This window comes from Hippopotamus amphibius, chromosome 10 (assembly GCF_030028045.1).
Source record: "Hippopotamus amphibius kiboko isolate mHipAmp2 chromosome 10, mHipAmp2.hap2, whole genome shotgun sequence".
NCBI lineage: Eukaryota > Metazoa > Chordata > Mammalia > Artiodactyla > Hippopotamidae > Hippopotamus > Hippopotamus amphibius.
In genome coordinates, this window is record NC_080195.1 from 12,426,994 (window position 1) to 12,537,111 (window position 110,118).

The 110,118-nt window shown below is 45.4% G+C and overlaps 1 protein-coding gene across 1 annotated transcript; it reads right to left on the reverse strand.

The window, feature by feature from the left end:
• Nucleotides 1–6,010: 6,010 nt before the first annotated feature.
• ENPP6 (ectonucleotide pyrophosphatase/phosphodiesterase 6) lies at nucleotides 6,011–108,800 on the reverse strand. Its single transcript, XM_057697417.1, has 8 exons — nucleotides 108,465–108,800; nucleotides 54,088–54,267; nucleotides 34,466–34,577; nucleotides 30,060–30,201; nucleotides 28,743–28,922; nucleotides 26,051–26,188; nucleotides 11,319–11,442; nucleotides 6,011–6,353 (listed from the first exon to the last, which is right to left on the reverse strand). The coding sequence occupies exons 1-8, from the start codon at nucleotides 108,703–108,705 to the stop codon at nucleotides 6,148–6,150; spliced, it is 1,323 nt and encodes a 440-aa protein (XP_057553400.1). The 5' UTR covers nucleotides 108,706–108,800; the 3' UTR covers nucleotides 6,011–6,147.
• Nucleotides 108,801–110,118: the final 1,318 nt, after the last annotated feature.

Genomic DNA, 110,118 nt, shown 5'->3' on the forward strand with positions numbered 1-110,118 from the left:
CCCCAGTTTGGGGCCTTGTCCCAGAGTTGAGCCCCGGCTGGTCAGTTTCAAGGGCTCCTGGTGGATAGACTGCCCCATCCCCTCCAGACGTCACTGGAGGGAGTGCAGGGGTCCTTCTGAGCACCACTTGGTTCTGGGACTTTCCTAAGCGGAAGGTCAGGGCTGTAAACATGGCTATTCCAGGAAAGGGATTTTGTAAACACCTGTTTTCTCCCTCTGAAGGCACTTCTCCACCTCCTCCCCTCCCATGCACTCCCCACTTCTCAGTAGCAAAGGCAGATCAGACTCAAAAGGCATGGGAGGGAGGGAGCCGGTGATTGGGACTCTTTCTCCTCCTCCACAGGCTACATCTTGAGCATCCAAGGCTCTGAACACCCTTCCGCTGTCTCTTCCAAGCCATAGGCAAATGACAATAGAGGGTTGTGTTAGCATCTTGTTGAAAAGTCGAATTAAGCATGGTGAAGACAGGGCTCATTTATCTTTTCTTCCTTTCTTCCCATCTGTTACACTTCCTCGTGTTCATGGCTAAAGAGGGGGCTTGCTGAAATGTTGAAAGAGAAACCCCTGCCCCCTGGATTCTGTGTCACACATTAGTCATTTGTCAAATTCTGCTACTTTCTACAAAATGTTTCCTGCCTCTGGCTTTTCCAACCCATCACTACTGTGAGAAGCTCTGTCCAAATTTAGGTGATCTGACCAGAGTGTCCTAACCTTTTCCCTCCCTCCTGCTCTCCCTCCCTTCAATAATTCATTCATTTCATCAGCAAATTATCAACTATTTTGTGGCCGACTTTGTTGGTGCTGCAGATGTGGTTTGGAGGCTCCAAAAATGAGAAGATTCATTCCTGGCATTCTGCTTAGCCTCCAGCCTAGTTGGAGAGTCCTTGACAACAAATTATTACAAGGCAATGTGATTTGCTTTGCAATAAACGAAACAAGAATGTGAAAGCACAGAAGCCTTACAGAGAGTCTAGGCTCTGAGGGATAAATGAAAGTTTGCCAGACAGAGAGTGAGATGGGGCATCCCAGACATGGGGCCAACGTAAGAGAGTTGACAGTGGCACGTGTGGGGGCCCAGCTGAGAAACTTGAGCTGAAGCATCGAGATGTAGGGGGACGTCAAACCGTAGACAGGGATGGGAGGCAGAATTCGGAATTTAATTCCATAGGAAGGAGACACAAGGGTGGTTTTTTAACCAGGTGAGTCATGTGATCAAGCTTGCTTCTGCTGCCAGGTAATCCCGCAGGCAAGGCAAAGAGCAGACGGGCGTGGGGACATCAAATGGCCAAGAGCGAGATCCCAAGGGCGGCTAGGGATGAGCTTCCTGCCTGCAGCTCCTCTGCTGCAGAGCTGACGCCTTCTTTCATCACGGTACTCCTGTTTCCTCTGAACTTCCCTCCCTGCATCGCCCGTAGCAACCAGTAACATTCTGTTCTACAGAAATGAGAATTCAACTGTGTTCACAAATGGAAGGAATGGCATAGGGAACTATATTCAATATCTTACAATAAACCATAATGGAAAAGAATATGAAGAGGAACATATATGAATGTGAATCAGTTTGCTGTACATCAGAAACTAACGCAACATTGTGAATCAACTATACTTCAATCAAAGATAAATTTAAAAAAAAAATGGAAGAAACAAAATGACTACATTGTAAGTTCTGTAAGGACAGTAACCTGGTGTGAAGGAGGAGCCCAAGAAAACTTTGATGCGCTAGATTGACTCCGAAAGCGAAAGCAACTTGAAGGGTGTATGAGTTGCTGTAACAAATTACCAGAAACTGCGTGGCTTAAAACAACAGAAATGTATTCTCTCACGGTTCTGTAAGTGAGAAGTCTGGAATCACGGTGTCAGCAGTGCCGTGCTCCCGCTCAAGGTTCTATGAGAGGATCCTTGCCTCTTCCAGATACTGGTATTGTGACAGACGCGGCTGCATGTGGCCAGGGGCCCTGACCTGGTCAAGAGGCGTGTAAGGCGACATTTAGCTGAGTTCTAAGGGAAGGGGACACTAGCTAGATGAAGATGGGGTACGAATGAAGGAGGAGAAGGTGGCGTGAGGGAAGTGCCCTAAGGCAAGAAGAGCTTACAGAGTGAAAGGGAGAGTGACAGGAGGTCGGGTAGAGAAAAGGGCGGACGTCATGCCAGCCCCGATGAAGCTACAGGGGTGAGATTAAGACCAGGGCTAGGAGTCACTGACGAGTTGGGGCACAGGAGTGGCCTGCTCTGACTTGCATTTGAGAAAGTCCCTCAAGTGGAAGGGAGAAGGAGCCGGTGCCAGCCTCAGGCATCTCAAGGAAACCTGTCGGGAAGCGGGCACACAATGACACGTGGAGCTTCCGGCTGGGATGCCGCCGAGGAGGGGCGTGTGGGCTGTTCCTGGTCTCTGGGGCGAAGCCATAAGGAGGCTCTGCGAGAGACTGAGTAGCTTTGAGTGGTACTGTTGGCTAGAGACTGGACTCGGGGCTCCACAGGGATCATGGTTATTGCATTTTCATGAAATATCCCAAATAGGCAAACCTGTGGAGACAGAGTATAGTTCAGAGGTTGCCTGGGGGCGGGGTGAGGGGAGAGGGGGAGCGCTTACATGCTCATGGATGTGGAGTTTGTTTTGGGGGTGATGAAAATGTTCTCAAGTTGATTGTGGTGATGGTTGCACAGCTCTGTGACCATACAAATGCCATTAAATTGATTCTCTAAAGGGAAGGATTGTAAGGCATGTGAATTGAATCTCGATACAACTTATATTTTTAGAAAGTAAATATGCTTAGTATATTTAAAATCTAATCTCCTTCCTCCCTTCCTTTCATCCATCTGTCAAGTTTATAAGCTTGAGATGGAATGTGCTTAGTCCATGAAATGAAGTATAATTATATTGTCAGTTGGGTGATAAGAAAAGATAACAGCCCAAAAAGGAAAGGTTTGTTTAATTTGAGGAACTACAAAGAGAGAGAATATCTGCTGTGTAAGCAAGTCTCCTCAATGATATTTATTCTTTTTCTCGTTCAACACATATTTACGGGACATTTACGAAACATCTGAGGCACTGTACTAGGTGCTATTTTATGATTTCAAAGCAACACATAAGTATATCTTCCATAGCACAGACCTGAGACCAAGTTTCCTGTGTTTTATAACCAGGCTGTCAAGGCTACCATCTCTCTTCCTACTAGAAGGTAGTTTATGAGAGCTGACTTTGGTCTATTACAAATTGCTTACAAAGACTAAACACACTATCACATTTGGAAATCTCTTGATATTTACAGAAATGTAACACACTTTCATAGAAAATTCATAAAAGAGCTGTGTGTCTTGAACAATGAGTTTGTCTGATAGCACCATTGGAGATCTTAGACTGACAGGGACTTGGGTGTGGAGAAGCCTCTCCCTCACTGGGGATTACAGATCCACTTTGGTTTCAGAAGGGCAGGAGGCTGACCCAGCTGCGATCCGTAGCTGATGCCAGCCTGATGGCCCTTGAAGAAACTGGCAGACTCTGAAACTGCTGTCAGGAGACTCAGGTCTACCAAGGTCAAGTCAGAACCCACCTCTCCTTAGAGCAAACCCAGACCTTACAGCCATGTGACTGAAGAGTGTTGTCCGAGACCCCGACCCGCCCCCCGCCAGATTCTCTGAACCTACATCTCTGGAAGAGGCCCAGATGATGTTCGCCATCCCAGAGAGTTTGCAGACTGCTCTCTCTGGCTGAACTCAGATCTGCTGTGGACTTCCAGAGTTGGGACTTTATGAGTCAGGGCTCTTGGAGGCTGGAAAGAATTCCCTGGGCCTGCTCTAATTTATGCTAAAGTCTTCAGAACTTAATTGAATTGGGTACTGGCAATTAGGCATACAGGCAGAGAAAGTAGCCATTCATCTTATCTTTAAAGATCGTTCCTTTCATCTATCTTTGGTATCTGCAGGTCAATCCAATTACCTTCCTCCTGGAATTGGCGATGAAGTAGTAAAATAATCCAGGAGGAAAGGTATGTGTATAGTCCTAGCAGATATTACTCCAATGGAACAAAACGTGTTTAGAGAAAGCAGAATTTTCCTTGGGATAATAAAATAACTTTAAAACAAAAATCAAAAGAAAAAAATTCTAGCCAAACAATTAAGCCACTAAAATATATATATTCCTTTAGGCAAAAAGTTTTTTTTTCTCCGTTGTGTCTGAATTTTCTTTATTACTTACCAATATTCATGATTCCAAAAGTATCTTATTCTCATTTATCTATTCAAAACTACTTATTGAGTAACTACACTTTGTCAGACAAATTTTATTATGTAACTTGAAGATTTTTAAGGATGAGAGAGGGAAAAAATTGGTAGAACAGAGCAGGAAGGACAAATCCATATTGTGTGTCTGTTCGTACCCCTCTGGACTTGGATGATCCGCTTTTAATTGAATCACTGGGTTTATTTTAGGTCCCCTGCCTTCACAAGGGGGCACAATGGGCTCCACTGCATTAATTAGAACACAGTCCTTTAAGGAGAAAGAAAACTTTGAACAATAGATGCCTATTTCAACAACCACCGCCAATGTTCCAAAAGCACTAATTGGCTTTCAGCCAGGTAACAAAGGTTGATTTGCTTTTCCAATTGATTCGATGGTTTGCTGGCACTTTAAGAACACATTACATAAATCCTTGGGAATCTTTTGTGAAGATAAATTTGATATTTGTAAGCAGTGATCCTTTGCCCTCATGATTCAAGGCCCAGAGATCGCTCCCAGCCTTCTTGAATCAGGGTGCGTGTAGATTTTTATTTTTCAAGGTAAACAACACATAAGGGCTTTATCGTCCTGACAAGACCCGATCTGTTGTCTTTTCCCGACAAAAAGCCTCATTTGCAGATGTGCCTCATTTAGAGCAAACTCGTTTTTAATGCAGTGATATGTGTATATGACTCCGATCATATAGAAATGCTGTTATCCCTTGTTTTGCAACAAAATCTCCTACAGCAAACTTAGAAGACTAAACTGAAAACATTTCAATTCAGGCTCAGTGCCTCTTCTTCAGGGTTTTTTAAGAAGAGAGACCATAGGGTCTCTGAGGTGGCACTTTGACCAAACTGTTTCCTAACCAGATGACTCAGCGGTTAGAGACTGGGTTTCGACTCCATCAGGCGGCCTCCATTCCCTGCCCCCCACCCCGGCCATTTCCCTTGGGATCCTGGGTCACGCGAGGGTCCACTTTGCTGTGGTTGTGAATAAGCACGGCTCCAGGACACTGTGCCTCAAGCTTACGCTTAATCCGTCGCCATTTCAAGCAAGAAAGTGAGATTTCTCAAGTACGTCCGCACTGTTATCAGCCAGACGTCCCCTTCCCGGCCTGTGATATGTCAGGTGGTGCTAGAGCCCACACTCTGCATGGGGTCCAGAGAGGGGCGGCCCCTGAGGGAGCCTTTCTGCAGGCAGGCGGGCAGCAGGCAAGCCCACGCCTGCCGTGTGCGTGTTCACGCCACGATGCGCTAAGAGAAGGCTCACGGAAGCCCGTAGCTACTGTAAACGTCTCTACTCCTCAAGGCAGAGAGCAACTTTTGTTTCTCAGACTTCAGGAAGGAACCCCTATCTTTCACTTTGTTCTATGAATTCTGCAGTTCTCAGGAATTTTGATTGCTGGGTGAGCCAAGCTAAGATGTGCCCTTTCTGGGACGTGGTAGAAGGGGAAGAAACCCCGCGAGCTGAGTTAGAAATAGACAGCAGCTCTGCTTCACCTGGGCCTCCTTTTTCCCAGATGGAAGGAGCAGCTCAGGTCGGTGGCCATAGACCCCGAGGGTCGCTTTTGTGCAAAGCAGGTCAGAGAGGGGCCAGGACTCCATGGAATACCCGCCCAAGGTCTGGTCGCTACAGGGGTAGGCCCTGCTCAGACAGTTCATCTGTGCACATGAAAAAAAAAGGAGAAAATAACCTATAGTTGAACAAATGAAAAGCTTGGATTTTCCTTACCTCCAGAAAAAACAAGAGTTTTTTGTTTTTGTTTTTTTAAGAAATAGGGACTTTTATGTATAGAATCATCCAAGAATAATATATTTACAGTTGTATGGCTTTGATTGAATGAATGAAGCTATTACTACAATAGAAAAGGGCAACCCTCTCCCCCCTGGGGCACATGCGCTGGGCGTCTGGGACAACGGCGCCAGCTGCTAGGCCAGCAGTGCCAGTAGGACCGAGGCCAGTGCCCAGGCGCTCGGCAGCGTGGCCGGGGCTGAGCTGGCCGGGTCCTTCAGCATGCAGGCCACCCGGGACCAGGACCCATTGTTGGGCAGGGGGGCGATATCTGCCACGTTGCACATGACGTTGTAGACATCCACGGATCTGATGGGAGCGGCTCTGAAGTTGGATTTGAAATCTGAAAAGCAAAGGGGAGCAAACAAGCTGTCACGGTCCCTCCAGGGCAGGGCAGAGAGAGGGACAGGCTCACAAGGCGGGGGAATTACACTCAGCATCCAGGCAGCCTCGGGACTGGAAAATCCGCCTCGTCCATGGGGCCTGGCCAAGGGATTGTGAACCTGGAAGGAGATCTGGAAGGTTCTAGACTGTGATAGGAAGTCGCTTTCTATGGCTCACAGAGATGTTTCTTTGAAAGACAGATCAGACAACAAACTATCTCTGTGCGTAACTGTGCTCCCCTTGTGACAACAGAGCTTTCCCTGGGGACCCAAGGGCCGTCTGAAGCTGCTCATTTCCACCAGCACGGGGGAGCTGCTGTGGTCACAGAAGGCTGCCTGTCCTGTGGGGTGGGGTCCCCAAACCCAATCCAGTTGCACACTCCTCTTCTAGGCCACCGATGTTGCAGGGACTGGTGAGCCCAAGGGCCCCCCAACTCAAGAACGTTTCCCAGTTTCCTGCCACATGGAGGTGCCAGGACTGGATGGAACCTGAAATTGTATAGTTTCCTCAGTGTGGCTAATTCACTAGCAACAGCAGCAGTCTCCTAAATATGTTTGGAAGATCAGCTGAACATTCCTTGCGAGCCTTTCACTGGCTGTGGGGAAGATAAAGAAACTGGTGTGGGAGTTAGAGACCCACGTGAAGGCTCGGAGGAGCTCATGAAGGAGAGTGCTGGCCTCTTCCCAGAGGCTGTGCCAGACTCCACGCGGACACAGGCCACCAAGGGCAGGGCTGCCTGCTCACAGCATAGCAAGTAAGGGTGCTGAAGGAGGGGTTTCAGTCCAAAGTGGACCTTCTCTTTCTCCACACGAGGCAGAAAAGATGCTGAATGAAAAGTGTTTATCTGTTTAAAGAGTGAATATGAGACTTTAGTAATATTCACAAGCAGCTTCACTTTTAGGTTCCAAACCAGAGCTTCCAACAAAATGTCCAAAACTACTGAAGCTGAATTCAGGAAGGAGTTTTAGCCATCAATAAAGGCCCATGCATGTGCTTTTAGTCCCTCTAATTTTTTTCTTAAAAGGTAGTTTGGGGGCTGTAAGGTCAAGTTTTCTATCTTAGAAAATAATCTTTATAATTGCTTTGCTAAAATGATCACATATACTTGATTTAAAAAGCAAACCAACAGTGACATAGCCCAGAAGTGTCCATGCCAAATTCTACTTTTATATTAACCCTGAAATTATAAATACAGAAGGAAGCTACACACAGAAAACTCTGCCACAGAGTATGTTAGATCCAGGGCAACTTCCCAAGTGATGGGTTTTGCTTATTTTGAAGAATTAAAGTTGAATTCGGTATAAAGAGGTTCGTGGGCTCTACAGCCAGGCTGCAGCCACTTACTAGCTGGGTAACCTCAGGGGATGGGCATGGAGATGGCACCTAAACCCTAGTTCCAGCCCCATCATAAGTGCTCAATAAATGAGAGCTGTTATTGGTAATAGAATAAATGTCCAGCAAGGGAAAGTATGGCTTGAAAATGTTTATCCTATAGATTATTTGAAGGGTTCCGCTTTACTTTTAGGGCAGGGAGGGTACGAGTCGGCATCACCTCAGCATAGACAGTCATTTAAAATAATCCAGAACTCCCTGGAAAGGAGAATATAAAGGCTGCCCTGGAAGGCCAACCCTTCCAATATCAAGGAAAATGTTACAATTAGATGAGGGTGGTGGTTACACTTCCCCAGAGGAGAATCAGCTGCAGCTGAGAAATCAGTGGCAAGGTTGTCCCAGTGACACAGAAGCGACTCCTCTCCCTCTGACTTGCCGTGCGTGGACCTAGATGTGAGGTCACCCGGTGGCCATGTCATGTCACATGGGAGGGTGGCAGACAATAGGAAATCCAAGCCACTTGTCCCCAGCCTTTCAAACGTCTCCTTCTTTAACATTTGGCAAGAAAAATTGAGATCAAGCTCTACTGACAAAAAAATGTTAGAAAAGATCATCTTTTTATGCTGAAAGTACAAAATCAAATCCCATCCATGGAAGCAGGAGGGAGAATTGGGATTTCTTTCCCACTCCATCTGGTCCATGGCTTCCTGGTCTGCAGGGCTGGGACTCTGGGCCCAATGCAGAGATGATCCAGGCTGGAATGAGAGCTTCTAGAAAATCCCTGACGAGCACAGCAATACCCGGTCCAATGGCGAGGGGCCAGCCAAGCTCTGCCAGCTCAAGATGGCGTCTGAACCTGGAATGGGAATCCAAGTTATTCCCATGGGTGTACATTTTTTTGGACATTTAAACTGTTTCTCCTAAAGAGAGAAGGTTCTGGAGGCTCCTGCTGCGCCTGACCACGTTGGGCTGCTTTCCAAGTGAGGCTTGCTAGCTCCCAGGCAGCTCACTGAATCATACTCCTGCTGTCTTATCTCGAAGGCGGAGTTCTCCAGGCCAAGATTAGGTGGTTCAAATTAGAAACTGGGATTAACCAGAGAGAGGCTCTCTTCCAGAATTATTTCCCTTTCTCTTAGCTGGACCAGACTTCCTGACTTCTAAAGCTGTATCTGGGCAGCCGCAGCGATGCTCAGCATCCTCCGTGAGGAGAAGCACCTACAATTAATCAGGAGGGCTGTACCTTTATCTCAAAGTGCAGCTAGATAGCTATTAAAGGCTTCGCTCTTAAATTTTCTTCTGAGTAAACAGTCAGTGTGTAAAGCTGTTCAATCTTTTATGAGAATTGGAGCCAGAAACGTGATGGTTTGCGGGAGGCTCTCAAGGTTGTATCTGCCTGGAAACATTTTTGCAATTAGCCTAGTCCATTTTCATCAGGGGTCGTCTTTCTGTCTATAAAAGACTTAGGCTTTTAGTTTGAAAGGAGCGTATGATTGGAGGCCTTTGTTAATGGACAACATCTCCCCACTGAATTCAAGCTATTGCAGCTTTGGGTACTTTGTTTAAAATTTTTGGTTTGAGGCTAGATGTGCTTCTGCTTTAAAATCTGCCCGAGACTCTTACTCATAAACACTCCAACTGACCACTGTTTTGTATTCATGATCTGATTCCTCTCTTCTCAGGAAGGAGGAGGCGATGCCTTTGAATGAAAGCCCTGCTGTCGAATGTTCCCCCATATAAAGGCCATGGCCCTGGTTCGTTTGAAGGGACGTGGATGGACCTAGAGACTGTCATACAGAGTGTAGTAAGTCAGAAAGAGAAAAACAAATATTGTATATCAATGCATATATGTGGAATCTGAAAAAAAATGGTCTAGACGCTCTTGTTTATAAAGCAGAAATAGAGACACAGACATAGAGAACAAATATATGGACACCAAGGGGGAAGAGGGAGGGTGGGATGAATTGGGAGATTGGGATTGCCATAGATACACTATTGATACTATGTATAAAATAGATAACTAATGAGAACCTACTGTATAGCACAGGGAGCTCTATTCAGTGCTCTGTGGTGACCTAAATGAGAAGGAAATCCAGAAAAGAAGGGATAGATGTATTTGTATGGCTGATTCACTTTGCTCTGTAGTATCAACTGACACAACATTGTAGGGCAACTATATTCCAATAAAAATTAAAAAAAAAAAAAAAGCTATGGCCTTGGAATATCTCCAACCTGATCTAGCAGTTGACCTCAGCAACATCCTCAAGGCTCCATCCTGAATTCACTTGGCTTCTGAGCTGCTTAGATCTAACCTGGGGCTTGGCTAGCAGGAAGGGCCGGATAACTGTTATCGGTTGATAGCGTCCTGCTGGGGCACCCTCTGAACTCTCAGGCCAATGTCATGACCCCAGTTGTGCTCTATAAATGTTTGCTGCTACTGGTTCTGATGTTTAGTGAAGGACATGGGCACTTGGATGACACGGGTCCCCTAAGCTCAGGCTCCCAGACGCGCCCGAGGAGGGTGTGGAAGCTGACACCTCTAGTTCTCAGCAGCTATTCTGGGGTAGGTGGAGTGACCCGAGGTGGAGGGAGTGAAGGGGGCTGATGTGTATCTCTGTCCTGTTACATCGAGGAGAAGGTCAGGGCTTCCGGGTGTGATCTTTAACCTATACTTTGAAAGGAAAGCGTGGACTTCCGTGGGTTGAAACATTTTGATCAACATCCAGAAGAAGGAACTTGGACTCTGAGTATGGGGGTAAGCTTCTTGTGGTGTCTCATAAGGAGCCTGGACAGCAGGAAGGAAGAAGAGTAGCTCGAGAGCCAGGCAGCTGATCGTAGGTGGCTGTTTCCTGCTTTTTACTCTGTTTCTTTAAAGGGGGTGTTCAGGTAGTAGTATGATCTTTAGAGCGTTTGATAAACTTTTCCAAAATGTGAATTTACGGTGCTGTGTTAATTAAAGCAAATGACCGAAAAGGCCCTCTCCATCTCCCCTCTCTTTCTGCCCTGGGAATGTAGGGCAAGGAAGGCACGGCCAATTTGCTTTCATGCAAGACATCCTGAGTCATTCTGGCTCCTTCTCAAAGTCAGTCACAAAATCATCCCCTAGCCTGGCCCTGAGCACACTGTAGCTTCTGGTGGGCCCTACACCGAATGACCCTCACAGGGGTGGGTGCTCTAGACAGGGAGGGATTGTGGAAGAGTCAGACCCCCTGAAGCCATCACGTCAACTTCAGGATGCATAGCTGTCAGCAACCTGGTGCCTGAGCAGCTTTCCTGGACATCAGATGGCTGTGAGAGAACATTTTGATGAATTAAGTAAAAAATGAATCATAAACATGTGGAATACATTTTCTCCACTGTGCTCGAGATTTAAAACTTACAAGGAAAAGTATTTGGCCACGTTTGCCAAACCCAAGAAGCATTTGAAAGCCAGCCAGCCCAAGACATTTCATGGAGACCGGCTGGGTTTGCTCAGCTTTGCTCATAAAGAGGGTCCGTAAAGAAATCACTCCAGCTCTACTAGCGCCCTCAGCCCCCGCTGGCTGACGCCTCCTTGGGAAGGGATGACTAAGAGAATTTGGTCATGGCTTCCTACCGGGTCCGAAGGCCAGGAAGATGCCCCTCATGTCCCTGAGCTCGTTGTCGTAGCCGTGCCATCCGCGCTGCCAGCCTTCCCTCTTCCCAGTGCTGTTCATCCAGAACGGAAGCGTCTCTCGATTCTGAAATCAGCAAGGCATTCACATCACCCCGTGCCCAGACATCGGGGTGAGTGAGCATCGGGTCTCAGCTACCACCCCGCATGGGGCTTTCCTGCTCAGCGGTCTCGGCCGGGGTCAGCCAACCTCAGCTGGATCACTTCCTACTCCAGGTAGCTCAGACCCTCGGAGGCAGCCCATTAAATGGCCACAGAGCTCTAGTTCGGAAGGTATCTTCTTACATTGGGCTGAACTGTACCTCGTAACCAGTTTTAGAGCATGTCAGAGACTGAAGGGACTGAAAGTGTACCTGTGGTGTAATAAAAATATACCTGGCCTTTGTCCCGGGTTCCCTGGCCCAGAGCACCTAAACCCTTGGAATTTCCTGAGTGATCGGAGTGTTTTGTTAGGCCTAATGAGCCCCTTGTTCCTGTAAGTGAGTTTATGCTAATGAGATGGCTCGTGGGGGCGGGGGGCTACAGAGCTTCAGGATGGGGGCTGGTCACCAGAGGAACCAACTGCAGGATGACGGGGTTAGAACGTTCAGCCCCATCCTCTGACCGCTAAGACTGAGTTTAGTTGTGTGGCCATCATTTAATTACGCATGCCAACGCTACAAAACCCCATGACACTGCATATAAAACCTCAAAAACAGCGTGGTGCAGGGAGCTTCTGGATTAATGAACACATGTGACGGGAAAGTGATGCACCCAAAGAGAGCCTGGGTTCTCTGTGCCTCTCATCCCCAAGCTTTGCTCTGCGCATCTCTTCCATTGGCCGGTCCCTGAGTAGCATCCTTTGCAGTAAGATTGTAACCATAAGTATAGCACCTTTCTGAGTTCTGTGATTCACGCCAGTGAATTATCGAGCCTGAAGCGGGGTTGTAAGAACTCTCAACTTTGTAGCCAAGTTGGACACAAGAGTGAGCAGCCTGAGGACCCAGGACGTGCAGCCAGCATTCAGATGTGCTGACAGTCTTGTGCGATGAAGCCCTGTAAAGCGTGGGTCTGCTCTGCCTTGGGGTGGTGTCAGAATTGAATTGAATGGTAGGACACCCAATTGCTATGGGAGAATTGTTGCTGGAAAATACAGCGTCTAATCGAATCCCTTCATTTTTCTAGCACAGCCACGGAAGCCCAGAGGGAGCCCACTCACCACCATCCCAGGGCCTCCCACTGTAGGAACCACACGCTCCTTTCTTCCAGCTCCACGCCCGGGGGCAGATCAGAGCACATGGGTCCCCTCCTCTAGTCAACATATGAAGATGGCATCCGTGTTCCTCTTCTCTGGGCCTTGTGTATCTTAGCTTCCTTCAACCATTCTTCACTTGGGATGGCTTCCAGATCTGTCACTGGCCTGTCACCCTTTTTTCCTTCAGAATGAATTTTCTTAGACTGCAGGTGCTTACTTGTGAGACAAAAAGCTTAAAGAAGGTTTTGCAAATCCTAAGGAGGCTGCAGCCAGTTGCACACAACACGAGCCCTTCACAGCACACCAAGCCTTCATCCCTGATATTCCAATCCCCTTCTTGCTCAGCAGTTTTCCAAGTGCAGGAGGTAGAACTGACTGGTCGTGATGAGTGAGTGGAAGCAGGACAGCTCCAGGACCAGAGATTTACGGGTTGGCTCACGAGACTCGTAACAACACGTGTATTTTGTGTGTTGTACGGTTCACCGAGAGCCTCCCCCACATCCACTTAATCATCACCACCTCCCGCTGTGGATGGTATTATTTTTCCCACTTTGGCACAGATAGGTTAAGTGACACTCTTAAAATCACACAGCTGTTCAGAGGCAGGGCTGGGATTGGAACCCAGGTTGACAGGACCCCACAGCCAGAGGTTGTTGCAGGGCTCCGGCCGACACTGGACAGTGGGGTATCCCTGTCCCTTGCCTCTTCACTCACTGAGTGGCGGCCAGTTACAGAACATGGAGATGAGATTTTGGAGTAGGATGTGGGTTATTCCAGGTTGCCACTTTCCAGCCCTGTGATCCCTGGCAAGCTGTGTAACGTCCACAAGCTTCAGTTTCTTTGCTGGATGTGATAATACCTGCCTCTCAGAGAATCTGGAGGATAACCTGAGTGTGTGTTAAGCCTGACACACAGTAGGTGTGGGGATGGTCACCAGATGCCATGGCTGCGGGGCAAGGCGCTCGGGTCCTGTGCAGCAGGGTTGAACCTTCCTTTGCTTATTTAGCTGTCATATCGCATTGCACACTCATCCAGTCTCACCCCATAAATCGCTCCCTGGCAATGACTGCTTTCCAAATCGCACTGTTTCATTGACTCTCTGTTTCCTGAATTTCCATCAACCCCTATCCTGCCTTCTCCAGCTGTAGCTTGTATTTTTCCATGGGAATATTTTTATTAACTTACTGCATTTCTGACGTATACTGCTTTTTGTTCTTTGTCTGTGGTGTTGATCACAGCACATCCCTATTTAGCTTTGTTTGCTAATTTCACAAGCTGCTCCCCCCACCCCCACCCCCACCCCGGTCTGCAAGGCAGTGATTCCTGAAGAACTAGGTGGAACGTGTCACTAGCGATGTCACTCACCATGAACCCCAGGGGACACATGTCCCATGACAAAGGGAAATGAAGACTGATTGTCTGATTTTAAAACTCCAGTGTCAATTCCACCTGCAAACATACAGCAACAGGAAATCCCAGCCCTGAAGGTAACTGGGGGTCTGTCTGATCAGAGGTGAATCCACTAGTTTTTATTAACATGAGAAGTTGCTCCAGTGAAACAACTATTCTTGTTGATTTTAAAAATAATAGTAAACTGGCTGGTTGTGTGAGAAGCTAGGTGACTGAATGGGTCACATGATGTAATCTAATTATGTTATGTAATCAACCTCTCAACAAGGTGCATTGATGATTTTCTTCCTTGTGCTTTCCTGATGGCTTTCATCGCTTCCCTTGGTGCTGTGTCCCCACATCATCATACCAGCGCAGGCCTACACGCCACACACGTGCAACCCTGCTGGTGAAGCGTCCCAGACGCCCCAGCTCCGGAGCAGAGGCCCCAGGCTGGGGGTCCGCAAGCTACTGGTCCTACAAGCTACTCACCCCTCCCGACCCTACCAGGCCCAGGGACTGCCACCCAGCACCCCCTAGTGACATGCTGGGGAGGTGCCTGGCCCCTCCAGGTGAGAGAGGGTAGAGGTGTGTGTGTGTGAGTGTGAGTGTGAGTGTGTGTGTGTGTATGTGAGTGAGGAACCACTATGAGGAGGTCACCAGGAGGCTCTAGCCCAGTGCACAGGCAGCCTGGTGGGTCCCCAGTAACAGGCCCCCCAGAGAGCTCTGAGTTGGGGGGGGGCACTGACACAGAGGACGCCCTGCGAGGCCAGGGGACCTTGTGTAGTGACCGCACATGGGAAGAGCATGAGAAGAAAGCAGCGCGAGGCTGTCAGGAGGAGGGAGGAGTTCTCTACCCAAGGCTGTGCCAGTCAGATGGGGTGACACATGTCCCTGTTTGCCTGGGACTGAGAAGGTGCCATGGATGCAAAACTTTCAGTTTTAAAACCAGGCCAGGCCTAGGCAAACTGGGACAAGTTGATCGTTCTGTAATGAACATGTTCTTGGCAATTCAGATAAAATCCTCACTGAGTGTCATTTGTTCAGCACCTTCCGCTAACTTCCGGGATTCCTCCGCTGTACGTGGGTGGACAGCGGTACCAGGATCCCCCCCCCCCCCACTTCATGAGCCCCTAGGCGAGTTCATCATTTCTAACAGGAAGGACCCAGAAAGAGTCCCACAGGAGGAACACTGTGAGGACTGGTTGTTATTATGTTTATAGACGTGTGTTCTTTTATTTGGTGCCTGTGTCGTATTTTAATGCCTCACTCCACTACCAGCTCACCAGGAAACGCCTACCAGAAGCTTGCTGAACTGGGGAAGCCAGGGGGTTACTTATGAGATAAGAGTTGCAGTTTCTAGACTAGATCTTTGTCTCATTCATCCTTGGCATTAAAAAAAAAAAGAAAGAAAGAAAGTAGCTTTCACTGTTTACCCCCAAGTCAGCAAACTAGTTAATGTAGCTTGTTCAGCACTTGCCTGGACCCATCTCTTTGACTCGCCATTTTTGGATTCCTTTCTGCTGCTGAGCTGAGGTGTCTGGGGAGCACAGTCAGAAATGGGAGTGGCGCTGGGAAGGAGGGTCAGGGTGGAAGAGGGGACGGGAGGCCGGGAAGAAGCGGAGGGCGGCCTGAACAGTCCGTAGTCGCTACTGTCTGCGCGTGGCCGAGGCACTTGCTTTGGTAAACTGTCCGGGCATTTACTGGCTTTGTATTGTTGCATTTGGGGAGTAAATTAGCCCGTATATTTCTCACCGGCTCCTTCTGATTTCCCGTCGGTGTAGATCAGAAAATGGTTGCTAAGCCACAGAGAAAAATACTCCTGAGGAGGCAGGAGGGCCGCCAGCTCCGGGAAAACATCTGGACTCCAGCCCTCGCCTTGCACCCCAAAATGACTTTTCCTGGGGCGGCTGAGGAGGTGGAAATGCATCCTTCGTGAGTTCCCTCCCTGGTCAGAAGCGCTGGCGGGGGCCTTGGCTGGGTCCCCCTGCCCCATCTGGGTGACCTCCTCTCCAGTCTTCCCCCTGGAAACTCACCGTCTACGCTGCTGGATCCCAAGCCTGGCTGTGCACACAGTGTCCTGAGCTTATCCCGGGCCCCACTTTGGGAATTTGGATTCAGCAGGTCGGTTCGGCGGGGACTCTGTCTATTTAATAATGATCCCCCCAGGTGACTGGGACGCACGGTCAGGCCTGAAAACCACTGGGAGTCGTTCACCGGGCGTCTGTCCTGTGCTGTGTTCCGTACCTATCCATCGTTTCCTGAGAGCGCTTCGTGTCATGCTGGGTTGCCATGCTGAGGTCAGAGGCTGTGTCGCAGGCTCCTCCGTGTGGCCCCGCACAGCAGCACAGGGCCCCCAGCACCAGAGAGAGCCCGGGGCCATGGCGGGTGCAGAGCCCAGCACAGAATCGCTCACACAGGCAGCTTTCTGAAGAGGAACCTGGGGGGCCAACCAGCTTCTCCCACCTGGCATCATGGGCCGGCACCAGGTTCGCTGGTGGTTAAACATTCTGACCATTACCAAAACTGTAAACTGTCAACCACGAAAAGTGTAATTCGTGCTGAGGAATGGGGTTGGGGACCCGAGTTTCCCCTCCTCCTCTCGTGATGAGGCCTCTCACCCCATCTCCGTGGCACTGGGGAACAAAGTTGAAATCTGGTCAGATTAAAATCAATAAATAAAATGGGAACACCTGTCTAAGATGTGTAAGGGGCCTAATACAAGTGGAATCTACATTATTCCCCTAGGACAGGGTTATAATAGGAACTTCCTACGCCCTCCACAAGGCAATAGACTCACATCATCTCAGGCTGAAAAAGGCACACAGCAATGTGGTGGCAGTGGCTTCAATTAGAACTCTTGTGGCTGGCTCTGGGGTTTGCTGCTAGGGTTAGGTCGAGCTGGACATCTATTACAAAATGCTGTGTCTCTGGTGGTTTGGTGGCATCACCATTTAAACCCTCCCAAGAGGCTTCCGTGGGGATGACTCCTTGCAGCCCCCTGGGACTGGTGGCCACAGACCTTCAGAGGTGTGTTTGCCACACACCATTGCAAAGACGCGTCCACCCAACAGTTTCTCTTTCTCTGTCTTAGAAGGCTGCCTCTTTTTAGAACAGAATTTAAATGTTCAGGCCTCAGGCCTTCGTCTGACCCTGGCAAGCCTGCTGCCACACGCAGCCTCATCCTGGAAATGGAAAACGCCAGACAGCAAACCCAGCAGGGACCAAAGGCGGCAAAATTCCTCGGCGTGGGGAGAAGTGTTGGAGGAAGGCGCCAGGTGGAGGTGCTTTCTTTTATTCTTTTTATTCCCCCAGAACTGTGTTTAGGGAAGTGTGCCAACGGTGAGGAGGGTGTCCGTGTGCTCTCTGACGGCTCACACCGACCACCCTAGTAACCGCCAGAAAGCAGGCAGCTTCCAGCCCCCGACACCGGCTTCCTGAAGCTCCACTACTCGGGCCTGGACAAAACCCCTCCAGCTGCCCCTAAAACTCAGAAGCCACGTTCTCCAGCTTGTCTTGATTTCCCCGAGTATCTTGGGTCCAGCCCTAACTGCCATTCAACGCCAGGCCTTAGAATTGAGGCTGGCATTTCACATCCTTCGCCAATTTTCAAAATAAGTCTTTCCTCTGGAGACAAATACGGGCCTGCCTTGGAAGCGTGGGCCTGAGTTTGCTGCGCTTCTCTCCACTCAGACGAGCGTCCAGAAGACCAACAGTGGCGTACCACGTCTCACAGTCTTTCACCAGCGTCTGGCCACGTCTGGCCGCCTTTCTGAGCACAGTGGCACGAAGTGGACACTGTCCAGGGGAGGCCGCAGGAATCAGCCCCTGAAGCTGAGTGGGGACTGGGGAGACCTGATGTGTCTGCCCACCCCTGGGCTCCAGCTGTGGGCAGCTGAGCTAGGACAATGGCCCTTAGTGGTTTCAACACCTTTTCTCTGTTGAGATCTCTTTAGGGCTGCTAATAGTTAGCCAAAGTTAAAGCCCTGACTTAGCTTTCCTCTCTGTCTACTTGGTCACTGATTCAACCTACAAAGTAAATGACCTGTCATCAAGTAATTCAGAACCAACTGTCTGGGACTTCCCTGGTGATGGGAAGAAGAATCCGCCTGCCGATGCAGGGGGCACGGGTTTGACCCCTGGGCCAGGAAGATCCCACATGCTGCGGAGCAACTGAGCCCGTGCACCTGGAGCCCGTGCTCCACAACAAGAGAAGCCACCACAACGAGAAGCCCTCCCACTGCCATGAAGAGTAGCCCCCCCTCCAACCACAACTAGAGAAAGCCCATGTGCAGCAACGAAGACCCAATGCAGCCAAAAATAAAAATAAAAAAAAAGAACCAACCGTCCCAACATTTATGAATTCACCCCTTAGTTCCTATTCCACAAACGTGTACTGAGTCTCTGCTGTGTACTAGGCTCCACACAGGAAAGTGAACGTCAAGATGCCACAGACCTGCCCTCAAGGAGCTTCCACCCCAGGAAGGAAGAGTTCAAAAGCAGACAAACAACTACAGCACCTGGGGAGTGATGTGGGGTTTTGTGAGAATCCCAAGATAGAAGAAATTGGGGAAGAGTTGGGTGTTTCGTGGAAGAGATGGTACTTGAGTTGGGCTTGGAGACCAGGCAGGAGTTGGGAAGGAGCGGGCACCCTGGGGATTCTAATGGCTTATTGGGCTATTGACGGTGCCAGCACCCGCTGAGTACAAGTGTGGGGTCAGGAGAGCATGGAGTATGCTGGGACCCAAGCACTTAATACTCGACACTTGAGTCCTGCGTTGGAAAAATCATTTTCACAAATATGAAAATTCTGGTTCAAGTATGTGCAAATCTCCCATGTTGGTGAGGGGAAAGGAGAGGGCTGGTTAGGAAGAGTTTTTTGCATTATGACAAAGGCAAGAAAAAAATGAATGACAACATTAAGACTTTTGTGAAAAAGCTGAGACCATCTCCAGACCCCACTGGGAATCAGAAGGGTGAGTCCATAATTCCAATTCCTGAGATCAGAACTACCTTGAACCTTTTAGTGGAGGATCTGAAGGCTCAGTGGAGAGCAGGATGGACTTTGTGCTTAACGGTTACAACTGGATTGTAATCCTTCGTCCCTCCTAGCTCTGTGACCTTAGTCAAGACATTTAAAACTCTGAGCCTCACTTATCTCAGTAAAATTGGGATAACATCCACGATGCAGAAACAGTAACCAGGAGACACTTAATTCAAGGTAGCTATTATTACTGTTGCTGCTGTTGTTGTTGTCGTTGACCAAAATTTTAAAAAGACAATTTTCTAGATACATTTGTTACCTGAAAAATGTAAAACAGCTTGATGCATGTGTCACTGACATTTTGGGGGGCAGTAGTGTAGAGCTCCTTCTAAAGGTTCCAATGACCCATGGAAAGTGAAGGCGAATCTCATAGTGCCACTGTCACCGAGGGAGGCTGTATAAACAAGCACTGATGGTCTCTGTGTTCAGTGGGCAGACATAAGAAACACAGGAATTCGGGGCAACCACTCACAGCCTCAGTTTCTCAAGTCTGTTTCTCTTATGAGCTGTGAGTTACAGTATCCCGAGGACTATAGAGCACGCTTCCCCCTCATTGAAATTCCCGATGGTTTTCCATGGCACTTAAGGTGGGATCTGAAGTCTTGCCCCTGGCCAGGACTGCTAGGCCCCCGCTGCCCTAGGCAGCCTTGGGCGTGTCGCTGTCCCTCTCCTCACTCCCAACACGTGCCGCCGGGTCCATCCCTTTAGTTCCTCTAATTCTCAGAGCCCTTTCCTGCCTCTGATTCTTCCAGCATCCCACTCCATCGGGCTGGAGAGCAATCCCCTCTCCCTGCCCCATGACGGCCACTCATCCTTCAAGTTCTAGCCTGGAGGTCACTTTCTCAGAGACCTTCTGCTCTTCCTCGGAGTCGGGTTTCCCCTCCTCCCAGACCATCTCTTTCATAACACTCTTTCTCCATTGTAGCACAGTGCACTTGGTAGCCACACGCATATTCCCTCGTATGGCATGCGTGCTTATTTACTATTTGGCTCCTTCCCTGGGCTGTAAGCTGCATGAAGGCAGCTGATCCCAGGGCTCACTATTCTCCACAGATTAGAACTTTAGTAGGTTACATGGAGCGGACACTCAGCAAATGCCTGTTGCATTCAGTAGATGAATGTTTTTTAGGTACGTGGATTTTGCAAGAATGTACTTGAGCTTGACAGAAACTACCCACAGAATTTCTCCACTTTGCATTTTGCTGTGCTGTTCCTATCTCATATGCCAAGGACACTTAGCATTGCACCACCTGCCTCCGGAGGGCCCTTGGACCACCCTAGACATTGTGACGACCTCAGTCTGCCCCATCCCCTTTCCAAGCGCCCCCTGGTGGAAGGATGGGTGCAGAGCACAGGTGAGTGGAAAGGGCTGTGGGAGAACCACATGGGCTAGGAGAGTGGGGCCACCTTGTGCACGGCTCAGACGCTTCAGTGAGGAGCGTGACTCTCCTCCCCTGGCAAGGACAGGCAAAGAGAGGGTTTACAGAGGATGGTGACCAGGTCTCAGGGAGACAGCGGGGTTGGGGCACCATTTAGGAAGCCCTGCTTCCATCCTTGAGGAAAGGAGCTCTTGGCAGGTGTGAGAGGCTGGGGCTAGGCAAGTGGCCTGGTTTTTTGCCTCTTCATGGTTAGTCCTCTGGGAAGATGAACACCTTCAGATTTCTGTCCCTGCAGGAGAGGAGGCCAGAGAAGGGACTGGCAGCAGTTGGAAATCTAGTCTGTATGTTAGGAGCACGGTGAGAAGCAAACCAGGGAGACACTGGGCAGGGAGCTTGCATTTATACGGCCACGTCAGCAGTTACGCGGGATACCTGTGCAATCCCAGGTGACAAAGTCAATCTGTTTCCCTGTCTTTATCTTTTTCAGTGACAGCTCTCCAAGCGACCATTTAAAAAACAAACAAACAAACAAACAAACAGTTGCGATCTTCCTGTTGGAGCAGCTGCCTTAGAGTCTGCAAAACTTAAATTGGTGGCAAAAAGTTGGTGTTTATATGGGAATAGCATTTTGGCCAAGGAAGCCAAATCTTGTATGTTATGGGATAGCGGCAGTAGGGAAAAAGGAAAGGGAGATGGGATTCTATTTTATTGGCCCCCAACCGGCATCAATTTGTCCTGACTCAGTTGTTTTCCTAATCATGTTAAAGCTAGGAAAAAACAAAACAAAACCTCCTCTGCTATCCAAACCTGGACCCAGAGAAGCTGTTTTCCAGGCTGAGAATTTGCCCTGCTGCAGATGCAAACTGCAACCCAGAATGGGACCATCCTTCCCCGTGCTGAGCACTGGTGTGTAGGTTACAGAGCAAACACAACGTTCTCTCACCATGTGGGGAGAGATTCTGCCAGTAAGAATGTGGGAGATTCACAGTCCTGGCACAGAGCAGGAACAGGGAAATAGAAGAGCATTTTCAATTCTCCGCAGTCAAGTAAGTACAATAAACTCCAGACAGATGTAAAAGGAAAAAGTCTAAGACAGCAGGGAAAGAATGGGTGCTCATTTTTAGGATTTTGCAGAAGATAAAGAGATGAAACCCCAATATTAAATCTAAGTAGAATCAGAAATGATAATTTTCATATATGAATCTTAAAAATCCATAAATTCGAAGATAGGAGGAAAATGATTAAGGGATTCAGTCTAGGAAACCAAGGTACAACAAAAGATTGACTAAAAGATACCTAAATTTCAGCACCAGGGACCACCATGATTTTCTAAAGAAACATTTGTGTTTTATGTTACCGACATCATAAATGATGTTAATATGACTGATTGCACTTTCCTCTGAGTTGGCTGCTAGGAAGCTCAGAACCACCTTTGTGTTCCATCTTATGTCATGGTAAGTGATTTTCAGGACTGACAATATCCACAATGCAGGGTCATGGAGAGCAACAGAAACAGTAACTAGGAGATACTTAATCCAAGGTAAGCTATTATTATTGTTTTCATTGTCATTGCCAACCAACATTTCAAGAAGAAATTTTTCTTGATAGATTTATTATGTGCAGAAGGTAAAACAGCTTTATATTCATGTCTTTGAAACTCTGGGGGAGGAGTCATTCTAAAGTACCTAATGCACCAGGCAGGATGAGTGACGATCGGCCTTGGAGGGCCTTTTATAACTAGTTAAAGGTGTGTGAGGCAACACCGACAGTCTCTGTATTTAGGGGTCGACACTAGTCTTTCAGACTAATTTTGTTTTTTCTCATCCTATTATCTTCCTTCTGATTTCTTTCTTTAAAAAATTTCTGCGAGTATTTTAAAATTACCTGAACTCTCCTTTTCGAAATAATTATATACGTATATTTTTTTAATTACATATTTTTAAAAAGTGGTTCAAGTAATTAGCAGTTAGGCATTCTTCCTTTCTGTTCTTATGGCATCTCCCTGCTTCTTAAGCCACAGGATGAAATACCAGGTAGCCCCTCCTAACTGGTTGACTCTTAGTTCTGATTTACACAAACAAACATACAAGTGTGTGTGTGTATTCGTGTGATATATACAAAAATAATATAATGTCATGTCATGTCATGTAATATATGATATGATGATATATGATATGATATATGATATGATATGATATAATATCATATAATATAGTGTGCAATTACCATATGGCTTCACCCTCAGCAGACAGTGGAATATGCCAGTTTCCTGCAGGGGAGCAGGTACGTGGACGTCGGCAGGAGGATGTTGGGAGGCGGGGGAGGTACAAGGGAAGTAGAGCCGGGTCAGGAGGCGGCAGCGTCAGATTGGACACTGGGCTCTCTAACTGGCCACCACCAGTCAGAACATTGGCAGCGGCGCCGTTTGTCCTCGCTCTCCTCTCCCCTCCTCTTCTCTGCTGATCTAAGTTTCAGGCACCTTGTCTGCCTGATTCCCAGCTGCTGTATCACGTTTGTCTTGTGACTGTGGTCCCCTGGCCCACATTGCAGCACAGTACCCAATCTTAGGACCAAAGTGGACTGAAGGCAGGAGTCTTCTAGCCACATTGGTGAGTTGAGTGATGAGACCTAAAGGGATGTTTGCTGCTGGGTTCTGGGCTGAGGCGGATTTACAGTGCAGTTACAGAAGCTTAAGCATCATGGCTTCTCACTTGCAGGGTTTCATCCAAGTGCGTGCATCTAATTTCATATTCATAATTTTTTTCTTAAAGAGATACTTCCTCCCCTCAATTTTATTATAATCATCAGAGTCCCACAAAACCCGTATCTGTCTCTGATTCTGGGATACATATATTTTGCTCCCTAATAAAAAGTATGAGATATACAGGAAGAAGCCACATCCTGCTTTCCTTCTTTGGTATGAGCTGAAGGATGTAATGCCTGGAGATCAGCAGCTATTGCGCCCTGAAGAGAAAGCCAAAAGAATTGCATCAGAACTGACTCAGGGCCTTAATATTGAGTTGCTGGGTGAAATGCCCTGGAACGGCTTACCTCCAGATTTCTAGTTATGTGAGATAATGAATCTTTACTACTTCAGCTATTTATTCAAGTGGTCTATGACCTATAACTAAGAGCATCTTGACGGATACCCCAATGTTCCCCATCACTGTGTTTTAATCACTCATTGAAAAAACGTGCCTCTTCTTTCTAAGTGTGTTACTGCCAAGACTCTGTGTTTACAGTTATGATACTTCCAGACTGAACCTTCTCTGACAGCACTTATGGCTGGAGCAGCTTCCCCAGTGACTGTCCTTCCTGGAGGAATTGAGATGGTTCCTTGTAAGTTGTCCACTGTCTTCTGGCTTGGCCACTCTCCCAATGTAAGCCAGTTTTTCCATAAATTACCCCAAATCACCTCTGCATTCTTATAATCTCCCTCCCTGCCATGGACCAGGCTCTCAGTGTAGTTGATTTCAGATCAACATGAGAAAGTAAACAATAAAGACACATAGTTCCACAGAGAAATGAGTGACGGTTAACTGTGGATTAACCCTCAGCGTGTATTTGCTTTTAAAAACTTAAAACAATTCCACCAGAATGTTCTAAATTGAAAAAGTTGCAAAATGTAAGCCCTTATGTACGGCTCGGAAGGTTGGCTTTATGGAATAAAGTTGAAGAGGCATCCACCCAGGTGGCCCGCTGGTGTGTTCAGTGAAAAGTCCTAAAAAAACACTATAGAGAAAATGCCATGAGCCTAGAATACCCTCACTTCATCCTCAGGGGAACTTCGAGCAGTGTGATAAAGTGACCAGAAGCATTAGAGCACTTAGAGGAGAGAGCGTTAGGGGGCAGAGGGAACTTCTTGGAAACTTCCAAAATCACACGGCATAGGAAGCCAAAGTCTGCTGACCAGAAGGACCCAGCTTGGCCTTGAGATGGTGCAGCTCACATTTCTGACCAGGTCTGCTTTGTTTCCTTGGCGACCAGCTGTTTCTCGGGTCCGAGAGCACACAGGAACGACTCGGTCCTCCTGAACGACTGAAGTTCATGTCGGGGAATCCCCGTTTTCCATGCCTGGGTCCCTAGATGTCCACTCATCTCCCTGATCAATATTTCTGCTGCCTGCCACCTGCCCTCACTCTGGCGGAGTAAATACCAATCTTAGGTCTTATGTACTTGTCCCTCGGTACCCACAGGGGGTTGTTTCCAGGACCCCCTCAGATACCAAAATCCGGGGATGCTCAAGTCTCTTTTTCTTTTTTTAAAAATTTATGTATTTATTTTATTGGCTGTGTTGGTTTTTTGTTTTTTTTTTCTGTGCGTGAGCTTTCTCTAGTTGCGGTGAGTAGGGGCTACTCTTCATTGTGGTGCGCGGGCTCCTCATTGCCGTGGCTTCTCTTGTTGTGGAGCATGGGCTCTAGGCGCATGGGCTTCCACAGTTGCAGCACATGGGCTCAATAGTTGTGGCTCACGGGCTCTAAAGCAGGCTCAATAGTTGTGGCGCACAGGCTTAGTTGCTCTGCGGCATGTGGGATCTTCCTGGAGCAGGGATTGAACCCGTGTCCCCTGCATTGCAGGCAGATTCTTAACCACTGCACCACCTAGGAAGCCCTCAAGTCTCTTATACAAAACAGCATAATATCTACATATATTAGGCACATCCTCCCGTGTACTGAAAGTCATCTCTAGATTACTTATGATACCTAATGCAATGAAATGCTACGTAAATAGCTGTAAGTACAATGAAAATGTGATGTAAATAGTTGCTGACACCCAGCAAATTCGAATTTTGCTTTCTGGAAATTACTGGAATTTTTTTCATGAATATTTCTGATCCGAGGTTGGCCGAATCTACAGATGCACAACCTCGAGTTCGACGGTACTCCATTGGCCTCGACCCATGACTCGCATGTGCCAACATGCGCCGCTCTCTTCTCCCCTGTAATCTGATCACTTTGCAACCCAGCTTCAAACTCACATGGACAGGGCTCCAGGCCCTGTCGGGGAACAGATTCTAAATAGGACGTGACTGTGGACTCCCCTGTTGGGGGGCCTCCCCAGCTGGCCGGGTATCAGAAGGGGATGCAAGAGCCTGGTGAGCCTGGAGTCCAGGCGGGCAGGGAGGGGCTGCTGAAGTCATTCGGACACCAGGCAATTAGGGTTGGGGCCGAAAATACAAGATAAGCTCTGTAAAATCAAGCTGGCAAACTGGAGACCTGGACCTGTGGACTTTTGCTTGCCAATCATTTCTCTTCAAGGTGAAAGCAAAGCGGAGCCTCTCCTGGCTTTTCGCTGCCCTAAAGCAATTGCTTTGGTTCACAGTAATTGTTCCACTTTAAACTGAATAGGTTACATTGTAAGCCTGGGTAATTGAGTTAAGGCCCGTTTGTTAAAATACAGAGAGTCTGGAGCCATGAAGTCTAAACCGTGGCTCTCGGTCGGAGCCTCCAGTTTGCGGCTACAACGTCACCTGACCAAGCGTTTCGATTCTCTAAAGAAGGAAATAATGCAACAGATGAGACTTAAGCAAAAATGAAATTTTTCAAGTGGAAAAGGTGAATAATTACTTACCTTTGGCTGTCTGACAGCATTTGAATAATGAATATCTTGTCATATGTTTTACATTTACCTCCGTTATGAACCATCCTTCATCGGCCACTAAGGTCAAAGGAGAGACAAATCTTCCTTTCTTGTAATAGAACCTGCTCGGGATGGCTTCCTTCTCGTAGACAGTCATGTGCCCCACAGTTCTCAATTTGTTATATATCTGCAAAGATAACCAACGAGGAACAGTTTTGTATTCTCTCTCAAATATATGTGAATATTTATTGGACATGGAGGAGAGGGAGGACTTTATAAAAACTTATGTCAAAAATACTAAGTAAAATAAAAAGGTGAATGAGAAATTGATCTGCCTGGTGTTAAATACCAGCAAGATCAAAGAAGAGCCTTTATTCTTTGGCTAGACCTACAGCATGTCCTACCTACACCTGATTTTAAACGTACTAGTGATTGCCGTTAATTACACTGCTAATTTTCTGATAAAGATGTAAACTCTATACATCTTTCCAATATTTAGCAACAGCTTTAATCGTTATGGCCACAATTAAAGTCAACTGGCTGGGGGCTTCCCTGGTGGTGCAGTGGTTAAGAATCCACCTGCTAATGCAGGGGACACGGGTTCAAGCCCTGGTCCGGGAAGATCCCACATGCCCCGGAGCAACTAAGCCCCTTCACCACAACTACTGAGCCTGCGCTCTAAAGCCCACAAGCCACAACTACTGAGCCCATGCACCACAACTACTGAAGCCCATGCGCAGGGAGCCCGTGCTCCACAACAAGAGGAGGCACCGCAATGAGAAGCCTGCGCACTGCAACAAAGAGTAGCCCCCACTCTCTGCAACTACAGAAAGCCCACGCGCAGCAATGAAGACCCAATGCAGCCAATAAAATTAATTAATTAGTTAATTAACAAAATCAACTGGCTGGTGTTGATTCGTTGGCCCTTAGCCAAAGCAGACATATATTCCTGGGTAGATCTGAATATAAAACTGAGTTATCAATTCAACTCTGGAAAATAACTAGTCTTCAGGCCATTTAGTAGAAAGTTTCTAATGGCCCCAGGAGCTATGACTTCCTACTTAAGAAAATCCATGATTCTTAAGGAACGTAGGATACATTTCCAGAAAGATTTTGGATAAGTGAAAATCGATGGCACGTAACAGGTCTCGCAAACTGTTGTGTCCATCACGTGACAAACTGTCACCCAAACATAGCCCCCATTTCTGCATAATCTACCAACTGCTTTAGGCAGCTTGTGACCGCCTGACGCACACACCACATTGGAAGGAAGAAGCTCTTCCCAGCGGGTGAGCTGCTGGTGCTCTGCGTCCTGAAGTCAGCACGTCCCCAGGTGCCAAACTGGAGATACGGACGGTGTTCCTTGCCAGCAAAACAGAACTTCTTTGCAACGAGCCATGTACTGTGGGACCTGCCAACGTGTAAAATAGTCTTCCCAGTTTCATACTTAAGCAGCTCAGAGGAACGCCGTGCAAGCATATTCAGCACCTCCACTTGCTGAGCACGGAGCCTGAGCAAAGGGGAGCACCCGCGGGTGGGAGGGGACGAGGCTGGGCAGGAGCCGCACTGTGGGCACCGAGTTCCTCAACCCCAGACGGACAGAGCGCAGGCTTACGTGGGAGGGAGCGGGCAAGGCTGGGAAGAGGGTCTCTCTCGGGGCCAAAAAGGAGGACCCCAGCCAGTGCAGCCCAGCCAGTGCTCCGTCACCACTGTGAGGCACCGGGGGAGGCAGCAGGCCCAGCTGAGCCGAGCCCGGTCTCCCTGCGGACGCAGTGGTGTGGGCCCTCCCCGAGGAAGAGAGCAGTTCTCTCCGGGAGTGGGCGGAGGGCCCAGAGCCCGTCCTGGGAGGGGACCAGCCACACGGGGCAAAGCAGGGAGCCAGCGGTGCCACTGGCTCCTTCCCCTTCTCGGCATCGTTCACCTGCCACTCAGACAGAAGCACTGTTTGGAGGAAAGGGTACGTGGAGGCCTCGTCACCCCAGAACGCTGGGCTCCCAGAGGGCAGGGACTGCGGGGAGGGGAGCTCTGTCCTGCGTCACCTGCACGCCGCGGGAACCCAGCCACACCCGCTGGGGAACATCCCCCTCCGACGGGGACGATCGTCGCAGGGGACCTACACCGTCTCTGCCGTGGGCCCAGCATGCCTCTCCAGGAGGCGGCTACGATGCTGTCAGCGCTCGGACCGAGACGCAGCAGCGGGGCCGGTCAGGGAGCGGCTCGGCTGCTGAGGGCCGGGGTCTCACCCAGGCCGCCTGGCTCTGAGGTAAGGAGCAAACCCACGGCACGCGCAGCCTCGGCCCGGGCTCATGCGTCACCTCCGTCCCTCCAGTGCCCTGATGAGGACAGATCAGGCTGGCGCTCTCTTCCAGAGAAGAGCACTCTGTAAGGCTTCTGCTGTGCTCAGCTGTGCCTGAGAGGTGCTGCATTTTGTCCAAGAATAAAACAGCCCTGTTAGGGGTAAGCCCTTAACACGCTGAGCACTGCACATCCTTCGTCTTGTTCCACGTCCACTGACATCCGGTGCCCATTTCAGAGAAGAGAAGACACGGGAGGATGACCCACTGGACAGAGGTCACTCAGTGAGGAAGGGACCTGGGGGTCACCTGCCTCCAGACTCCTGGCTCCTGAGGCTGCTCTGTGTTTCTGCCTTAACGCTACAGACAGAGACTCAGCGCAGTCATGGCCTTTGAGGGTGTGTCCTGCCCCCCGTCCCCTCATCCACCCCTCTCCCCCCATCTTGCCTCAGAATGCTTCCCAGGCGCCGGCCACAGGCTCACGACTGGCCCTCGGTCCTTCACCTGCTGCAGGTCATGGAGGCTGATGTACTTATCCAGCTCGATCACTTTGTCCATCCAGAAAATGTCTGTCATCCCGTGATCTGAGAAGATGATGACGTTGAGATCGTCCTGCAGCTCCCGCTCCTGGGGGGGGTGGGGGGGGACAGAGGCCGTCAGGACGGCACCCAGAGGGGGACAGCCTCTTACCCCGGCTGTCTGGCAAGGAGCTGTTTTCAGCTACTGGCCATAGGAGAAAGGGTTCTTCCAGGTTCTAAATCTAATCGTCTACTGTCTGCCCTGATGAGATACGGTTCAAAATCGCAGCAGAAGCGCCACGGGGAGAGAGCCCAGTCCCCTCCGAGCGGGTGCTGAACAGAACACGTCCGGGGTCCAGCCTTTTAAGGCAGCCTGTTTTCCTCTTCTTTGGGTCTTTCAACAGACTTGTGTGGAAACACGACCACTATCACGCGCCCATTTTACGCATGTGAAAAATTAAGCCCGGGAAAGTTCTAAAAAATAATATTTTAAGTCAGATGAAGACAGATATCATATGATATCACTTACATGTGGAATCTAAAAAAAATGATACAAATGAACTTATTTACAAAACAGAAATAGACTCACAAAAGTAGAAAGCAAACTTATGGTTAGCAAGGGGGAACGTGGAGGGAGAGGGATAAAGTTTGGAATTCACATATACACATTCCTGCACATGAAATAAACTGCACGGACCTGGCATATAGTACAGGGAGCCATATTCAATACCTTGTAATAGCCTATAATGGAAAGGACCGTATATATGTATGTATGTATATATGTATAGAACTGAATCACTTTGCTGTACACCTGAAACTAACACAACATTGTAAATCAACTATACTTCAATCAAAAATAAAATTACAAAAAGTTAAAAAATAATGCTTTGCTTAAAGTCATTCAGTAAGGGTGTGGCAGGATCAGGGAGAGAGCCCCGGCCTGGTTCCCACGTCCACACCAAGCTGGTTACCAGACTGAATGGTTTTGGGGAAAGCATCGGGCCATCTCGCCAGCTGAGCCAAAGCAGATCTGGGTCATTTCAGTGCCCCTGGCCTGGCTGTAAGACAAGGGAGCCCGTGGTCCCCGGGGAGGCGTTGTGTGAAGAAAAGAGACCCCTCAGACCCTTGAGCGAGCCCAGTCAGCCCTCAGAAGTAAGAAGGAACGTGCCGAGGGCTGTGACAGTCAAGGAGACAGAAGGAGAGTGACAGAGGGAAGGTGAGCCTAGCAGTCCTGCTTTTCAGTCACCTGGATCCACTTGGTCATGTACTTCAGGACGGTGTCCACAGCCCTCAGGGCGTCTTTCCTCTGCGGTGACGAGGGCCCGTAGTGATGGCCTTCCACGTCGATGCGCTCGTAGTAGACGGCCGCCAGGTCCGCCTGGCCGCTCCTGGGGGCGGCAGGGAGAGACGTCGCTGAGAGGCCTCACTGGCTTCCTTCCCTCCCGCCTGGCAGTCTGGTGGAGGCCTGGGCGTCCCCCAGCCCCGGCCCTGTGGGCCAGGCACAGCGGATACCTTGAAACGAACAAGAGGGTTCTCCAAGGGAGAGACGGGAATACGGCACCAAGAAGTACCAGTCCCGGGCACCCCGGCGACAAAAGTCAGAGACCGTGGTTAAGGGTCACCTCCCCTCTCAGCTCGCCATGACCCAGGAGTCGGAAGACGTGGCAACAGGCAGGGGACAGTTCTGAGAGCTCCCCTCACCACCGGCTGTCATCAGAAGACCAGAGGAGAGAGAAGCGATCATTCAGATAACAGCCCTTCCGTGATTGCCGGCCTTCGAGGAAGCCTCTAATAAAACACGACACTGTGGGCTTCACTGACCCGCAAGAGTAAGAACAAGCTTTACAGGCAAACTTGCAGGAGGCAGACAGGTTTGCGTTCAGGACCTGATGTCAGCAGACACCCCCAGGACTTTTGTTCTCTGGGGACCCAGGAAGGTTCGGCTCCAATGTGGGCACAGAGTGAATTCTGGCACTGACCACATTTCCTGCGTCCCAGAAAGACCTGGTTCTGGCAGAACGGCCCCTCTTGGCTAGAGCACTGGCGGTAAAAATCCAGCTGTTTAACCCTCCATGCGGGGCTGAGACTGCGTGGGATCTGGTGACATACACTGGAGTGGGGGGCTTACAGAGTCGGGGGGGGAGGAAACACCGTGCGATGCGCCCTCCCTCCTCCACACAGCGCACGGCTTCCCACCGTGACTGCCCTGCCCACACCGCCGCCCCCAAAGCACCTGCACAGAGCAAAGATGGTGATGATGCTGATGGCAGGGATGACGGTGATGCTGAGGGTAGTGGGAACAGCAGCTGACGAAAGAGGAAGCGATGGAGAAGGGATGACGGCACATTCCTCTGCGTGGACCTCGGGGCTAATAGCTAATGCTCTTGGCAGCCTGCCTTATTTCTCTTGAAAAACTCTATGTAAACACACACACACACATGAGGTGGCCTGGTCTCTCGTGGTGTGGGCTCCCTGACACTTGGAATGGGAGGAATGAGAGAACGTGTATCCTCAGCACCTGTGGTGCCTTGGGCCTTGCGATCCACGGAAGAGGGAAAAGAACCTCATGGAAGTTCAAGAGAGTGGTTTGCACAACCAGAGTTAAACACCCCCACCCATCCTTCCGGTCTCAGGGAGATGGTGCCTCTTCCAGGAAGCATCCCTGAGGCCCAGGCTCAGTTGGGTGGCCCTCCTGGGTGCTCCCACGGCCTTCCTGGCTCACCTCTGGGTTACGATTTTTCATGCTGTGCTGTAATTGCCCATTTATGTGTCCTTCCCTCCCCTCTAAATTGCAGGGGTTTTCACCCGGGGGTGCATTCATTCTCCACTGTGTCTCAGCTCAGCCAAGGGTCTGGTATACAGTAGGAGCTCTGTAACTGTCAGTTGAAGGTATAATAAGAGTTAGTGCTCAATAAATGATAGTTATTCTGGGTCAGGCACTCTGTTGAGGGCTTTTCATACATCATCATAATTCATCCTCACAGCAACCCTCTCAGGTAGGAAGACCTGAAACAGAGAGTTCAGTACCGTTCCCCACATCACACGGGCCCTGAGACGTGGAGCCGGCACGGAGACCCAGGTGGGGCTCCAACACCCTGACCCAGATACTCTGAAAGAATTCAACAGCCCACACCAATGGGGAAACATTCTGCTAAACCCAACTGACCATGTGGAAACTGTTCTTACTCTGCTATAAGAATCCCACCAACCCCAAGAAAGCTGGGCATGAGACAAGGCAAAGGCAGCAGTGAGACGGAGTCACTTTCATTTCTTGGCATGAACTCTATGCCTGCAGGCTGGATATCCCTCCAACTTCTGGATCTGTGGCGAAGAGCATCCCTAGAGAAAAGCATTTGCAGATTTCGCAGATGAGGCAACAGGCCAAAAAGGATTCTAGGAGTTATGCAAGGCCTCCAGACTTCCGAGACATAGCTAGGACTACAATTGTGAATCTTCCATGTCCAAGGTCAGAACACTTGACCTCACCAGCCCTGGCTTTTGAATATCCACACCAACTCCATTCACTACACAGGGATCGGTTCCAGAGAGGTTCAGCCTGGCGTCTTCCTTCACCATGGCAACACTTGCCAAGAGGGCACCCCTTTTTTTTATGTTTTATTTATTTATTTATTTATGTTTTTTTTGGGGGGGGTACACCAAGTTCAATCATCTGTTTTTATACACATATCCCCGTATTCCCTCCTTTTAATGATGCCGTGATGGTCGTACTTGCCAAGAGGGCACCCCTTTTAATAATGATGTTGTGATGTTCTCACACCCTGAGGTGTACTTTGTTCATGGTTTGAAGGATATACTGGTTTCTAGTTAAGAGAAATTGCTAGCCAAGTGTTCTTCTCTCTTTTCCAAACAACCACACTGGCCCTTCTCTAACAAATACCATGTCCACCCTCCCCCACAGTGGGGACTGGGGTAAGTTATCATCTATGTTGACAAACAACATTACCGTCATTCATACTCGCTAGTGTGTGAATGACTAATACAAATTCCCGCTGCATCTACAGAGAGCAGAGGGTCACTAAGGGTCCCACGTGTACGTAGGTGGTGCGGAAAAGTTCTTACTTGGGAATGGCATTTTCATACATATCCCTAAACTCTTTTGAGGTCCATGTTCATTACACTGATGGACTGATGGTGTTTCCTCCACCATGTTTGAACTAATGGGACTTACCAAAAAATCATGCCCTCAGATATGCCAGTGCATTTAGCTGCCTATGGACTTGAGCCGTGGCATCCCAGATGCGCTGGTTCACACAGCACATGCTATGTTTAGGTGCGCATGCTTCCGGGGTGGGGCTTGTATGTGGGGAAAATTTCACAAGGTTTACTGGTTGCACTGAAGTTCAATGAAATGCTTTCAGGTCACTACACTTTAGAGCCTTCACCTTAATACAGCAGCCACTGGGCTGGTTTCTTTCGGGTTATTTCATATTCATAAATCTCCGTGTGATCAGAAAGCTAGTAAGTCTCGCAGATTTACCTGATGGCTTTGTGTCAGAAAGCTGTCAACCTCAGATGCCAGGAACACAGGCATTGCGATGCTTGAGATTCGGGGATTTAGACACAAGCCTCTTGTGAAAGACTTCTATGTTGGAGCTCGTTGATTCATGAGGGACCTGAGTCTTCAAGGGCTGAGAGCTCTTGCCTGTTTGGAGTTTAGCTGACAAATTCTTGGTGGCCAGCTGTTTTCCACATGGATCTGGTCTCCATCACAGGTCAGCTCATTTGTAACGGAGCGGTTGGGTGAGGAGCGATGGGTGGAAACGCCTGCAGATCTGTTACTGGCCATTTATAGCTTTCAGCCCAGGAACCATGCCAGAAGGACATGTGGCTATCGGCCCAGTTACCTGAGAGCCGCGAGGGGCCTCCACCCCTGGGGTTTCAGGGACACCCAGATCTCCCACCACCTTAGGATCCTGTCCAGATTTCTTTTCAATGTAAAGAGGTCAGAATGTCACATCCATTTTCCTTACTGAAGTGGGTTGGAAAGAGAGAATTAGGGAGAGAGAAATGGAGGCAGTTTAAAGGAATGGTTGAAGTTGCTGAGTGTTAAAAAACATCTAAACTTAGAAATACGTCAGTTTCTCTGACCCACTCTTGTGTGCTATTCAGGAGAGCTCTACCGATTTCTGCATGTTGCAAACTGGGTGTGATAGTTCCATGTGGAAGAAGGAAAAAAAAGGTTCTATGTTCTAATATGCTAACAGGCTTTGTACGTTTCCAAGACGATGGCAGAGTAGATAATTTTTCCAAACTTATTCCACCACAGATCTTCCTTTTTTTTGCCAAATACTTATTAATATCTTCTGAGAGTCAAGCATTCACTATATCATGATTAGAGAAATGCCAATATTCGCATTACTTCTCTATTGTCTGTCAACATAAAGAAGAAAGTCCCAAATCCCTGGGGACTTTCTTGCTCTCAATTCAACGTTTCCAAAGAGTGCCCCTACCTAAAATTACTCACGCACGATCATTCTCTGCTAGCGGGTAGCAATCACCATGTGAGAGGCTCACTATCTCTCTGAGACATTATTTCACCTCTGTCAAGCCTTCTTAATCCACTTTAGCATTCATTATTGGTCCTGGAAACAAGGAAGAACAATGGCATGGCTAAGAATTTGGGACACTTACTTGAAGAAGTCAAGAGCATCGCTGACTGCATTGGCAAAATTGATATCCGTTGGGACATTTTTATATTCTAGGCAGTAAGTAGGTCTGACACCAAGAATCTCAACCTCACAGCCTAAGAAGGAAAGAGATGGTAAATGGTTACTTTCTTCAGTAATCACGGTAGGGTTATGAGCCTATTTTAGGAACCAAATATCATTAGTCAAAACAAAAATTTTTGTTGCTTTTCATGAAATAAAAGAATTATTGATAGGTGGTGTATTTAACTCTAATTTTATTTAACTGGAGCAGAGGCTCTTAAATGTCATTCCTTTACAGCACTGGTGTCTCATGACAGGGACTGGAAAAAATTGGTTAACGGTTATCTTTCCCAACTTGAAACAACAACAACAATTAAATCGTATACAGACTGTCTCAAAACTTTTTTCTATAGATTTTTTATAACTACTAATTCTTCTAGGGTATCTTTGCCTATTCTAGAATCAAGTATGAGGTAGCATCTGATTAGTCTGGAAATAAGAAAATAAAGACTTCACTGGTCTAACTGGACGCAGAAGTATTGCACGGATGGGCAAGCCTAAAAATCACCAAGTTAAAGCAAGGATTCTGAGCCGTGCCCCTGCCTCCCAAAATGAAGTAAAAGAAGGAAAGGCAGTCGGATGTTAGGAGCTGCTGTGGCCTCAGCTTTTCTGCCCCAGGTCCCTGAACAAGTTGAAATGGTTGCCCCGAGGAAAAGACACCCAACCTTATTATCAGAAAGTGCGGCAAAAGGGGAATAAGCCAGTCTCGGTTTGTTAGTTGGGTATATTTATTGCGTGTCTCTGATGAACTAGTCACTATGTTCAGGCATGGTGCATCCCAGAGTCTAGCCTAGGGGAAGGAGACTTCCGTGCAAACAGTGTAATGGCTGAAGTCTAAAGTGAGGGGTACATTTACTGGGTGGTGAGGGAACTCGGATGAGGCACATTGAATTCAGATATCATTTCCTCCCGGAAGCTTTCCTCGAATGCCCATGTTGGGCTCAGTCTCTCAGACTGTGTCCGGCCCATGTGTTGGGGGTTGGAAGTGGGAAGAAAGGGACGTCCCAAGCAAAGAGCAGTGGAAACAAAAGTTCAAAGTGAGAAACAATAAGGTGTGTGTGTAGAACAGCAAGCATAGTAACGCTTCCCGGCAAGGGGGGTCTGGAGACCAGATGGTGAGCTTTCTCGTAGCCCAGAGAAAATAATTCCCATTTATACTTGGTATAATTCTTATGAGTCCTATAAAATAGCTGATGGTGCCTGTATTTTATACAGGAGGAAATGAGTCAAAAAGGTGAAGAGATTTCCCCATTGCCACAGGGCAAGTGTGAGGAAGAGCTGACATTTGAATCTAGTTTTATCTGACTCCAAAGCTTTAGGTATTCTTTTAAAATAGTATCGGACGAATTCAGACATGCAAGGACAGAAATTATGGACATTAAGGACAGAAATTATGGAAATTAAGGACAGGAATTTTTCCATACTATTAAGATTTACTCAAGCTTATTGAGAAATAAGTCAAAATAAAAGGACCCAAGAATGAATAAGATAGGGTTTTAAAATAAATAGCAGTCAATGATGAAATCACAAAATATAGTTAAGTATTAGTAATAAATATTAATGTAGTTATGTGAAAATATTTTATTGAAAAATAAGGTGCATATTTTTTTAAATGTTTAATGTAAACCTGAGTATCCCAATTATTTCAACAAAAATGAAAGGAAAAGCATTTTCACTGTTGTTGGAGGGAAGGGATGCTCAATACATAGTGTTCATTCTAGACATTGATTTAAAAGTTTGGAATATCCAGAAGAACGTTGTATGCATAACTTCCAAATCACTAAAGGAAAAAAAGAAGCATAAAAAATTAATTAAATATCAAAGTCCACAAAAAGTTAAAAAAAAGGGAATATCAAGGAAGCACTAATACTGAAAGCAAAACAAAAGGTAAAATCAAATATATTCATTTCAAAATAAATGTGAATGGGTTATACTCTATGAGAATGTCAACAGGAAGCAACTGGAAACTATTTTTAAAATTTACAGGTTAAGTAAAATGACACAGAAAGGTTAGATATAAAAGAGTAGACCAAATAAATGCCCACAAAAGTAAACCAAAAATCAGGTCTATCAATAGTATTAAAGTTGATTATGGTCTCAAAAGCCTGAAACAGCTGCAAATCCACATTAATAGTTTAGAATGTGAATGAGTATTTGTATATCATAAATATACACAACACACACACACACACACACACAAGACTTGGAAATACAAAGCGTGAAACTGCAATCTTGGTGGGAGACTTTAATGACAGCTCAAGATACAAAGAATAAAAAATATATGATATATCTGCATAAAGACAGAGCCGTTGAATGTTAGTATCAATAAGTTGTAATTCAATGTCAATAAGACATTGAAAATATTATCTTATTATAGAATGTTACTACAGAATCTTATAATTATAGAATTCTTATAAGAATGGAATTGCTATAAAAACACAACAGTTGGAAAAACTGATCACATTCTCATCCACAAAGAAAATCTCAATAACTTCCCCAAAGTAGAGATTTTATAGCACAATGCATATTATCTGACCACAGGTAATAAAACTAGAAATTAATCATAACAGTTAACTAAAAATAAATTCAACTCCTTATAAATAAAAAAGAAAACCTTTATGCAACTTGATGTAAAGAGGAAATGAAAACTTCACTGACAGGCTAGTTATTAACAACAGTGAAAATTCTACTTTTCAAAACTTCCTGGGACACATTTTCATTTAGGTCAGAAGCGAATCAGGAATGCTGCTTCTTATCAAGGCAATTAACAAGAAATAGAAATTAAAAATGAGTGCCGGAAATCAGGAGGCATGCACGAGTGTTCCTCTGTGGGAACATTTTTAAAAAAACATTTTGTTCCTGTAACCCATGGCAAAATACTCATTTTGCTTCCTGACACAGTACAGAACACACACACTCACAGAGGAAACAGAAGTGTCACCAAACCTTGAGCAATACATGCTAATACTTGCTTGTTCTATTCTATTCTGTTTTATGTGGGTTTTTTAAAACACTAGTTAGCAATCCATACATTGATGTCACTATCCATTAGGAATCAAGACCAGTGTTTGAAAAACACCAATATGAGACACACAACTAGGAGTGGATTTCTGGGTCACTCTCCTCCATAGTGGCAAATGTTAGGCAATATTTATACAATTTTTATTGCATACGTGCTTTGCCTTCAAACAGCTTCAGAGAGCATATTCTAAGAAAATAAAACTGTATATACAGACACCTTTATTACAATATTATTTAGAATATAAAAATAAGAAGCAACTTAAACATTTGGTAATAGAGGTATGGTTAAATTATGTCACATTCAAATAACGAAATACCATGCAGGCATTAAAATTTTTGTCATTTGTGTTTACTGGCATACTACTTTAAGTGAAAAAAAGGCTAGTAAATAATTTGTGAAGGATGATCTCATTTTTGTAAATATTTAAAGCATATTTATGTCTAAGAAAGAGTGGAAGTGAATATAACAAAATATATAAGAAAGGGTAAAATTTGGGTGGCTGATTTGGTAAACATTTTTTTGGCTAAACTGAAGCCATTCTGAACTTCTTTCTCCCTTTCCATCGCTTACTATAGAAAGAGGAAAGCTTTCTCACCTGCTCAGGGTCCCTTGTGACTAGGAATGGTCATGTGACCCACTACTGGCATTGAGATCTACGGAGATGCTTAGAGTGGGAGGCTTTGCTTCCATATGAAAGATAAACATGAGCTGCTAGCACTACCTCTTTTCCTCCCCGTGCACTGCAGCAGCTTCCCACTAGCCATCTATTTTACATTTGGTAGTGTATATCTGTCAGTGCTTCTCCCCCACTTGGTCCCAGCCTCTCCTTCCTCCACCCACGTCCTCAAGTCCATTCTCTATGTCTGCATCTCTATTCAGTTGGCTAGGTTTTCTAAAACATATAGTAGATAGTTCCTAACTGACACAGAAGGATCATAGTTGACTTTTATACTCTTATTATTGCTTATTGAATTGAATTAACTTTCCTAAAAGAAATCTGGGGTTGTTTTTGTAATAAGAAACCAAAAACATATTTTTTAGTGATTATTTCCAACTTCCTTCTAATATACCCATTAGGACACAAAAATTTTATTGTATGAATATCCAGTTTTTAAAAATTATGAATAATGCTGATATGAACATTCTTGTACATGTTCTCTGATGCAACTTAGGTATGCACTTCTGTTGTAATATGCATAGGAGTAGAATTGTTAGATTTGTGGTATGCATATGTTCACCTTTGTTAGATAATATGCCAAAGAGCTTTTCACAGTTGTTATATTGGTTTGCTCCTCCCAGCACTATATGAGACTTTGTTACTCCACCCTGTCAGCACTTGGATGTACAACTATTAATTTCCATTTAAGAATGACTTTACTTGCATCCTACAATCCTACTGCATTATATGTAGTATTTTCACTATCCCTCAGTTCAAGATATTTGCCAAATTTCCATAGTTACTTCCTCTTTGAATCATGAGTTATTTAGAAGTCTCTGGTTATTTTACAAATATATAGGATTTAAAATTTTCTTTCTATTATTGACTATACTTTAATTGCATTGCAGTCAGAGAACACATTTTGTATGATTTTATACAGTTCCAATTTGCTGAGAAATGCTTTACAGCTAACCTATGGTCATTTTTGACAAATGTTGCATGTGTACTTGAGAATAATGTGTATTTAGCAGTAGTTGTGTACAGCGTTCTAGTAATATCAATTAGGTAAATATGTTAATTATGTTGCATAAATTTTTTGTATCCTTCTATCCTTTTTATTTTCTTATCTTTAACAGTTACTGATAAAGATGTCTTAAAACCTACTGTTATTGTGAATTTGCATTTCTCCTTTTAGTTTTATCAATGTTTGCTTTACTTATTTTAAGATTGTATATTTAGGAGCATAAAAATTCAGAATTATTACAACTTCTTGGTAGACTGCACTTTATATCAATGAGAACTGTCCTTCTTTATCTTAAAAATAGTCCAAGCTTAGAGTCTGCACTGACTGATGTTATAGCCACACCAGCCCTCCTTTGGTGAGTGTTTGTATGCTATGTCTTTTAAAAATGCTATTACTTTAAACTTTTCTGCATACTCACATTTAATGTAAGTCTTTTGTAAGCAGCATATATTGGTTTTTGCTTTTATCCAGTCTGATGATAGTTGTTTTTAACGTAACTTTCTATTAAAGCTTAACATAGACACATACAAAGTGAATAAATGGTAAGTGTACTGTTCAACAAATTCCCACAAAATCAGTGCAGCTGTACACCCAGATCAGGAAACACAACATGACCTTCACATACAGGCACCTTTTCATGCCCCCTTTTAGTCACTCTTCTTCCAAGTGTAAACACTATTCTAACACTGCAGATTAGTTTTACCAACTTTTGAACTTCATATAAATAGACTCATTCAGATTAATTGGAGTACTTAATGAAATATTAGTAAAAAAAAAATAAACTTTTACATGTAATGTACTTAAGGAAATTTTTGTGTTTAAATCAGCCACTTAAATACATGTCTTGTATTCATTACACATTTGATAGTTTTTCCCTCCTTTCTTAATTCCTTTTGGAGTATGTATGTATGATTATTATTGTACCTTTTCCTCTCCTCTATTAGCTTGCTTTTGTGTATTTTAATTAATCTCTTTCTGGCATAGTGCCCTAGAGATGATTTTTAAAAACTGAAATATTGGTCAATTGAAATCTAATATAAATTTGCACTCCCACAACTTCTCAGACAATGCAAAGACATTTGAACACTTTTAACTCTAAATTTTACATTTCTCCTACCTTCTGTGCTTCTGTTGTCATGTATTTTAATTCCTTATGGGTTTTCAATCTAAAAATTATTATTACTATTATTATTATTAATTTATTTTTCCTATACTTTACCCTTTCTGTGGCTTTTCATTCCTTCCTCCATCTCTGTGCTTCCATCTGTGACCATTTTCCTTCCACCTAAAGAATTTAGCATTTCCTCAACTCTAAATCTGCTGGCAGTAAATTCTATGTTTTCTGTCTCTAGAAAAAGTCATTATTTTTGCCTTCATTTAAAAAAAATATTTTTTTATTTGGCTGTGCTGGGTCTTAGTTGCAGCATACAGGACCTAGTTCCCTGGCCCGGAATCAAACCCAAGCCCCCTGCATTGGGAACAAGGAGTCTTAATCACTGGACCACCAGGGAAGTCCCTTGCCTTAATTTTTGAGGGATATTTTTACTGGATATAGAATTGATCATTATTTTTCTTTTATCATTTGGGGATATCATTCTATTGTCTTTCTGGACTCCAGTATTTCTGTTGGAAAGTCAGCTGTCAGTCTTATCACTGCTTCTTTGAACAATTTTCTGTTGCTGCGTTTACAATTTTCTCCTTTCTGTGGTATCAGCAGTTCTGAAATTCATGATGTTCTTTCCTGGGTTTCACAGAACTTCTTGAGTCTATGACTTGATATTTCTTGTCTCTTTTGGAAAGTTCTCAAACATCATCTCTCAAATATTACTTGTGTCTCATCCTCTCTCTCTAATCCTTCTTCTGTGGCCTTTTCACTATGTCCCATAATGTCTCGAACATTCTTTTCTGCCTTTTTCATCTTTATGTCTATTTAAGCTGGAGAACTGTCTTCAGTTATAGAATTCACTTTTTAAAGAAAGATTCTAGTTTTACTAGTGCAAGTCTCCATTTTGTCATTTAGTTCTTTTATCGTAGCTCTCTGTAAGTCATGGTCAGTATTTGGAACTGTGGGTTTGAGTCTATTGTCTATTGTTTTTCTCCTGATTTTTCAGTCAAGATTTGTCTGTTTATTTCTCCTGAGTTTCCAGTCAGGACTTGTTTTCCCATATTCTGGTTATTTTTTTTTTTATAACCAAATGCTGCATGTTGTATGTGAAAAATTGTAGATATTATTTGACACTCCACATGTTATCATCTTTTTCTAGAAACCATAGGCTTTGTTTATGAAGGGCACCTAGGCTACAGGCAGATCATCCTAACCCAGAGTAGATTTAGTCAGGGATTAAGATGATTCAGAGCTCAGCTTGGGCTTTATGAAGGCTTCAGTCCTCCAGAGGGTTTCACCCCTCATCTGTTTTCAGCTCATTCTTACTCCAAAGGTGTTGTCCATTACTGTCCCAACAGAAAGTCTAGGATATTTACTAGACTCTCTTCTGCTTGGTGGCCCATGAACTCCAATTTTTGTCATTTCCCCCATCCTGTGATTCTGTCAAAACCTCAGTTCAGTTTCTTAATCTTTCAACTGCTACTTCTGAGATCAGTGTTTAAATGGAGGGGAAACATGGTGCCGATTGCCAGATACACCTTGTTCTCTAGGTCTTGGTCTGTCTCTGATTCACCACACACACACACACACACACACACACAGAGTCCAGCAGTGTTTTCAGTTGTTGCTGGAGAGAAGAGTTATTTCAAAGTAGCTTTGCCTGTCATTGTACCAAGTGGAACCCCAAATTTCAATAAATGATTTTTTAAAATAAAAAGTTACATTTTATTGGAAATATATCTCATAATGAAAGGAATAGGATGCTTTTAAAAGTCAGTTTGTATATTCATGGATGAATATGATTGATCTCTAGAATGAGACAAGTTCAGAATCCATTCTATTCCCATTTGTTACATCTAAGTGCTAAGAAAGTTGTTTACATAAATAAGTAGATGGAAATAGAAGTAGTTTGTCATTTAATTCTTTGAACTGCTTCTTTGAATGCCAACATTCACATACTGATCTATCATCATAAATTTTTAAATAGTGTTTCATCTGACAACTCAATTAAGTTTTTCTTAAATAATTTAAAAGAGAGTGTTGGAAACTACTTGACTTTAAGTTTTGTTATTTTGTCACTAGATGCATTTTTTTCTATACACCTACACCAATATTGTGAACTGTTCCTTTGGCCCTGGAGGCTTTTATGTACTGGGGCGATTCACCTTAGTAAGGTTCTTGATCGCCGAGGGATACTCCTTTCTTACATAAAGTAGGAAAAGGACATGTTTTTAATCAGGACAATTTCTGCAATATATATGAAAGTTGATGATCTTAAAACAAATTCCCTTAAAAATTAATCTTGCTCTTGGAAATCCTCACAGTTTGAAGACCCCTGAACCAGGAAACTAGGCAGTAGTACTGCTACTCTAAGGGAACTTTAAAGTTCAGAAAGCAGCAGGGCATAGAATGGTGTGGGGAATTGGAGGTAAGATATGACCGATAGTTGTCATTTATTCTCAGGGTTGTCCCCCAGCTGAAGCTCTATAAGCTGAGCAGAGAGAGGGAAAACTTCACTGTAGAGCAAATGGAGAATTATCGCTTACTGTCTCTTCAGATAAGCAGAGAGCCAAACGATGGAGTGAGAGGATTGTGTCTCAGCCCAGCAGAGATGCCCTAAATGCAAGTCCTACAGACACAATTTGGATAGAAGCTACATACCTTCATGTGGCCCTGAGAAGGGAGAGACCAGTACCCAAGTGCACAGAAACTGAAGCAAGTGCAATCCTTCTGCGCTCTTTGTCCTGAGTGGTCTCTCCCAGGTGAAATGTCAGAAGGCAAGAACAGTCACCAGACCTCTAATCTTAAAACCCAGAATAAATAAATGACTGGCAAAGGAAACTGCCAAGCGATGACAGCCGCGATGCAACGGAACATGGAATTAGTGAAAGTGGTAGGTTTAGAGAGAGCAAGGCTCATTATTCCTGGAAGAATCAGTGTGGGGGCTTCGTTTTGTTTTCTTTAGCCTTTATCTGATGGAAATCAGCAGACTGGAGGAGCTGTGCTGGGTGGATCCCACAAGCTATTTCTCTAACCAGGAGTCTGTGGGCCCCTTTCCGGATCCACCACGGGCTCAGTCTGTGAGCCCGGGCACACTGCTCAGCTTCCTGGGCTGCTGCCTCCAGGCCGTTTTCGTGGCCTCCCAGGGAGGGTAGATCTGGTCAACTGAGGACCTCCAGGTCAGCCCACCGTGCCTGAAGAAAGCAGGGATTCCTGAATCTCTGCGCAGGGGTCTGTGGGGAAACAAAGACAGTGGCCTGGCTCTTGCAGTTTCAAAGACCAACCAGGAACTTGGCAGTAAGATTTGGGTTCCAGCAACACTTCAAGGGCAGGCTTTGGCTTCACTCCATCTTGTTTCTTCACCGTTCCCAGGAACTCGGAAGGCAGTTGCCCTTAATTAGGTCCTCATCTTATCTCTGTCTAGAGTCTGCCTTCCTGCTGGATAGCCCCACCTCAGCAACCTAATGAATAAATCCTGAGCGAAACACACAGAGTTAGACGGAACTTAAAGGACAACCAAAGAGGACCACCACTAAGCCCGTGCATCTTTGTGCCCCTCAAAAATTTTTTAAGTCATTTCTTCCTTCAAAACACTTAACTTCCATCTACTAGAAAATTATTTTAATATTATCTATTTTGTCCTAGCGATACTTGACTATCATGGGCCACAATATTGTCGAAATAAGTGTGCAAAGCTATGATGACTACAGTGTGAGCCACGCCCCCACGGATGCCGCAACCAGGCACGACGAGCAGCTTTCATGGCCCTTCATGGCACCCTTACATCAACCCTTTTTATTTTGCCGCTGAGAAAACAAAGGCCTCAGCTGGGAGAGGTGACTGTCCCAAGGTCTCCTTGCCACCTAGCAACCAGCCTCCTGGCTCTGGTACTTTTCCACGGCGTTCCTGCATCATCCTTGCTCCTTGGCAACTCGCTCCAAGGACCAGCAAGTTGAGCCCATGAAAATCACATTTCTCCAAACTTCCTGGAGCACAGGTCTCGCTTTCCAAGTGCCACTCTGCTTGCCAACTTTGACACATCTTGTAACAATAACCCTGTGAGCTGCATTTTATGTGATATGAGGCAGGTGTATGACTGTTGAATACATGTCTCAAGAGAGCTTATTAAAACAGCTAAGCCAATTAACTCAGAAACATGTAACCTTTTCCAGGAAGACACATCTGAGGCACAGGAGCTTGTGGGAACAAGTCCTTGGGGAAAGCATGGCCTGTGATCTCAGAGACCCTTTCCCAGGTCAGCCTGGCCCACGGGGCTGGGAGGTCTCCTCTGATCTAGGGAGAGGGGGTGGGCTGGCCTGAGCACAGGATGCCATGCAGATTGGCCTTGTCCACGGGGGCAGATGGATGAGATGAGAAGCACTCATCATTAAAGCGAATTCTGGAAACAACCAAAAATGACTCACGGGGCATACTAGGTGACTGATAGGAACCCAAGGGCAGAGGAGCGTGTGCCTAACCCAGGCTGGGTGTCTGCTTGAGGAAGGCAGTGGTGAAACCTCAGCAAGGTATCATGAAGCCAAAGCTGGGATGCGATCTCTGCCTCTGCGAGTCAGCTTTAGATGGGAAAGTCTCTTTCCCAGGGTCAGGGACACAAGCCTCCTCAGCGGGCCCAGGTGAGGAGTGAGGGACCCCCAGTGCCCCTCATATCAGCCACAAGTGAGCAGCATCTCTGGATCTGAGGCACACACTTCAAGGTCATCTAAATCTTGCAAATGATTGCATGATTACAGTGACGCCATGCTCCCCCAGGGAAGGCATCTGGACTTCCACACACATGGTGCTCCCCACCAGAGCCGCCTCCCAGAGCAGGTGGCTTCCTGGTATTTGGATCTGAGAAGCCTGGGCCTCCTCGGGATGCAGGATGCGGCAAGCCCTTGACCCCAGGCTCAGCCTCACCAGCGGCTTTGCTAGAACTCCAGTGCCCATCCAGGGATTCCTCTTTCCCCCGCCCTCCAATCCGAGCCTGTGATCTCCAGGTCTCACAAACTGCCCTTTTCCTTCCGCTGTATATCTGGGGGAACACTGGTCTCCCCAGCCTCTGAGGGGATTCTGAGCCGTGTCCAAGAATGGCTGGGAGCAGGAGTGAGGGCTGCGTGTGGCCTGGCAAAGTCAATGCTCTGCACTCCTTGGGCAAACAGCTCGGGGACCGCTCCAGTGGCTACACCTCCCAGCGGTCAGCACCACCTCTGCACATGGTCATGTGTGCACAGCTTCTGCCCCCCAGCCCTGAGACATCAAAAAGCCAGATTCTGAGAATGAGAGAAAATACTTGCCAATGAAGCAACTGACAAAGGATTAATCTCCAAAATATACAAGCAGCTCATGCAGCTTAATACCAAAAAAGCAAATATCCCAATCCACAAATGGGCAGAAGACCTAAATAGACACTTCTCCAAAGAAGACATACAGATGGCCAACAAACACATGAAAAGATTCTCAACATCACTCATCATCAGAGAAATGCAAGTCAAAGCCACAATGAGGTATCACCTCACACTAGTCAGAATGGCCATCATCAAAACATCTAGAGACAATAAATGTTGGACAGGGTGTGGAGAAAAGGGAACTCTCCTGCACTGTTGCTGGGAATGTAAGTTGGTACAGCCACTATGGAAAACAGTTTGGAGGTTCCTTAAAAAACTACAAATAGAACTACCATATGATCCAGTAATCCCACTACTGGGCATATACTCAGAGAAAACCATAATTCAGAAAGAAACATGTACCATAATGTTCATTGCTGCACTATTTACCATAGCCAGGACATGGAAGCAACCTAAATGCCCATCAATGGATGAATGGATAAAGAAGATATGGCACACATATACAATGGAATATTACTCAGCAATAAATAGGAATGAAATGGAGCTATATGTAATGAGGTGGATAGACCTAGAGACTGTCATACAGAGCGAAGTAAGCCAGAAAGAGAAAAACAAATACCGTATGCTAACTCATATATATGGAATCTAAAAAAAATGGTACTGATGAACCCAGTGACAGGGCAAGAATAAGGATGCAGATGCAGAGAATGGACTGGAGGACATGGGGTTGGGTGGGGGAGTGGCGCGAAGGGGAAGATGGGACGAAGTGAGAGAGTAGCATAGACATAGATACACTACCAACTGTAAAATAGATAGCTAGTGGGAAGTTGCTGTAGAACAAAGGGAGATCAACTCGATGATGGGTGATGCCTTAGAGGGCCAGGACAGGGAGGGTGGGAGGGAATCGCGGGAGGGAGGGGATATGGGGATATATGTATAAATACAGCTGATTCACTTTGGTGTACCTCAAAAACTGGTTCAGGAGTATAAAGCAATTATATTCCAATAAAGAGCTAAAAAAAAAAAAAAAAAGCCAGACTCTGTCCCCTTCCCTCCTCTGATGACCCAGTAGCCGGATCCCTCTGTCCACCCCTTTCCTGGGAGCCTCCTTTCCTGTCCCTGACTGGCCCTGATGGCCTGTCTCAGAATTCTTGTAGTGATTTAAAACAGGGCTTGTGTTTCACCCTGCGGCCTTTGCTGCAAGTGTGCATTTGAATTCCTGATGTAAACTTGCAGCATTATTTTGGGCTAAGAGTGACCTGGCCAGAGCCACCCCCTACCCTGCCCTGTGTGACTCACTATAAGGGACACAGGCTGAAGCTCCCTTTTCAGCATCTGGGGGCAGAGGTGGGGTTACAGCTGTTAACCATATACTCTGGTCAGATACTCTACATATCCTATCTCGTTGCACAAGCCCAGCAAGCCTGAGAGGTACATGTAATCATTCCTCTGGGACAGATAAGGAGAATGCAGCACAGAGACATTAAGTGACTGTCCCCAGGTCCCACAGCAAGGAAGTGGCTGAACTGGTCTAAGCTGTTTGCTTTATGGTCTTTTTCTGGCTCTTTTCTTTACATCCCCTGAGGTTCCACAAGTGCTCCATCCAGTACAGCAGGGAGAATGGGAGGGGAAAGGCCGGGAGCGGACAGAGCTCTCTGCACACGAAGGGCTCTGGTGGGCTGTAAGTGCCACCTCTCTGTCCCACCCTAACGAATCCCTCTGACAGACGCTGGATCTGACAGCCAGCAGCCCGCCAGCTGGGAAAAGTACAGCAGAGGCGGCTGAGCCCACCTGCTCACTGACAAGGAGGTGTTGGGCGCCGAGGAGGCAAGTGGAGCAGACCTGGGAGTGGGGGCAGGCTCGCCTCGGCCACCAAACGCCAAGCCTCAGCATTCTCTACGGGGACTGAGTTGCTACAGGAGGTCCTGACTTTGAGCTTTTTTCCTTCACTTTGTCAGGATCCACCCCCCTGAATCTCCCCCACTCTCACCCTGGGCAGAGCTGGGGAAATTAAACTGGCAAACCTGGGACAGCGTGTGGGAAGACCCTCCCCAGCCTCGGCCGAAGCGCAGGTCCCTGGCCAAGCTCGGGGAGGGACCCTGTGTGGGGCTTGGACTCAGGCAGTCCCCGGCGACAGCCCACTGGCTTATGTCCTGGCTGTGTGTCCTCAGAACTGCCATGCCCCCATCTGTAAAGTGGGGGTAACAGCAGTCGTTTCTCGTGACTGTTGTGAGGACTGAGTATGATTATGTCTGCAAAGTGCTGAGTTCACTTCAGATGCTCAAATTACTCATCTCTTTTCCTTTCCCTGTTGACGTCAGGTTTCAGATAAACCAGTGCCAACGACACAGAGTGACCCTGGGGACTGGGGCGGTGGGGGGAGAGAAAGATGGGAAGAAGGTTCTGGGGACAGTGTAACAGGCTGAGGAAGGAGTGCCGGGCTGGAGGCCAAGCCGGGGCTGTGGGGACCCAGAGCGGGCACACTAGGTCTGTGCACCAGGCCCGCCGCACAGGGTCTTTCACTGTAGTTCTCAGCCCCTCACCCCACAGCAACAACGGCGGAACCTCTGCGGGTGCAGCCTGGGCTCTGATATTTCGTAATGACCTCAGGGGATTCTTACCGTATCCGGGGTGAAGAACCACTCCTAAGGAGGGAGAAACCAGGACAGAGACTTAAAAAGTAAGTTTGTCCCTTAAAAGGCAAGAAAGGAAGACCCAGAGAGAGCTAAGAGGATCATGACCTCATCCAAACCTAATGACTCCCCAGAGGCCCCACCTCCAAACAGCACCACGTGGGGGACTAGGGCTGCAAGGTGTGAATCTGGGCGGCACGTTCCGGTCCCCACCAGGGTCTGTGTCACTATTCAGAGAGTCAACTGCTCATCACAATTACCCTTTTCAGACTTTCCGTCACAAAAAATAAACTTCCCTTGGGTTAAGCCACTGAGACTTTGGGGCTTGTCTGTTTCTGCAACTGATATGACCTGACTAATGCACCTCTGTTCCTTAAACCCAAGTCCCTTTAATACCAGAGTCTAAGTCCCTGGTTCTTACGATCCGACCATTTCCAGTGTCCGATCTCTTCGCTCCTGCCTTAGTCGCGCGGCTGCAACCTTGTCCTATTCTTTGTACCAGGAACATGACATGCCTTTGCCTGCTCATCTTTGAACCTTAGCACGTGCTCCTTTCCTCTGCCTCAGATGCTACTGTCACCTTCTTCCTTAAAACCTCCCAGTGACTTCTTACTCCTCTCAGGATAAGAATAAATTCTTCAGTGGTCCCCTGGAGCCCGGCCCGGCCGCAGCTTCTCTCCACCCCGGCCACGCCACACCCATCCCTTAACGCACATGCCGTTCGCTCAGTGTGGGTGCTCCTTCCCACCAGCTCCCCCATCCTACCCATCCCCTCAGGTGTCAACTCACATCACCCTCTTGGGTGAAACCAGATCCCCTATTCGATGAAGTCATCATGCAACATACTTTTCATTATTATACTTTAAACAAGTGGACTTTTCATTTATATGGACAAGTATTAGATTATCATCTGTCTCCTCGACTGGATGGGTGGTAGGTGCTCTGGGGGAGGGAGACGGAGCGGGGAGAGCCTGGATCTGGTTTTGCTCACAGTTGTCTCCTGAGAGCTTATTACGGGGTCTTGAGTCACACCCTTTGGAGATGTTTTATGACGAAACAGATTTGCCATGATTTGTGAAGAATGGAAGTTTGCCCCTGGATTTCTCTTTAAGGCTTCCTAATTACCACAACGGATGCTGCTGAGAAACTAGGGGCTCTTTTGGCCAAGACACCGTCCTGCAAAAGGAGACTGGATGTGGCTGGACAGCTCGGAAGACTTTTGAGTGCTGGGGGAGTTGCCTCTGCCGGCAGCAGTCCAGAGAGGCAGCACCTCCTCGGCTTCTCTGCAGCAGAAATGGCTGACGCCTAGAAATCCTGTAGGATGCTTTTGAAGATAGATCACTTCTCTGAGACAACCTCCAACTTGAAATGCGAATTTGTAATCTTTTTCTTGCTGACGCAGACAGACAACAGCAGTGATGCAGACCAAGTTACCAACAAGCAGAGGTAAGGACCCAAGGTAAATTCGACCCAGAGAGTCTTAGAGAATTCTGACCCACACTTAGTCTTGGCAGACAACATTAACCAGAGGATCCTGGGTTTTATCGATACTTTGGTGAGTTTTTAAGACATGTTTCCCTAACATTGAAAAAAATCAAATCGACTAGATAGGACAGATATGTATGTGTTGCCATGTCAAAGACCATCTGGCAGTCCTCGCCACTGTAGTCTCTCGTATTACACGAGCAAAAAATTGTGAGTGTAGTATGTAGGCGTTTGTTTTTTTGGCAAAAAAAAAAAAAATCCATAGTTTTGATCAGTTTCCTAAAGAGGTCTTGATTGATAAGTGTAGGAACCAGCAAACTACATATTGACTAAAGCCTATTCTGGTCCTAAAATTACACACATCTTAAAGCGTAATGCCAAATTGGTGGTGCTGCGGGAAAATTTACTGAAAATCTGGACCCCCTGTATTTGAATGTTAAATATTTGTCTGAAAAAGAAATTCAGTTTTTATCCAGATGTTAGAGTCCAAGAACTTGGCCATAACATTAACTCACACATTTGCGTGATCGATGCTGGGTTCCTGACCTCCCTGAGCCTGAGTGCATTCACCTAAGTTCAGCCCAATGGAAGGACGTCAGGGACCTGGCACAGCAGGGAAGGGAAGGCTGTGAACCTTCCACAGCCCCTGATCAGTAGTCAGTACGTCCTCCTCACATATTCAGATGAAATCACCGTGATTGTAACAACCAAAACTTGACGGAAGCTGAGTCAGATAACCACCTGTTAACTCCCCACCTGGCCCACCTTTGGGAGGCGGGGGAGGAGAAGCCAGCTGGAAATGGTGTCTTTCCCCACATAAAAGCTGTCTTATTTGTCTCAACACCTGCGCAGGACAGGAAGAGGCCCGCAGAAGAGCCCAGACCCACACCCAACACCATCCCGGGGCCATATGAATGGCTGCCTCCAGTTCCTCCTGACTGCTTGGCCGTACCAAGTTAAAACTGCAAAATCATGACTAAAGATGGAGAACGTAGAGTCTTCAGACACTTGCTCCAAAGAGTTTTTTAACTACAGGCTCCTAAAAGGCTGCTGTGTTTTGTTCCATTTTTTTGTATTTCATGATAGCCATAAGAATGCACTTAAAAACTGCTGCCACTGTCTAAGGGAGCACCGATTGTCCAAGGAGTTCACACTCTATTTCCAAGCAATATCTTCTCATTACTTATCCTCTTGTATCCCCCCCCCACTTTACCTTCTCCCCCAAGGCATCCTTCTCTTTGGGCTGCTCTCCATATGAAGTGAATATTGGTGCTTCTTCTTCCCGGCCACCCCCAATGAAACGTCTTTGACCTCAAACCAGAGGGACAGAATAGGGGAATACAGCTAGTGAATGCTGCCCACTAAGCTCTCATCCTCTGCAGGGCACTCCTAAGTCCTGGTGATGCTGGTTTTGGATGATGTTGGGGAGCCTTTCCCCCAAATATCTGACTTAGGGCCTGGGGTCATTTCCGGAGGCACGTTTGCCCGTGCACAGCTCCATGACACCGTTGGGTGGGGGTACTAAGGGGTCTGTTTACGACATTAAGTTTCTCAAGGCTTGAGGTGGGGTCTTTGGAACTCTTCACCAGTGATCAATTTTTCAGTCTGCTGCTTTATCTACCTGACAGGAAGACTTGAACTACTGCCATTTCTAAATTGCACTTCTAAATATTGACTTAATGGCGAGACTCAAAGTGTCATAACACAGCTCACTGGAGCAATAAAGATTTTCCAGACCTCATCAAGAGGTCTGTGCAACGTCCGGTGGGGAGTGGAGAAGGAAGAGGAGGATTTGAGAAGGAAAATAAAACCAAGTCATGTTTAGAAGAAACGCCACTGCACTTCACTTAGTCTCGCAGAGACAAATGAATGCTCGCTGGGCTATGAGCTGTGGCCAGAGGGGACCAAGGTGGAGGGGACCAAGGGGGAGGGAGAAAGGACAGCAGTGACCATTAATCCCTCAGGTGTCAATCAATGAGAATGGAGGGGCCAGAGCAAGGCTGGCTTGGGCTGGATGGCAGGGCCTTCAGATGCAGCAGGTTCTCAGGGAGCCTCTATTTGTGGATCCAGTTTAGAAGGACTGGACAGTGTCTAAGAAACAAGAGACGTCTCCTCCAATTTCTATCAAGACGTCAACACAGCCAGATGGTTAGCTAATTTTCATTTTAGGTCACTGAGGAAATTCTAGGAGGTTATCTTTTTAGCTTCTGCCCTCCTGATAGGTAACACCATAAACTGATCTCAAGGCGTATTTGTCATATCACATTAGCTGCTGAACTGTGAATCAAAGAAAGCGACTGGCCTTTTCTTGCTCTTCAGGAGCTGCTTTGGAGCGGTGACAAGATATTTTACATGCAAATTAGCATTGAGACTTTTTAGCTACTCAGTGATAGATAAATTCAAATTGTTGATTGTGATTAAGGAGGTAGATTCTCCAGGATGAGATAAAGAGTGCTGCTCAGTAACACAGCAGACAGAAGTCTGAAATACGGCAACTGTCTCCTTTAGGAACTTCCCTCACCTTTCCACAAGCACTGGCACCCACGGCTACCCAGAAAGCCCTCTGAGGAGAGCATGTGTGGAGGAGGCAGGTGGGGAGCTGGGAGGAGATGCCGGGGCAGGTACTCTTCAGAACAGGAAGAGCTCAAGTTCCAAGACACAGAGAGTTAGATGAACCAGGTGCCATGGAAGATGGCCCTTACGGCATCGGGGCAGTGTTCATCCCGATGGTCCTCAGGCTCATTCTGAGGTGGTCCCCAGGATGGCTTGTGCGTTCCCTGCCCCTCCTAGGCTCATGCACATGGGCCCTTGTGCTTGCTGGTGATGACTTCTGAGAATGACCTCAACGTGCAACAACATGTTATGGCTCTGGACGTCATTCCGTTGGGCTGAACACGAGCTTGGCTCCTCCGGCGATTCTGATTAGCTCGGCTGATGCTCCGACTTTTTTTCCTATCTTACGTCCAACTCCGTGAAAAGTTGAGCCTCCATTTAAGGCAGAGTCCTCTTCAACCCTTCCCGTGCTCAAAAGCTTATTCTCACGTCAGCCGAGGTAGCCACTATGGACCGAACCCCAGGTGTCTTCTGAAGCAACTCTAGCATTCCCCCAACACTGCATCTGCCAGCATGACCAGCCTGTCTGTTTGTTCTTCTGCCAGGTTCGGAAATAACGCAGCCACCCTGACTGCCCTGGGCTCACCTGTGGATGCCGGTCTCTGCTCTGTGGCAGCTTTCAGGGCGCTCGCCACAGCACGGCTGTGGATCTGCTTTCCCTGCTCTCCATCTGTCCATGCTCCATGCTGGCACCGCCCTGAGCACCCTGAGCAGCTCTCCACATCACCACCTCCAACCAGCTTCCTCCAAATTCCTGCTCCAGGCCCATGTGCTCGGTGTGCGCCACCTGTGACTCATCAGCTCGAGCTTACTCATCCTTCTCTCCACGCTCCCCAGCCTCCCAGAACCCGCCACGCTCGCACAGTTCCATCAGCTCCCCTGCCTCCAGCCCAGGCCAGCAAGATCCCTCCAGCTGGTTCTCCCCACTTATCCCTTCATTTCTTCTAGGCTTCCCGATCTCTTCTTCCATAATAACAATGTCAGTATTACACCGTGAAGAATTAGGAAAAACGTGTCTACAGCCGTGTGCATGGAAAAGTCATATTGGCCACTTACTAGGAATGCATCCCACCCGTGGGAAGTCAATGGTGAGCTGAATCCTGTCATCCCTAATGAAAGAGTTTGGCTGAAGCCTCCTCACAGTGGCCAGGGCACTCTGCATGCCTGCTTAGCTCCCTCATTGGAGTAAGTTAACTACTTTAGCTTCTCATTGATCTAGGATGTACAGGAGGAATATTAATATAAACGGACTTCATTTAATGCACAACCAAAAAGATGTAAGAGCTTTGAATCCTCTTTTCAATATTGTAGGGGAGCTCAAAATCTATAGAAATGGTACTCCAAATTCTTTTGTAAGGCAAATAAGCACCTATAATTTATTTCTCCGGTGTATCCAAAATTCTGCTCATGAGAACGCATGATATACTGCAGAAATATTGCTGAACTGAGGGAATTAGGAAATGGCATCGTGTCTGGTCTGACGTTAGAGAGTTTGAACCAAAATGTAAAGAAACACGTCCATAAGACATTCCTTGAACAAAGACCCCGTTTTCTAAACCCTGGCTTGGTCTTCAAACACCTCTACACACTTTGTCCTCAGAGACTCCATGGTGCTTTGAGATTTGGAAGGTTGGACAGGCCTGGAGGTCAACACACTCACCTGGCCAGTAGTACATGTAGACCTTCCTTTTGGCCTTGGTCAGAGTGATCCACAGAGGTTCTGATCCATTCCACCAGAGAGGCATGAGGCTGTCTCTGTTGACACCTATGTCAAATGACTTGTTGGTGGAGGGGTCCCACATGTAGTTCCCAATCATCTGATGGACCTCGCAATGGCGACCTACGTTAATGAAAACACAAGGCTGTCGGTTTATTGTTCTGGTATTTTTACATTTCACCTTTATTTTCTGAATTTAAAAACCATTCAGGCTCCTTTAGGGAGCACAGAACAGCATAAATATTTGCTTTTGATCTTTAAAAAAAATCATAGATGTTTCTTCTCCCTTGGATTGTATCACAAAGACAAACCATCCAGTAAGAAGCCCAATATTGATTGAGGATGGGGACATTTTGAGTGAAATTAATTTGCCACATCTGAAGCTATTTTAAGTTAAACTGGGGGCATGAGGTATAAAATCTGACCCATTGTTCATGGCTTGACGTCTAAAGAAGAATCAGAGTGGACAGTGTAGACTCCCAAGGGACGTGAGTTATGTTCTCAAAACAGCGCTCTCTCTGCACCCTTTCCAAACCCTCCTCCCACCAGATCACGAATCTAGATGCTATGGAGTTTGTTCCCTTTTTTCCTGGATAAGAGGAATTATTGCTTGAGCATCAAACAATGATAGAACCTATGACGTTTGGAACAGGATGGTGAAAAATAGATTCTACTTTGAAAAACAAAGCAAGAAAACAACCCTCCCAATGGAGTGTCACATAGAGACGAAGGCTGCTTCTGTTGGGTACAGAAGTGAAAGACGCAGCACTTGGACTCTTTTGAAACATGAGGCTTAAATTATTTATTTTGGAGCAATCTGTTACATCTTTAAAGTAAAAATAACACAAACATTGGCAAGTGCATCAAAAATTGCTGCAGTTTTAGTGATCGTCATTTGGCACTGGGATGAAACTCGCTTCACCAAGCTCGCTGACTATGCTTAATCAAAGTGGCTTCTTTTGTTTGCTTGTTTGTTTGCTGTTGTTCCCTCTTTGTGCCAGCACCTCCCCCCACCGAACAGCCACACTTTATTTTTAATCAGAAAAAAGGAGAAATCATAAAATATAATTTTGAAAATTTGTAGACCCAAAATATCCTAAAGGAAAAATCTTCATTTCATCACAAAAACCCAGGCATTCCACAAATGATGCTTTCAATTTAAAGCCCAGAGAGCCAAACAAAATGATTTTTACCCAAAGCTGTGGAGTCAGTTTTTTGACCCAACAGTTTCACATGTAAAGTGATAAAATTAAAAAATAAACACTTTGAGCAAATTATCCAGTGATTAAGGAACTTCACAATTTTATTTAATCCTTCCACTAACATTTATTAAATGCTCCTAGGAACTATACATTGTGATAGGTGTAGAGATTCAAATCTGCATAAACGCAGTCTCCATCCTGAAGTGCCTCGTTCTGTAATACTCAACAAAGGGTCCTCTGCATAAAAGAGACAGGCCTCCTCGGGCGGGGCTGGGAAGGGGACCAGGTTCTGGCCTTACCTGGAGAATTATGAGGATTCTCACCCACTCAGTTGCTGAGGATGATCCCTACTATTAAAAGTGGAGGCAGCCTTCTTATTGGTTCACATTCTGGATACGTGTTATCCTCTTCGGTGTATCTGAGTTTAACCGTATTAAGGAACCTGCCTCACGAGTAAAAGTTCTTATCGATTTCCTTAACTCAAAACACTGCCCCCCGTCTAAAAATTTTTGTCATCCTAATGAAGCTTACTCACCCTTTCACGAGGCAAGATAATCGCGATAATCGTTGTGAGATATGCATCCTTTAGGGGCTTTCTCGGTGGACGCTCTCTAGCGCTCTCCCAAGGGCAGGGAGGGCATCTCACCTGGAGCTGGTGTGTACAAACTCCGGGAAGGGGTGAAAATTAGAAGGGGGTATGAAAAGCGTTACTGAAGTCAGCAGACTAAAAGGAGCCTCTGAATGAGTCCCCAGGAGAGGGTCGGAAGATATCAGATACGGGAATAGGAGGGGGAGGTACCAAGTGGGGGTGTGTGTGTGTGCAGGGGTCTCTGCTTTTAATTGGAACTGTTTCGACTATTCTGGAAGAAATGTATGAAAACCAGATCTAAGCAGGGAACTCATTGATTGAGTTTTCAAAATGTGCTACGTTCAGAGAAACATGAAACAACCTAAAATATTTTTTAAGTACTTATAACCTTTACTTGTATATCTCAGAACCCCCACAATATCATTTGACAAAATTTCCCTCATCTTTTCAACACTCACGTTCAACATTCTAGACCCAGCAGGTGCAGGCTTCCTCACTGTCCTTTGCTCTTTCCCTCATGGGTGAAAAACTGTGGCCTCCTCTAGACTGCAGAGCTGTAGTATGACTGGATTGTAGGGGGTGTGTGTGTGTGTGTGTGTGTGTGTGTGTGTGTGTGTCAGAGAGACAGAGAGAATATTCTCCCAGAGAATTTCTGCTAAACTAAATTCTCTACTTCTTACACTTATTTTGTTTTTGAAGCACTCACAGGCCTCACTGAGGAGAGAGAGGATCTCTGTGTGCAGTTAACACACAGACCTATCATATTTTTACATTTCAGATGATGAAGTCTTGTTTCCTGTGGTTATCTGGGTCCTTGAGCTTTTCTCATAATGGGTCTTCTCTCTTCACCATCAGGTAGGACACAGCATTGATGTTCACATTTTCTTCTCACACCCATTGGTTACGGTGCCTGTAGATTCAGGTGAGCTTCAAAAACCTTAATGACGGCGTCCTTCAGGGACGCGTCTCTGAGACAAGGCCTCCAGAGACGGCTTTGGTTCCTGCTCCCACCAAGCATCCCGGCTGCTCTAGCCTGGCCCCGAGCGGCACATCCATTCTAAAGGGAACTCAGACCATGGAAGTGAGTCATCCTTTCCCACTCCCCGGAGACCCAACCCCTCGCCAAAGGCTGGATGTGAGGCACCAGCGTGGAGGGTCCTGCCCACTTTCTCTGAGTGTATGGTGCCCAAGAAGATCCTGGAACCAGTGGTTATATGATTGGAGAGTTTCCAAGTGTAGGAGCTCTATCAGCAAGAAGGTCATCTCAGATCCCTGTTTAGAAAGTGGGTTTTATTCTTCTAGTGGACTGGGCCTTGAGTGGAAGTGAGAGGGTGTATTCTTCAAAGGCTTAATCACAGATGCCATGCTAGTCCCCAGGGGCATCCCTTTGTTCTGGAAGCTCTGCCTTTCATGGAAGCCAGCAGGAGACGTACACTCTCCATCTCATCCTCTGCTCGAATCTTCTCTCCCAGCTGAGCTGATTTTCCTTCCCATGAATATATTAAGGCTGGCAGTCTGTGTTTGTAACAATGCGAGTCTGCTCCTCCTCAAGCTGGTTTCCTTACCTACCCTGGCCCTCTCTTGCTCTTTTCTTTTTATTGCTTGGGTAAAAGTGGTGGCTGAAAGAACACAACACAACACAACGCGATGTCCCAGCTCCTGCAGCCCCCAAGCCCTGGTCTCTGTATTCCTGCCTGCCCTGTATCTATTTTTATGCATCTGCAACTTTTCTTGATTTTCTCTGCTTTGGGCTTTCTAAGCAGACCTTGCTGTAGTTTGATTATTTGGACCCTCTGCTCAAGGCATCAGTAGAAACTTTCCTGAGACTGTCACAAACCACAAATCTCAGGTGGTTTTCAGGTATGGTGTAAGGAAGGTCGACTTCTGCTCCTCCTCCTCCCCCTCCTGCAAATGCAACTCTGTGGGTCTTTAAAATTTGTGCCAGGAGGCTCAGTACTCACTGTGAAAATGCAGGCAGCTCTCGGTACAAAAATTTCCAAACATAGATGAACATTTTTCTCCCTTTCCCCCTTATCCCTAAGCCTAAGAATTTATTTATAAACTTATTAATATAAAAAGTGGCAGTCAGCCTGATACTTGAAGGAGCTGTGGACCTTTAGGCCATCTGTAGACCCCACCTCAGCTCAAGAGCTGCTGCATTTAACTGGGAGCCGCTAGTGGCTCTGGGGCCAGCGGCCAGGGCGGGGCCACTGTTTGTTTCTCTCACTGGGAGCTGTTGGAATAGCATCTATTCCTAGAACTGCCGTATGAAAGCAGCAGGATATGACACCTTCATTTTTTATTCCTCAAAGTCTTACTCAGGTGTGTTTTGATGTAATGACCATCACCAGGAGTTTCTTAGCAAGTACCCATAATCCTCTGCACCACATTAAATATTTCCAAACATCTCAGAAATGGCTGGCATTCACATCAAATGAGAAGACTGAGGATGTGTCCATTTTACCTAGAACTGGGCATTCATAAGTTTGTTGCTACTTAGTCTTCAATCAGTCCTAATCTTTTCTCATTATTTTCAAACATTAGGTGCTAATTCCTTTCATAGTTTCTTACTTCATTTATTTATTTTTTTCATTTACTCAACATGTACTTATCAAATACTGCTTACAAGCCAGGTATACAAAGATCAAACGATGTGGCCCCTGTCTTTGAAGTGCTCATAGCCCAGTAGGGCCAACAGTGTGGCACAGTGGTTAAGGGGATAGATCTTGGAGTCAGGGTGCATAGGTTTAAATCCAAACTTTACTACTTACTATCTGCATGACCTTGGACAGGTAGTTTAGACACCCTGAAGCCTCAGTTTCCTCATCTGAGTAATGGGCATAATAATAGTTACCACAAGATATGTAGATATGCAGTCCTTCCTCTGCCTGACAGTGAGGGGCCATAGAAATGACCATGCCTGCTGAAACCGGGCAAAGCAATCTTAATAATTAATGGGGAAAATTACAGCTGTTCCATGACCTTTAAATTTTTTTTGTCAAAATATTTTACAACTCTCTTACTGTAAGAGAAATGAAAATAGTAAAAATAGTATTAATTAGTACACTGTAATTTAAAACATTCCGAATATTGAGAGTTGAAGGGTTTTACTTATTTAGAAAAAAAAACCAACAACCTTATCAAGAATGGTGTGTACAGTGCTTGCCTTCATCCTGAGATATAAACTGATACAAGGGAGCATCTTTTCTATACTGAGTCCAGACCCTTTCTAAGTGTGAATCACCTTCAAACACTTTATCCTTTGCATTTTCAATGTCACGAAATATGTCTGAGACTTCTTTTAATGTGAAGTATTTTTGCTGGTGTCACTGCCTCTGGGACATCTTCCTCCCCTTCATCAAAACCACTTTCTTCATTCATGCCAATACGTTCGCCTTCACTAAACTCCTCTGGCAGCATAATGAGTCTCTAATAGTGCCAGTGTCAACGTTCCCATGGTCAACAATTTCCTCAATGATTCCAATTCCATTATTTCTTTTCAGCCGTGCTTCGGCTTGCAGGATCTTAATTCCCTGACCAAGGATTGAACCTGGGCCCTTGGCATTTAGCTCATGGAGTCCTAACCACTGGACTGCCAGGGAATTCCCTCCAATTCCTTTTGATTCAAATCCTGCAAAGTTATTTGCAGAGTAAATGCAAACGTTTCCACCACACTGCACACATACTACATGCTGTCACTCTCTGCCATGATGCTTGAGTGTTTTCAGTTGCGTGTTCCCTGTCACACTTCCCCCAAAACTCAGCTACCGAAATTGCATGATCTCCCACTGCAGCCTCAGCAGCCTGTCCAAAAGTGCATCTAACATAATAGGCTTTAAAAATTGAAATAACTCCTTGGTCTATTTGCTGGGTTATTGAAACTGTTTTTGTCATGAAAAGAAAATTTTCAAATCTTCAGTGTCCAAGAGAATCAGGGTGACCTGGAGCATTATCCAACCATCGTAGTTCACCAGAAATTAAATATATGAGTTTATCCTCAGGAGACAAAGAGGCAACACAATTGTACACTTTGCTGTCTGTGCGTGAACTAAATAACAGATGGACAGCAACCAATCAGGAACAGACCTTGAAAGAAGTGATGTGATTGGTCACTGATTATGATGCACATTTGTTATTTACATAGTGATTTGTGGACCAGGGTGCTAGGAGTGAAGTTGATACTTTAGGCTGCAATAGTTACAATTAAGGTTGCCAGGTTTATTTTAGTTAATATACTGTGGTACCTGAAATTTGAATCATGCTGTTGGGGAACTGGTATTATTTAACTAAATTGTGGTAACTGGATTTTGTGCTTATTTAAACAGTGCAAAGGGAGGAGCGGCTTTGTGTATACATGTACACATATATTATACATATATGAATATATAGCAAAAACTGTTAACATTAACTTATATTATTATCATTAGGGTAGAGAGTCACGCAAACAAATGTAATCTAGAGACCTAGCAGGAGCCTCCTTTCTTTTGAGCTGTCTATGTGATTTGTCCCAACCCTATTTCCACCAAATTCTTACAAATCCCTGTGACACTCACTTACTAGCTGGCGTCTCTACCTCTAGACTCCTGCTCCCATAACATAGGCCTCCCAGAAGTGATGCTCAGTGCTTTACTGCACTGCACAAAGAAATCCGCTCACATGATATATTCATGAGTGGGGCAAACCTTACAGGGAATTCAATGGCGCACAAAGGGGAAGGTTGAGAGCAGTGCAAAGAACTTAAATTGCGTATTAAACATCATTTTTTTTTCTAAAATATGCAGGGGAGGCTGCATATGTTTTTAATAAATTTATTTATTTATTTATTTATTTATTGGCTGTGTTGGGTCTTCGTTGCTGCACATGGGCTTTCTGTAGTTGCAGCGAGTGGGGGCTACTCTTCATTGTGGTAATAAGGGCTCCTCGTTGCGGTGGCTTCTCTTGTTACAGAGCAGGGCTCTAGGAGTGCAGGCTTCAGTAGTTGTGGCACATAGCCTCAGTACTTGTGGCTCACAGGCTCTAGAGCACAGGCTCAACAGCTGTGGCACACAGGCTTAATTGCTCCGCAGCATGTGTGATCTTCCTGGAGCAGGGATCAAACCTGTGTCCCCTGCGTTGGCAGACAGATTCTTAGCCACTGTGCCACCTAGGAAGTCCCGACATCCAAGTTCTTAAAATTCCTTTCAGCTACCCCCACCGGGGCTTCCTCCTTGGCCCCTCACTCAGAAGATCCTAGCCTTGTATAGCTTACCAACTCGTCTCTGCTCCATTCTCTGTTCCACAGCACCTACCTCCAAAATTTCTCTCCAGACTTCAAAATTTTCTCAAAAGCAATTCAGACCTCCAGAGCTCCTGCTTAAGTCCAAAATTTGCATAGCTCATTAGCTTATAGAATGCTTAAAAAAGTAGTGGGAGAATAAAAGGAAAGGAAAAAAGGAAAAAACAAAAAGAACATGTTTCTTTGAACAGGAACTACCCACTTTAGAAGGCAATTCTAGTTAGAATTGCCAGATTTATTTTAGCAAAAAAAAAAAAAAAAGTTGTAAGATTCCCAGTTAAATTTGAGTTTTATATAAACAGTGATTTTTTTTTTTACTATATGTCCCAAATATTCCATGGAACATACTTCTGCTAAAAAATTATTTGTTGTTTATCTAAAATTCTAATTTAACTGAGTATCCTGTATTGTACCTGGCAACTCCACAGAAAGCATCCTATATTTGCTCTTATTTCACGGTAACAGTAAATGACAAGAACTAGAATCAGAAGGTATGGGCAGAGCCCAGTAGGGATGTACAATTAGGAGCTGCCAAGACCACCTGGAAGAGTCAGGGGAAGCTTTTAGAGGAGCTAGGAGTTGAGAGCTAAGTAGGACTTTTCCGGGCACAAAAAGCACTGCAGACAGAGGTGATGGCATATGCAAAATGACGATGGGATGAGGGGTGGATATTTCTTATTCAGGTAAAATGTAGAATCTTGCTCTCCATCACTCAGGGTTCCCTTTCCTTGAAAGGCGGGATGCTCTTAATGATACGCTGAGCTAGTACAATTCGAGACAGTCAGGGCTTCACTCAGCCAAGGTCCCAGCACAATACATCCATGGTCATTAAAGAGGTTATTTGCAAAGCAGTGGCCAGGGTCCTGGGGATCCAATAAGAGATGGTGAAACAACCCAGGCTTAGTGGTCGCAGGGAGCCACTTCCACCCCCCTGCACCTGCCCCCCAAGGCTTAAAGAGCAGGGGGAGCGCATGTGGCCAGCAGGGAACATGGGGGAAATCAATATCCCGACTCTGCTGCCCTCCTGCTGTCCAGCTGGGGCGCTGCACCAGATCCGCCTCCTGGGGCTCCAGGAGGCCAGAGAAGGGGGCACAGGACAAAGAGACACATAGACAATACCCAGCACAACTGCCAAAGAAAATCATCAGACATGATGTTCTTAAGAAAATCATGTTGACCTCTTGGGTAGGAGTCCTTAACGAAATATGGGAGACCACCTGAGCCCGAGGTCCCCCACCCCCGGCACAGGGCCTTGTGAGTGTGTATGATCCTACATGCATCTCAGAAACGGAAGAGACCTCACCTGGCCTCCTGGTCTAACCCTCCATCTGTAAAGTCAGAAGTAAGGAGCGACTCTGCATTTTTATACATATTAGCTGCAAAATGGTTGAATATTTTGCTTACTGTCCCCATGCTAATAAATGGTGTGTGGGGTGGAGATGCAAAGAGAACATGAGAAACTTGAACTTGGATCACCTCTCTTTCAATATCATATTCTTGGTACTTCAGTTTTCATGGCTACAATAGATTTAGTGGTTATATTTTTATTCTGGAACATAAAACTATGCTGATTTCAAGATGAGACCTGTTGGCTCTTTTTTTAAACTATTTATTTACATCTCTAAACACACACGCGGAAAAACAACTACATAGCGAATTGTATCACCAGACACTCAGGTTCCACAGACAATGAGGAATTTCTCTATTATACAAAAGCTTTCTTAACTCTTGATGTATAGTCACCTTTACAAAGTAATGCTAATCTTTAATTTCTAAACCCATTCGCTGTGTTTTTCTGACGTCCACGTGCTTCCATTAGATGAATATGGCTGTGTCTATGAGGTACCAGAACATCTGGGTGAAAAGTGAAAAATGAAGTTATATTTTAGGCACATCAATTTTAGAACATATACATCTTCACCCAGAGGCAGCACTCAGATGAGTTCTGAGTCCAGAGCCGCAGGCAGGCCTCTAAGGCCACCCGCTGGAAGTCCGGGTTACAACCATGTGTGATAGGCACATGGAACCAGCTGTGGGCAACCTGTCCATCTCTGGGAGGTGATGGGTACAGTGGAGAGGGGATGGGCATGTGGTCAGACAGATCAGAGTTGGGGTTAAGGGGTCTTCCCCCTTTCTAGCTTTGCAAATTGAGGCTGATCCTTAACTTCTTTAAAGATCCTCATTTTTCCATCTCTAAAATAGGAATAATAATAATAGACCCCTGGCTGGATTGTGGTGAGAAATAGAGATAAAATCAGTCAACACATACATAATGCTTACTATATCCCAAGGATTGTTCTAAGTTCATTTGTTAGAGGTTGACTTGTACTCTTCCAAAAAAAGATATGTTGAAGTGCTTAACCCCTAGTACCTCAAAATGTGCCTTATTTGGAAACTGGCTCTTTACAGAGATAATCAAGTTAAAATGAGGTCACAGGGTGAATCCGGATGTCCTTATAAAAGGGTAAATTTGGACACAGAGACAGACATGCACAGAGGGAAGATGACGTGAAGCCACAGGGGGAAGATGGCCGTCTGCAAGCCAGGGAACACCAGGGGCCACCAGAAGTGGGAAGAGGCAAGGAAGGACCCACCCCTAGAGCCTTCAGAGAGACCACAACCCTGCCAGCACCTCGATGTCTGACTTCTGGCCTCCAGAACAGTGAGACAATAAAGTTGTGTTGTTCTAAGGCACCCAACTTGTGGTACTTAAAGCAGCACCAGGAAACTAACACGTTTCATCTTCACCATTACCCTAAGGGATAAGTACTACTGGTAGCCCTACTTTACAGGTAAAGTAAATGAGACCCAGAGAGGGAGCCTGCCTAAGTTCTCACACCAATAGGTGGAGTGGAACCAGGATTCAGCTGAGGGAGGCTGGACCCAGAGTCCTCACTCTGAACCTCTATGACCCACTAACACCAGCGCATGACCTGGTACTTGACACAATCCACAGCCTTAATAGGCCCACGGAGAGGGGGCTGCTGCTGCCACTGTGCTTGCTGTCATGCCATCTGCAGAGCTTCCACCCTCACGGACAGGATGACATCAGGGGACCGGTCAGTCCAGGTGTCAGCCCGCTCAGGAAGCACTTTACCTGGGGCAACGCATGGATGGGCTAGAGGCCAAGTTAGACTCAGGAGGGGTCACGACCTGAAGGCCAAAGGCCTGAGCCAACCTGACCGGTGTCTGTTGATCAGCTTAGTAACAGGACTAGCTACCAGCTCTTGGCCACCTGCCATGTACCTGGAACTAGGGGCTGCTTTGTGCTTCCATCGCATTGCGTCTTCAGCAGAACTCTAAGAGGTAGATAACACTGTCCTCACGTTGCAGGTGGGAGAATTAAGGCTCCACGTGGCTGAGTGGTGAGGCGAGTGCCAGGTAGCTGCTAAGAGGCCAGAGCCCTGGTTCAAAGCCCAGGCTCACTGACTTAGCGCCTGCGCCCTTCCCAGCAGCCGCTGCCCTCCGGCCACCAGGCAGCCCCCAGGGCTTGGTCATTTTAATAGAAACTGGCCCACAATCCAGGACTGCCTCTGAGACCCTCAGCAAGGTAACCACAGGGAGGTGCTCAGGTCTCCAGAACGCCAGATGCTCCTGCCTCTTGCAGTGGCTTATCCTGCAGAAACTTCACCATAAATATCTCTGAAGGAGGGAAGGCTGCCAGACAGGGGATACGAACAAAGCGGACAGGAATCTCACCCTCCCTCTCCCTCTGGAAGGGGTCCAGCTGTGGAACAAGAGGCTCCCAAGGTCTGAAATTTGGGGGTCTCGAGTTAATGGGTGCATTTTAGAGAGTGAACGTATGTATATACATCACCTCAAATTGACATGATGCCAAGAAGTAACTACACACCGGATTCAGAGCCGGGCAGCCTGAGGACGTTATATAAGCCAGATTTTCCCACCACTAGACTCCTCTCTGCCCTTTTTCTTGAGCATTTGGAGGATCTAAAGATGAGTTTAGACCCTGTTTAGACTAGTGCATTTTCAAATAATTACTTGATACCCAAGAGACTGGAATTAACAGTGCACTGCTCATGGTGAACTACCTAACTTACACGTCAAAATTTGCTTTACGGATCACCTCCGCTAGGAAATACATCTTATTTTCTTAACTTGTTCAAAGACAGAATTTGGTATGTTATAGAAGCGGTTTCGAATGAAATATGCAAGATCAAGTTGAAAGAAAAGTTCACAGTTTGCACATCTTTAAACGCAGCTACTGATGTATGTGCCAGACACAGTCCTGATTAAGTCTGAGTCGCAAATATTGCCAGACCGAGATAGCAGGCTTTGATTATAGTGTGAAGTGTAGGGGCTGCAACAAAAGTAACCCCAAAGTGTTAAAAGAGGAGACATTTCTTGATTAGAGATATTCATGCTCATCGTTTTGAGGTCACTGGACTCAAAAGAATGTATTGTTTTATTTTTCTGGAGTGCGCTAGCTTGGTACAATTATTTAACAACTAGAATAGAGGAACAGAAACAAAAATTACTTTCCTGAATAAGGACAAAAATGTAAGTTTGGGACTTTTTGTTTTAAACACTATTTGAGGAAAGCTAATTTTTATCAAAGCTCAAAGAAATTTCCAGACAATTTAATCTATCCTCACCTCTGTGCAAGCAGGAAAAGAGCTTGAATTAACTACTGCATTTAAGATGGAATCCCTTTTGAAACACATTCCCAATTTACTAAGTATTTCTAGGGACTTCTAAAGATGGTAGGTGTTTAAAGGGGGACAGTCCTTATTCCTGGCCCTTATTCTTCCATACACGAGAGAAATCCAGCCAATACCTCTATCTGGAAGCTTGTCCACCCTCTCGCTAGGGATAAAGCATCCACCTTCTCCTCACCACTCAGCCACCTTCCCCTCCCCCAGTGACGTCTAGTCGTCCACATTCCTTGCGGTACTGGGAGTGGTTACTTTGGCATAAAACAGGCCCCAGCCCCCTCCCATCCTGTGTGCCTGCAGGTGGTGGGAGGCCCATTCAGTGTTCCCTCCCCATAAATTTACCCAGGACAGGAGTCCTCCTTGAGCCAGGGCAGGGGGTTGCTCTAGTTCTCCAGCTGCCCCATATGTGACTGGGGTGGGGGGGAAGGTGGAGGAAGAGGTGGGTAAGAATGGGGAGTTCAATGCTGTAAAGAAAAAAGGGGGGGACACATTCAGGTCTTGGATCCAAGCCACGTTCCCCAATCCATCTTTTCAATTGGTGCAGAACCTAGAGTGGCTGATGCGTGAGCTCCAACAACAGGTACCAAAATATTGCTGGATCAACCATTAATGCCAGGAATTGACAAAGAACGATCAAATTCAACTATTCAGGAGTGTGAAGTAACCTGCAACTGTAATGGCTCAATATAGTGTAAACCAACCGGTCTACAATAAACTGACAAACAAAAGCCCTTGTGTGCATTATGATGCTGGCCCATCCAAGTTCACTGCCTTGGGTCAGGTGCGGCCACAGAGTAGTGAGACCAGTCTCCCAAGTCATGGGAGGAAAAACAGTGTAGGTCATGGCTGTAGCCACAGCTTATCTGCCCTGATCAATGAGCAGTCAGCATATAGACAGACTGTGTTTGGAGCTGGCACTGCACCTGGCCTAATGATCTGTGTATATAATTCTCCTTGGGTGCTGTAAGCATACACAAAACGTGTTGAAAGATAATTTGTCTTAGGGATGAAAGAGTAACTCAAATGAGCAATGCATCACTTGGCTAGGTGTGAGAAGTACCTCTCTGATGTACTGATAGTTTCCCAGTCCAAACAGTAGACACCACTGGAATAGAGGAGCTTTTTGAGTTAAAAATAGAGGCATCAGGAAGAATAAGTGGCAGGAACTGAAGACCTATGGGAAGCATGTGGCCTAATGGAAAGCCTTTTGGAGCCCAACAGACCAAAGTCTGTCCATGCCTGGGATCTCACACAAGCCACTTAACTGTAGTGGGCCTCAGCTTTCTCCTCTGAAAAATGGAGATAATCCTACCCTTGTCCAGAGTTAAATAATTTGGGGTAGGTAAAACTTTAGCACGGTGTCTGGCACACAGTAGGCATTTGGTAAATGCACACCACCACCTAAATCCCCCTTGAAAGGGCAACCTTATCAAACAGCACTCAGTGGTCACTGGTTACAGGGGGATGATGTTGGGCAGCATATTTCTTGCTTCGTATTTACACACCATCTCCTGAGGCAGACTCTCAAATCCCCTTGGAGGGGAAGAAGAAGAAGAAAAAAGCATTACTACTCACTACCATAGTTCAGGAAGGCTTCCAAGGAGTGAATCTCAAATTCAGAAACTAACCATGGGGCTCACCACAGCTGAGAAAGAGCCTCCCCTGCGCCTGGGAAATGCTTGGCCCGACACTGTCCTCTACTGGCCGTCACAATAATCTCCACCACCCGCAGCCTCAGCCAGGCTCTTGCTGGGCGCCGCACACCTCTGCCAGCCTCGTATTTTTTTCTCGTATCTCACGATGTAAAGGCACCCCAGAATTCCTAGAGCTGCTTGTGAAGATACTAAATATGCCAAGATTTCAGGCCGAGGCAGAGAGCAGGGCCAGCGGGGCCAGGCAGCCACACACCAGGGCAGTCTCCTTAGTCACTGCAGCAAACGTAAACCATGCACCCTGTGGTAGGAGGAGGGATCCCCTGGTCTGGTCTTGATTCATTTTAAGTCTCTGTTGTGTTTACACGATCTCATCCCCATCCTCTGCCCCATCCTAATCCTTGTTTCGTTGCACTTTTGCTTTTAGAACTTTTGCTTCTATTTGGTATTTTATTATGCTTGACCCCAGCCCTTTAGCTCCCTGCATCTCTTCTTTTCTCTTTCAGTTAAGGTCACGGATTTTTATTTTACCCTAATTTGTAGTGGTCACTTCAGTGGACATTTAACTTCTCTAGCACCCTTTGTTCTTTTAGGAGCAGCTACCACTGCCCCTTGGGAAATTCCTTCCCTCCACCCGCTACACGTGGTCCATTCAGGAGCTTATATGACCCGACCTCCTAAGCTGCAGGTGAGTGGGCATCCACTCCAGGCTGTGGCAATTAGGGTGCCTACCCCTGGCCACAGTGATAGTTGCTCTAGGATCCAGGCTGGGCGGGTCAGAGCTGTGCCCCCACACTCATGCTGGGGGACCCAGTTGGGAAGAATTGCCCCCGGTGTAAAGACACAGTCCCTGAGGGGAGAAATCCAGGCTGCAGTAGGGGCGAATGTGGGCCACGTGGGCCATAGGAAGGGAGCACGGAGACCGAGGTGGGGGGCCGGTCCTGGCAGGGTTGTGCCCTTAGCTCTGCTCCCACCGCCCCCCGTGCCCCTGGGTGCAGGGGCTCCAGAACCATCTCTGCCAAGAGTCGCAGGCTTGGATTTCCGCCATGTGTGTCCTTTACCTTTCCCAGGACTCAGCTACCTGGAGCTGGCACCCAGGCTCTGTGGGTATTTCTGGCCACTTTGCCCTCCTCCCTCTGAACCACAGTGCCTGGCCCCGACATGGAGGCTGTGGAGGCTGCTGCCTCAGGACCACTCTAGGCGGAGGCCCTGGACCTGGGTGGTGCATGGCTTCTGAGCACCTGAGGCCTTGGCAGCCTCGCTGGGCTCCTTCCTCCAAAGCCTACTCACCCAAGGCAAATCTCACACATCACGTTGCTTTAAAAGCGTTCATGGTCTAAGCCTAGGTTTGCCCAGGCTGAAGAGCTTAGATACAATTTTAAAGTTCCTTATTATGGAAATTTTCAAATGTCCAAAAACAGTATGATAAACAACAACAGAGAACATTCTGCCCTGGTTTCGTATGTTTTCCTCCCCCCACTGGAATATTTTTAAAGCAAATGCCAGACATCATATCTTAAACACTAAATAGTTCTCTGCCTATCTCTCAGACTTTTTAAAGAATGACACTTTTGTTTCACACTCAACAAAATGAACAGTAAATAATTCTTCGATACCATCTAGTACCCAGTCCATGTTCAATTTTCCTTGATCATCTCAAAAATGCCTCCATGCAGTTGGTTTCTTTGAATCAGGGTTCAAACAAAACACACATAGTGTGTTCGGTTATGACTCTTGGTCTCCTTTTATCTCTAAGGATTCACCTCTATTTTGTTTATTTATTATATATGCTCCATTTATTTATTGATGAAACTGAGTCTTTTGTTCTGAAAATGTCTCATGTTCTGGATTTGGCCAATTAGAGTATCATGGTGTTATTGACATGTTCCTTTAGCTCTTGTATTTCTTACAAACTGCTAGTTTGATCTAGAGGCCTGATTAGATTTTTAAGGCAAGAATCCATTGTAGATGGTGCTGCGTACTTGCTCCTGCACCACGTCATGTGCTCAGAACCTCTGGTGGTCTTGCTTTTTGTTAAGCTTGATCAGTGGGTTTGGATGGTGTCAGGCTAATCCATTTACTATAAAGTTTCCCATCTAATGGTTTTAGCAGCCACTGATGATCCTCACCTGCATCGTTCCTCTTATAAGGGTTCCCAACTGAAAATGTTTTCTGGAGGTAGGCTCTTCTTAGAATTTCTCTTTGCCTGAATGTCCCTTGCACTGAAGTGGGTAGATGTATCAGTTATCTACTGCTGTGTAACAAACAACTTCAAACCTTCAGTGGCTTCAAACAATGATCATGTATTCCGCTCACAAATCTGCAGTTTGAACGGAGTTTGGAAGGGAAAGCTCTTCTCTGCTCTACGTGGCATCAGCAGGGGCAGCTTAAAGGCTTGGGGTGATGAACATCTGTGGGCTGGAATTATCTGAAGGCAGTTGATGCTGGCTACTAGCTGGCACCTGAGCTGGGGCTGTCAGCGGCTATATGACACATGACCCCTCCACATGACCGCTTGTCTTTCTCAAAGCATGGTGGCTGTCTTCCAAGGGTGAGCAGCCCAAGAGAGCAAGGAGAAAATACTTGGCATTTTTATGACCCAGACTCAGAGATCACATAGCATCACTTCTATTGTACTCTATTGATTAAAGCTGTCATATTGGTCCATCTAGGTTCAAAAAGAGAGGGCATCAGAGAATGTCTTGGAGACATTCTAGTATAAATACTCACCCATTTCCAGAGTATTTATTATTTTCAAGGCACAATGTTAGGTACTGTGACAAGCACAAGATTAGTATGACCTGATCTCAGTCTTTAAGGGCCTTATAATACAATATAGGCCAGGACTTCCCTGGTGGTGCAACGGTTAAGAATCCACCTGCCAACGCAGGGAACAGATGTTCGAGCCCTGGTCTGGGAAGAACGCACATGTCGCAGAGCCGCTAAGCCCATGAGCCACAACTATTGAGCCCATGTGCCACAACTATTGAAGCCCACATGCCACAACTACTGAAGCCCATGTGCCTAGAGCCCGTGCTCCACAACAAGAAAAGCCACCGCAATGAGAAGCCCACACACCACAACAAAGAGTAGACCCCACTCACCACAACTAGAGAAAGCCCGTGCGCAGGAACAAAGACCCAATGCAGCCAATAAATAAATAAATAAATAAATTTATTTAAAAAAATACAATATGGGCCATAAGACAAGTATGAAAAATGTCACCCAAGGTTGATGTGAAAAATGCCAAAGGAAAGTATAAAGCACAGTGGGGTCTGAAGAAGGCAGACATGTTTTGGAGCTCCACCCAGGGACACATTCAAGTCTGAGGGACACTTATAATTCGTGTAACTCTGAAAAAAAGGAGATGACAGAGGCTCAGACTCTAACAGAATTTTAACGGAGTTAGAAATTAGAATAAAGGAGGCAGGAAGGGGCAAGCCGTAAAGAACCAGCTCTACTGGATAATGAGAGAGGAAGCTCTTAGAAGAGGCCCTAAGTACTTTTATTAGAATAAGATAGGGTATCAATCAACCAATCAATTACAAAATAATAGACCTTAATGCTTTAATCCTATGCTAAACTAGTGAAGTAATTAAGATACTACGTGTCTACAACACGCTTAATAACAATCAGTGAGAACCTCATGAGAACAGAAGCTTTTGCTCTGTGCCAAGCACTGCGCTGGGAGATTTCCAGAACGGTCTCATCACATCTTCACATCAGCCTGAGGTGTCGGCATTTTACAGGTGGGAGAACTGAGACTCAGACAGGTGAAGTAAGTTATTTAAGTTTCCCCTGCAAGGGTTGGAATTAATCTGTATTTAATTTGCACCCCAATAGTATTTTAAAATATGATTTTTAAGTGAGGTGCATGCAGTTGAGTCTACTGCTCCTGACCTGGGATACACTGGGAAATTCCCAGAGGACATGGAAGGGGCAAGATGGTGACTTTGGACACTCAATGTAGTGCACAGGCCTTGGGGTCCACGGAGTCCACATTGTACCCCGGTTCCATTAATCCCCTGGCTGGTCACCTCGGGGGCCCCCCAATTTCCTCCTCTTTAAAATGAAGGAAATGTAACTCGTGCACCTGCTAACTCTGCTTGCTCTCCTCTCTTGTTTTCACCCCACAACAACTTTGAGGCAGAAATCATCACCTCTCTGCAGGAGCTGGAAATAACCCACTCCCACCAAAGCATTAATGAACAATGTACCCTTCACTGAGGATTTCCTAACAAGACACTGTTCACAGAGCTTACTCCAAAACCCCCCACAAGACACAATTTCCAAGTCTCTCTTCTCAGTCTCACAGCTCCTAGGACGCCACTCTCTTTCGCCCCTTACCCTGTTCAGTTTTGGTTCCTGACTCCCTCCCACCCAGATCTGCCCTTTTGTCCCCTCAGCTTCTCAGTTCCTCTCCTCTGTCTTTGGCAAAGGCCTTCAGCTCATTCCAGTCCCAGTTTCCAAAACTGCAAACCTACACCCATCTCCCTGCTTCAGCAAACTAAAATCCACTCCCCTTCCCAGTCAGTGAGGACTAGAAACAACCCCTTCCTTTCTTCCACTCTCAGGGATGACAGAGAATTCATGTAAAAGAATCTCATACTAATCCCTGAGTTGAGTTTGGGGTGGACATGTACACAAGGCTGTATTTAAGATAGATAACCAACAAGGACCCACTGTATAGCACAAGGAACTCTGCTCAATACTCTGCAATAACCTAAAAGGTCAAAGAATTTGAAAAAGAACAGACACATGTACATGTATAGCTGAATCACTTTGCTGTACACCTGAAACTGACCCAACACTGTTAATCAACTCTACTCCAATATAAAATAAAAATTAAAAAAAACAATCCCTGAGTTAAAGTCAGCTGTGATTTTTATAGCAAACCTGTTTTCTCCCTTCTACACCACTATCAAGTTGATGCCAAGGGTAAGTGGCAGAAAAGCCCAGGGCTTGGAGCTACCACTGCAGAAGAGGACATTTTATCACACCACTGGGAGAAAGCAAAGCCAGCGCTGGAAGGGGAATCTATAAGCTGTCAACCTGTGGGCCCAAAACTAGGCACTCTCTCTAAATGGAAGCTCTACCAAGTGCAAAACTGGAGCTGAATCCTCATTCTGGAGTACTGACAAATAGGAGCCCACTTACATCAAACCTGGTCTGCGTTCCCACCCCCGGAGGAGCAGTGCATGTATGAGAGAAGGACTACAAGACCTGGTCCAGATCTGCCATAAACCATCACGCCACACAAGCATCACTGTCCCTTCAGTGGCACCGGGTCAGATGACCACAAAAGTGGCAAGTGTGTGTGGGATGGGGAGAGGACAGGTTTGGGGCCACAAAAGCCAGTACAAAGCCATCTTATGAGCCATGTACCATTGTTACCTCCACTGAACAGAGACTTGAAGAGGCTGAGTATCCCAAGGTCACGTAGTTGGTAAGGAGTAGAGCCAGGAATCTGACTCCAGGACTGGCCCCCTTGGCCACAGACCAAGGCCTTCCAAGCATCACCTTCACCAGCACAGCCAGCAGGTAACAAATACTGAGTCTCTGTCAAGTAGGCCTCTAGGGGCACCACCAGCATTATTTTTTTAATCCCCACATCGACCCTATGAAGTACATACTGTCATCATCCTCTTTTTACATAGGTGAGGAGATGGAAGCCCAGAGGAGTCAGGTGGCTTTTTCAAGGTGATGAGGGCCAGGGAGAGAAGGTGTGCCCAGGCATCTGACCTGGAGTGTGGCTCCTGAGCACTGTGCCACGCTGCCTGTCCACAGGGCACAGGGAGCACATCTCCCTCTGCCCTGAACAGGAGGAGGGGAAGGACTGTGCTGAGGATCAGAGCTCTGGGTACTACTGGGCAGGGGCAGGAGATATAAGTAATGAATGTTCTCAGGCTGGGGCAGGGGGGTCTAAGGAAAAATCTGTTAGAGTTGACTGAACCTTTTTCAAAGTGACTCAGTGGGAAATTTCATCATAAAAATTAGCAAAGGATTATGAAAACATTAAAGCATGAGCAACAGCTATGTGCACCCCACCTTTGCTGCTTAAGCCCTGAAGGTCGTCACTGCGGGTGGCAGGGTGGGAGACACATGGGCCAAAGGGAAGAATCTGGGCCTTGGCCCTGAGAGACACCACCTTCAACTACAACCTTCTGAGGCTCAGTTTTCTTATTTCTAAAGTGGGACTGAAAGAATCTCACCTCTTTGGACCAGATTAACAACAACGAAGGATACAAGAGTCGATAAATATGAAAATGTTTGAGAACTCTTTGGAAGAAAAATGCTACAGAAACATGACATGGTTTGAGTGTACTATGCACACACCATGCTTGTATATACTATTGCACTGAGGGATTTTAGCTTCCTATTAGTACTAAACCAGATTGTCAGACTAATGGGACATAACGAGAATATCTGATTCTATTAGGCAGATATTGAGTATGTAGAAATAAGTGAATAGCTTTTAATTTTAGATTGCCAGCTGTTGCACAGCCAGCAAAATAGATTAAACTTGAATATTATGAGCATAGATACTTTCCACCATTGACAGGCAAGCAAGGAACACTGTGAATGCTCTGGAGGACTCTCCTACAACACAACTACGATATATGACATAACTAGATCCTGGATAAGATATACACACACGCATATGCATTTAAAATATTGCTAAACTCACAAGTGGTCCCAGGTCAGTACTGTCCTTTCTTTCCCAGAAAAGCAAACAAATATCTTCTCTCAAGGAAAGTTCCAGTTTAAGCCCTCAGATTTCCCACAGACTAAGTTCAGTCAAATATGAGCTAAGAAAAAAAAGACAAACACACAGAGAAATCAACCATGTAGCTCAGGCAGGCAGTTCTCAGCCAATGTCCCTGCCTTCCTTCCATAGTGAATAATCACTGCTGGGGAGCAACAGCCCAGCCAGTGAGGCTAGTTTCCAGCCACCCTTGCATCCAGGTGGAGCCATGACCCATGCTTTGGTCCATGGAAAGATGGCAGAAGTGGCAGATTCCATTTCCAAGCCTGGCCCACAAAGACCACCCCTGGGATCCTCTACAGGACCCTCTGTCCACCAGCAGGATGCTGGTGCTCAGCATGACCTTGGAGGCCACATGTTGAACCTGGCAGAGCCCTCCTCAGTCAGTGTCACTGAATGACTGCACAGAGCAAAGTCCCATCTCAATCCACAAACTCGACACTACGGGAGGAGAAAAAAAAGATCTAGAGTGTTAAGCCACTGAGATTTTGGAGTTTAAGTCTGCAGCAGATGGTTTTACCTTGACTAATCAGTCATCGTGAGAGTCAGCAGAAACAATAAACCACAAATTTAGCACCAAGGGCTTTAGAGTTTGGGGTTATCATATTTAGAATATGAAATAAGCTTTATGACATGCTTAAAGAAATAAACGAGAATCAAAATGACTAAGGAATAAAAGACTATCAAAAATTACCAGGCAGGATTAAGAAAGAATCAAACAGAATTTGGACATTAAAAATATAATCACTTAAATTAAAATTTGCTGGCAAGCTAAATAGCAGAATAAACACAGCTAAAAAGATAATGAAATGGAAGACATAATTGAATGACCCAGAGGAAAGCGATTAAAATATGAAAGAAAGACTGTGGTGGGCTGAATGGTGGCTCCTCAAAAGGTATGTCCCCTGAGAGCCTGTGGATGTGACTGCATTTGGGAAAAGGTTCTTTTTACAGGTGAAATTAAGGATCTCGAGATAAGATCATCCTAGATTGTCCAAGAGTCCTTATAAGAAGAGGAGACCCAAACAAACATAAAGGAGAAAGTCGTGTAGAGATGAAGGCAGAGATCAGAGTGATGAATCTATGAGGGTGAGTGAAAAATTATCTGCACTCCGATTACATTAAAACTTGCATAAATTCTAGGAAGGAGGAATCAAGATGGCGGAGTAGGAGGACATGCACTCACTCCCTCTTGCAAGAGCACTGGAATTACAACTAACTGCTGAACAATCATCAACAGAAAGATACTGGAACTCACCAAAAAAGACACCCCACATCCAGAGACAAAGGAGAAGCCATAATGAGATGGTAGGAGGGGTGCAATCGTGTTAAAATCAAATCCCATAAATGGTGAGTGAGTGACTCACAAGCTGGAGAACAGTTATAACGCAGAAGTCCACCCACTGAAATAAGGGTTCTGAGCCTCACGTCAGGCTTCTTAACCTGGGGGTCCAGCAATGGGAGGAGGAATCCCCAGAGAATCAGACTTTGAAAGCCAGCGAGATTTGATTGGAGGACCTCCAAAGGACTGAGGGAAACAGAGACTCCACTCTTGGAGGGCACACAAAAAAGTGTGCTCACCAGGACCCAGGGGGAAGGAGCAGTGACCCCATAGGGGACTGAATCAGACCTACCTGCTGGTGTTGGAGGGTTGCCTATAGAGGTGGGGGGCAGCTGTGGCTCACTGAGGAGACAGGGGCACTGGTGGCAGGGGTTCTGAGAAGTGCTCATTGGCGTGAGCCCTCCCAGAATCCGCCATTAGCCCCACCAAAGAGCCTGTAAGCTCCAGTGCTGGGTAGCCTCAGGCCAAACAACCAACAAGGTGGGAACACAGCCCCAGCCACTGGCAGACAAGCAGATTAAAGTGTCACAGAGCTCCGCCCACCAAATCAGATTAGTCTTACTGAGCTCTGCCCACCCAGCCCAAGCCACCATCAGTCCCTCCCATCAGGAAGCACCCACGAGCCTCCTAGATAGCTTGCTCCACAAGAGGGCAGACAGCAGTATCAAGCAGTATCAAGCAGTATCAGCAGTATTTCATCTGGTGGAACTGAAAACCACAGCCACAGAAAGACAGAGAAAATGAAAAGGCAAAAGACTTTGTACCAGATGAAGGGACAAGAAAAAATGCCAGAAAAACAACTAAATGAAGAGGAGATAGGCACCCTTCCAGAAAAAGAATTCAGAATGATGATGGTGAAGATGATCCAGGACTTTGAAAAAAGACTGGATGCAAAGATCAAAAGTTGCAAGAAAAGTTTACCAAAGACCTAGAAGAATTAAAGAGCAAACAAACAGAGATAAGCAACACAATAACAGAAATGAAAAATACCCTGGAAGGAACCAATAGCAGATTAACGGAGGCAGAAGGGTGAATAAGTGACCTGGAAGACAGAATGGTGATAATCACTGATGCAGAAAAGAATAAAGAAAAAAGAATGAAAAGAACTGAAGACAGCCTAAGAGACCTTGGGACAACGTTAAGCACACCAACATTCACATTATAGGGGTCCCAGAAGGAGAAGAGAGAGAGAAAGGACCTGAGAAAATACTGGAAGAAATAATAGTTGAAAACTTCCCTAATATGGGAAAGGAAATAGCTACCCAAGTCCAGGAAGCGCAGAGAGTCCCAGGCAGGATAAACCCAAGGAGAAACACGCCAAGACATATAGTAGTCGAATGGACAAAAATTAAAGACAGAGAAAAGTTACTAAAAGCAACAAGGGAAAAACGACAAATAACATACAAGGGAACTCCCATAAGGGTAACAGCTGATTTCTCAGCAGAAACTCTGCAAGCCAGAAGCAAGTGGCACGATATATTTCAAGTGATGAAAGGGAAGAACCTACAACCAAGAATACTCTACCTTAGCAAGGATCTCATTCAGATTTGACGGGGAAATCAAAAGCTTTACAGACAAGCAACAGCTAAGAGAATTCAGCACTACCAAACCAGCCCTACAACAAATGCTAAAGGGACTTCTCAAAGCTGGAAACATAAGAGAAGAAAAGGACCTACAAAAACATAAACAAAACAATTAAGAAAATGGTAATAGGAACATATATATTGATAATTACCTTGAATGTAAATGGACTAAATGCACCAACCAAAAGACACAGACTGGCTGAATGGATACAAAAACAAGACACATATGTATGCTGTCTACAAGAGACCCACTTCAGACCTAGGGACACATACAGATTGCAAGTGAGGGGATGGAAAAAGATATTCCATGCAAATGGAAATCAAAAGAAAGCTGGAGTAGCGATACTCATATCAGATAAAATAGACTTTAAAATAAAACATATTATAAGAGGCAAGAAAGGGTACTATGTAAAGATTGAGGGATCAATCCAAGAAGGAGAGATAACAATTATAAATATATATGCACCCAATATAGGAGCACCTCAATACATAAGGCAAATGCTAACAACTATGAAAGAGGAAATCGACAGGAACACAATTATAGTGGGGGACTTTAACACCCCACTAACACCAATGGACAGATCATCCACACAGAAAATTAATAAGGAAACACAAGCTTTAAATGACACAATAAATCAGCTGGATTTAATAGATATCTATAGGACATTACATCCAAACACAGCAGATTACACATTTTCTCAAGTGCACATGGAACGTTCTCCAGGATAGATCACATTTTGGGTCATAAATCAAGCCTTGGTAAATTCAAGAAAATTGAAATCGTATCAAGCATGTTTTCTGACCACAATGCCATGAGATTAGAAATCAATTACAGGAAAAAAACTGTAAAAAACACAAACACATGGAGGCTAAACAATACGCTACTAAATAACCAAGAGATCACTGAAGAAATCAAAGAGGAAATCAAAAAATACCTAGAGACAAATGACAATGAAAACACAACGATCCAAAACCTATGGGATGCAGCAAAGGCAGTTCTAAGAGAGAAGTTTATAGCAATACAATCCTACCTCAAGAAACAAGAAAAATCCCAAAGAAACAATCTACCCTTACACCTAAAGAAACTAGAGAAAGAAGAGCAAACAAAACCCAAAGTTAGACAGAGAGAAGTCATAAAGATCAGAGCAGAAATAAATGAAATAGAAACAAAGAAAACAATAGCAAAAATCAATAAAACTAAAAGCTGGTTCTTTGAGAAGATAAATAAAATTGATACACCTCTAGCAAGACTCATCAAGAAAAAGAGGGAGAGGACTCAAATCAATAAAATTAGAAATGAAACAGGAGAAGTTACAATGCACACCGCAGAAATAAAAAGCACCATAAGAGACTACTACAAGCAACTATATGCCAACAAAATGGACAACCAGGATGAAATGGACAGATTCTTAGAAAGGTATAATCTTCCAAGACTGAATCAGGAAGAAATAGAAAATACGAACAGACCAATCACAAGGAATGAAATTGAAACTGTGATTAAAAATCTCCCAACAAACAAAAGTCCAGGACCAGATGGATTCACAGGTGAATTTTATCAAACATTTAGAGAAGAGCTAACACCTATCCTTCTCAAACTCTTCCAAAACATTGCAGAGGAAGGAACACTCCCAAACTCATTTTATAAGGCCACCATCACCCTGATACCAAAACCAGACAAAGATACTGCAAAAAAAAGAAAATTACCATCCAATATCACTGATCAATTTAGATGCAAAAATCCTCAACAAAATACTAGCCAACAGAATCCAACAACACATTCAAAGGATCATACACCAGGATCAAGTGGGGTTTATCACTGGAATGCAAGGATTCTTCAATATATGCAAATGAATCAATGTGATACACCATATCAACAAACTGAAGGATAAAAACCACATGATCATCTCAATAGAGGCAGAAAAGGCTTTTGACAAAATTCAACACCCATTTATGATAAAAACTCTCCAGAAGGTGGGCATAGAGGGAAATTACCTCAACATAATAAAGGCCATATATGACAAACCCGCAGCAAACATCATTCTCAATGGTGAAAAACTGGAAGCATTCCCTCTAAAATCAGGAACAAGACAATGATGTCCACTCTCGCCACTACCATTCAACATAGTTTTGGAAGTCCTTGCCACAGCAATCAGAGAAGAAAAAGAAATCAAAGGAATCCAAATTGGAAAAGAAGAAGTAAAACTGACACTGTAAGCAGATGACATGATACTATACACAGAAAATCCTAAAGATGCCACCAGAAAACTACTTGAGCTAATCAATGAATTTGGTAAAGTTGCAGGATACAAAATTAACACACAGAAATCTCTTGCATTTCTATACACTAGGAATGAAAGATCAGAAAGAGAAATTAAGGAAACAATCCCATTCACCATTGCAACAAAAAGAATAAAATACCTAGGAAGAAACCTGCCTAAGGAGGCAAAAGACTTGTACTCAGAAAACTATAAGACACTCATGAAAGAAATCAAAGATGACACAAACAGATGGAGGGACATACCATGTTCTTGGATTGGAAGAATCAACATTGTGAAAATGATTATACTACCAAAAGCAATTTACAGATTCAATGCAATCCCAATCAAATTACCAATGGCATTTTTCACAGAATTAGAACAAGAAATTTTAAGATTTGTATGGAAGCACAAAAGACCCAGAATAGCCAAAGCAATGTTGAGAAGGAAAGACGGAGTTAGTGGAATCAGGCTTCCCGACTTCAGGCTATACTACAAGGCTACAGTGATCAAGGTAGTATGGTACTGGCACAAAAACAGAAATATAGATCAATGGAACAGGATAGAAAGCCCAGAGATCAACTATGGTCCACTAATCTATGACAAAGGAGGCAAGGATATACAATGGAGAAAAGGCAGCCTCTTAAATAAGTGGTGCTGGGAAAATTGGACAGCTACACGTAAAAGAATGAAATTAGAACACTCTTTAACACCATACACAAAAATAAACTCAAAGTGGATTAAAGACCTAAATGTAAGGCCAGACACTAGAAAACTCCTAGAGGAAAACATAGGAAGATCACTCTTCGACGTAAATAACAGCAAGATCTTTTTTGATACACCTCCTAGAGTAATGGAAATAAAAACAAAAATAAATAAGTGGGACCTAATGAAATGTCAAAGCTTCTGCACAGCAAAGAAAACTATAAGCAAGACAAAAAGACAACCCTCAGGATGGGATAAAATATTTGCAAACGAATCAACAGACAAAGGATCAATCTCCAAAATATATAAACAGTTCATCTAGCTCAACATCAAAAAAACAAACAACCCAATTTAAAAAATGGGCAGAAGACCTAAATAGGCATTTCTCCAAAGAAGACATATGGATGTCCAAGAGGCACATGAAAAGCTGCTCAACATCACTAATTATTAGAGAAATGCAAATCAAAACTACAATGAGGTATCACCTCACACCGGTGAGAATGGGCATCATCAGAAAATCGACAAACAGTAAATGCTGGAGAGGGTGTGGAGAAAAGGGAAAGCTCTTGCACTGCTGGTGGGAATGTAAATTGATACAGCCACTATGGAGGTTCCTTGCAAAACTAAAAATAGAACTACCATGCGACCCAGCAATCCCACTGCTGGGCATATACCCAGAGAACACCATAATTCAAAAAGACACTTGCACTCCAACGTTCATTGCAGCACTATTTACAATAGCCAGAACATGGAAGCAACCTAAATGTCCATCAACAGATGAATGGATAAAGAAGATGTGGTACATATATACAATGGAATATTACTCAGCTGTAAAAAGCAATGAAACTGGGACATTTGTAGAGACATGGATGCACCTAGAGACTGTCATACAGAATGAAGTGAGTCAGAAAGAGAAAAACAAATATCGCATATTAACACATATGCAGAATATAGAAAAATGGTACAAATCAAGTGATTTGCAAGGCAGAAATAGAGACACAGATGTAGAGAACAAACATGGACACCAAGTGGGGAAAGCGGGGAGGGGTGGGGGGGGAATGAATTGGGAGATTGGGATACCAAATTGTACACTCTCTATATATGCAGTTTATTGCATAACTGTATTTCAATAAAAGTTCTTTAAAAAATTTACATAAATTCTATAGCCAGCGTGCAGATGATTTTTGACTCACCCTTGTACAAGCGAAGAACACCGAGGAATTCTGGTAGCACCAAAAGCTGTGAGAGAAGCATAGACCATTCTCCTTCAGAGGCTCTAGAAGGAGCCAACCCTGCCGACATCTTGATTTCGGACCTCTGGCCTCTCGAACTGTGAGAGAAAATTCTCTGTTGTTTTAAGCCACCCAGTTTGTGGTAATTTGTTACAGCAGCAATAGGAAACTCATACAAAGGATAAGAGACAAGGAGAATAGAATGAGAGGTTCTACATTATATCTAATAAGAGACTCAGAAGGAAGAACAGGAGACTGGAAGGAAGAGCAATGTTATAAGAGAGTTATAAGAGATAATGGCTGATACTTTCCCAAACTGATGGAATACACGAGTCCTTAACATAAGTAATCCAACGTATCAAAGAGCAGGTTAAGTTGTAATACCAAGATTCATACCAAAACAAACTGTAGTCGGAATGCTGGACATCCACTTCTTCAGAGTATATACTTGGGAGTAGAATCTCTGGGTCATGGGTAGCATTTTCCCAGGACAGTTCTGGTTTACACCTGTTGTTCCTGATTCTTAGCTCCTTTTTCATTTTCAAAAGTGTCCTGATTTGCACAGATTTTGAATGTCATTAAATCCCCCCATAAAGACAAACATAGCAATGACAATATTCCATGGACAACATCTACAACAAAACTAAGTGACATATTCTCCTCGGGAACCTCCAGGCAAAAGCCTGTGGAAACAACGCAACCAAGGCTACAAAGAGCCACATGGTGCCAGCATCCGTGCAAGGCAGAAGAGGGAGAGCTGCGGGGACCCTCTTCTACAACTGTGCTGACACCTTAGACCTTTTCACACTTGTCACCCTGTCCTAACTCGCACGCGACCCCTTGTCCTAATTTGGATTTTAAAAAACGTAGTATTCTTGCCAAAAAAGTTTAACGAAGAAAAGTTAGACAAATCTAAAATGCAGCCAGTTTACCAGATAACTGTCTGGGCTTTTCAAGAATGTCAACATGGTGGAAGTCCAAAAGAAACAAAAAGGCAAGGATGTCACTCTTAATGGAGAGCAAAGAAATATGGTAACTGAATGGGCTGCTTGAAACTTGATTAGGTTTTTATTTCAGGAGAGATTACAAAGGATTTTTTTTTCTGCAATGGAGAAAATCTGAAAATAATTATGGTCATATAGGAGAATATTCTAGACATGCTGCATGATTTGGGGGGGAGGGAGGTGAAGTGTCATGATGTTAGCAATTGACATTCAACTGGTTGAGCAAACACAAAAACCAAAATAAGACAGAAACCTATATTTCTCAAGTGAGAATAATAGCAAACGTGCCAACTGTTAGCAATTAGAGAATCACAGCACACGGATGCTCACAATACTATGTCAGTGTTTTTGTAGCTTTGAGTTTTTTTATTATAAAAACTTGGGGGATGTCCGTATGATGGCACGCTACTCAGCAATAAAAAGGAACAAACTATGGACACACACCACAGGTGACTGAACCTCAAAAATACTATGTTCAGTAAAAGAAGCAAGACCCAAGGGACCACGTACTGAAGGACTCCATTTATGTGAAATATCCATAAAAGGCAAAGTTAAAAAGATATAAAGTAGATCAGTGGTTCTCTGGGGCAGAAGGGGTGGCAAATGAGAATTAGCCATAAATGTGCATGAGGGGTCAGACTTCATGAGGGATGAGACCACCAAAAAGAGAAGAGAACAAGCAAAGACCAGAGAACAAGGACCAAGCTCTTCTTGGAGCCTCAGTGTGAAGGGGTTGGCAAAAGAGAAGTCAGTAGAAGTTACTAGAGGGGGAGATTGAGAGAAGGGAGGAAAATTGGGACCCAATAACGAGACAGTCTGTAGAAGGCAGGAAGCATCAAAAGGTAAAATTCCATACAGAGAGGCTGAAAGATGGTATTGGATGTTGCTACTAAAAGGTCTTGTGTGAACTTAGGAAGAGTAGTTAACGTAGAAAGATGACATCAAAAGTCAGACTGCAATCCATACATTTGCCCGACCCTGGTTCCACCCTCACCCTCGCTGGTCCCTATTCTCTGCCCCAGGAGCCAGAGTGACTTTCTAAGATGAAAGTGATATCACACCACTCCTCTACTCAAATCCCTCCAGTGCCATTCCCTGCACTCAGAATAAGGTCCAGAGTCTGCATGACCTCCAGGGACCTGATGTGGCCTTGTGTTAGTTCAGGTCCTTCGGGAAGGAGGCACTGAGAGAAGATTAGACATGCATGAATTTTACTGGGGGAAACAGCTGTTACAGATGAAGGGGAGGAAGCAGGAGTAGGCGGGAGAATCCTCCACTTGTGAAAGTCTGACATCTGTGAAAGGAGATGGAGAAGGAAGGGGCTGGGAAGACAGGGCCTCTGCAAATGTAAGAGAGTTTGGCCAGATTGATGGGGGTCTGGCAGCCAAGGTCACCCATTAGAGGAGTGGGCAAAGCTAGGACCCCGGCCCTGATCAGTCATTGGTTAGGGTCAGCCTGGGGGAAGTGGGGCTTTGGGCAGCGGTGGGCCCAGCGGGCTGCAGGCAAACCACGGGTTCACCAGGCTCCCCGCAGCTGGACACAGGAGCTGAGCACTTCCATGGCAGCCACACAGCTTGTTAGCTCTCAGGCCTCGTCTGCCACTCTCCCCATCACTTACTTTTCCTGCAGCTACACTGGCTCTTTGCTGTCCCTCCAAGATCCTGAGCACGTGCCTGCCTCTGAACTGTCAACCATGCTGCTCCCCTGTCTGGAACTCTTTGCTCTCACATGTCTACGAGGCCAGCCCCCTCACTCTCTTTAGGTCTCTACTTGAAGTCCAGCTTATCAGAAAGGCACTTGCAGAGCACTCTGTATAAAATGGCGTTCTCATCATTCTCGGAGCCTTTACCTTCTTTCACTTTTTCCATAGAATTTTTTACGACATGACATGATTTATATCTGTTTGTTTATTTGTCTGTGGCACTTCACAGGAATATACGTTCCATGAGGGTGGAAACTTTGTCCTGTTTCATTCATGTGTATCTCCAGTACTTAGAAGAGTGTACCTCTGGGCTCATGAAAGCCACCAGATGCTTTCTAAGTAACAGATACATGAAAGATGAACACCTCTTACGTCCACATAGCAAGTGCTCTGAGAACATTCCTGTAATGGATGCGTGAGTCAGGCACTGCTCCAGGAGCTGGGGATACAGCAGTGAACAAGCTCCCCCGTGCTTTCATCAAGTATACATTCTTTAATAAAAATAAAAGACTGATTATTGGATGCTAGAGTCTAACAGATCATTTATGGAAGCAGAGGTATCTTGTCGTAGGTCTCTCTGAGCTAACTTTAAAGGCGCATGCTCTCGTGGGAGCCTATCCCAGGAAAGAATGTAACATGGCCATAGGTTGAACAAGCCCAGTGGTCTTTGCTTTCATTCTCGTGTTTATGTTTCAATTCCAGAAGTCAAGCGTTGGTTTTCATTGCGCCTGAAGTCTTTCCCCGTGGTGTCTCCTCGTGAAGACATTAACTGAGCTCAGCCGTGGTGGGGAGATTCCTCAAAGCAAACACTTTCTTAAAATACCAACCCTATTCTAGTTAACAAAATCAAACAGTATTCAAGATTTTTGCTCCAAGTAAAGAAGGTCATTTCTTTACCAACTGTCACTTTCACTCCTCCCAACATTATCTGAAGGTCTGGAAACCCATATTCTATTTGTGACATTGTGGGCACGTGACGAGGAGCGTCCATCCTGAAGCTGCATCTTGGCCTGGCCACTATGTGTTTGCTGGTGGGCACTAGGAATCCCCTCAGTGGGAGCACAGACGGGCATCTCTTGTAAGATGTAAAGGGAATTCAGGAGAAGCCACCTGTGAAAACTGATGTCAAGTAGCTCCAGAGGCTGGAAAATTTAGGAACAATTTAGCTTCAAGGAGAAGCAATTCTGATGAGAAAAGATTCAGGGGAATGTATTGCCAATCAAATGGTGGAGACACTTCAAAATAAAGACATCAAACCACAGCTGTGAGGTTCATTGTCAATCCACTGGGCCCACTGACAGGGCCCTTTTTGCATTTTATTTCTTTCCTTACGTGAGAGAAGAGGTACTGATACCATGTAGAAGTCAACATCTGGTCTTATTAACACCTGGACTTGAAACTGACCAGATCTAGAAAGATTGACAGGAGTCAAAGTGAACAGGTCAGATGCTTAAGCAAGCGAATGTATTTGCCATTCTTTTTTTAAAAATTTCATTTCCTGGATTTTCCATTTGTGACCCACCAGGGTGGCCAGTTGGCCTGTCAGGCTGTTTCAGAGGCTTGGAATCCAGCAGCTCTGCGTGCCTGGCAGGCCAGCAGGCCCTGCGCTGGGAAAGCGGATTGGAATTGATATAATAAATAGTTCCTGATGGCAACACCAGGGAATTCCTCCCTTGCCGCCCTCCTTTCCCTGCCACAGCTCTACATGGGGGTTATTCCAGTGAAACAGAGGGGGATGGAGTCCATTAGGCTTTTCCCCTGAAAGAATTAAACTTTGTTCCTCAGGGAAATTGGTAGTGAAGGATGTGATTTTAAGTAGAAATTTCTGGCCTGGGTTTCTAATCCCCCAAATTCTACCTCAAGCCAGGCCACTTTCCCTCTTTTTAAAATTATAAGTTTGAATGTTAACAGGGCAAAGGGTGGGAGCAAAAACTACATTCATGTTTTGAGAAGTAAATATATGGTCGTCCGGCTTCAAGTGCTGACCATAGCTGCAGCGCACATGCGGCTCAGCAGCAACGCAGTCAAGAGATGGCACGGGTCAGATAACAGCACTGCCTTCCCCTTGGCATGAGCCAAGGTCAGAAAGTTCAGGGGGGAAGCAGACCAGAGGTGGTCACGGCAGTAGATAAGAAACAGGACATCGCCACAGCATTTGAACTCACTCCTTGAAGCCCTCAACCCCCTCGTTTTTTTCAGAAAAGGAACATGAAACCAGAAAGACATTGAGGCCACTGGGTTTAGAAACCACCATAGATGGACTAGAACCAACACCTCTTGCTTCTAATCCATCGCCCTCCTCACCCAGACACCATCAAGAGACAGAGAGGAAGTGACGAGGCCAAGCCCAGGATAGGTGCACAGACACGAGAAGAAGGGGACTCAGGTGAAAGGAGAAGTGGTTGCATCTGGCCATGACCTGAAAAACTATAAAATATGGTGACGTCAAATACAAGGTAATCTTGTTTTGGCAGAAGCACTGCCTTTTTATTTCATGTTATTAAGAAATTCATTTAAAGACAAGCAAAAGTTAAGAGAATTCAGCACCACCAAACCAGCCTTACAACAAGTGCTTAAGGGACTTTCCTAAGTAGGAAACACAAGAGAAGGAAAAGACCTACAAAAACAACAACAAAACAATTAAGAAAATGGAAATAGGAACATACATGTCAATAATTACCTTAAATGTAAACGGATTAAATACTCCAACCAAAAGACACAGACTGGCTGAATGGATACAAAAACAAGACCCTTATATATGCTGTCTACAAGAAACCCACTTCAGACCAAGGGACACATATAGACTGAAAGTAAGGGGATGGAAAAAGATATTCCATGCAAATGGAAGTCAAAAGAAAGCTGGAATAGCAATACTCATATCGGACAAATTAGACTTGAAAGTAAAGACTATTAAAAGAGACAAGGAAGGACACTACATAATGATCAAGGGATCAATCCAAGAAGAACATATAACAATCGTAAATATCTATGCACCCAACCTAGGAACACCTCAATACATAAGGCAAATGCTAACAGCCATAAAAGGGGACATCGACAGGAACACAATAATACCAGGAGACTTTAACACCCCACTTATATCAAGGGACAGATCATCCAAACAGAAAATAAATAAGGACACAAAAGCTTTAAATGACACATTAGACCATCTTGACTTAATTGATATTTATAGGACATTCCATCCAAAAACTACAGAATACACTTTCTTCTCAAGTGCACACGGAACATTCTCCAGGATAGATCACATCTTGGGTTACAAATCAAGCCTCGGAAAATTCAAAACAAACTGATATCATATCAAGCATCTTCTCTGACCACAATGCCATGAGACTAGCTATCAATTACCTGAAAAAAACTGTGAAAAATATAAACACATGGAGGCTAAACAATACACTTTTAAACAACCAAGAAATCACTGAAGAAATCAAAGGGGAAATCAAAAAATATCTAGAAACAAATGACAATGAAAACATGACAACCCAAAACCTATGGGATGCAGCAAAAGCTGTTCTAAGAGGGAAGTTTATAGCAATACAATCCTACCTCAAGAAACAAGAAAAATATCAAATAAACAACCTAAACTTACACCTAAAACAATCAGAGAAAGAAGAACAAAAAAACCCCAACGTGAGCAGAAGGAAAGAAATCATAAAGATCAGAACAGAAATAAATGAAAAAGAAAGGGAGGAAACAACAGCAAAGATCAATGAAACTAAAAGCTGGTTCTTTGAGAAGATAAACAAAATTAATAAACCATTAGCCAGACTCATCAGGAAAAAAAGGGAGAAGACGCAAATCAACACAATTAGAAATGAAAAAGGAGAAGTAACAACGGACACCTCAGAAATACAAAAGATCATGAGAGACTACTACAAACAACTACATGCCGATAAATTGGATAACCTGGAAGAAAGGGATAAATTCTTAGAAAAGTACAATCTTCCAAGACTGAATCAGGAAGAAATATAAAATATGAACAGACCAATCACAAGTACGCAAATTGAGACTGTGATGAAAAATCTCCCAACAAACAAAAGCCCAGGGCCAGATGGCTTCACAGGTGAATTCTATCAAACATTTAGAGAAGAGCTAACATCTATCCTTCTCAAACTCTTCCAAAATACAGCAGAAGGAGGAACACTCCCAAACTCATTCTATGAGGCCACCATCATCCTGATACCAAAACCAGGCAAAGATGTCACCAAAAAAGAACATTACAGGCCAATATCAACAATGAATATAGATGCAAAAATCCTCAACAAAATACGAGCGAACAGAATCCAACAGCACATTAAAAAGCTCATACACCATGATCAAGTGGGGTTTATCCCTGGGATGCAAGGATTCTTCAATATACGCAAGTCAATCAATGTGATACACCATATCAACAAATTGAAGGATAAAAACTATATGATAATCTCAATAGATGCAGAAAAAGCTTCTGACAAAATTCAACATCCATTTATGATAAAAACTTTCCAGAAAATGGGCATAGAGGGAAATGACCTCAACATAATAAAAGCCATATATGAAAAACCAAAAGCCAACATCATTCTAAATGGTGAAAACCTGAAAGAATCCCCTCTAAGAACAGGAACAAGACAAGGGTGCCTACTCTCACCATTATTATTCAACACAATTTTGGAAGTTTTAGCCACAGCAATCAGAGAAGAAAAAGAAATCAAAGGAATCCAAATTGGAAAAGAAGAAGTAAAATTGTTACTCTTTGCAGATGACATGATATTATACATAGAAAACCCTAAAGATTCTACCAGAAAATTGCTAGCACTAATCGATGAATTTAGTAAAGTAGCAGGATATAAAATTAATACACAGAAATCTCTTTCATTCCTATACACTAACAATGAAAAAGCAGAAAAGAGAAATTAAGGAAACTCTCCCATTTACCATTGCAACAAAAAGAATAAAATACCTAGGAAGAAACCTGCCTAAGGAGGCAAAAGACCGGTATACAGAAAACTATAAGACACTGATGAAAGAAATCAAAGACAATACAAACAGATGGAGAGACATACCATGTTCTTGGATTGGAAGAATCAACATTGTGAAAATGACTATTGTACCCAAAGCAATTTACAGATTCAGTGCAATCCTGATCAAATTACCAGTGGCATTTTTCACAGAACTAGAACAAGAAATCTCACGATTTGTATGGAAATGCAAAAGACCCCAAATAGCCAAAGCAATCTTGAGAAGGAAAGACGGAGTTGGTGGAATTATGCTTCCTGACTTCAAACTATACTACAAGGCCAGAGTGACCAAGACAGTATGGTACTGGCACAAAAACAGAAAGGAAGATCAATGGAACAGAATAGAGAACCCAGAGGTAAACCCAAGCACATATGGGCACCTTATCTTTGACAAAGGAGGCAAGAAAATACCACGGGAAAAAGACAGCCTCTTCAATAAGTGGTCTGGGAAAATTGGACAGCAACATGCAAAAGAATGAAATTAGAACACTTCCTAACACCATACACAAAAATAAACTCCAAATGGATTAAAGACCTACATGTAAGGCCAGACACTATAAAACTCCTAGAGGAAAACATAGGCAGAACACTCTATGACATCCACCAAAGCAAGATCCTTTTTGACCCACCTCCTAGAATCATGGAAATAAAATCAAGAATAAACAAATGGGACCTCATGAAACTTAAAAGCTTTTGCACAGCAAAAGAAACCATAAGCAAGACTAGAAGGCAACCCTCAGAATGGGAAAAAATAGTTGCCAATGAAACAATGGACAAAGGATTAACCTCCAAAATATACAAGCAGCTCATGCAGCTTAATACCAAAAAAGCAAATAACCCAATCCACAAATGGGCAGGAGACCTAAATAGACATTTCTCCAAAGAAGACATACAGATGGCCAACAAACACAGGAAAAGATGCTCAACATCACTAACCATCAGAGAAATACAAGTCAAAGCCACAATGAGGTATCACCTCACACTGGTCAGAATGGCCATCATCAAAATATCTAGAGACAATAAATGTTGGAGAGGGTGTGGAGAAAAGGGAACTCTCCTGCACTGTTGGTGGGAATGTAAGTTGGTACAGCCACTATGGAAAACAGTTTGGAGGTTCCTTAAAAAACTAAAAATAGAACTACCATATGACCCAGTAATCCCACTACTGGGCATATACCCAGAGAAAACCATAATCCCAAAAGAAACATGTACCATAATGTTCATTGCAGCACTATTTACAATAGCCAGGACATGGAAGCAACCTAAAGGCCCATCAACAGATGAACGGATAAAGAAGATGTGGCACATATATACAATGGAATATTACTCAGCCATAAAAAGGAATGAAATGGAGCTATGTGTAATGAGGTGGATAGACCCAGAGACTGTCATACAGAGTGAAGTAAGCCAGAAAGAGAAAAACAAATACTGTATGCTAACTCATATATATGGAATCTAAAAAAATGGTACTAATGAACCCAGTGACAGGGCAAGAATAAGGATGCAGATGCAGAGAATGGACTGGAGGACACTGGGTTGGGGGGCGGGGTGGCATGAAGGGGAAGATGGGACAAAGTGAGAGAGTAGCATTGACATATATACACTACCAACTGTAAAACAGATAGCTAGTGGGAAGTTGCTGTATAACAAAGGGAGATCAACTTGATGATGGGTGATGCCTTAGAGGGCCAGGACAGGGAGGGTGGGAGGGAATCGCGGGAGGGAGGGGATATGGGGATATATGTATAAATACAGCTGATTCACTTTGGTGTACCTCAAAAGCTGGTACAAGAGTGTAAAGCAATTATATTCCAATAAAGAGCTTAAAAAAAAAGCTACATTGAAAAAAAAAAAAAAAAAAAGACATTCACATTCTCTTGCTGACCACAAAACCACCTGGAGGTGGAAGCCGGGTAAATAGGATACCTTCTACCTCACACCATGTCGCCCAAGGGAACTGCTGTTTCCGAGAACTTTTCCAGACTCTCAGTTATAAATGACTTAAACTCCCCAACCTAAAGTCTCTTAGGAATAAGACTGAAGTTGTTTTAAGCCACCAGAGTGCTGGATTACTCACCAATTTGGAATTTAGTGAAAAGGTAAACCATAGGAGTTTTAAATTGGGTATCTACTTGCCTCTTAAAATATTTGACAGAGTTTGCAAAATACTTAATTATACCCATTTCTGCTTTGCGTTCCTAAAGCTTCTCCCGGGTCAGGTGTCAACTGGGGCTGGGGAGAGAGAGTCGTAGGGCTCTGTCTGAGGCAATCTTTACCACATCCATTTGGATTTTTCATCTGCTGTGAAACTAAAAAGGTCCCCCTTGATGGCCCGGCAGCAGGGACTGAGTTTCTGTAGGGAGTTTGGGGTGGGATGGGGCAGAGAATAGCTTAAAAGGAAACTGGCTGAGTACTTAGGATAAAGCAGTTTCCAAGTAACTTTAAAATAAACACGAAAGGACATTTATTGAGTTCCTACTAAGTGTGAGGGTGCATGAGACACCTGAGTGGGAGGGTCCTGCCCTCACTGGGACCACCGTGCCATCCCAGGCCCCCAGAACCAAGTGTACTTACAAGCAACCAGTCCAGAGCAGCACCTCGGTGGCCTGGGCTGGTGTCCCAGATGTGGCTTATCAAAAGGGGCCTGTTTAAACCATTCCTCACAACTGTTCAGCCATGGCCATCTGAGATAAGTAGCTAAGTGTCTGAGGTTGAATCCTCTCTTTTATACTCAACCCCAGTAGCGCTTATTGTTCGTATTGTCCATTGAGACACACAAAGGAGGGTTTAAAAACAGAGCTGTCCATGAGGTTCCTAGTCTGGAAGAAGCCTGGAAGGGCAGTGACACAGGCACCGTGGAGCCTGTATGTGCAGGGGTGTGTCGGGCATAATGCAACTACAAGGTCACTGTCTGAGGGACAGACACGTAGGTGCCCACACAGGACAGCCCTGCTCTGAGAGCCACTTCCTTGAAGGCAGCAAGTCCTAACAGGAGCACAGGATTTTTTACTCACATTTCTGCCATCCTGGGGCTCTATGAGCTTGAATGAGAAGTTTAATAGCTCACAGCTTCGGTTTCCTCATCTATAAAATCAGAATAATTATGCCTACCTTACAGGGTTTTCTGAGGATTGACTGAAATAGTATTTGAAAGCACCCAGCACTGAGCTCTGTAGATACGGATGTAGAAATCCTGTAGACATTTGGGAAATGCACATTCTGTTCCCTCTTGACTAAATCTGGCTGCTGTGACAGAGGAGGACAAGAGGAGTGCTGCAGAGACAGTGGCCTCCATTGTCTTCTCAGATTCTGACTCCACCAACCAGAGGCAGTGTGGTAAAGATGCTGAGAGATGGATCAGGGTGGAGGGGTGCAGAGGTCCTCTGTTCTGGTCCTGATTTACCCACTTCCTGGCAAGGTGACCTCTCACAAACTGTGTACCCTCCCCAGATTTGACTTCTCTCATCTGCAAAATTGTCCTTACATTACTCCCAAGGTGTTTATAAAGAAGAATTGAAGGTATCGACATTAGAAAGGAAAAAGTAACTGTTTTCATTTGCAGAAAACATGATCTTGTAGATTCTTGCAACACAAAGAATCCTAAGGAATCCACTAAATACTATTAGAACAAACAAACAAATTCAGCAAGGTAGCAAGATGCAAGATCAACACCCAGAAATCGACTGTGATTTCATACACCACAAAAATGAAATTAAGAAAATAATTCCATTCACAATAACATCAAAAAGAATAAAATGCTTAGAAATACTTTATTTTTAAAAAGTGCAAGACGTGTGCACTGAAAATTATAAAGCATTGTGGAAAGAATTTGGAACCTGAATAAATGGATATCCCATGTTTATGGATGAAAAGACAACATTGTTAAATTAGCACTATTTCTTAAATTGTTCTATAGATTCAACACAACACAACCCCCAACAAAATCCTAGCTGGATTTTTTCCAGAAGTTAAAAAGCTCATCCTAAAACTTATTTGGAAATACAAGTGACTCAAAACAGCCCAAACAATCTTCAAAAAGAAGTAAGAAGTGGGAAGACTTACACATTCCAGTTTCAAAACATACTACAAAGCTACAGCAATCATGATAGTGTGGTCCTGGCATAAGGATGTTCATAAGAAGTAAAACCAAGATCCCGGGGATAAACTCTTAACAGTCACGGTCAGTTGACTTTCTACAAAAATGTCAAGAAAATTCAGTGGGAAAGGAATAGGTTTTTCAACAAATGGTGCCAGAGCAACTACCTCACACTATACACAAAAATTAGCTCAAAATGTATTGCAAACCTAGAAGTAAGAACTGAAAGTATAAAACGCTCAGAAGAAAACACAGGAGTAAATCTTCATGATGTTGGATCAGGCAATTGTTTCTTAGATATGACACAAAAAGTACAAAAAGAAAAGACTGATAAACAGGACTTCATCAACATTAAATGCTTTTGCACTCTGAGAAACTTCAGGAAAGTGAAGACAACCCTCTGCCTGGGAGAAAAATGTATTCAAATCATATGTTCCATAAGAAACATACATCCAAAGTATGTAAAGAACTCCCAAAACTAATAATAAAAAGACAACCCAATTTTTAAAAATGGATAATAGAATTTGGGTGGACATTTTCCCAAAGAAGTTATCAAATAGCCAATAAGCACATGATGGTAAGCATCATAGTTATTAGGGAAATACAAATCAAAACCATAGTGAAATACCTCGTCACTCCCACTAGAGTGGCTACAGTAAAAAAAGGAAAGACAATGACAGGTGTTAGAATGTAGAAAAATGGGAATCTTCATACACTGGGAATGTAAAATGGTGCAGCCACTCTGAAAAACAGTTTGGCAATCTCTCCTAATGTTAAATATAGAATTACCATATGACCCAGCAATTTCACGCCTAGGTATCTACCCAGGAGAAATGACAACATATGTCCACACAAAGACGTGTACCTGAATGTTCACAGCAGCCTTATTCACAATAGCTGAAAAGTGGAAATGACCCAAATGTTCATCAGCTGGTGACTGGATAAACAAAGTGGCCTATCTATACAATGGAATGCTTCTTGCCAATAACAAGGAATGATGTACTGACACAACATGGGCGAACCTCAGAAGCATTGCGCTGAGTGAAAGAAGCTGGACACAAAGAACACATGGTTCCATTTACATGAAATGTCCAGAAAAGGCAAATCTTTAGAGAAAGAAAGCAGATTAGTGGTGACCTAGGGCTGGAGGTAAAAATGATGAGCAACTACCTAGCCCAAATTTTCCTTTTGGGGGGATGAAAATATTCTAAAATTATATTGTGGTGATAGCTGCACACCTCTGTAAACATACTAAAAGTCAATGAATTGTACAGTTACAATGGATGGATTTTATGGTACATAAATTATACCTCAATAAACCTGTTAATCATTTTAAAAGATGGCTTGAGAGCATAACTATATAGATCCATATATAGGACCTAATTAGCATATCGAGACTAAGTTACAACCTCCAGATTCTCAGCTACACAGTCAAATACCAGCCCCCAGGTCCTTCAAATGCAGGCTTTATCTACAAAGCCTTGTCTCACCTTTCCTTCTCCCTACTGGTCTCCAAATCCTGTTGCTACATGCAAACCCTCTTTTTTGTTTCTTCTTTTAAATTTTTATATTTGATAATACTGTCCGTCTCCTATAGAAACTTTATCTTTCCTTGATTACTCTGACCCTGTTTGACTCCTGATTTTCATTTGAGGTCTTTGCTAGAATGTTGTGTGATAGGTCTTTACTCCTTCCTTGTCTCCTTTCCTGTCTCTTCTACATCGTGCTCCCTAAATTTAAGAAGGTCTTCCAAGGTTTCAACTTGACCTCTTTCTCTTCTTTTTTCTTTAATTTTATTTATTTATTATTTATTTATTTATTTATTTATTTATTTATTTATTGGCTGCGTTGGGTCTTCGTTGTTGCATAGGCTTTCTCTAGTTGTGGCGAGTGGGGGCTACTCTTCTTTGCGGTGTGCGGGTTTCTACTGCCATGGCTTCTCTTGTTGCAGAGCACAGGCTGTAGGCTCCCAGGCTTCAGTAGTTGTGGCACATGGGCTCAATAGTTGTGGCCTGCAGGCTCTAGAGCACAGGCTCAGTAGTTGTCACCTCACGGGCTTAGTTTGCTCTGTGGCATATGGGATCTTCCTGGCCCAGGGATCAAACCCATGTCCCCTGCATTGGCAGGCAGATTCTTAACCACTGTGCCATCTGGGAAGCCCCCTCTTTCTCTTCTCTTGACACAGTCCTCCCAGAGAGCCGCATCTACTCACATCCTGTCCACCTCTATGAGGACAACTCTGAAATCTGTATCTCCAGGCCTTCATGGCTAGTAAAGAAATCATCACCCAGACATCTTGCAAGTTCCCAAAGTATAAGACTTAGATACTGTATTGATATATTTTATTGAAACATTAGCCAGTTCTCTTCCTATATACTCTCCTCCACCATGTTTCAAGTAGGTGTCCAGTCCCTTTTGTCTTTGGAGAGGTCTGTTTCTGGAACAACAGCTAATATTACCTGTTGGACACACACCTTCCTTTGGGACTTTATCATCTCAAACTGAGCTCATTTAAACACACTGTGAACATGACTTTAAAGGGGAAGGGAGGAAGGCAGGCATATATGCCTTGAGGGAAGCAAAGAAGACAGGAAAACAGGATGGGCTACGTAATTCTGGGAACTTGACTCTCAGGCGCCTTCATTCCCACCTTGGACTTGGATGGCCTCTCCCAAAGCCACACAGCTCAGAAATGTCAGGGTAATCGTCTCAAAGCCCCATTCTGCTCTCCAGACGCCCCCCATCATTCCCGCCTCTGCCCACTGACTTGAGCGACACCATTCACCCTCATGGCCCTTCCTCCAGGTTTCAACCTGCCCAAATCCTTCAGGCTTCACTCAAATACCACCACCTCAGCAAACCTTCCCTCTCCACCACACACCCTCAGAAGTGGTCTCCGCATCCCCTGTGCCTATTCCATCCTGGCCTATGACTATATTTCTTTCCTCATGCACTGAGTTGTTCAGCTTAACTGCAAGCTCATCCAAGACAGAGGCCATGCCCCTTCAGGACAGCACCTCTCACCTAGGAAACAATCATATATCCCTGCACAGGGAATGGTCATACACGAATGTACTTTATGAATATATATCAACATTATGTGTTGTAATTACCAAATTCTGCGGTTCAGACAGTTAGTGGTAAAGGTGTCAGCAAATGGATGAAAATGAGATCTCAAAGCACCTTCCGGCTCTGAGATGCTACTATCTGTGGGTCAAGGCCTTGTAGGGGGGAGACATCTTATTTTGGCCTCAGAGAGAAAGATGGGTAGAGGGCAGCCTGGGCCGGGCTGGGGTGGAGGCTCTGGGGTCCCACGGAGGATGGGGAGTAGAGCCCTTCCAGAAGTAATAAGTAGTATAAGCAGAGGGAAGGACTAGGCGTTCTCAGAGAGGCCTCCAACCAAAACAGGGAGGTAGAGAGGTCATTCTCCAAAATTCCATTCCCACAGGGGTTTCACAATTGGCCAACAGAGCCCTGATGATCCCTGTGTTTGAAGGGTAGGAAACAGTCTGTGTCCACTGACAGAATCTCCTGAGGTAAGATTCACCACACAGCTGGCTACACATTTCAAAAGACTGGTCCAACAGGTGGTTGAGAATTGAGTAAATAAAGGCATTTTTGTTTTCATTTGATTATTTTAGCTTTTAGAAGCTGTTGACACAGTCTGGGAGTGAATTCTCTGGAACGTGATTTTCCTATCTGTTCCATCAGAACTTGGTGAGGTTATTTAAGGCTTGTGAAGAACAAGCCTCTGTGACCTTCCAAGGCCCTGGGAAGTGGGGAGGATGGCTGAGCTGAGTCCAAACACCCTCCACCCCCAATACACACAATCTTCTAGGTGCTTCCACCTCCTCCCTGACCAGATCTTTCACGAAATCTATACAGAAAGCTTCTTCAAATCCCATCTCCACTTCAGTTTACACATCTCGGGAGATGTTATTGAGGATGAGAAAAAAAGCAAAAGCGACAGAAGCAGGGAACCCAGCCAGGAAAGAGTGGAGTGCTCAGAGAGCGCAGGCAAAGTGGCCAGCACGGATAAACAGGCAGGGAGGACTGGAAGGGACCCCTCGGCTTCCACCTTCGTACATCTGAGGGAGGCCAGACCCTGGCCTGATTCAGAGGCCTGTGCTTGGTGAGGTTCTGCCCTCATCTAGATGCTGGAGCTGAATCTTACGACCCAGTCTCCTGCACAGTGAGACAAATAAATGCGCTAGCATTTCTAAGGCATCTTCTGCTTTTCACATTTTGTAACTCTGAATGTCTTTGGGGGAAACTTTGGATCAGGATGTAGTGGGTTTTGTTACATAGTCCCAAGCTCATTCATATAGTCTTAGTGTTCTGTTTTGCACGGACAAATGCACACTAAAATGGACTATGAAAGTCACACACAAAAACATACAGGGAGGGGTGTCATGGTTTGGGGCAAGGCCAGCTGGCCAAGCTGTGGGGGATGGGCCAGACTGGGAGTAACCAGAACCTGGAATTAGATCCAGCCACAGAGTGCAGCAGAACCGGGAGAGCCTTGGGTGCTGGGAAGTCCAGGAAGACAGGCTGAATGTGGCAGTGGTGCTGCTTTGGACGCTGGGGAGGAAAAGCACAGCCCACGTGAGGATGAAGGTGGGGACTTAGACGCCTACGGAGTATGGCTGGAGGAGTCCAGAATTCAGTGAGACTGAAATGGTGGTTTGTTAGAAAACAGTGGGACCTCACCAGATGAGGTTCAGCAACCAAACCCCAGAACCTCAGAAACCAGATAAGTAATATAAGGCTTCCACCACAGGATCCAACACAGCTCCAGTCCCTGACACCGAACCAGAGATGTTCCACAAACATGAACCAACCGTCTCTTCTGAGCAAGCTCTGGACCCAGATGTACTGACTGCCCACGTTCCATTCCCATAAGTGAGTGCAGACCAGCAGCAGGGTAGACTGCTGTGCGGACGGCCTGGACTACGGTAGGTAGAAGCCGTTCAGAGGCTGAACCCAAGGTCGGGCCTCGTAGATTTTCTCTAGTCCTGCTCCTCGGAGGGAAGCCCCGGCCCCCTCCCTGCACTCTCTCTGGTCCACCAGGGCTTGCCAACCTGCTGCCCGTCGGACATTTCGGTTGGGCAACCTGGGGCGAACAGACAAGGCTGCCCTTCCCAAGGTGACGGGGCAGGGGACCAGGCCCCCGAGCACACCTGTAGCCCTTTCGTGGCCCATGGGACACAGGTGCGGATGCGGTGCTGCAGACGCTTACGTGAGTTCTCGCGACGACCCCCAGCTCTCCCCCTGCCTCAGGCCTGGCACCACAGCAGCGCCCGCTCTTAAAAGCTGGGCACCCTCACCACAAGCCTGTCTGCAACTCCAGCCTGGGCAGCCCTTCGTCCAGTTGAGGCTGTCCCTTGTGGCTCTGTGACCCGTCTGTCAAGCCCTTTCTCCTCGCTGCGGAAAGGGCTGAAGTTGTAATCAAGCACAAGATCCAACGTGAGCCAGACGCTATACACAGGACCCAGAGGAGCCCCAGACCAGCCCCGGGACCTCGCCCGGGAGTCTGTGGACACAATGGCCTTATTCACGGATGGGGACTCTGAAACCCCAGTAGGTGTTGTCTAAAGTGTTCCTGAAATAAATGTTAACATGCTGACTCAGGCTCCCTCTGAATCCATTTTAAATGTTCTTTAACCCGTTTGTGGTGTGGCATTGATGAGGAAGCACATCCTGAGAGCGGCCTTGGCGGGAGGCCTGTGGTCCCATCCATCAGTGGGGGGTGGGGGGAGTGAGGCGGGAGACCAGCCTGGTGCGGAGACCACCTGGCTCCGGGAGGGGAAACTCCTGAAAGAGGGTCTGCTGTGCTCATAATCAAGGGCTTTCACCACGTGTTTCAGCTCTGCCCACCACCCTTACCATCCCCTCCTGCAGAGAGTGAGTTTCCAGCAGCCAAATGAACCCCCTGGCATCACCACGGAAGCCAAGAGAAACATGCTTTTTGAAAAGTGGCACTTCAGTGTCGAGAAGTCTGGCGATGGGAGCTGAAATAATGACGTGCCAGGAGAGATTATTTTCATAAATTCTTGGAATGCGCTTCTTTTTCCTCCGGGCTTGAGCCTTGAGTGCTCCTCACGACTCCTGTCACCTGACAGCTCGCACACCCAGCCTGCTTCTGCAGCGGCTTTCTCAGGACCCATTACACACACCGTGGCTTTAAGTGGAAACGTCACCAGATGTTGTTAGGTGTCTCTGGGAAGTAAGTGGCAAAATTCAGACAAGAGTTCATGCAGATGAGCAGACAGATGTAATTGTGTGTTTGTGAGACATGTCCTCTACCAGCTGTGGGGCAAGCAGAGATGAGAAGTCCATATCCTGGGATCCACTCGGACCCACAGGAGCAATTTCTCTCCTTGACCCCCATGATTATTCCACATGTTTCTGGAACTCTCTTTTAAGAGAGTGTCTCTGATCCCCATAAAAGGCCATCTCCAGGTGAATACCCTAATCCAACCCGAAATCTAATCTGATGAAAATTTACTTCGTCAAGTAAACAGCCGTCCAAACTTTCCCATCTCTGCTCATAGGAGCCCAAGACTTCTGAATTTCTTGTAGCCTTGAAATTGATTCAGGTTTCCTTCTTTTCAGCTCCTCCACCGTCACTCACTACCCAATCAGCAAGTTCTGCCTCAAGGGCGCGTCTCAAATTCAACTCTTCACTTACAGCCCATCGGAAAGAATAGATGCTCGGACGTTTGAAGTAGAAAAAAAGGAAAGGTGGAGCCTACTGAATTATTTTCAATTTAGCTTTCAAAGCCTTCTATCAATTGCATGTCTTTTTTTTTTTTTTAAACAAATTCACCTCTCTCTCTAACCCTCCACCCCATACCAGGACGGTGAATAAGTATAGTACCCTTCCCTCTGTCTTGTTAATGCGTCTCTGATTTTATTTCTCTGACTTTACTTATGCCGTGTCCCTCATCAGAGTCTGTACAGATTTTTTTTTTAAGATCTGGCCCAAAATTCATCTCCACTAAAAATCTTCCCACTCCCCTTTCAATGTTTACTTCTAGGTCCACTTTCTCCATGGACAGCTTCAAGGCCATTATAACTCCCAATAAGACCTGTCTCCCTGAGTTGCAGACACTTATCTCTATGCCATTGATTTTAATTAAGACCTACAAGTTTCTTATAAAATGCAACTAATATCCATTCAGTGCATCAATGTTAAAGATAATTCCCGCTGCTTCTGTGGGAGGATTATATATCCTGAACTATTGGCATCAAGCATGGCAATATGATTTGCTTTGGCCAGTGAAATGGGAGTAGATATGACTTGTGCCACCTCTGAGCAGACCTTTTAAGCATCATTACACGGTTCGGTCATTTTCCTTTTCCCTCTGCTATGCAAGAAGCACGTCTCATTTAGAAGTTACTTTTTCAGCCTATGTCTCAAAATGAAGAGGAAATGGGGCAGTTAATCCTTAAAGTCCATGCACATGAGTGAAAAATAAACCTTAGTTGTGGTAAGCCTCTGACAGAGCCTGTTACTGTAACACGATTTGGCCTAATCTTATTGATAAAGTGAGTAATATGTACAGTTTTTATAACAGTGGTTTTACACAAAGTTTCTCATTCTGTCCTCACAATAAGCCTGTTGGGTAAGTTTTACTTTCTCCATTCTATTGCTAAATAATATGAAAACTGAAAAGCACTGTTCAAATCCTGCAAGTCAGCAAGTGAGAGAACAGATGAAATTAGGTCTTCGGCCACAAATCTACAGCTCTTTCCACTATACCACGTGCTGAGGGTTGAACTGTGTTCCCTAAAAGGATATGTTGAGACTCCCTAGGTGGTGCAGTGGTTAAGAATCTGCCTGCCAATGCAGGGGACACGGGTTCGAGCCCTGCTCTGGGAATATCCCACATGCCACGGAGCAACTAAGCCTGTACACCACAATTGTTGAGCCCACGTGCCACAACTATTGAAGCCCACGTGCCTAGAGCCCATGCTCCACAACAAGAGAAGCCACCACAGTGAAGAGCCCATGCACCACAATGAAGAGTAGCCTCTGCTCTCAGCAACTAGAGAAAGCCCTTGTGCAGCAACCAAGACCCAATGCAGCCAATAAATTAAATAAATAAATAAATTTATAAAAAGATATGTGATACATTGAAGTGCTATCCCTCAGCACCTGTGAGTGAGACCTTATCTAGACACTAGGTCTCTGCAGATGTAAACAAGCTAAGGTGAGGTTATGAGGATGGGCCCTAGTCCAACATGACTGGTGTGCTTATAAGAAGGGACACGCAGGGAGAACGTCATGACAGCAGAGGCAGAAACTGGAGTGATGCCTCAATGCATCTACAAACCAGAAATAGCAAGGACTGCTGGCAACACAAGAAAGCAAAGAGAAAGGCATGGAGCAGATGCTCCCCTAGAGCCTTCAGAGAGAGCATGGCCCTGCCAGCTCCTTAATTTCAGATGACTAGCTTCCAGAACTATGAAAGAATAATTTCCATTATTTTAGATCACCACGTTTGTGGTAATTTGTTACAGCAGCCCTAGGAAACCAAACACCATGACCACCTCAATTTCAGGGCATAAACCATCAGAAATTCTCAGAAGTAGGTTTAGGGATGGAAGTGGTCTGTCTAAAGAAGCCTTCATTCTTCCAGTGTCCCCATCCCGCCTGTGTTGGTTTCCAAGAGCTCTTGTAACAAAGTACCACAGACCAGGTGGCCTGAACAATAGAACTTTTATTTTTCACAATTCTTGAGGCTAGAAGTCCAAAACCAAGGTGTCCTCAGGGTTGGTCTTCTCTAAAGCCATCTCTCCTCCGCTTGTAATGGCCACCGTCTCCCTGTGTCTGCACGTGGTCTTCCTTCTGTGCCCATCGTGTCCTAATCACCTCTTCTTATAAGGACACCAGTTATGTTGGATTAGAGCCCACCCTATAGACCCCATTTAACTTAAGTGCCGCTTTAAAGACCCTGTCTCCAGATGCGGTCACACTCTGAGGCACTGGGGGATAGGACTTCAACATACACGTGTGTGTTGAACAAGGAAGATGCAATTCAGCCCATAAACCATCTCATGTTCTCAACTATCTAAGGAGCCTCCCATGAGCCTGGGTCTTAAGCATCTGGAGTGGAGCCTGACACACGAGACAGGCTGGCCCTTTAAGTCACCAGACCCATCCCTGGGTCCAACAGCCTGGACAACCCAAAACTCGGCCTTCGCTGTCCTCTCATGGTTGTCTGCGTGGTTCCGAACCGTTTGCCTTGTTCGTGCCTCACGGGTGCCTCTCCTTCTTGGTTTCGGCAGCCGTGGCTGGAATCAGGCTTTGCCTTGGGCTACGCTGATGACTAATGCTCTGCTTCGACTCCCCCCACAACCCCCCACCCCAGGCCTTCGAGGCCCTGCTTTGACACAGCACCCGCCTTATCGGCGACTTCCTTTGCAACCCTCGTGCGGCCTCCAACCTTATAGTCACATGTAAAACGAAACGGATAGACATATTTTGAGGTTATATAAGATCATTAGACATAAATGGTCATCGGTTCACCTAAATATCTGTTCATTGCTTTCATAAAGTAAAACATAATTTCAGTCTTTTCCTCTGCCTGCTAGCTCAGTGGTATCTAAAATCAAAATAATAATCAACGTTCCCTGAAACTCTGAATGTTTTAATCATTATTATAATGCTTCTTCACTAGGATAAATTTTATTTGAAGACAGCAAGGCGAGTGATGGGAGGGTGGCCATGGAAGGTGTACCCACTGCAGTGACTTCAGGGAAGAGAGCTAAAAAAACCAATGGAGTGGGAATTCTCTGTCATCCAGTGGTTAGGACTCGGTGCTTTCACTGCTGAGGGCCCGGATTCAATCCCTGGTCAGGGAACTAAGATCCCTCAAACTTTGGGTCTTTCTAGGGAAAAGCATTCCAGTCAGAAGGAACAGCAAATTCAGGTGTCCTGGGATGGCCACCTGCCTGGCACAGGTGAGGAAACAAGGGGGGAAATGATGGAGAATGAGGCAGGAAAGGGGCTGGGTGACCTGGGGTCAATTCTGTAAGAACTTGACATTTTACTCAGAGTGAAAGCAGAATCTACTGGAGGGTCTGAATAGAAAGGCGACACGATTAGACATGTGTTTTAAGAGGACTAGTCTGGTTTGCATGTGAGACAGACTGTAGGGCAGAGAGGCTGGGGGACCAGAAGCTATTAAGACGCTCTAGGAAACAGAGCGTGTTGCCTCTGGTCAGGGGCCCAGGGATGGAGGTGAGAGAAGCAGAGGCTTTACAATCCGTCCTGAAAGTACTGCTGACTCGGCTGTGAGAGAAAAGGGGGTGAGAAGGATGAGGAGAAAAACAGAATGGACTGAGGAGTAGTCAGTGAAATGAGAGGAAACGGAGAGAGAAGGGCATCCTGGAGCTCAGTGAGCTGTTGGGAAGGAAGGAGGCCACCAAAGCGGAGGACTGACCCTTGACCGCTAGGAGTCTGCTGCTGAAAACAAAAGCATGACGGGGTTTTGCAGGAGAGTGAGGGGGCCCTGAGAGAGAGGTACCCGAGGAGGCATCTAAATCCAAGGATGCCAATGCTCTGGGCTGAACAGCTCCGGGCAGACGCCGCCCCAGGGGAGGAGAGGCCAGGGGCCCTAGAGAGAGGCCCTGTCCATGCGGCTTGTGCTGTGAGCGCACAGAGGCCCCCCAAGTGAAACCTGAATTCTCCAGAAGGCTGAGGACGTGGACTTTTTTTCGAAACATGATTTCTCAAGTACTTTCTGCATTGATTTCCTTTGGTCCAAGTGACAGCCGGTTTTAATTTAGATCAGCTATTTTCTTAAAGGCAAGGAAAACCTTACCTTACCCAACAATCCCTCACTCCAGAGTGTGGGGCCTTGGTATCTGGGAAGAATTTTCTTCACGTGTCATTTCTAGGAGGGCGGTCAGAACTACATCGGCACAGATACTCATTCTAAGCAGTTAATATGCTCGGTTTTGCCTTGAGTCCAGCAGAGGATTAACCAAGTGCCTTTATCCAGGCTGTGGCTGCCTCCTGGACTGCTGGTAAGGAGACCTCTGTCCCGGGTGCCAGGTCACACGCACAACCTTCTGGGCACACCAGGACTCGGGTCGGGGCCCTGCTGGTTGCCATGTGAGAACCCAGCCTCTGATGCCTGCCCTCCAATCTCAGCCCTGCTACTGAGGTACCCAGTCACCCTGCACTTTATTTAGCAGTTTCTCAATGTTGACATGATAATAACATAGTGTAGAGCAAACATCTGAGCATATGTTCATCTCAGCAGATGATAGTCAAGAAGATTAAATTCTAGACCAGTTTCCCTGCAACTCAGGACATTTCTGGGCCACTTCCCCCAAACGTTTAATCAGAAGTGTTCAAGAATTACAAACAAATGTTGCCGTTGGCCTTGGCAAAGCGATGCTACGTTACGCTGCCTCAAAACACACTCAACGTTTTCTCTTACATGTGATCTGCATTGAACAAACCACTGCTTTTTGCCCATGGATTTTATGTTAAACTTTACTTAAATCAAATGGGGATTTACCTCAAAGAGAATAATTTTACAAAAAGATCCACAGTTAGAGATTAAAGCAGAAAGTTTCCCAATAGCAGTTACACTGTGGTTATGTTTTAACTAAAATTAAGTTGACCTGCAGACAACTCTTCAGAAAAAGGCCTTATGTATAAAGCAAGATATTATGATGAACGCCATGCTTGGGGCTGTTTATTCCAGCTCAGAGGCCACCTCCTTCAAAATGCTTTCACACGCTACTCCAGCTGGAAGAAAATTCTCCTCTCTTCTGGTCTCGCATAGGGTATTAGGAAACTACCCGTTGGTCTTTTGTGTAGCAGTCTGCTAGGGCAGCCTTAACAAAGTATCACCGCTGAGTGGCTGAACAACAGAAACCCATCTCTTGCAGTCCTGGAGGCTGGAAATTGAGATCAAGGAGTCAGCAGGTCTGGGTTCTGGTGAGACCTCTCTCCTTGGCTTGCTGATGGCAGCCTTCTGTGAGACCACAGATGTCCTCACGTGGTCTCCTCTCTGAACACTGATCCCTGGTGTCTCTTCCTCTTCTTAAAAGAGCATCAGCCGTAATGGAGTAGGGCCCCCTCTAACAGCATCATTTTAACTTAATCACCTCTTTAAACACCATGTCCTCAAATAAGGTTTCATTCTGAGGTTACTGGAGGTTGGGATTTCAACACATAAATTTTGGAGGGACACCATTCAGCCTTTGCCATTCATTTTACATATTAGTAGGTACACGATGTGTCTCTCCTGCTCAGTGTGAATGCAGGCTCCCTGGGTGAATGGCCCTGTTTTAAGATTCCATGTGTTCCCAGTAATCAATTGTTTGGTAAATCTTCTTTATTGGGGGTGGAGGAGGCAGGCTGCACAGCTTGTGGGACCTTAGCTCTGCGACCAGGGATTGACTTCGGCCCTGGGCAGGCAGGGTGCGGAGCGCTAACCACTGGGCAGCCAGGGAAGTCCCGTAATGGATCTTCTCAGTCACTATGGGAACTTTGCTCACATTTGTCCTGATGCAAATACATTTTGAAGGAGAAAAAAAAAAATCCATCACAGTGGCTCATGCCAGTGACTGGGCTAGATGATTTCCAAGGTGCCTCACGAATCCTGTGACTGTTCATTTCCCTGCACCAACCACATGCCTTCCCACGGCATTCTCCTCTCCAGAGATCAGTCACTTGCTTAATTTCTAATATGTAGGCCTCCCAAGAGGTGCCTGTCCTAACTTTTTCTAATTTCACATCTGCTTTTGACAGCACCTGAGATTCTGGCCTGATTAGGACCCAGAGGCTGAGGAGACGGAGATTGGGGCAGTGCGATGGCTTGCCTGAAGACTTTCCAACCCTGCGAGGACTCCAACCAAGTCTCCCAGCTCCAAGGCCAAGTTCTTTCCAATAACCTATCATTCCTCGTCATGCAAAGAGAAAAACACCAAGGGCTTTATGTCTTACGGGCAACAATTCACGTAGGGAAGTGAGATCATTGTCTTATGAATTCTGAGGAACCTTAAGGCAGCATATCTTTTAGGACCAAAAGGATCTAGCATGATTCTCTTGTTGGTTCATAAAATGTTCATGTGCTCAAATCACATGTTTAAGTACAATTTGCAATGGATAGATTCTTCCTTTTGTGAAAGAGAAATTTTTCAACATCAGGTGGAAAAATAAGCATGGATTTTGAGGGAAATAGTCTAGATTTCGCCCCGAGTCAGTTCCAGGGCAGAGATGGTAGCCGCCTGATGGCTGGGCACCCCCAGCCCACAATCCCGCTCTAAGCCTTTATGTCCACTCAGCAGGTACAAGTCACACCCAAAGACACTGGCACGTGAACATGAGTCTTGCTGGACACATCCCATATACAATATCGCTTCTATAAAAGTGAAAAAGCCAACTTAAGTACTGAGCAAGCTTTCAAGTCAGATCATACATTTTACTACCAAAACTGTAAAGCCATAAGCCATATGGAGAGCTTGTGGCTTCCTCGAGCTAGACTCAGTTAAAAAGTAAAGGTAAGATCTTTGTCAGACATTCATGGGACCTGCACTGTCCTACCATGAGAAGGTCCCTCTGTCATGACTAGACCAGAGAAAACACCCACAGCCTGACAAAAAAGTGTCTGCGTGACTAAGGCTTTGCGCAAATCAGTCCTTGTGCTGATATCAGGAACGCGGCTCTGACAAACAAAGGGCCGTGTCACTGGCTTGGTTTCTCTGTGGAAACTGAAATGGTCCCTTTTGCTGACTGGAGTCTGACTTGCTGAAATGGATACTATTCATCTTGCACTGAGACGGAGAAAAGCGCACGTGGCAGTGTGTGAATCGAGCCTCGTAGCAAGGCTCCGGGAGACAACTGGTGTGAGGGTGGGTGCGGGTGTGAGACTCTCTGGACGGCATTGAGGTCGGGCTGCGACACACAATGACATCTATGTGTGGCCCAGCAGCCCGCAAACGGCTTCCCTGCCAGGGGAGACCCGTGCCAAGTGAGGACGAGGAGACCTTTTCATCCTCTTTATCTGAGAGATGCTGATTGTTTATCTGTTGGGGGAGATTTTTGAAAACGAGCAAATAAATTCCTTGCTGTGTGCAGCTTGGAATTTTTTTCCTCTCCAGGCCCTTATTTCAAATTCCCCAAAGTCTCTTTCCCTGTTAATTTTATGGCATTTTTATGTACGCATGCATACAGTATCCGTGCATGAAGTCAGGGACAGCAATTGTTCTTTCCAGAATCCTTGGGCTTTGCTGTTCTATGAAGATCCACAATGTGACACAAGAGTTCTCATCCCTTTCCTGTTAACATAATTTATAGCATTTTCCCTGTGCTCAGAGCACATAGCTAAGTCCTACATAAGCAACAGTAACAGTGCATTCTTAGCAGCCTCCCTGGACAGTTTGCTAAATTCTTTCTGAGTGCCTCTTGCTGGCCCTTGCAAAGGTTAGCTGATAAACAAACTGGAAGCTAGGAATCCCACTGTGTGAGCACAGACAGAGGATCAAGTTTGTGGAATCACATTTGGTGTGCTGGCAATCCCAGATGAAGGGCATCTTTAGGCAAAAGTCAGCTTTTCCAGGCACGGTCTGGGTTAGCTGGGGGGTTGAGTTTTGTTTTGTTAACAGATGCTATAAGTTAAAAACAGGAATCTGAACTACACATCAGCTTTTTCCTCTCCAGGTCATTTTACCTGGCCCCAAAAGGCAAAATAAGGCACAAGTAGCATTGCTAAGCAATACTTCAGGATATGACCTGAACATTCCCTCCGAGTCATCCAGGAATCCCACGTGTAACTTCCATAATCTAGCGCATTGACAAACAAGCCAAAACTGCTCTAGGATGACAGATGACTGCAGAGCAAAGGGACAAAAGGAATTTGATACAGATGAAGACCTGCTGACTTCTTAAATTTGAAATTAGAAAATATGGAGTAGGCTAGAATTTTTTTATTTGTAAAACAAATAACCACTTTAACAATCATCTATTCATGTAATTCTCTGTTCTCCACACTGAGAATCCAAAACAGGTCCTGGGAATAACTTCTGGAAAACAACATACCCATGAAAAAAAAATCTCAGCCAAGAACACATACTTCCTGCCTATCTCTGGTGTCCCAAAGGAAGAGGGAAACCTGAGCACTTAAATAAGACTCTAATGTCAGGAGCTAAGTGCTCCTGCTGGACTCCAGCCCACCCCTCCCTGCCTGGAGGAGGACACACTACTCACCAGTCATTAGGCTGTAGTAATTGGGATAAGAGAGACTGGGAAAGTCTGGGGTCAAGTAATCCACTTTTACCCCCCTGCTCACAATCTCTTTGAAACCAGGCAAGGACTCCAGGGCCTCATCGCTGATGTAGTCCGAGCGAAAACCATCCAGCAGAAACACCAGGAGCTTCCGGCGGGCCGAGGCTGCCTGCACCAGGCTGAGAACAAGGACCAGCAGGAGGGCCCCGAGCTTCACTGCCATGCTGCCAGGAGCCTGCCCGAGCCTGGCTGGCACAGCAGTCCCTTTGCAAAGACTGAGGATGGAGAATCTGTAGCTATTCTCTCTTCTAGGGGCTGGACCTTGACTGCTGGCCTTCCTGAGCCAAGTTCACTTTCAGAATTTAAAGGTACAGCACCCCCTTTTAAAAACATCTATGCTCACCCTTTACTAGAAAGTCCGGAGATCGACTCCTTCGGAGAAGCCAGGTTCCCAAACAACCCAGAATTAACACCAGGGGAGAGAGTGAAACCTTATTATTTGGGGTGAATGTTCCAGAAACACAAGCACCCACAAAGAGGTAGGATTTTAGAAGATGACAGACGTCAACACTAACTTTGTAATTGGGCTGACCAAAGGGAGGAGCCCAGGAAAAGGGTAATCTCTTCACTTGCTGTTATCCCAAGTCTCTGCCCAATTTAAACTCGCTCAGTGACTTTTTTCACTTACAATTTAGTAACGCAGACCTCTTAACTCAGGATGTAAACAAGAGACAATAAATCGGTGGGCGTATCTGTGAACTCTTCAGCAGCGCCTCCATCTTCACAGCATTTACAAACAAATGAGCTGTCAATGTCTCAGCCACTTAGTTTTTTCTACGCACCTACATACAGCACTTACTGTTTTAGTTTTCAAGTTGCCCGTGTCCAAACCCAGCTGTAGGAGGAGATGCTTCTCAGGACAGCCACAGAGGTAGAAAGTTCCAGAGTTGAACAACGGAGCTGGGGGTCATTGCCGGCAGATTGGTCTGAGGTAGCACTGCCCCAAGAGGGCAGCAATCGGACAGAGAGGTGGAGGACGAGCGTCTGAGATGCACAAGCACAGCTAGAGGTAACCATGAGGCTTCACGCCAAGAAGGACCAGGCAGAGGAGGCACTGGGAGGCTGACCAGGAGGTCTGTGAAGGGCAGCAATCACAGGTGGGTCAGGAGACAAAGCACTGCGTCCAGATGCCTGCGGTTCCCTGGGGCGAGCGTTTCATTTGGCAGAAAATTGCTTATAAAATGTGCGTGGCCCACAGCAAGCGCTTACAAAAGCGAACCATGATTAGCATTATAACCTTGCTTGGATCCTGGTCCTGGTGAAACTTGCAAGGCTCTGGGCGAAGCTCCGCAGGGACTGAAGGCGGTCAGACACCAGCTGCTCTGATCTTAATCAGTTCTAGAATGGCTGTCACCCAACCTCCGCCCTCTGCCTGTGCCTTGCCTTCTTCTCCATGCTGTTGCATCTAGTGTCAAGCCCTTACATGAGACCACGGGTCACTTTCTACATAGTGTTGGGGAGGGAAAAAAAGGCACCACCTTAGCCAAATTTCCATTCCCACCTCAGCTAGCTGAGATAAGGATCAGACGTCCTTTTTCCAATAAAAGTAATGCTTTTTTACAATTGAAAAATAAGA

Coding starts and splice junctions, on each gene's coding strand:
- ENPP6 (XM_057697417.1), bottom strand. CDS start 108,705: ATGGCAGTGAAGCTCGGGGCCCTCCTGCTGGTCCTTGTTCTCAGCCTG. Junction 54,268..108,464: donor TTACTACAGCCTAATGACTG/GTGAGTAGTGTG, acceptor TCATTAACGTAG/GTCGCCATTGCGAGGTCCAT. Junction 34,578..54,087: donor CTACATGTACTACTGGCCAG/GTGAGTGTGTTG, acceptor TTTCCTTCTTAG/GCTGTGAGGTTGAGATTCTT.